This window comes from Lithobates pipiens, unplaced genomic scaffold, assembly GCF_037356315.1.
Source record: "Lithobates pipiens isolate NorthernLeopardFrog02 unplaced genomic scaffold, aLitPip1_a1.2 Scaffold_23, whole genome shotgun sequence".
In the NCBI taxonomy this organism is placed as follows: Eukaryota; Metazoa; Chordata; class Amphibia; order Anura; family Ranidae; genus Lithobates; species Lithobates pipiens.
This window is the reverse complement of record NW_027507785.1, coordinates 85,234,237-85,378,415: the sequence shown is the minus strand read 5'-3', so window position 1 is coordinate 85,378,415 and position 144,179 is coordinate 85,234,237. Positions and strand designations below refer to the sequence as shown.

The 144,179-nt window shown below is 44.4% G+C and overlaps 1 protein-coding gene across 1 annotated transcript; it reads right to left on the bottom strand.

Annotated features, from left to right (window-relative positions):
* Positions 1-49,750: 49,750 nt before the first annotated feature.
* LOC143927703 (monocarboxylate transporter 2-like) lies at positions 49,751-142,147 on the bottom strand. The gene is made up of 5 exons (XM_077451972.1): positions 142,030-142,147; positions 115,939-116,184; positions 62,427-62,570; positions 54,409-55,242; positions 49,751-52,510 (listed from the first exon to the last, which is right to left on the bottom strand). The coding sequence occupies exons 2-5, from the start codon at positions 116,153-116,155 to the stop codon at positions 52,203-52,205; spliced, it is 1,503 nt and encodes a 500-aa protein (XP_077308098.1). The 5' UTR covers positions 116,156-116,184; positions 142,030-142,147; the 3' UTR covers positions 49,751-52,202.
* Positions 142,148-144,179: the final 2,032 nt, after the last annotated feature.

Here is a 144,179-nt window from a genome sequence, read left to right as displayed (position 1 = left end):
CATATCAGTATTTGTCAAGAAGAGACCAACCATGAGATGTAACCATGTATCTCACGCATATGTGTGCAAATAGAAGTAATTGGGAGGGGTAGTTCATATGAGATACCAAGGAATCCCAATCTTATTCACAATATACTTTGCAGCAATGGAGCTTATACTGGATTGATGTGGACATAACCAGTCAATGAGGTCTTTAGGAAATCTCTACTGATCCATATGTCCACATGTTCTCTTGAGATTTTTCAATGTTAAACCCACATGCAGTCCCACAGGTTCCAGTTGTAATATGTAGGTGGACCCCAATGGACACCACACAGAATAGCGCAGAATAGCACTTGATATGTGTCTATAGATTGATCGGGGTACCTTAAAAATCCCCCAAAAAGTTCTCTCGAATGATATACTTTAGGGCAAATCTGTACCCAGTCTATGGACATCAATTTTATTTACATATTCTAAAACAATGAGTAAAAGAGTGTTAAAACAAGCCATCACTGACCTCTCTAGCTGCTTGTAATGTGAAGTAATTCCTTCTCAAAAATCACAACAGGGACTCTAAAGTCAGTCACAGTTGGTTTGTAAGCTTAGAGACACCTGAAGGTTTAGTTTTAGGCTGGGCTCAAATTTCTGCGCATCCAAGATCCCTTTCCTAACACTGAACCGCCTCTCCACCAATCAGGTGTGCGGGTCTTTTACCCATCACCTGATTGGCTGAAACGATAGGCGCAGCTATTGGACGCCTATCAGGAGGAGAGGACACCTCAAAAGGGACCAGACACCTAAATATGGGGGTGCCAGCGGTGGCCATGGATAGATTCATGCTATGCTATGCATGAATCTATCCATTGGTCATAGAGGGTCTGGCTGGAGAGAGGGGGTGGCACCTGTGCACCCTTTTGGATGCACCACCACTGATAAACACATGCACATTCACATACATACATATGCATACATGCACACTCACATACATGCGCACACACACATGCACACACACACATACATGCATGCTCACACGCACATACATACAAGCATGCTCACACACGCACATACAAGCATGCTCACACACACACGCACATACAAGCATGCTCACACACACACACACAAGCATGCTCACACATACACATGCAAGCATGCTCACACACACACACACACACACACATACAAGCATGCTCACACACACACATATAAACAGAAATGCAGTAGCTAGTCTTATAAAAAAAAAAATGGCAGACATTTACAGTACCTTGACTCTTCCTGCCGGGTACTGCACTGTAGGGGGAGACAAAGAGCACACACTTTACCCTAATGTGAGGAGCTCCCGCACAGTGCCGATTTCAGTTCAGCTGATGATCGAGGAGCTCCTCTCAGCCTCCCCTCCTACGGAAGAGTACAGGGGGCCTGAGGGCCCCCTGCAGCAAGGGGCCCGGTCACCATGGCGATCTTAGCGACCCCTATAATTCCGCCACTGTTCACTACATTTCCTGTACACATATTTGGCCATTACATAGTTAAATTGTTGGTGAGGTTGAAAAAGGACACAAGTCCATCAAGTCCAACCTGTGTTGACTTGACCAGCATCTTGAATGATCAAACTAATTACCCTTGAGGATCTCTCATTTTTTTCAGTCAAGTACACTCTTGGTTAAAAAGCACCAAAGCACTGATGAAGGGGAACCCTTTGAACCCTGGAAATGGGTTAGATTTTTATAAAAACAAGAGATCAAATAAAATAAAATCTGGACTTTATATATCAGCTTTTGGTGCTTTCCTCCTCACACACTATGAACCAATGTAAGGGGGGGTACTAATCCATTGACCAGCAATGTGAGGGGGCACTACTCCACTGACTGCCAATATAAGAGGGTACTGCTCCACTAACCACCAGTGTAACGGACACTACTCAACTGACCACCAATGTAAGGGGGCATTTCTCCAAGAGGGCAATACTCCTCTGACCAACAATGTAAGGGGGTACTACTCTACTGACCACCAATGTAACACAGCATTACTCCACTGATCACCGATGTAAGGGGGTACTACTCCACTGATTACCAATGTAAGGGGGCACTATTTCACTGACCACCAGTGGAAGGGGGCAGAGTAATGACCAGTATTGCAAGAAGGCCTTCCACCCAACCATCAACATAAGGGGGCACTGCTCCACTGACTACCACTGTAAGGGACCACTACTCCACTGATCGACCAGTGTAAGGGACACTGCTCCACAGACCACCAATGTAAGGGAGCACTAATCTACTGACCACAAAAATAAGAGCACTTTTTCACTGACTTGGAGGCACTACTCCACTGACCAACAATGTAAGGGAGCAATACTCCACTGACCATAAGGAGGTATTACTCCACAAGGAGGCATTACTCCACTGACCATAACCTTAAGAGAGCACTACAACACTGACCACCAACATAAGGTGGCACTACTACATTGAACACCAATGTACGGCAGAAGAGTACTGACCAGCATTGTAAGGAGGCGCACCCCCCAACCATCAACATAAGGGGATCGTTTGACACTGAGAAAGGATGTAAGGGGGTACTACAATGAGTTTACAATTTTACTTAGTTAGAGAGCATCTTTCCAACAAACAACAACATAACAGTGCACCACAATGACCATCAATATCAGTCACTTCTCCACTGACCACCAATGTAAGGAGCACTTCTTCATTGACCACCAATTTAAAGGGACACTGCACTAACTACTCTGTATAGTGCATCCCCCCAACATATTCCTGACCTCTAAAGTCTGTAAGCTGTGTTGTACATGATGTAGACCTAACTAATCCACTTTTTTTTTGTTGAACAAAGGTTTTTATTGAGCAAGAGTGCATACAGTACAATATACATTCAATTATGTCTTCTTATTTTGAGGTAGGTATGATATGTAATGTTATTGCAGTGGATAATACAATTCTTTTATGTTAATGAACCCTCATGTGATTGTCATTGTCACTGGGTACAAAATAAATATGCACAGCATCCTCCAAAAATTGGTGTGATTGTGTCAAGAATTTTCATATTACTTAGGCACAAGTTTCAGATTCCTGTAGCCAACGGTCCCATATCTTATTGTATTTATCTGGGCATCCTCTATTAATTTATAGGAATTTCTTGTAAGGGAGGGTTGCATTTATGTCCTCCTTCCATTTTGTGATGTCTGAGGGTACTGATCTCATCCATTTCCTGGCTATGATTTTCTGCCTGAGAGTATGGGAATTGTGCTTGGGCTGCATATCTCAGCTGTAGATACCTGAAGGATATGCGGTTGTGCAGTGTAAATTCTTCCCTGAGCACACTAAAAGTCTTAAGGACCCCATCTGGTAGTATATGATGCATGTACAATACTCCCTGCCTGATCCAGAGCTCAGAGTCCTGGATGTGTTGAAATTCCTGTAGGCTCTTATTGTGCCATAATGGGGTAGTCATTGTGTGGTGGCAGTCCTAATTTGATAGTGGCTAGGTCCCATATACATCTGTACTGATACAGTAAAGACTTTCTGTCACCTCCTGCCTCTGTAGTCTCTGTGCCCATTGTTATGGCATAGATCGGGTCTCTGGTTTGCTGTGCCCCAAATTGAGGAATCGTGTACCGTCTGTCTTGTCTATGTGAAAGAGCTTGGATAATTGGGATGGGATGTAATAGTGGTTGAAGTCTGGGAGGGCTGTGCCACCCATGTCCGTCGGGTTTTTAGGCTCTTGCCACTTGAGTTTGTGTCTATTATTCCCCCAAATGAAGGGTTTTAGAAGGGCTTCAAGTTACTTAAAGTACTTTAGGGGTATGTAGATCAGGGTGTGCCAGAGAACACTTTGGGTAATAGTACCATTTTCGTTAAATTGATACAGCCCCATACCCCCAGAGGTAGACAGGCCCAGGCTTGTATCTTGGCTTTGATTAGGCAGAATAATGGCTCAATGTTCAGTGAAATGTAGACTGCTGGCGTTCTGGAGATATGTACACTCAGGTATTTGATTATGTCAACCCTCAGTAATGGCATGTTGGCCTGGGACACTGTGGGTGGGAAGCTATCGATTGGTTAAATTTTGAGACTTTCCCCAGTTTATCTTGAGCCCAGAAAATTTTCCAAAATTGTTTGATTGTTTGGATAGCATTGGGATGGAAGGGGCCAGAATCAGCTAAATATAATAGAGTGTCATCTGCATATATGATGATTTTTTTCCATCAGAAGTCCTAGTTTTAATCCTACAATCTCTGGGTTTGCACGGATAGTTGTGGCGAGGGGTTCTACAGCTAAAGCATATAGTAGTGGGGAGAGTAGACAGCCCTGTCTCATGCCTCTACTGAGGTCAAACACTGGAGATGGACATCCATTCACCACCACCTTAGCTGTTGGGTTTTGGTATAGCAGTTGGACCCATTTTATGAACTTTGGACCAAAACCATATCCCTCCAGGCATCTCAAGAGATATTTCCACTCCACCAAGTCAAACACCTTGGCCGTGTCAAGAGTTACCACCACCGGTGTTCCAACATTATCATGTGTAGCTTGTAAATTAATAAAGAGTCTCCGAAGATTAAATGAGGTGTTGCAGCCCGGAATGAACCCTGCCTGGTCGGTATGTATAAGGGAAAGTATGACTTGATTGAGACAAATGGAGAGTGCCTTAGCTAGAATTTTAATGTCTACCTGCAATAGAGAGATGGGGCGATATAAGAACTATTGTGGCTTCCTGCATAGATGGCGGTAGTGTAAAGGTCTCAAACAAATCATTGTAGAGAGCTTATAGCTTAGGGGTGAGTATTTCATTGAAGTGAGAATAAAACTCTATGGGTAAGCCATCTGAGCCAGGGGATTTGGATCTGGCAAAACTTACTATTGTGATGGCTTTTTTCTCTGCTTTGAGAGGTGCCTCGAGGAGACCAACCTGTTCTTCAGTTAGTTAAAGAAATTTGTCATTCTCTAGGAAGAGGTCCATATGGACAGAGTCCCCATGGGCCGTGGGTATAAAGAGATCCCTAAAGAAGTCCCTGAACCTGGGGGTCACACTAAGTGGGTCTGAAATCTTTTGCCCTCCAGGACCTTGTAGTGTAATGACCACTGGGGGTCTTTCTTCATTGTGTACTAGGTATGCCAGATGTTTGCCAGCCTTTTCCCCATGCTCAAAGTGATTTTGTTTGGTGAAGAACAATTTCTGTCTAGCGTTCTCATACTGTAATTGGGTTACTACCCTGGTTTGTAATTTAAGGAGGTTAGCATGAGTCAGGGATGGGTTGACTGTGTATGCTTGTTCGGTAGAGGAGAGTTCCGTCACTGCTTTGTCATAAGCTACTGCAGAGTCTTTTTTTATCTTATTGATGTGTGATATTAGGGAGGCCCGGGCATGTAACTTGAAGGAGTCCCAGACTGCCGAGGGAGAGGCAAAGTTATCATTCTCTGCAAAGTACCATCTCCACTCGACTGTAAGCGCGTCGTCTTCAGGTAAGAGCGACAGCCAGAATGGCATTAAGCGCCATGTCCGTGGTGGTTTATCAAGAGGGATACTCAATGTGATCCAGTAGAGGCTATGGTCTGACAGTAATCTGGGGCCAAATGTCATGTCTAAGAGACGTGGAGTGAGTCTTTGGGATATGAAAATAAAATCAATGCGTGAAATGGCATTGTGGGTGGATGAAAAACAGGGGTAAATGCGTGTGTGTGGGAATCTGTGTCCCCAGGTGTCTATTAGGTGAAAGGAGAAGATAAGTTTGGAGAGCCTAGTATCCCTGGTTGTTCCTGTAGTTAGCAGTGAGGGTCTAAGTCTATCTAGATCCTCATTTAACGTTGTGTTGAAATCCCTCATCCATACTGCCTGTGATGTGGGATGACGGGCTATGAATGACAATCCTTCTAGGATTACAGGGGTGGAGAATGGGGGGGACATAGAAGGCCAGGATGAGGAAAGGTTCCCCATATAATTTAGCATATAGGAACATATACTAGCCTTGTGGATCAGTGCACAACTCACATAGTTCAAAGTGCACTGATTTTGCAATGAGTATGGACACTCCCCTGGAATGAGATGTGTGGACCAAATGAAACGTCCACCCCACCCATGGACGTTGGAGTGCCATCTGAAGTCTTTCCTTCACGTGTGTCTCAACCAGCACCACAACATCTGCTCTTTGTTTCAAGGAATGTGAAGGCTGCCGAGCGTTTAATCTTTTCGTGTAGGCCCCTCACTTTCCAGGTAACAAATTTTAGAGACATTTACGTTCCTTCACACAATGATGTAACCTAGTCTCATTAGATCTCGTCTCCTATGAATTGGGTCTCGGGAATCGGCTGGTTCGCATAAGCCATAAACGGTATTAAACAGAGAATAGTACACATGCACCAATTCAACATTAAGTTGGAAGGCTAGCCGCAGGTTAGCCTGAATTTGTAGGAGGAGTCTGAGGGCTTTAAATCCCCCCTCCTCCTCCATCAGAGCCTTCGTCGGCTCATTTCTGGGTTTCTGTCCTGCATTTCCGTCACAGCGTTTCTGTCCTGCATTTCCGTCACAGCGTTTCTGTCCTGCATTTCCGTCACAGCGTTTCTGTCCTGTATTTCCGTCACAGCGTTTCTGTCCTGCATTTCCGTCATAGCGTTTCTGTCCTGCATTTCCGTCATAGCGTTTCTGTCCTGCATTTCCGTCATAGCGTTTCTGTCCTGCATTTCCGTCATAGCGTTTTCTGTCCTGCATTTCCGTCATAGCATTTCTGTCCTGCATTTCCGTCATAGCGTTTCTGTCCTGCATTTCCGTCATAGCGTTTCTGCCCTGCTTTTCTGTCATAGCGTTTCTGTCCTGCATTTCCGTCATAGCGTTTTTTCCGTCCTGCATTTTCGTCATAGCGGTTCTGTCCTGCATTTCCGTCATAGCGGTTCTGTCCTGCATTTCCGTCATAGCGGTTCTGTCCTGCATTTCCGTCATAGCGGTTCTGTCCTGCATTTCCGTCATAACATTTTCTTTCCGTCATGGCGGTTTTTCCGTCCTGCTTTTCCGTCATAGCGTTTTCCGTCCTGCATTTCTGTCATGGCGTTTTTTCCGTCCTGCATTTCCGTCATAGCGTTTTCCGCCCTGCATTTCCGTCATAACGTTTCTGTCCTGCATTTCCGTCATAGTGTTTTTCTTTCCGTCGTAGCGTTCCTGTCCTGCATTTCCGTCCTGCATTTCCACCCCGCATTTCCGTCCTGCATTTCCACCCTGCATTTCCGTCCTGCATTTCCACCCCGCATTTCCGTCCTGCATTTCCACCCCGCATTTCCGTCCTGCATTTCCACCCCGCATTTCCGTCCTGCATTTCCACCCCGCATTTCCGTCATATTGTTTTCTTTCCGTCGTAGCATTTCCATCATAGCGTTTCTGTCAAGATTCGTACGGGCTGAGGTTTGTTTCATTTTGTTTGTCATCCCTTTATTTTCTTCCCCATATAACACACATCATACGGTGCACGCTCATTTCTTTGCACGTCTACCCACCACGGTTTGTGGGTATACTAGGCCGGAGGGTTGTTGTTACCTGTCTGCTTTCTGTCATGGCGTTTTGTACGTAGCTTTTCGGTTAGCCAGGGCTCATGTCCTGGTCTGTCACGCCTACGGACCATACGGGCTGAGGTTTCATTTGAATTGATTGCCGTTACGCAATCTTCTCGCCTGCATACCATTCGTTATACGCTGCATGCTTGTTCATCTCACTTGTACATCTACCCACCACGGTCTGTGGGTACACTAGCCCTGAGGGTGGTTTGCTAACTGTCTCTGTTGCTCTGCTATAGCTTTTCCATTCGTAGCATCATGGTCGTTCGTAGTGTATGTTAGCTGGTGCTCACATCCAGGGTCTGTCACGTCTATGGTCTCTTACGGGCTGAGGTTTCGTTATTAATTGATTGTCGTCCCACAATCTTCTCGCCCGTATACTGTACGTCATACGTTGCACGCTTATTTCTTCATTTTTGTACGTCTACCCACCACGGTCTGTGGGTACACCAGCCCGGAGGGTTTGTTTGCTATCTGTCTCTGTTGTTCTGTCATAGCATTTCGTTTTGTAAACTTTCATGTCAATAGCTTGATGTTCGTAGTATGTCTGTTAGCTAGGGCTCACATCCAGGGTCCGTCACGTCTACGGACCCATACGGGCTGAGGTTTCGTTTTTAATTGATTGTCGTCCCACAATCTTCTCGCCCGTATACCATACGTCATACGTGCACGTTCACCATACCTTTACTACTACCCACCACGGTCTGTGGGTACCTTAGCCCTGAGTGTTCGTTTTTAATTACCTGTCTTGGCGCTGCAGGTTGCTCGGGCTCACGCACTACATACACTAGGGTTGTGTCAGCATTAGGTTCATATTCACGCGCTGTTGGTCTTGTCATTTCTGCACTTACATCCTCATACTTGTTAGGTACGTAGGGGTATTGTTTCGTGTGTTGGTTGTCTGTTCTCTTTTTGCTTGTTGTGTGTTTCTTGGTTCAGGGTTTGGGGGGGGGTTGCGGTGGAGGCCGGTGCTCATTCATCCCTCCACTGTCGCATGGGGGTTCAGTGCTTGGTAGCACCCCTTTTTTTTTTTTTTAGGGGTGGGACCAAACTCTCTTAGCTCAGTTATCACCGGGGTACCCCTTTCCCGGCCTCAGCTGGGGGGGGCAGTATTCAGTGGGTTATTCCCCACTCTGTTCAGACTTTTACATCCACCAGTGCAGCACATGTTTCGTGCAGGATTCTTCAACCTAGTGCATGAAGTTTCTCTATGCGCTCTTATTTGTTAGTCAGGATGGTGGGGTTCATAGCCCGTTAGGCTTGCACTGAGGTCTCATCTGCGGCTCCTGTTCTTCTCAGTACGCATCAGCAATTTGGCCTCATCTGCCAATTCCATGAAGTTTCTAGCAGGTGACCAGTTTTCAGGACCTACAAACTCCTGTGAAGCTGTCCATTTTTGCGGCTCACCCTCTCTAACCATCAAGGGAGGAGAGTCGGGGATGTTTCTCTTTGGCATGGCTACTAGTTACCGGACAGGTTTTCGTGATGTTTTAGACTTCCTGTCTCCTTCCCTTGGCAGTTCCCAGTTAGTGCTCTAGGCAGTTTCTCTCTTACCACTTACCCATCCATACCGATGAAGGGGATGTTGTAGGCTAGGGGTTTGTGGTCATATTTCGGTACCTTAGCCTTGGTGTCGGGCAAGTTAGTTGGCCTTCTCTGCATCATTCCGTGGGTCTGCGCTTTCTCCATCCTCTCACTACCTACGGTTGTTCTCACGCCCAGGTTTCTTGCCAAACCTGGCTTGAATCCTAAACCCCCTTTTGGTTATTCATCTGGTTCCTGGGCAATTTTGGTAGGTCTCGCAGGGGGTCCTTTCTTTACATCAGGTTCATGGGGCGCTGGAGATCCTCCATGTTAGCAGCTACATACGTTACCCCCCTTTCCTGTAGTCAGCCGGGCATTCGCATTTTCCGGGCTAAAACGTTTGTTGCGGGCCTTCTTTGCAGCTTTCACAGCACACCTACTTTGTGTCTTTTTTGCCCTCTTTTAGGCATACTGTCCAGCCAGGCCAAGGCACACCTCAGGCCTTGGTAGTTGGGGTTATCGTATTTCCGTATGAAGACTCTGACTACAAGTTGGAAGGCTAGCCGCAGGTTAGCCTGAATTTGTAGGAGGAGTCTGAGGGCTTTAAATCCCCCCTCCTCCTCCATCAGAGCCTTCGTCGGCTCATTTCTGGGTTCCCACCCACCCGTTCCCCCATATTTTCATCATTTCATTTACATTTCATGCATTCATTCAGGGTATGCCCTCTTTTAGGCATACTGTCCAGCCAGGCCAAGGCACACCTCAGGCCTTGGTAGTTGGGGTTATCGTATTTCCGTATGAAGACTCTGACTACAAGAATAATTGTATTACCTGTGTGTGCAACATATCATACACTTTTAAATTCAACGAAAGTATTATTTCCCCCTCCCCTCCCTACACTCTTCCCAACTGGTGTGGGCATAATCCCTAAACAAAACTTGAACTGCAGTCCAGGAAAAAACAGTAAGCTTAAACGTGAAAAAAGGTGAAGTGCATAGAACCATTGCAACTTAGTACCATTCCAAGGTATCATCCATTGGGGGGAGAAGTCCTCTCTCTGGGCAGTAAGGCCCCTGGACCTGCGTCTGGTTCAGCAGTGGTCTCGGGTATCTGAACCACTTTTCCTGGAGGTGCATGGGGGAAAGTCACACTGCACTCTATATGTAGGTGGTAGGACTGTTGCAGTCCCGAGGCTGCTGCTACCTGTGTAGCTTTAAAAAGGTATGTAAGATCTCTAAGGGTGCATTAGGAGGTAACTCAGTTCAATACGTGTGATCAGTGTCCCATGGTTCCAGATGTGCACATGTTCCAACAGGGGCGAGGGGATGTGGCAGAGTGATCAGCCATGCTAGCCTATACAGTTAGTTCCACAATGGTAACAATAGGTAGAGAGCAAAGTGCTGCAAAGTATAGTTCAAAAGACTGGGCTGATCATGGAGCTCTGCAAGGTAGAAAATAGGACATATTATGCATAGGCATGATATTGAGCATTATACTCAGAGCTACATCAATCTGCCTTCTCAGGGGCAGCGCAGTGTTCAGTGGCGTAACTAGAACCTTCAGGGCCCCGATGCAGGAAACCTTGGAGGCCCCCCCCCCCCGACCTCTGGACAGGGCTCTTTTCTCCGAGCCTGATGGTGGAACACCAGGGCCCAGTCCCAAGTGGGTGGCCGCATATAAAGGAACCAATTTAAAAAACATCAATCACAGCCACTGTGCCCATCAAATGCCACCACTGTACCATCAAACGCCACCACTGTACCATCAAATGTCACCACTGTGCCCATCAAACTCTGTCGCTGTGCCCATCAAATGCCACCGCTGTTCCCATCAAATGCCACCGCTGTGCCCATCAAATGCCACCGCTGTTCCCATCAAATGCCACCGCTGTGCCCATCAAATGCTGCCACTGTGCCCATCAAATGCCGCCACTGTGCACATCAAATGCTGTTGGTGTGCCCATCAAATGCTGCCACTGTGAATCCCCACCACCCTCTCACTGTCTGCCCGCCACTTACCCTGTCTTGGTGGGGCAGCGGGTAACGGCCATGAGCGGGGTCCTCCATGCATCTCCTGCCATCCTCATCTCCCGTCCTCTCCTCCTGATAGGCATCCAATAGCTGCGCCTATCGTTTCAGCCAATCAGGTGATGGGTAACAGACCCGCACACCTGATTGGTGGAGAGGCGGTTCAATGTTAGGAAAGTTAATATTAATTCACTTTTCTAACACACCTGGGTAGACTGTGAGCGTCAAGCATGGCGCTCGCAGTTCACCTATTTTGAAGCCTATTAGAGCCCATGGCTCTAATGAGGTGCTGCAAAAACACCCCCCGCCGCTGTAATTCAAGCGCCCGACACCCCAAAAGGGACCAGACACCTAAATATGGGGGTGGCAGCTGTGGCCATGGATAGATTCATGCTATGCTATGGGTGGCTGGAGAGAGGGGGCGACACCTGTGCACCCTTTTGGATGCACCGCCACTGATAAACACATGCACATTCACATGCATTCATATGCATACATGCACACTCACATACATGCCTACACACACATGCATACATACACATACATATATGAACACACACACACATACAAGCATGCTCACACACACACACACACACACATACATGCTCACATACATGCATGCTCACACACACACACACACATGCATGCTCACACACACACACACACACACATGCATGCACACACACACATGCAAGCATGCTCACACACACACACACACATACATGCATGCTCACACACACACGTACATACAAGCATGCTCACACACACACGCACATACAAGCATTCTCACACACACACACACACACACATACATGCATGCTCACACACACATACATGCATGCTCACACACACACACACACATATAAACATACAAGCATACTCACACGCACGCATATACAAGCATGCTCACACGCACACACATACAAGCATGCTCACACACACATACATGCATGCTCACACACACACATATAAACACAAATACAGTAGCTAGTCTTATAAAAAAAAACGGCAGAAATTTACCTTGGCTCTTCCTGCCGGGTACTGCACTGTAGGGGGAGACAAAGAGCACACACTTTACCCTAATGTGAGGATCTCCCGCACAGTGCCGATTTCAGTTCGGCTGATGATTCAGCCTCCCCTCCTACGGAAGAGTATAGGGGGCCCTAAAGGGCCCTCTGCAGCAAGGGGCCCGGTTGCCATGGCAATCTTGGTGACCCCTATAATTCCGCCACTGGCAGTGTTCTATCCAGGTAATTAACTCTTCAGGGCCTTCAAAGAAGGGTACTCGGCCATCGGGTTCCACTCTGAGTCGTGCCGGGAACAACATGGAATATTTGATGTGTAGGTTTCTCAATCTGCGTTTGGCTTCCATGAAGTTCTGGCGGCACTGCTGGACCTCTGCAGAGAATTCAGGGAAGATGGCGACTTTGACATTTCCAAAGGGGATATTACCCCTCTCTCTGGCCAGTCTCAGGGCCGCATCTCTGTCCTTATAATTTAGAAGCTTGGCAATAAATGTACGGGGTGGTGCTCCCTGTGGAGGTGGTCAGGCAGGCATGCGGTGTGCCCTCTCAACAGCCAGCATGTGGGAGAAGGTCTGCCTACCACAGGATGTAATAAGCAACTATCTAGAAATGTGGTAGGGTCTTTACCTTCTGCCCCCTCCGGGAGGCCGATTAGGCGAAGATTACACCTCCTGATCCTGTTCTCCATATCATCTTGTTTGCAGAATAGTTGATGGATCTGTCGATACATGCGGTCTGATTAAGAAAATGTCTACCTTGACTTCTATCTGTGCTGTGAGCAAGGTTTGGCAAAAGGTTATTGCTTCCAGGAGCTTGTCTCCTCCCTAGCTTTAACAGCACCGCCATCTTCCTCCAGCTCCTCTCTCTCTTGTCGGCAGTATTGATCCAGCTTCACCACCGCAGATTTTTGTGATTTTGGTGTTCCGGGGTGTCCTGCGAGGTAGGTTTGATGCCCGGATAGTGCCCGCAGGCCGCAGTATGCTGAGGATTAGAGGATTAACGGAGCTGCTCGGCAAGCATCATACTCCATGTAGCGTCAGGCCTTGCCCCAACGAATGCACTTTTTACGCTGGGATGTACATTATATATTCATGACCAGTTTCCATTGCTTCAACAGTTGCTGTTTGCCATGTAGTCTCCTGGTATTTCAGGGAAGTTCTCTTTTAAGGTTGGCTCAACCAAAGTGTTAGCCCTGTGTCTATATTTGGTATTTGAATAGACATATGGGAGAATATACTGTGTAAATATATATTCTAGATTGTAAGCTCTAATGAGCAGGGCTCTCTGATTCCTCCTCTATTATATTGTAATTTTTCTGTCTGCCCTTGTGTTGTAAAGCGCTGCGTAAACTGTTCGTGCTATATAAATCCTGTATAATAATAATAATAATAATAATAATAATAACATGTATTTATTTGTTTTTTATGTTTTGAGTTTTTTGTGTCTGTGGGTACCCCAGATCTTTCATACTTCTAACTTGGCACTTAATACTGATTAGACAATGCCAGTGTTCAACAGAGGCTTATTACAGAGATGAAAATTCCTTATAGGCAGACTGGTGTCACATATATATCTAGAAGCATTAACAGAATGATATTCTCTTCAACGTGCGTTGTAATCTGCAGTGTATACCCCTCACTATATTGATCTATTACATGGGCGATGGATGCAACCAGACAGCAGTCACATCTATATCTGACCACTCCTTCAATACAGACAGACACTTTTCTCATTAACCTTTTGGCTGGCAGTGATGGCCACGCAACTCCAATATGATGTGACACCACCATTAATTGAGAGTATTTCTCTCTGTCTCTTTAGTGTCGTGATGTTAAATGTTTTTGTGACCTCCCAGCCTTGTGTGCACATGAAGATCAGATTCCTCTTAATAAACATGTCAAACAAAATGTGTGTGTGTGTATGTGTGTGTGTATATATATATATATATATATATATATATATATATATATATATATATATATATATATATATATATATATATATATATATATATATATATATACGGTATCTCACAAAAGTGAGTACGACGCCCCTCCAATTTTTGTAAATATTTTATTATATCTTTTCATGTGACAACACTGACACTTTGCTACAATGTAAAGTAGTGAGTGTACAGCTTGTATAACAATGTAAATTTGTTGTCCCCTCAAAATAACTCAACACACAGCCACTAATGTCTAAACCGCTGGCAACAAAAGTGAGTACACCCCTAAGTGAAAATGCCCAAATTGGGCCCAATTAGCTATTTTCCCTCCCAGTGTCATGTGATTCGTTAGTGTTGCAAGGTCTCAGGTGTGAATGGGGAGCAGGTGTGTTAAATTTCGTGTTATCACTCTCATACTGGTCACTGGAAGTTCAACATGGAACCTCATGGCAAAGAACTCTTTGAGGATCTGAAAAAAGAATTGTTGCTCTATAAAGATGGCTTAAGCTATAAGAAGATTGCCAAGACCCTGAAACTGACCTGCAGCACAGTGGCCAAGACTAGTGATGGACGAACTTCCGACGGGACGTTTCGCGAAAGCGAAATGCGAACGGACCCAAACGTTCGCGAAACCGAACGTTCGCCGCGGGCCCCATTGACTTCAATGGGAGGCGAACTTTGCAAACCTTCATGTCGAATTTGCGGCCACGTGGTAATTATTAGGGGGTAAAACGTAGTCCCACCATCTGGACAATGACATAATACATGTATGAGGTGAATTTGGGATCGATAACTACAAGCATTTTTATTTTATTTGGGAAATTGTTCTAACAATTCAGGACTATGGAGCTAATGAAGGCAATGGAGGAGAGGGAAGGTCAGGGACCAGGGTAGGCAAAGAAGAGGGTGCAGGAGATGATCACCAGCAGCGTGACATACCGGAATGACACATGCACCGTGATAGAGGCATCTGACAGCAGCACCGTAATACAGAGCACTGACAGCAGCACCGTGACATACAGCGCTGACAGCAGCACCGTGACATACAGCGCTGACAGCAGCACCGTGACATACAGCGCTGACAGCAGCACCGTGACATACAGCGCTGACAGCAGCACCGTGACATACAGCGCTGACAGCAGCACCGTGACATACAGCGCTGACAGCAGCACCGTGACATACAGCGCTGACAGCAGCACCGTGACATACAGCGCTGACAGCAGCACCGTGACATACAGCGCTGACAGCAGCACCGTGACATACAGCGCTGACAGCAGCACCGTGACATACAGCGCTGACAGCAGCACCGTGACATACAGCACTGACAGCAGCACCGTAAGCAGCCCCAGGAGGAAGTCAGCACAGCACAGGGATGGTGTGATCCCCTCATAATAAGAACCCCCAGGAGGAAGTCAGCACAGCACAGGGATAGTGTGATCCCTTCATAATAAGAACCCCCAGGAGGAAGTCAGCACAGCACAGGGATATCATAAGCAGCCCCAGTAGAAATATGACACCGCTCAACCTCTTCAAAGAGGAGGGTAGGGGCATATAGTACGGTGTGCTTTTTTGGGTCAAGGAAGTGAGCCAAATGAATTAAGAAGGTCTGTGTGCTTGATTAAAAAAATAGTTTATAGACATATACATGGTCTACTGGTCACATGTGTTGAATTCCTCCGAGATCCATGCCTCATTCATTTTTAGAAATGTGAGGTAGTTAACACTGTGGTGAGCTAGGCGAGTACGCTTATCGGTCACAACCCCCCCTGCTGCGCTGAACGTCCTTTCGGACAGGACACTGGATGAGGGGCAAGCCAACAGTTCGATTGCAAATTGGGCAAGCTCTGGCCAGAGGTCAAGCCTGCCCACCCAGTAGTCTAGGGGTTCATCACTCCTCAGAGCGTCCACATCGGCCGTTAACCCAATGTAGTCGGACACCTGACGGTCTAGGCGTTCCCTGATGCTGGATCCGGATGACACCTGTCGATGGGTCGGCTGAAAGAATGACCTCATATCCGAAGTCACCAACACATCTTCAAACCGGCCTCTTCTTGCAGGCGCTGTTGGATTGGTACCCGCAAATCCTTCTCTGGGAGTGGGAATTGCTCCTCTGCCAGCGCACGCAAAAGCAGAATGCAGCATTTCTCGAAGCAAGGCCTGGAAGTGCTGCATTCTGACAGCCCTCTGCGACGGCGGTAACATTTCCGCCATTTTGTGTTTGTACCGGGGGTCTAAGTACGTTGCCACCCAGTACTGGTCCTTGACCCTCATGCTTTTTATACGGGGGTCCCTATTAAAACACTGGAGCATGAAGGCCCCCATTTGCACTAAAGTGGAAGCGGTGTGGTGGCCTGGCTCCTGCTCATCATCCAGGATAATGTCGTCCTCTTCATTCTCCTCTCCCCATCCTCGCACAACAGGGATCCCAGAAAGGTTTAAAGCATGCTCTTCTTGCTCCTGCTCATCCGCCCCGGCACCATCCTCCTCTGACTCCTCATCAGACTCCTGTTGTTGACTTGTCTCAGATAGAGTAGCCCCCCCTGGGAATTCATCCAGCATTGCGACTTCCTCATCTTCCCGCTCCTGCTCCTCCACAGCCTGATCAATGACACGACGCAATGCACGCTCCAGAAAGAAGGCATAAGGTACCATGTCACTGATGGCGCCATGGCTGCGACTGACCAGTTTGGTGATCTCCTCAAATGGCCGCAGAAGTCTGCATGTGTCGCGCATGAGCAGCCACTGGCGCGGTGAAAAAAAACCCAGCTCCCCAGAACCGTTTCTTTCGCAGAGTTCATACAGGTAGACGTTAACTGCACGTTTCTGCTGGAGCAGCCTATCAAGCATATAGAAGGTTGAGTTCCATCGCGTCGGGCAATCGCAAATAAGACGTCTGACCGGCAGATGGTGTCGCCGCTGAATGTCAGCAAGGCGAGCCATGGCCGTGTAAGATCTTCTGAAATGGGCCGAGATTTTCCTTGCCTGCCGCAAGATGTCCTGGACCCCAGGGTATTTGACAAGGAATCGCTGCACGACCAAGTTTAAGACGTGTGCCATGCACGGCACGTGCGTGATTTTGCCCTGTTTCAATGCGCTAAGCAGATTGGCACCGTTGTCACACACCACTTTACCAACTGTCAAATTGAGCGGTGTTAGCCACTCATCTGCCTGTGAACGCAAAGCTGAAAGGAGTGCCGGGCCAGTGTGGCTCTTTGCTTCCAGGCACAACAGACGCAGCACGGCATGGCAACGTCTCACCTGGCATGTGGAATAGGTTCTGGGGAGCTTGGGCGGTGCAGTGGAAGAGACGCTAGCAGCGGAAAAGGAGGAGGCAGCTGAGGAGGAGAGGGAGGAGGATGGAGTAGGAGGAGGAGAAGAAGAGTCAGGCCTGCATGCAATCCGTGGCGGTAAAACCAAATCTACACGGGTGCCACGGGTTACATGCTTGACGGCCGTCAGAAGGTTCACCCAGTGGGCAGTAAAACTGATATACCTTCCCTGCCCGTGTTTGCTAGACCACGTGTCTGTGGTCAGATGTATCTTGGCACCGACACTGTGTGCCAGAGATACATTCACTTGCCGCTGAACATGGCCATATAGCTCTGGGATGCCCTTCTCTGAGAAATACTTCCTTCCTGGGACCTTCCATTGTGGTGTTCCAATGGCCACAAATTTGCGAAAGGCCTCCGAGTCCACCAGTTTATATGGCAGTAGTTGGCGGGCTATGAGTTCTGACAAGCCAGCCGCCAACCGTTGGGCAAGAGGGTTATCCGGCATCATCATTTTTTTACGCTCAAACATTAGGCCCACGGAAGCCTGCCTTTTTGCAGAAAAATGTGAGCTTGGCGTGATGGAAGGTGGAGTGGAGGACAATTGTGAGGAGAGAGGAGAAGGAGAAGTAGAAGACGAGGCTGGACGGTGAGAGCCTGCAGTGTGGCTTTGTGTGTTCCGTTGCTCCCACTGGGCTCGGTGATGGCTGCTCATGTGCCTTCTTAAGGCGGTCGTCCCTAGGTGAGTATTGGGCTTACCGCGACTAACGCGTTGACTGCAAAGATTGCAGATGGCAACGCTATTGTCAGCAGCGGACACGTTAAAAAAAGCCCACACTGCGGAGCCATGTGCCGGTGTCCTGGGAGCGCCAGATGTGACCGTACATGGTCGATGACTCGCTCCTGATACATTTGCAGTCTGCTTTGTCCCTGCTGTGCAATGTAAGTCATTGCTGCTTCTCCTCCCTATCTGCTGGTCCATATCTCCCTCTGAACTCCCCTCCTCTTCCTCTCTTGTGGGCACCCACGTGACATCACTAGACACGTCATCATCAACGTCACCTTCCCCACCGCTATAAGTAGAGATCTCGGAGTAGGCAGCAACACCGGGGACCAACCTCCTCCTTGGGCTGATCTGGGTACTGGCGTCAGACTGCTGAGTAGCGCTTGTTGCTACCTCCTCTTCCTGATCCAATACCAAGAGTGGCTGCGCATCAGAAATGTCCTCTTGATATGGATCGGAAAATAATTCCAGTGACTCAAGCGGAAGGTATGTGGTGGTGGTGGTGGTGGTCGTGTTGTTGGTGGTAGTGTCTTTGGGGGTGCACATAGCAGAGAGTGAAGAAGAGGGTGCAGATCGAGAGGATGAGGAGGGTGCAGAAGAGTAAGGCTGAGCGAGCCACTCAACCAAGTCTGGTGCATCCTTTAAAGTAATTGAACGCACCTTCTGCAACTTCCCACTTTGGCTCAAGCCTGTTGCTCCTGCCCTACCCCTACCACCCCTGCGGAAGGGCCTGCCTCTTCCTCTGCCTGTCATTTTTTAAATGACCCTGTGACAAAACTCTTAGTCCCTATACCGCTGAAGGACTGCTGCAGTATAGGTGAGCGGTCAGCAGTGGTGCACGTCAACCCTATCTATTGTGGACCTATAGCGGTCCTTACAGAACAGCAGACTGTACCGCACTCAAGCCTATGTACCGTAGCACCCTATACCAAGTTACCAGTCCTTATAAGAACTTTTGTGGACCAAGCAGGTTGTGTATTAGTGTTTAGCAGACTGTACGTCAGTCCCTATACCGCTGAAGGACTGCTGCAGTATAGGGCAGCGGTCAGCAGTGGTGCACGTCAACCCTATCTATTGTGGACCGATAGCGGTCCTTACAGAACAGCAGACTGTACCGCACTCAAGCCTATGTACCGTAGCACCCTATACCAAGTTACCAGTCCTTATAAGAACTTTTGTGGACCAAGCAGGTTGTGTATTAGTGTTTAGCAGACTGTACGTCAGTCCCTATACCGCTGAAGGACTGCTGCAGTATAGGGCAGCGGTCAGCAGTGGTGCACGTCAACCCTATCTATTGTGGACCGATAGCGGTCCTTACAGAACAGCAGACTGTACCGCACTCAAGCCTATGTACCGTAGCACCCTATACCAAGTTACCAGTCCTTATAAGAACTTTTGTGGACCAAGCAGGTTGTGTATTAGTGTTTAGCAGACTGTACGTCAGTCCCTATACCGCTGAAGGACTGCTGCAGTATAGGGCAGCGGTCAGCAGTGGTGCACGTCAACCCTATCTATTGTGGACCTATAGCGGTCCTTACAGAACAGCAGACTGTACCGCACTCAAGCCTATGTACCGTAGCACCCTATACCAAGTTACCAGTCCTTATAAGAACTTTTGTGGACCAAGCAGGTTGTGTATTAGTGTTTAGCAGACTGTACGTCAGTCCCTATACCGCTGAAGGACTGCTGCAGTATAGGGCAGCGGTCAGCAGTGGTGCACGTCAACCCTATCTATTGTGGACCGATAGCGGTCCTTACAGAACAGCAGACTGTACCGCACTCAAGCCTATGTACCGTAGCACCCTATACCAAGTTACCAGTCCTTATAAGAACTTTTGTGGACCAAGCAGGTTGTGTATTAGTGTTTAGCAGACTGTACGTCAGTCCCTATACCGCTGAAGGACTGCTGCAGTATAGGGCAGCGGTCAGCAGTGGTGCACGTCAACCCTATCTATTGTGGACCGATAGCGGTCCTTACAGAACAGCAGACTGTACCGCACTCAAGCCTATGTACCGTAGCACCCTATACCAAGTTACCAGTCCTTATAAGAACTTTTGTGGACCAAGCAGGTTGTGTATTAGTGTTTAGCAGACTGTACGTCAGTCCCTATACCGCTGAAGGACTGCTGCAGTATAGGGCAGCGGTCAGCAGTGGTGCACGTCAACCCTATCTATTGTGGACCGATAGCGGTCCTTACAGAACAGCAGACTGTACCGCACTCAAGCCTATGTACCGTAGCACCCTATACCAAGTTACCAGTCCTTATAAGAACTTTTGTGGAACAAGCAGGTTGTGTGTTAGTGATTAGCAGACTGTACGTCAGTCCCTATACCGCTGAAGGACTGCTGCAGTATAGGTGAGCGGTCAGCAGTGGTGCACGTCAACCCTATCTATTGTGGACCGATAGCGGTCCTTACAGAACAGCAGACTGTACCGCACTCAAGCCTATGTACCGTAGCACCCTATACCAAGTTACCAGTCCTTATAAGAACTTTTGTGGACCAAGCAGGTTGTGTATTAGTGTTTAGCAGACTGTACGTCAGTCCCTATACCGCTGAAGGACTGCTGCAGTATAGGGCAGCGGTTAGCAGTGGTGCACGTCAACCCTATCTATTGTGGACCGATAGCGGTCCTTACAGAACAGCAGACTGTACCGCACTCAAGCCTATGTACCGTAGCACCCTATACCAAGTTACCAGTCCTTATAAGAACTTTTGTGGAACAAGCAGGTTGTGTGTTAGTGATTAGCAGACTGTACGTCAGTCCCTATACCGCTGAAGGACTGCTGCAGTATAGGTGAGCGGTCAGCAGTGGTGCACGTCAACCCTATCTATTGTGGACCGATAGCGGTCCTTACAGAACAGCAGACTGTACCGCACTCAAGCCTATGTACCGTAGCACCCTATACCAAGTTACCAGTCCTTATAAGAACTTTTGTGGACCAAGCAGGTTGTGTATTAGTGTTTAGCAGACTGTACGTCAGTCCCTATACCGCTGAAGGACTGCTGCAGTATAGGGCAGCGGTCAGCAGTGGTGCACGTCAACCCTATCTATTGTGGACCGATAGCGGTCCTTACAGAACAGCAGACTGTACCGCACTCAAGCCTATGTACCGTAGCACCCTATACCAAGTTACCAGTCCTTATAAGAACTTTTGTGGAACAAGCAGGTTGTGTGTTAGTGATTAGCAGACTGTACGTCAGTCCCTATACCGCTGAAGGACTGCTGCAGTATAGGTGAGCGGTCAGCAGTGGTGCACGTCAACCCTATCTATTGTGGACCTATAGCGGTCCTTACAGAACAGCAGACTGTACCGCACTCAAGCCTATGTACCGTAGCACCCTATACCAAGTTACCAGTCCTTATAAGAACTTTTGTGGACCAAGCAGGTTGTGTATTAGTGTTTAGCAGACTGTACGTCAGTCCCTATACCGCTGAAGGACTGCTGCAGTATAGGGCAGCGGTCAGCAGTGGTGCACGTCAACCCTATCTATTGTGGACCGATAGCGGTCCTTACAGAACAGCAGACTGTACCGCACTCAAGCCTATGTACCGTAGCACCCTATACCAAGTTACCAGTCCTTATAAGAACTTTTGTGGAACAAGCAGGTTGTGTGTTAGTGATTAGCAGACTGTACGTCAGTCCCTATACCGCTGAAGGACTGCTGCAGTATAGGGCAGCGGTCAGCAGTGGTGCACGTCAACCCTATCTATTGTGGACCGATAGCGGTCCTTACAGAACAGCAGACTGTACCGCACTCAAGCCTATGTACCGTAGCACCCTATACCAAGTTACCAGTCCTTATAAGAACTTTTGTGGAACAAGCAGGTTGTGTGTTAGTGATTAGCAGACTGTACGTCAGTCCCTATACCGCTGAAGGACTGCTGCAGTATAGGTGAGCGGTCAGCAGTGGTGCACGTCAACCCTATCTATTGTGGACCGATAGCGGTCCTTACAGAACAGCAGACTGTACCGCACTCAAGCCTATGTACCGTAGCACCCTATACCAAGTTACCAGTCCTTATAAGAACTTTTGTGGACCAAGCAGGTTGTGTATTAGTGTTTAGCAGACTGTACGTCAGTCCCTATACCGCTGAAGGACTGCTGCAGTATAGGGCAGCGGTCAGCAGTGGTGCACGTCAACCCTATCTATTGTGGACCGATAGCGGTCCTTACAGAACAGCAGACTGTACCGCACTCAAGCCTATGTACCGTAGCACCCTATACCAAGTTACCAGTCCTTATAAGAACTTTTGTGGAACAAGCAGGTTGTGTGTTAGTGATTAGCAGACTGTATGTCAGTCCCTATACCGCTGAAGGACTGCTGCAGTATAGGTGAGCGGTCAGCAGTGGTGCACGTCAACCCTATCTATTGTGGACCTATAGCGGTCCTTACAGAACAGCAGACTGTACCGCACTCAAGCCTATGTACCGTAGCACCCTATACCAAGTTACCAGTCCTTATAAGAACTTTTGTGGACCAAGCAGGTTGTGTATTAGTGTTTAGCAGACTGTACGTCAGTCCCTATACCGCTGAAGGACTGCTGCAGTATAGGGCAGCGGTCAGCAGTGGTGCACGTCAACCCTATCTATTGTGGACCGATAGCGGTCCTTACAGAACAGCAGACTGTACCGCACTCAAGCCTATGTACCGTAGCACCCTATACCAAGTTACCAGTCCTTATAAGAACTTTTGTGGAACAAGCAGGTTGTGTGTTAGTGATTAGCAGACTGTACGTCAGTCCCTATACCGCTGAAGGACTGCTGCAGTATAGGGCAGCGGTCAGCAGTGGTGCACGTCAACCCTATCTATTGTGGACCGATAGCGGTCCTTACAGAACAGCAGACTGTACCGCACTCAAGCCTATGTACCGTAGCACCCTATACCAAGTTACCAGTCCTTATAAGAACTTTTGTGGAACAAGTGAGTTGTGAATGTTTAGCAGACTGCAGCAGAAGGGCAGCAGTCAAGTATAATATCCTTTCTATATTTGGAAGAAAGAATATTATACATGTACAAGCCTATTACTGTACCACTGATACCAGTCCTGAAAAGAACCTTTGTGGAACTAATAATAACAGCAAGTCTTTAAAATTACCCTCACTGCCTGACAACACTGCTTCCTTCCTGTCCCTATACAAATTGGCAAAAAAAGAGAACGATTAGTGGTTACTGGAACAGCTCTTTTGTGGACCTTGATAGTAACAGCTAATGATGATGATGATGATGATGATGATGAAAGACTAATCTGGCTGTCCCTGTAGCATACACCGTCCTTTCCCTTTCTCTAAACTAACAAAAGACACTCAGGCTGCTGCAAGAATCAGCAGCACAGCAAACCTATCAACACCTAACACCTATACCAGTCCTGAAAAGAACTTTTGTGTACCAAATAGCTAGTGGTTTATCTCTCCCTACTCCACACAGGAACCTGTCCCTATCGTAACAGAAGAAAGAATGTAAAATGGCCACCGGATCGGGTGTATTTATAGGTTAGGGGGAATGTCCAAGTGTCCATGTGCTGTCATGTCTCAATTGGCTGTCCTGTATCACATGATAAACGTGTCACCAAAGGTTAAAGTTCTTGTATACATTAAACACGTAAGTCCGCCGCGGCGAACGACGGAAAAAGGCGTTCGAACGTGCGGACCGCGAATGTCGGAAATTCGCCGCAAAACGACCGCCGGGCGAAACGTTCGTCCATCACTAGCCAAGACCATACAGCAGTTTAACAGGACAGGTTCCACTCAGAACAGGCCTCGCCATGGTCAACCAAAGGAATTGAGAGCATGTGCTCAGCATCAAATCCAGAGGTTTGGAAATAAAAGTATGAGTGCTGCCAGCATTGCTGCAGAGGTTGAAGGGGTGAGGGATCAGCCTGTCAGTGCTCAGACCATACGCCAAAAGCTGCATCAAATTGGTCTGTATGGCTGTCGTCCCAGAAGGAAGTCAATTCTAAAGATGATGCACAAGAATGCCCGCAAACAGTTTGCTGAAGACAAGACTAAGGACATGGATTACTGGAACCATTGGAACTATGTCCTGTGGTCTGATGAGACCAAGATAAACTTATTGGATTCAGATGGTGTCAAGCATGTGTGGTGGCAAGCAGTTGAGGAGTACAAAGACAAGTGTGTCTTGCCTACAGTCAAGCATGGTGGTGGGAGTGTCATAGTCTGGGGCTGCATGAGTGCTGCCGGCACTGGGGAGCTACAGTTCATTGAGGGAACCATGAATGCCAACATGTACTGTGACATACTGAAGCAGAGCATGATCCCCTCCCTTCAGAGACTGGGCTGAAGGGCAGTATTCCAACATGATAACGACCCCAAACATACCTCTTAGCCCTTGTACACACGGTCAGACATTCCGACAACCAAATCCATCAGATTTTGTCCGACGGATTTTGTCCAAAACTGTTGCATACACACAGTTGGACAAAGTTGTCAGAAAATCTGATCGTACTTAACATGATGATGATATTTCGTTACGACGGGACTACGTTCAGGCTAGTAGCCAATAGCTTTGGTCTAGGCATTTGATCTGAGCATGGGTGGCACTTTGTCCGATAGGAATTCTCTACACATGATCGGACAAAGTCCGATCGGATCATGTTGTCAGAAAATTTTATAGCCCAGCTGAAAAACTTGGACTGTCGGATACTCCGACGGAAACAGTCTGATGGAGCCCACACACTGTCGGATTATCCGACAACACGGTCCTATCGGACATTGTCCATCGGAATGTCCGACCGTGTGTACAAGGGCTAAGATGACCACTGCCTTGCTAAAAAAGCTGAGGGTAAAGTTGATGGACTGGCCTAGCATGTCTCCAGACCTAAAACTTATTGAGCATCTGTGGGGCATCTTCAAACGGAAGGTAGAGGAGCGCAAGGTCTCTAACATCCACCAGCTCTGTGATGTCATCATGGAGGAGTAGAAGAGGACTCCAGAGGCAATCTGTGAAGCTCTGGTGAACTCCATTCCCAAGAGGGTTAAGGCAGTGCTGGAAAATGGTGACCACACAAAATATTGACAATTTGGACCCAATTTGGACATTTTCATTTAGGGGTGTACTCACTTTTGTTGCCAGCGGTTTAGACATTAATGGCTGTGTTTTGAGTTATTTTGAGGGGACAGCAAATTTACACTGTTATACAAGCTATTCACTCACTAATTTACATTGTAGCAAAGCATAATTTCTTCAGTGTTGTCACATGAAAAGATATAATTATAGATTTAGAGGGGTGTACTCACTATATATATATATATATATATATATATATATATATATATATATATATATATAATATAATGCTGCTTTGCATTAACTGACAATTGCGTGATCATGCAACATTCTACCCAAACAAAATGTATGAGCCTTTTGTTTTCCCACAAGAGCTTTCTTTTGGTGGTATTTGATCACCTCTGCGTTTTAATTTTTATAAACAAAAAAAGAGCGACAATTTTGGAAAAAAACACTATATTTTGTAGTTTTTGCTATAATAAATATCCCAATTTAAAAAAAAAAATTCCCTCAGTTTAGGCTGATATGTATTCTTATTTTTTTTTTTTGGTGTCAATAAGATTATATTGATTGGTTTGCGCAAAAGTTATAGCGTCTACAAAATAGGGGATAGATTCATGTAATTTTTATTAAATTTTAAATTTTTTTTACTAGTAATGGTTGCGATCTGTGATTTTTATCAGGACTGCGACATTGTGGCGGACAGATCAGACATTTTGGCACTATTTTGAGACCATTGACATTTATACAGTGATTAGAGCTAAAAATACTGTATAAATGTCACTGGCAGGGAAGCGGTTAACACCAGGGGGAAATCAGGGGTTAACTGTGTTCCCTAGTGTGTATTTTAACTGTAGGGGAGATGGGACTGACAAGGGGAGGAGAGAGATCGGTGTTCATACTTAGTATGAACACATGATCTGTTTCCTCTCCCCTGAGAGAACCGGGATTTTTTTGTTTAGACACACTGATCCTGGTTCTCGCTCTGTCACAAGTGATCGCTGGTGCCCAGCGGTCATCGCACCCGCCAGGCACGCGCATCAGCTCCGGGGACACGCAGAGCCTGCTGTGACGTCTTAAAGGAATGAGTTACAGCTACGGCGATTTTCGCAGCTGTGCCAACTGCGGCGGCTGGTCGGCTAGTGGTTAAATTGCTCAGATCATCAAACAAAATTGTACTATTACACAAAGATAACCTGAGTAAATACAAAATGCAGTTTTTAAATGATGGTTTCATGTATTAAGGCAAAAAAGCTGTCCAAACCTGCCTGGCTTTATGTGAAAAAGAAATTGCCCCCTAAACCTAATAACTGGTTATGCCACCCTTGGCGGCAACATCTGCAATCAAGCGTTTGCGAAAACTGGCAATGAGTCTTTCACATTGCTGTGGAAAAATTTTGGCCAACTCTTCTTTGCAGAATTGTTTTAATTCAGCCACATTGGAGGCTTTGGCCTTGGAACTCTCCCATGGATTCCATTTTTGCCCAGTCTCTTTCTTATTGTTGAATCATGGATACCGATCTTACCAGAGGCAAGTGAGGCCTGCAGTTCTTTAGATGTTGTTTTGGGTTCTTTTATGACCTCCTGGATAAGTCATCGTCGTCATGCTTTTGGAGTCATTTTTGTAGACCGGCCACTCCTGAGAAGGTTCACCACTGTCCCAAGTTATCTCCGTTTGTGGATAATGGCTCTCCCCATGGTTCACTTGCATTTCAAAGCCTTAGAAATGGCTTTGAAACCCTTCCTAGACCGATACATGTACATTACTTTGTTTCTAATCTGTTCTTGAATTTTTTTAGATTGTGGAACGATGTGTGGCTTTTTGTGATCTGTTAGCATGCTTCACTTTGTCAGACAGCTTCTATTTATGTGATTTCTTGATTCAACAGGTCTGGCAGTAATCAGGCCTGGGTGTAGAAAGTGAAACTTAACTCAGCTTTCCAAACAATTGTGGTTAATCATAGTTTATTCATGATTCAGCATGGGAAGGAGCAATTACTTTTTCATATAGGGCCAGGCAGGTTTGAAGAGATTTTTTCCCTTATTAAATGAAATAATAATTTGGTGTGTGTGTGTGTGTGTGTGTGTGTGTGTGTGTGTGTGTGTGTGTGTGTGTGTGTGTGTGTGTATATATATATATATATATATATATATATATATATATATATATATATATATATATATATATATATATATATATATATATATATATATATATATATGTATATGTATATGTGTATATATATATATATATATATATATATATATATATATATGAAAAAAGTTAACATGGATCGACAACCAGAACTTTTTCTTTTCATTTTAATATAGTGGAGGGAGGATGCAGAGAACCTTAAAAATGTGACAGTGCAGGAGGAGGATGAGAAGCTGCCAATACTGAACTTCTTCTTGCTAATTTCCTGGCTGTCTTTAGGATCCAGTGACTCCAGTGCCTTCTGAATTACTACTCCAGAACCTGTATTTAGGTCAGTGGGTTCTGAGGGCGCTCTATCTTTCCTGATGCATTCCTGGTCTGGGTCAACAAAAACATTAACGCCTCAGACAGCCAGGCCTATGGCATTTTCTGAAGAGGTTCAGCAATAGCTGATTACAGGGAGGATTAGGGTTACAGTGAAGGTTAGGGTTACAATGATGATTAATGTTCAGGTTACAGTGAAGGTTAATGTTAGGATTACAGGAAGGGTTAGTGTTGGAGCTACAGGGAGGGTTAGTTTCACAGACAGGGTTAGGGTTACAGTAAAGGCTAGTGTTAGGGTTACAGTGAAGGTTAGTGTTAGGGATACAGTGAGGGTTAATGTTTGGGTTACAGGGAGGGTTAGTGTTAGGGTTACAATGAAGGTTAATGTTAGGATTACAGGAAGGGTTAGTGTTGGATCTACAGGGAGGGTTAGTTTTACAGAGAGGGTTAGGTTTACAGTGGAGGCTAGTGTGAAGAGTGAAGGTTAATGTTAGGATTACAGGAAGGGTTGGGGTTACAGTGAAGGCTAGTGTTAGGGTTACAGTGAAGGCTAGTGTTAGGGTTACAGTGAGGGTTGATGTTAGGATTACAGGGAGGATTAGGGTTACAGTGAGGGTTAGTGTTGGAGTTACAGGGAAGATTAGGGTTACAGTGATAGCTAGTATTAAGGTTACAGTGAAGGTTAGTGTTAGGTTTACAGTGAGGGTTAATGTTTGGGTTACAGGGAGGGTTAGTGTTAGGGTTACAGTGAGGGTTAGTGTTAGGGTTACAGTGAGGGTTCATTTTTTTTTTCTATTGAAAAGCCTGTGGCGTGCAAAACACACCCAAAAACTTCCACCCGGTGCCAAAAAAAGTGCACACACATCAAGAGTGAACACAAAAACGTGCAACGGGTGTCCTACTGTCCTCCACTAGGAAGGACCTTACCCTGATCCCCCAGGGCGTTAGGCTCCAGACGGGTACTGAGGTACCAATACATGGCCCATCTGGCCGAAACCAGACCACCACCTTTCTCCGGAAGGTCTGCCGAAACAGACCCACCCAAGTACTTGGGTAGGGGCTCCCCCGAAGGAAGATCCCCCAAAGAGAGGGCGAACCAAGCCAGAAGGCCTATGTCCACCCTCCCACAAGACTTTCAGGGTAGGCCCGAGGACCGACACCCTACTCATCAAACGTGCAAGTGACAAACATAAAACGTGACAAAACACACACATATAAAATAAATAAATAAAGTGGGGAAGGGATAGTGAAGGAGAGGGAAAAGGTGGCTATTGTGTAATACAATGACCAGGCCCACAGTGAGTGCCCGTTCACACAGGGGCGACGCGACTTGCAGCGCGACTCACAGACGCGACCTGCACACGACTTCAGCGGCGACTTGCAAAATGACTTCTGTATCGAAGTCAATGCAAGTCGCCTGAAGTCGCCCCGAAAATAGTACAGGAACCTTTTTCTAAGTCGGAGCGACTTGAGTCGCTCCTATTAGAACGGTTCCATAGTACAGAACGGAGCGCGACTTGTCAGGCGGCTAAGTCGCCTGACAAGTCGCGGTAGTGTGAACGGGCACTTAGGGTTAATGTTTGGCTTACAGGGAGGGTTAGTGTTAGGGTTAGAGTGAAGGTTAATGTTAGGATTACAGGAAGGATTGGGGTTACAATGAAGGCTAGTGTTAGGGTTACAGTGAAGGCTAGTGTTAGGGTTACAGTGAGGGTTGATGTTAGGATTACAGATAGGGTTAGGGTTACAGTGAGGGTTAGTGTTGGAGTTACAGGGAAGGTTAGGGTTACAGTGATGGCTAGTATTAAGGTTACAGTGAAGGTTAGTGTTAGGTTTACAGTGAGGGTTAATGTTTGGGTTACAGGGAGGTTTAGTGTTAGGGTTACAGTGAAGGTTAATGTTAGGATTACAGGAAGGGTTAGTGTTGGAGCTACAGGGAGGGTTCGTTTTACAGAGAGGGTTAGGTTTACAGTGAAGGCTAGTGTTAATGTTTGGGTTACAGGGAGGGTTAGAGTGAAGGTTAATGTTTGGATTACAGGAAGGGTTAGTGTTGGAGTTATAGGGAGGGTTAGTATTACAGGAAGGGTTAGTGTTGGAGTTATAGGGAGTAGTGATGGCCGAACGGTTCGCCCGGCGGTCGTTTCGCGGCGAATTTCCGACATTCGCGGTCCGCACGTTCGAACGCCTTTTTCCGTCGTTCGCCGCGGCGGACTTACGTGTTTAATGTATACAAGAACTTTAACCTTTGGTGACACGTTTATCATGTGATACAGGACAGCCAATTGAGACATGACAGCACATGGACACTTGTACATTCCCCCTAACCTATAAATACACCCGATCCGGTGGCCATTTTACATTCTTTCTTCTGTTACGATAGGGACAGGTTCCTGTGTGGAGTAGGGAGAGATAAACCACTAGCTATTTGGTACACAAAAGTTCTTTTCAGGACTGGTATAGGTGTTAGGTGTTGATAGGTTTGCTGTGCTGCTGATTCTTGCAGCAGCCTGAGTGTCTTTTGTTAGTTTAGAGAAAGGGAAAGGACGGTGTATGCTACAGGGACAGCCAGATTAGTCTTTCATCATCATCATCATCATCATCATCATTAGCTGTTACTATCAAGGTCCACAAAAGAGCTGTTCCAGTAACCACTAATCGTTCTCTTTTTTTGCCAATTTGTATAGGGACAGGAAGGAAGCAGTGTTGTCAGGCAGTGAGGGTAATTTTAAAGACTTGCTGTTATTATTAGTTCCACAAAGGTTCTTTTCAGGACTGGTATCAGTGGTACAGTAATAGGCTTGTACATGTATAATATTCTTTCTTCCAAATATAGAAAGGATATTATACTTGACTGCTGCCCTTCTGCTGCAGTCTGCTAAACATTCACAACTCACTTGTTCCACAAAAGTTCTTATAAGGACTGGTAACTTGGTATAGGGTGCTACGGTACATAGGCTTGAGTGCGGTACAGTCTGCTGTTCTGTAAGGACCGCTATCGGTCCACAATAGATAGGGTTGACGTGCACCACTGCTGACCGCTGCCCTATACTGCAGCAGTCCTTCATCGGTATAGGGACTAAGAGTTTTGTCACAGGGTCATTTAAAAAATGACAGGCAGAGGAAGAGGCAGGCCCTTCCGCAGGGGTGGTAGGGGTAGGGCAGGAGCAACAGGCTTGAGCCAAAGTGGGAAGTTGCAGAAGGTGCGTTCAATTACTTTAAAGGATGCACCAGACTTGGTTGAGTGGCTCGCTCAGCCTTACTCTTCTGCACCCTCCTCATCCTCTCGATCTGCACCCTCTTCTTCACTCTCTGCTATGTGCACCCCCAAAGACACTACCACCAACAACACGACCACCACCACCACCACCACATACCTTCCGCTTGAGTCACTGGAATTATTTTCCGATCCATATCAAGAGGACATTTCTGATGCGCAGCCACTCTTGGTATTGGATCAGGAAGAGGAGGTAGCAACAAGCGCTACTCAGCAGTCTGACGCCAGTACCCAGATCAGCCCAAGGAGGAGGTTGGTCCCCGGTGTTGCTGCCTACTCCGAGATCTCTACTTATAGCGGTGGGGAAGGTGACGTTGATGATGACGTGTCTAGTGATGTCACGTGGGTGCCCACAAGAGAGGAAGAGGAGGGGAGTTCAGAGGGAGATATGGACCAGCAGATAGGGAGGAGAAGCAGCAATGACTTACATTGCACAGCAGGGACAAAGCAGACTGCAAATGTATCAGGAGCGAGTCATCGACCATGTACGGTCACATCTGGCGCTCCCAGGACACCGGCACATGGCTCCGCAGTGTGGGCTTTTTTTAACGTGTCCGCTGCTGACAATAGCGTTGCCATCTGCAATCTTTGCAGTCAACGCGTTAGTCGCGGTAAGCCCAATACTCACCTAGGGACGACCGCCTTAAGAAGGCACATGAGCAGCCATCACCGAGCCCAGTGGGAGCAACGGAACACACAAAGCCACACTGCAGGCTCTCACCGTCCAGCCTCGTCTTCTACTTCTCCTTCTCCTCTCTCCTCACAATTGTCCTCCACTCCACCTTCCATCACGCCAAGCTCACATTTTTCTGCAAAAAGGCAGGCTTCCGTGGGCCTAATGTTTGAGCGTAAAAAAATGATGACGCCGGATAACCCTCTTGCCCAACGGTTGGCGGCTGGCTTGTCAGAACTCATAGCCCGCCAACTACTGCCATATAAACTGGTGGACTCGGAGGCCTTTCGCAAATTTGTGGCCATTGGAACACCACAATGGAAGGTCCCAGGAAGGAAGTATTTCTCAGAGAAGGGCATCCCAGAGCTATATGGCCATGTTCAGCGGCAAGTGAATGTATCTCTGGCACACAGTGTCGGTGCCAAGATACATCTGACCACAGACACGTGGTCTAGCAAACACGGGCAGGGAAGGTATATCAGTTTTACTGCCCACTGGGTGAACCTTCTGACGGCCGTCAAGCATGTAACCCGTGGCACCCGTGTAGATTTGGTTTTACCGCCACGGATTGCATGCAGGCCTGACTCTTCTTCTCCTCCTCCTACTCCATCCTCCTCCCTCTCCTCCTCAGCTGCCTCCTCCTTTTCCGCTGCTAGCGTCTCTTCCACTGCACCGCCCAAGCTCCCCAGAACCTATTCCACATGCCAGGTGAGACGTTGCCATGCCGTGCTGCGTCTGTTGTGCCTGGAAGCAAAGAGCCACACTGGCCCGGCACTCCTTTCAGCTTTGCGTTCACAGGCAGATGAGTGGCTAACACCGCTCAATTTGACAGTTGGTAAAGTGGTGTGTGACAACGGTGCCAATCTGCTTAGCGCATTGAAACAGGGCAAAATCACGCACGTGCCGTGCATGGCACACGTCTTAAACTTGGTCGTGCAGCGATTCCTTGTCAAATACCCTGGGGTCCAGGACATCTTGCGGCAGGCAAGGAAAATCTCGGCCCATTTCAGAAGATCTTACACGGCCATGGCTCGCCTTGCTGACATTCAGCGGCGACACCATCTGCCGGTCAGACGTCTTATTTGCGATTGCCCGACGCGATGGAACTCAACCTTCTATATGCTTGATAGGCTGCTCCAGCAGAAACGTGCAGTTAACGTCTACCTGTATGAACTCTGCGAAAGAAACGGTTCTGGGGAGCTGGGTTTTTTTTCACCGCGCCAGTGGCTGCTCATGCGCGACACATGCAGACTTCTGCGGCCATTTGAGGAGATCACCAAACTGGTCAGTCGCAGCCATGGCGCCATCAGTGACATGGTACCTTATGCCTTCTTTCTGGAGCGTGCATTGCGTCGTGTCATTGATCAGGCTGTGGAGGAGCAGGAGCGGGAAGATGAGGAAGTCGCAATGCTGGATGAATTCCCAGGGGGGGCTACTCTATCTGAGACAAGTCAACAACAGGAGTCTGATGAGGAGTCAGAGGAGGATGGTGCCGGGGCGGATGAGCAGGAGCAAGAAGAGCATGCTTTAAACCTTTCTGGGATCCCTGTTGTGCGAGGATGGGGAGAGGAGAATGAAGAGGACGACATTATCCTGGATGATGAGCAGGAGCCAGGCCACCACACCGCTTCCACTTTAGTGCAAATGGGGGCCTTCATGCTCCAGTGTTTTAATAGGGACCCCCGTATAAAAAGCATGAGGGTCAAGGACCAGTACTGGGTGGCAACGTACTTAGACCCCCCGGTACAAACACAAAATGGCGGAAATGTTACCGCCGTCGCAGAGGGCTGTCAGAATGCAGCACTTCCAGGCCTTGCTTCGAGAAATGCTGCATTCTGCTTTTGCGTGCGCTGGCAGAGGAGCAATTCCCACTCCCAGAGAAGGATTTGCGGGTACCAATCCAACAGCGCCTGCAAGAAGAGGCCGGTTTGAAGATGTGTTGGTGACTTCGGATATGAGGTCATTCTTTCAGCCGACCCATCGACAGGTGTCATCCGGATCCAGCATCAGGGAACGCCTAGACCGTCAGGTGTCCGACTACATTGGGTTAACGGCCGATGTGGACGCTCTGAGGAGTGATGAACCCCTAGACTACTGGGTGGGCAGGCTTGACCTCTGGCCAGAGCTTGCCCAATTTGCAATCGAACTGTTGGCTTGCCCCTCATCCAGTGTCCTGTCCGAAAGGACGTTCAGCGCAGCAGGGGGGATTGTGACCGATAAGCGTACTCGCCTAGCTCACCACAGTGTTAACTACCTCACATTTCTAAAAATGAATGAGGCATGGATCTCGGAGGAATTCAACACATGTGACCAGTAGACCATGTACGTATATGTCTATAAACTATTTTTTTAATCAAGCACACAGACCTTCTTAATTCATTTGGCTCACTTCCTTGACCCAAAAAAGCACACCGTACTATATGCCCCTACCCTCCTCTTTGAAGAGGTTGAGCGGTGTCATATTTCTACTGGGGCTGCTTATGATATCCCTGTGCTGTGCTGACTTCCTCCTGGGGGTTCTTATTATGAAGGGATCACACTATCCCTGTGCTGTGCTGACTTCCTCCTGGGGGTTCTTATTATGAGGGGATCACACCATCCCTGTGCTGTGCTGACTTCCTCCTGGGGCTGCTTACGGTGCTGCTGTCAGTGCTGTATGTCACGGTGCTGCTGTCAGTGCTGTATGTCACGGTGCTGCTGTCAGCGCTGTATGTCACGGTGCTGCTGTCAGCGCTGTATGTCACGGTGCTGCTGTCAGCGCTGTATGTCACGGTGCTGCTGTCAGCGCTGTATGTCACGGTGCTGCTGTCAGCGCTGTATGTCACGGTGCTGCTGTCAGCGCTGTATGTCACGGTGCTGCTGTCAGCGCTGTATGTCACGGTGCTGCTGTCAGCGCTGTATGTCACGGTGCTGCTGTCAGCGCTGTATGTCACGGTGCTGCTGTCAGCGCTGTATGTCACGGTGCTGCTGTCAGTGCTCTGTATTACGGTGCTGCTGTCAGATGCCTCTATCACGGTGCATGTGTCATTCCGGTATGTCACGCTGCTGGTGATCATCTCCTGCACCCTCTTCTTTGCCTACCCTGGTCCCTGACCTTCCCTCTCCTCCATTGCCTTCATTAGCTCCATAGTCCTGAATTGTTAGAACAATTTCCCAAATAAAATAAAAATGCTTGTAGTTATCGATCCCAAATTCACCTCATACATGTATTATGTCATTGTCCAGATGGTGGGACTACGTTTTACCCCCTAATAATTACCACGTGGCCGCAAATTCGACATGAAGGTTTGCAAAGTTCGCCTCCCATTGAAGTCAATGGGGCCCGCGGCGAACGTTCGGTTTCGCGAACGTTTGGGTCCGTTCGCATTTCGCGTTCGCGAAACGTCCCGTCGGAAGTTCGTCCATCACTAATAGGGAGGGTTAGTATTACAGGAAGGGTTAGGACTACAGTGAAGGCTAGTGTTAGGGTTACAGCGAGGGTTGATGTTAGGGTTACAGAGAGGTTTTAGTGTAGGTCACTGACCGGGAACAAGTACGCAGATCAGGATTTCTGACTTTCCATCTGAACAGTTTGTTTTCATAATGATAATATTAATAAAGCAAGCAATAGAAAAACCTTGCTGCATAGGGTGCGGCTTCCATTTATAAACACTCTGGACAATTAGTGACTCTCTCTGCTGATTCATATTCAATACACATGCGTTAATAAATACTATTTTATTTCCTCGTAATATTTGATGGCAGGTTTTTTTTTTTACCTCATTCCTATATTGTCATTGACTGGTCTCATAAAACTCATGGCTATAAAATGAAAAGGGCACACATTCCAAAACCAGTGGGAGATCACAGAGCTACTGAAGGCACAACCCTATTAAGTGCTGTGTGTTAATTATCCTCTGAGACATCAGCATGAAAGATTTCACGATGGTGTCTAAATTTCCACTAGAATGCAGACAAATATATTGTTTTTCGATGTTACCTGCAACCAACTAGGCTCTAATAGGCTTCAAAAAAGGTGGACTTGGAGTGCAGAGCATTGCGCTCACAGTCCACCCAGGTTGTGTTAGAAAAGCATGGAGGACACAGGACACAGCTTGCCGCCTTAACCCGCTGCCTGACCCACCACTAAGATGGGGTACCGTATATACTCGAGTATAAGCCGAGATTTTCAGCCTCTTTTTTGAGGCTGAAAGTGCCCCCCTCGGCTTATACTCGAGTCATCGCTGTCTGCCCGCTCGATCAGCGTGTCGAGCAGACAGACAGCGGCCATTCTGATTCAAAAGCCGCGCCTCCGGCTCCCCCTTCGCCTGTGATAGGCGGAACACTGAATTTCCCAGCAGCCTGTGTTCCGCCTATCACGGACTTCGTATCATCCTCGTACTACGGACGAGGATGATACGACGTCTGTGATAGGCGGAACACAGGCTGCTGGGAAATTCAGTGTTCCGCCTATCACAGGCGAAGGCGGCGGCGCAGCTTTTGAATTTTACAATGGCCGCCGACGAACGAAGAGGGCACGGGACGGAGGCAAGGCACAGGACGGCACGGCACGGGACGGGACGGGACGGGACCGGAGGCAAGGCACGGCGGCGAGGCACGGCGGCGAGGCACGGCGGCGAGGCACGGAGGCAAGGAGGCTCGGCACGGGACGGAGGCTCGGGACAAAGGCTCAGGACACAGGTAGGCTGGACACACACACACACACACACACACACACACACACACACACACACACACACACACACACGGATACACACACACACACAGGGATGGATGGATGGATGGAGACACACACACACAGGGATGGACGGACACACAGGGATGGACGGACACACAGGGATGGACGGACACACAGGGATGGACGGACACACACACAGGGATGGACAGGCATGTCTTACCCTCGGCTTATACACGAGTCAATAAGTTTGCCAGTTTTTTTGGGGGTAAATTGGGGGCCTCGGCTTATATTCGGGTCGGCCTATACTCGAGTATATACGGTAAGTGCCGGCAGACAGTGGGCGGGGGTCCCAGTGGTGGCATTTGATGGGCACAAGTGGCGGCATTTGATGGGCAAAAGTGGTGGCATTTGATGGGCAAAAGTGGCTGCATATGATGGGTACAAGTAGTTGCATTTGATGGCACAAGTGGCTGCATATGATGGGCACAAATGGCTGCATTTGATGGGGACAAGTGGCTGCATTTGATGGGGCACATGTGGCTGTATATGATGGGCACAAGTGGCTGCATTTGACGATCACAAGTGGCTGCATTTGACGATCACAAGTGGATGCATTTGATGGGCACAAGTGGCTGCATTTGATGGGCACAAATGGCTGCATATGACAGGCACAAGTGTCTGTATATGATGGGCACAGTGGCTGCATTTGATGGGCACAGTGAGGCTGAAATTGATGGGGGGGGTTTTTTTCAGTATTTTTCAGTTTGTTTGTGCCTCCCCCCCTCCAAAAAAAAAAATTTGAGCACCAGCCTCCATTGTGTATGACCCTTCAGTTTGGAATTGAAAATACTGTTTCTGTGTGTGCAGGTAACAGAAATCCATATAACTGAATGGAATCTCTCACTACAAAGATATTGGATTTTATTTATCAAGATCATCAGGTGTTTTCTAAACCTAACCTGAAAACTAGGAAACAGTTGCAGCTTTTACATTTAAGAGAGAAAATATTTTTATTCCTCTCTTAAATGGAACTAAACCCTCCTATCCTTTTCAGCCAAGGAAGTTTCCATATTTCCTTCTACTTGATCTGCAACTTCCATGGTGCTGCACATGTGATCAGTTATGACTGAAGCCCTTTGATGGTTTGACAGTCTGATAATTGAAAGCACAAGCAAATGCCGGGAATATTACTGTTTTTTTTTTTTTTTTAAACTGTTAAATTGATGGTTTTAGTTCTGCCTCACATTTAATTCAAACAGATCATTTACTGACTTCCTCAGAAGACAATACACTTCTCTATGTGGTTTACAGTACTTGTTTACCAGAATGTTAATTACACTAGATTCTTATTCCAGAAATTGTTTATTATCTTAATTCAAATGATCTTTTGTGAATTTTGTGTCATTGTAATTGTGTATTGTAAATAGTATTTGCATAATGTAATTAATTGTATTATCTATTTTTGACTATAATTAGCATCCTATTTATCTTAGTTCAAAATGACTGGTTTTAATTTTGTAAATATTTGCCTATAATGTTTTAATATGTATTGTTTTATACACTATATGTTAATATTTTAATATTTAATTGTCATCAGTATTGTAAATTGTCAAATTAAGTTAACTTTCTTAATTAAAATTGTCTATTGTAATTTTTTTTTATATTGTTTTACATCTTATTTTTATTCAATGCACAGTAATATCTACTTATTCATTTTTATTTATGTATCTATTTATGTTAATATTTCAGTATTTAATATTTTCTGTCAGTATTGTCAATCAATCGATACATATTATCTTTAATTTAATATGTATTTATTGTATTTTATTACATTTATGTTGATATTTCAGTTTTTTTTTTTATTAGTATTTATTATTTGTTGTCAATATTGTAAATTGTCTAATTGAATTATCTTGAATCAAAACTTTCCCTGAAAATATAAAAAAAGCACTGCTTGGGTAGCTCACGGCATTTGTTAAGCTGAATGTTTATTACATTATTAAACATCTAGATTGCCATTGGAACATGACCCTACCTGTGTATATGAAAATTATTCTTGAAATTTTAAAGCAGCATGTTAATTTGCATTTATTGATTGAAGCAAAATTCTGCAGAAATTATTGACGATTACAACATTGTGCACCAAAAAGAACAAGTCATATACCTCCTATCAGTGTCAGAGATGTTACAGGCAGACAGTTTGTCAGAAGCAGAGAAGTGTGTGAAATTAATTATAGATGGATGTTTAATTACCTTCATTACTCAATTCAGTCCTGCCATGCAGGCATGTGATTGGAATGAATGATGAATGGGAGGTCTTGTATTCTTCAGTCAGTGGACGATACGGTTAGGCTGGGGTAGGGGCTAGTCATGATCGGGGACAATTCTGTAGTTTCTGGAGCAGGAAGTTCTACAATGCCCTTTATTTAATTTTCAATCGAAAAGATACCATTCAAGTCAATCTCATGTTCGAAAGCATTCCCAGCATTTGCCCAAACAGAAAATTTTATTAAAGACCAACTCCAGCTTGGATAAACATTTACTATTATAAGCCCCAACAGTCCTTAAAAAAAAAAAAAAGGAACCCAGCAGGCTACACTTACCCTGTTTTTGGCCTTGTCCCTTGTAGAGCCACCAGCTTGCCAATCCAGTAATGCTTGTATTTCCCCATTGAACGGTGCCCAGCCTCATTCAGCCTACAACTTTCTAAGCCCAGGGTGTCATGGCTCTGCTACCTATCCTGAATTAACTGGAGGGATGCTGCCAAGTGCAGTATGACATCATTATGTGGCTTCGCTCTCTGCAGCATTTAGGATCCGCAGCGGTCTTAGAAGCGCACTTTTTTTTTTAAAAATTAACTTTTTTGAATAAAAAAATAAGACAACAGTAAAATTAGCCCATTTTTTTTTATATTGTGAAAGATAATGTTACGCCGAGTAAATTGATACCTAACATGTCACACTTCAAAATTGGCCCGCTTGTGACATTAAAAAAATTCTACAGGTTTTATGTTTTGTGTTACAGAGGAGGTCTAGGGCTAGAATTATTTCTCTTGCTCTACCGATCACGGCGATATCTCACATGTGTGGGTTGACTACTGTTTTCATATGCCGGCGCTACTCATGTATGCGTTCGCTTCTGCGCGCGAGCTCATCGGTACGGGGTTTTTTTTTCTTCTTTTAATTTATTTTATTTATTTTTACCCTGTTTAAAAAAAAAAATGTGCCTTTAAGAGGTATGGGCGGAAATGACGTTTTGACGTCGCTTCTGCCCTCCTATGGTATAGAGACAAGTGGGAGCCATCTTAGCCTCACTCGTCTCCAAACTCAGCAATAAGAAGGACCCGATCGCCACCGATGGCTCCGGTAAGCGGCGGAGGGTGCGGGAGAGTGGCAGGAGGGGGGGGTAGCACCTCTCCCGCTGCCAATAATGGTGATCTCACGACGAACCTGCCACAGAGACCAAAATTATCGTAAACACGACCGGCGCCTGAAGAGATAGATATCTCGGTTGTGGCAGCAGCTGCTGCCGTTACCGTGATATCCCTCTTCAAAAAATGGACATACATCGTCGTGCGGCGGTCGTAAAGTGGTTAAACCAAAAAACAAATAATTTTTATATTACAGCTTACCAGTCCATGTATGTGGTGCCTGCATTCGATTTCTATTTTCAACCTTTTTTCATCTAGTAATGCTGCAAATAGCGCACTTCCTGTCACTTTATGTCTACCCTCACGTCTTCATGTTCATACATACCAACATCCTTTTCCAGAACACTGTTATCTCACCCACAGTCTGAACTTTGGCCACCCGTTTTTCAGATGGGCGCAAACACATCATGCTCACTTTACAGGTTGATCCTGCCCAGGTCCCACCTCTAAATGTGCAAGGACTGTCCATCATGTCCGCTTTGATTGATCTCACCTATACCCTGCATCTAAACCTGGCCCATTCATGGCCCCAATACACACAATTAAAGAGTATGTTACCACAACATTTCATATTCATGATATGTGCCTGCTCTACCATGTACTTGTATGAAAAATATCCTGTTTTCTTTGTATTGCTTCCTTTGGATAAAATCCCCGGAGTTCCTGCCAGTCCTTCTGCTTTCCTATTAGAAACTGACTACACTATGCATGAGAACAAAGCATGATCAGTTCTCTAGCTGTGCTGGGAGCTCAGCCTATTCTCTAATGATCAGACTTCTGCTCACACAGCCCCCCTGCACAGCTTATCACTTGGAAGCTTAGTGTGATGTTGTTTCTCCTCCCTCACTACTCTGTGCTGCTCAGAACAGAGAGAATGGGATCATATATATAAAAAAAAGGAAAACAATGTATTTACAAAGATTTTTTATATCTATATACAAATGTGTTTCCTCTCATTTTTATTTGCCACTGAACTAGTTGTTTTAGAAGGTGAGGGTTTACATACTGTAAACTTGAATGCCTTTTTGAGTCACTGTGCATATGCAGTAACTCAAATAGGGTTGATGCTGTGATCCTTGGACATGGTTTGGGACACCGCATCAGTGGAACAGGGGGCCAAGATGAGGGACTGACCTGGCAATTCAGGGACAGTTGGTGGGAGATTTACTAAAACTGGTGCACACAGACTCTGGTGCAGCTGTGCGTAGTAATCAGCTTCTAACGTTACCTTGTTTAATTCAGCTTTGACAATAAGCCCCTGCTCACATCTTCGCCATTTGACATGTCAAATTGCAGCCTATTGCCAGCAATGGCATCCTCTCAGTGGGTTCGACGGCAAATGTACAACTCAGTGATTTCCATAAGTAGTTCCTGCACTACTTTTGGTGACAATTTCAATAGACATCTGTGCAGGAACCCGCACAGATATCTTTCAAATCGCCCTTGAGGTCAGATTGCATTGCCGGTTTGAAATCATGCAAGGTCAGCTGAACTCGCACGATTTCTAACCTGCAGCGGTGTGGACCTAGGCTCAGGTCTGGTTCACACTGGTGCGGCATATGCTCTGACTTTGGGAGCACATGTCACATGACGTGTACAAATCAATGTTTCCCTATGGAAGCTGTCTTAACTGGTCCAACACAAGTGTCGGACCGGCTAGAAAAGGTTCCTGCACTACTTTGGTTAGTTTTCAGCCCATTAAAAATCACTGAAGTTGAATCAAAGTGGGATCCTTGTCCTAACCATCCGACTTGTGACATCCGACATGGTGATTACAACAGCAGGAAAAGGAATTTATGTCACATGGGGATTGACAGGTTCACACTGGTACAACACGACAGTTGTATGACTGTGGATCCGACTTTGCCCTGCAACTTCATGTCCGGCTTCCATTCCAACTGTAATGAAGGGATCCGACTTTAGGCCCAATAAATACCAGGCCTTTTGAGTCTGGTCTGATTCTTGAGAAACCTTGAGAAAGAACCCCTTGTCAAAGTAAAAAGAATAAAACGGCATAGGGTCCCCCTACAGGACCATATCAGGCCCTTCTGTCTGGTATGGATTTTAAGGGGAAGCCCTATGCCAAAATAAAAAAACTGGCACCCCCCACCAAAATCCATACCAGACCCTTATCTGAGCATGCAGCCCAGCAGGTAGGGAAAGGGGGGGGATGAGCAAGCGCCCCCTCCTGGACCATACCAGGCCACATGCCCTCAACATGGGGGGGTGGGAGCTTTGGGGCATGGAGGGTTCTGTGCCCCCCACACTAAAGCACCTTGTCCCCATGATGATGGGGACATGGGCCTCTTCCCTGTGTCTTATCATATAAGGTCCCCCATCAGATAGCATCCGCTGTGTACTGCGCATGCGCAGTACACAGCAACACAGATTCCGAAAATAGCCGAGGATGAACGGCGCCTGCGCACTGAGTCCAGGTTCTAGCCCCACCATCCAAGTGGACATAGAGTAGGAATAAAAAAGAGCCGAGCGCAGCGAGGCCGAGCCCTAAGCGTGGCTAGCGAAGCTCTCCCGCTAGGGGCCGTCAAATTTTCACAACCCTATGTCCGCTTGGATGGTGGGGCTACCACCTCCACTCATGGTGCAGGCGCCGTTCAGCTTCAGAAATTTTACGAAGCTTCTTCTGCCCCGTACTGCGCATGCGCAGTACGGGGCGGGCGCTATATGATGGCCGGACTGAATATGCCAGAACACCGGCAACCCTGGGCGGTGGTTGTCAGGGTCTGCAGGCGGGGGGCTTATCGAAATCTGTAAGCCCCCTTTAACAATGGTGCCACCAGATCCCAGCCTCCCATCCTATGTGACTGAGTGTGGGGTACATTGTACCAATACCCATTCATCCAAAAATGGGTGCACAGCTGCACCAGATTGTGTGCACCAGTTTTAGGAAAATCTCCTACTTGGTGTCCATGCATACTATCTATAGAAGGAGCCAAGATTGTCAAACAGGCTCAATTTCAAACATGTCTGCCTTTGTTTATCTCCATTACATAGTGGATTGATGAGACTAGTAGTTTACAAAAGAGAAATTAGATTGTTTATGCTGCCTTTTCAACTCACGGGAAGTAACAAGGACACTGCGGGGCTGATTTACTAAAAGTGGAGACTGCAAAATCCGCTGCAACTGTGCATACAGACCAATCAGCTTCCAGGTCTTTTTATCAAGCTTAATTGAACAAGATGAAGTTAGAGGCTACAATGAATAGATGCACCAGACTTTGCACTCTCCAGTTCTAGTAAATCAACCCCTGTATGTCTGGCATGATCAACAGGTATTTTATGTAATTCCTAAAAATGTTCAAAGCCTGAAAAAAAAGAAAACAAATGCAGCCTCGACATCTAAGGACTGTAAACCTGCAGTATATTACATTTTTCTTTTCGGGTTTAGATTCACTTTGAAATGGACAGATTGTGCACACTTGTTCATCTGTTCTCTGACTGCTATAATAAGCTTTAGCTCAGGGCTATGCGGGTGACTTTTAATTTCAGAGATTGAAAATATTCACTGATAAAACTGCTCTTTTGTTTTACTGCGGGAGATTCTTGGGCGTTTGTTGGGCGATAAGTGTCATTTGGTTAGTTGTACAGGATTGTACTTGATTAGGAAAAACTGGCAAAAAATCTCCAAAATAAGTGATTGTTGAGGGATTAATCTCCCATTTCCATTTAACGCTATAGAGAAGAGATCCATCACTGATAATTTCTGCTATTTCAGGAAATTGTGGCAGTGTGCGATTGTGAAAATCTCTTATGTAGCAGCTCACATTAAAGTGGTTGTACACAGAGATGAAACCAATCCTCTTACATAAGTTTTACCTGTTTAGCTGCAGCCTGTTTCCTCCAGAGCTGTTGAAAGTCCAGATTTTACACAGCATTTCTGAGCTTCAGAAGGCAGGAGGGTGGGGATCCGATGTCACACACTGCACTGCATAAAGCAGGGATCTGAGTGTAATCTGAGACCTGAGCGGAGGGAATGTTTACACCCCCTTAAAGAGGAAGTAAACCCTGATGAGTTTACTTCCTCTTTCATTCCCTGCAAAGGCAAAGCATAATGGACTACTATGCATTGCATAGTAGTCCATTATGTGTCACTTACCTGACACAGGAGCCAGCGAAGTCACCGCTGTCCCCTGTAGTCCGCCGCATCCATCTTCTTGGTGGGGTCTCGCAGCTCCGCCGCTGTCATTCGGCGAAGCCGCGATGACGTCACTCCCGCGCATGTGCACGGGAGCCGACACGCGCGGCAGCTCCGTCGTTGAGAATGCCGCGCTCAGTGCGCCTGCGCGCCGCTGACAGCGGTGCCTGTTTTCGGGCAAATATCTCCTAAACCATATAGGTTGAGGAGATATTTCTTGGACCTACAGGTAAGCCTTAATCTAGGCTTACCTGTAGGTAAAAGTGGTTTGTAAGGGTTTACAACCACTTTAATATAGTTGCATAGGCAAACATGCACAGCTGGGCTGTCTCCCAGGATTGCTTGGTGTTGGCATAAATGATTAGAAGTGACTCATGCAGATAGCAGAGGTAGAAGAGAAAAGCTAGAAATCACACTAGGTGCTTTAGATTGAGACAAGTACAGACTGTAGAAGGGAATGCTGTTTTCATTTTTCACTTAAGAGGTTTACAACCACTTTAGAAGTGTAGCCAGGTGCTGAGCTACAGCAATATGGAGAAGAGACATTGCATTTTAGTCTCTTTTCTCTTTACTGATGGCATGCAGCACCATACTCCTATGGCTTGCAGGGGTAGAGCTAAGCAAGCCCATAGACTTCTATGCAGAATGTTGAGAATCCTGGGAGTTGTGGTTTCAGGCGGTATCCATATATTGAGACAAATAGACTCCTTACACTACAGATCCCAATAAACACTGTGCAGTAGGAGTCAAGAGACAATTTGTATTAAACTACCTAGGAAAGTTCTTCCTCTTGGCACAGAGGGAGTGAGAGAGAGCACCTCTGTCTGGATATTCACCTGCCAGCGGGATACCATACTAGAGGAGATCCGAGACTGAGACTGGGAGTGGGGACACCTGGGGGCAGCACAGCACTGCTCACATCACAGCACCCCCATGGGTACTGGAGCATCCACTCACCCTCTGCTTCTCACCACTGATAACAGCAGGCTTTCGGGGACAGACTGAGGGGATCCCCCTTCTACAACAAGAGGTCACCACAGCATCTGGGGGACTGGTGAGAGGGCTAGTCACCCATTGCTGATACTGCTAGCAGGGACTGAGCCACTGAGAGCAGAACACCAAGTGTACCCAATCCATACCGCACTCTTATTGCACTCTGTACTGCACTTATTCCAAACCTAGACTGCACCTATAACAGCCCTATACCGCGTTGTACCGATCCTTTACCACATCAACCTTTCACTTGTTCCAAGACTATACTGTGCCTATACTGCATGCAGGTTAAAGGGGACTGACTATGTGCACCGACGCTCTTAAAGGGCCCCAGCGATAGCAGGTGGAAGAACATCTCAAAGGATTGTGCCTCCCATAATAATTATTCTGCAACCCCTTTTGTTCTGCTACTCCCTCTGCTATCATCCTCCTTTTCTTTTGAACAGTGCATACACAGTCGGTGTAGGGCTAGCATTGCTGCCAAAAATGCACTTTGGCTGTATAGTTTCAGCACTTGGTAGATTAAACTTTACTACTGCTCACTGCTGTACTCAAGGTGGCTTTGCTAATCTGGATTCCAAATGTCATGGTATGCCCAGTCCCTACTGTTAATCACTTTGTTTGCTAAATTGTGTTGTTACCATGGTTAATACATTTTTGCTTGCCTAGTTACCAATTATATTGTGTGACAGTATATGAAGTTTGCCTTTTCTACCTGGTTTGGCACCTTACTTCTTACTTGATATAGAATAACTATTAGGTATTAAATATTACTTTCAGTGAATTCCCGTGACCTTGTATGTTTGTACACTCGACTTGGTGCGTCAGAGGGGCTGAGGTTATTGAGAAGATTGAGGCAAAGAATAGAGAGCCCATCCTATCCAGTAAATCCTACTGGGGTAGAGCTACAGAATTATGATATGGACAAAGCAAGCAATAGAAGGAGATTTTAGGGAGTAAATTGAACAGCTAAAAATTATGTAGCCTTGTATTAAGAGTTTTATTGTCACAAGGCAGAGCTTTCTAGGCCTTTAGGCAACCACATACTCAACTGCACATCAGTCATGTATATAAGGAATACTGCCCTGGCTGCACACAGGTAGTTGGTGAATTCTGAGTGCCAACCTCAGGATTCAATTTATAGAGCTGATGTTGTGCCTGGTCTCTGTAAGTCACGTTTTAGATAACCTGGGGACTGTATCTGTTGACTTTTCTGGGACTTTGTATTATAATCAATTAAAATATCTGTAAATAATATCACATATCAACTAAGTTACTAATGTAATGGAAATTTGTAGGTTCTGTATATAATTGTATTCTATTTTATATGTATTGCACGATGCCCTCACTGTGCACACGGCACTAACAATGTTTTCAGTACATGTTTTGCATTCTTTCAAGTCTTGATTAGAATTAGCTTGCCTATGTAACGCCCCTTGTTACCATAAACGTACAATTGTAATATTAATGTGATACCTACGTAATCATGTGTATAAAAACCTTCAAATGCGTCATAATAAAGGAGAACGGTTATTTGGAAAGATGCTGAGCGTATCTTTTGTGTTTGTTCCCTACTGCAGTAGTTATTAATTTGGAACCACTAATCAATATGAGGATAGGAGTTGCCTATCATCAAAATATCCATTTCACTAAAAATGCAGACTGAACCATATAATCCTTGTATTGAGTGCATAAATTATATTCTGGCAAGTACATGTGAGCAAAATAAAACAAGGTAATGTAAGATGGATTCAGCTCTGTTCTCCAGCTGCAGGAGAGGACCCTCTGACTTGGTTCCCCCTCTGGTGGGCTTATTTGTTGAGGCCCCAAAGATTAAGCCTACTAGGGGGTGAAATGCATCAGAGGGACTTCTCCCACAGGTGGAGAGCAGAAATGAAGCCATCCTGCATTACTAGGTTTCATTTTGGTGTCCCGAGTGTGAGCGTTTGCCATTCTCCTGTAACAGATATTTTTAATTCTCACAGTACAGCTCTTGAAAAGGCCTTCATCTGCTTTACTCTACAAAAGGATGGTGCCCTCTTTGCTCAGGTATTATACAAGGCCATAATCTACCTCCTAGACTGAGATGCTGGCTCAGAGATAACGCAATCATTTAAATCCAAGTGCCTGTAGCAGACTGATGACATCATCTCAGCCTAGGCAAAGTCACTGAGCGGGATGTCAAGGACGGCTTTCTAATGATAAAAGGAATGTAAATTGTATATTGTAACTGTAACATGTCAGGAATTTATTTGTGGAGACTTGTTACCGAAAGGTCCCATCTTCCATGGTCATTCCCATCTTCAGCCATTTTGATAATTAAAAGTAAAATGCCTACATAACATAGAATTCCTCTCTTTATTCTACCACTAAGTGCGTTTGGTATTCACATATGTTTTCTGAATTTTCTGGAGAAACAGTTCACTGATGACATTATCCTTCACCTGATAGCAATAAATAAACATTTCAGTTCCATTAGTTACTGCTTTAGAATGGCTCAATCCAAGGAATAGCAACATAAAAATGTAACTTTAGTAATGAAAATGTAAATAGTTTCCTGCTGAGCAATTCATCTTTTATTTTACAGCTTTATTTGCTTACAACATGTACACAACAAAGAGGTAGATTTTGCACTTTTGTACTGGTTGGAGGGAAACCAGTATAAAGTCTACTTTAAGAATAAGGCTGGCCATAGATAATGGATAAAGGAATCCTCCCTGCTGTGTTATTGTATTTTGACAGTGAGGACTCTTTTGCTGTCAAAATAAACCAATCAGTGCTACAATCGAATTGTTGAAGCTGCTGATCAGATGAAACTTTATCAATAGCCTGTACAACAAAAGTAAATCTTAGAGCAACTTCTGTTGAGAAGAAACGTCCCTGCTGAACTGGCTGGATTTTGGTAAATCTATGGATAGCCTAAAATGTGGGTGTTCAACCTGTGGCCCTCCAGCTGTTGAGGCTCTACAAGTCCCATGAGGCATTGCAGGCTGCTGACAGTTACAAACATTATTCATAAAGGCAGAGGCAAGTTGATGCCTGAAGTTCTGCAACAGCTGGAGGGCCACAAGTTGACCACCCATGGCCTCTATCCTTGTATTGTCCGAACTTCATGATTTCCTGCACTCTGCACATCACATCTGAAAACTTAAAGATGAGTCCCAGGTATTTATATTTTTACATTGTTACATTGGTCCATATACCATACCTGTACCATACCTGTGAAAACTGAAAATCACTGTAGGTGGCGCCGCTTGTCAAGCCATGAGCTTCCACGCCCCATCTAAACAGCTGTCCTGCTGCACAGAAGGCTGACCACTAAGTACAGGCAAGAATGCTTTGCAGTTTTTCAATTAACGCAAAGTGTTCTCTGATTGGACAAGGTGGAGATTGTGATGTCACTGTCCCAACTCTCTACCCCATCCAACCAGAGAATGGTTTGCATGCATTGAGAGAATGCAAAGCGTTCTCTGAATGGCTCCTGTACTGAGTGGCCAACCTCCTGTGTTTACGATGCTGCAGGGCAGCCGCTCACCACAGGACCCAGAGGAAATTGAAGATCACTAGAGTAGCGGTGCATACTACGGTGATTAGCAGCTTCCACAGGGTTCCCACAGGTATGGCACATACATAGTTACATTCTTGGCATGCTGTTCAAAATTTGCCATGACCATGAAACACAGCTGTGAGCAGCTGTATGTTAAGCCGCGTACACACGGGCGGACTGTATGGCCTACTTAGTCCGTCATACAATCCGACGGACAGTCCGTCATACTTTCGAATGAACGCTGATGCACAAACAGTCCGTCGAAAGCTTGCGCGATGACGTGTACAGCACGTACGACGGGACTAGAAATAGGAAGTCCAATACACAGCAATGCACCCTTCCGCCGTGTAAATCCTTTCTGAGCATGCGCCATTCTTAAGGCCCGTACACACGGTCGGACTTTGTACAAACTTTTCCGTGGACTTTTGTACAAAGGGCGTGGTCCACAAGTTTGTATTGCATACACACGGTCTGACTTTTTGACAACAAACACGAACGTAATGACGTCACAACGTACTGACGCCGCTTCAAAAGAGGACGTTCAATGACTCCAGCGCCACCTTTGGTGAACTTCTGTATTGTAGTCTGATCTTTTGCATTGGTTCTGAGCATGCGTGTTTGTACCTTGTACAAAAGTCCGATGCTTTTGCGTACACACGGTCGGACTTTGCTCCATCGGACTTTTGTTTGCAGAAAGTTTGTCCGTTCGCACAGCCAACAAAAGTCCGATGAAAACAGAAAAAGTTTGTCCGATGGAGCGTACACACAGTCGGATGTTGCTCCAAAACAGCTCATTTGCATGTTTGTTGTCAAAAAGTCAGACCGTGTGTACGGGCCTTAAGTCCGTCGAACCAGCCTACTCACGAGCGGATTGTCTGCTGAAACCAAAGTATGACGGACAGAATTTCGAAAAATCCGAAATACTTAGTACGCCAGACTGCACGCTGAAAAAGTCAGCTGAAGCCCACACACGAGCGGACTGTCCGCTGAAATGTGTTTCGACGGACTAAGTAGGCCATACAGTCCGCCCCGTGTGTACGCGGCCTTAGTGTTCAGGAGGGTGGTTCAACTGCCTACATTTATTGCCCCCCCCCCCCGGCTGCACATGTGGATGAAGCCTTACAACGATCACCTAAGGCCACAGTTTGAACAAGCCCTTGAAGTGATATTCTATCCATTACAGCCAAAATATCAGGATGGGTGTCTTTACAAACCCTTTCCAAAAGCTTGCTGTACACATTGCTCTTATATAGGCCATCACCTAAAGATGCTAAGCGGCTGGGGGCTTCTGGAATACAGAGTCAAAATGCGGACCCTCATCTGTGACCCTTCCATCTAGGTGACTGTCTTTATTATGGTGTCACCTACTCAATAAAATAATGTAAATTGGCTGCAATTGTAAATAACACGTTTATTTCTGAGTACAGAATTTGTGAGCAGAGTGTCATTCTCACATTTCTCTTTATGCAAATTACCATAAATAATAAAATTGCTTTTGGCTGAGGTCAGTGGTTCACATTCACGGTTACGTCATCTAGTAAAATATTTGGTCCAACATGTACTGTATATAGCGTGATCTCTACAAACTAGTTGTTAAAAGATAAATTACTGCAATGAAAAGTAAAAGGGAAAAAATGGAATGACACCTGCACCTAAAAGAGATTCATAATTTTGGATGGACACTCGTAGGTTGTTATCACCTGCAGTTTTCTTAACCACTTCAGCCCCGGAAGAATTTACCCCCTTCCTGACCAGAGCACTTTGTGCGATTCGGCACTGCGTCGCTTTAACTGACAATTGCGTGGTCGTGCGACGTGGTTCCCAAACAAAATTTACGTCCTTTTTTCCCCACAAATAGAGCTTTCTTTTGGTGTTATTTGATCACCTCTGCGGTTTTTATTTTTTGAGCTATAAACAAAAAAAGAGCGACAATTTTGAAAAAAAACGCATTATTTTTTACATTTCGCTATAATAAATATCCTCCAAAAATATATAAAAAAAAATTTTTTTCCTCAGTTTAGGTCAATACGTATTCTTCTACATATTTTTGGTAAAAAAAAAAATTGCAATAAGCGTTTGTTGATTGGTTTGCGCAAAAGTTATAGCGTTTGCAAAATAGGGGATAGTTTTATGGCATTTTTATTCATTTTATTTAATTTTTTAATAGTAATGGCAGCGATCAGCGATTTTTATCTTGACTGCGACATTACTGTCTGGTAAAAGTACATCTTAACCTTTGCTGGTGGTTTATGCACAAGGTGGAGGAACCAAATTTGATGTCAATACACAGAAACTTTTGCACATATAAGATTGCTTTGAAGGCATCACACTGGTGCCATATTGTAAACATACGGACTGATTTATCTAGCGCAATACAATTTTTGATTTACTTGTTTATGTGATATCTCATGCCAGTGGTGCTGCTAATTCACAATAATTAACTTATTTCACGTGCACATTTTTTTTCTTGGTTCTGGTAAAGGACAACCCGTCTCCTTTATCTATGGTCAGCAATCCCATGGGCAAGTACCATAATTTCAGGGAGAAATGGTCAAGGAATAGTTTACATGGAATATTTAACCAGCTATAAAGGTAGTAAATATGAGCAAATATTATTGCAAATCTTAGATTTGGATTTTTCCCTTTTAAATTTTGTTTTAAATGCCCCTGAATCCCCTATGGAAATCCATCTCCATGTGCTACAACATGACCATAGAAGGTTCTCTATTTTCTTTTCCAATCAGATTCTTTAATAAGTTATGTTGAGCACTTTGTTTTTAAAATGAAAATATATTGATGATCAAAAAAAAAAAAAGACAACTCCTAAATAAATTAAAATCATGTATTGAATATTTAACATATGTGTTTAAAATATTTTACATTATATATAGTCACCTTTTCTATTAAATAGTTCACAATGATTTTAGAAAATGTTTTTCCGATTCCTACCTGGTTCTGTTCTGGAGATATAACTCCCTTTTCATATTTTTTTTTTATTTTTTTTGAATTTTCTGATTCTTCCACCAGTCCAGTGGTAAGAAGTCACACACAGAGACATACTGGCTTGTTCAGTGAGGCAAATAACAAAGTGCAAGCTTTAGTAATCCAGAGTAACCAGGCTCTTTCTGGTTACTAATTAGACTGTAGCACAATTAAAGACCTCGTTTCAGTTTAAATCAACTAAATGGATCAAAAAAAAAAAAAAAAATGTGTGCAGTGCAATACAGTTTATTTTTTTGAACACACAGCCACAGTCTGAGAACAAAATGTAATTTCCTTCTAGCATGGTGCAGAGGAGGACACTTGCTATATGTGTTGAAGCAGCGGTCTCTCAGCAGAAATATGACGTGCCCTCTGCTGAGCCACTATTACTCTGCATTCAGCAAAGCACATGCTCCTTGCAGATTAGAGAGTCCTAGCCTTATCCCAGCATGGGAAGGGATGTTGGAACACAGCAGAGAGACCACTGCTCCCACATAGAGAGCAAAGGTTCCTTCTTTACAGCATGCTCACAGGAGAAAGGCTTTTCTACTCAGGCTGTGGCTGCTTTGTAACTGTAGCTATGTAACTGGAATGTAGCTGATTAAAACCGAAGGTACTTTTCATTGCAAAATGTAATCTCTCTTTGTAGAGCCTTATTTAATAAACCCAATTCAGTATTTGACATATTTAATTTTGCTTAACTCTCTACTTAATATGGAGTCATTGCTTCTGGCCATGCCCACTCGATGACATCACACATTGGGGTGGGGCTTACATTACAGTACGAAACTGGCTGCCAGATGCAGCCCTATAAGTCACACAGGCACATCAAGCCTATGAAGTGGATTTTCTAAAGTTCTTCTAACCCGTGTGGCCTGATCCATTGGCTTCATCTGATTTCTCTGCTTCGAATATCGTGGCTGGGATTTCACTACCGTTTTTTGGCTTGTCTTCAGTGGCGACTTGGTTGTAGTCAGCTTTTTTCTGTCCAACATTTTCCTTCATTTCCAACTCTTTCTCCTCTTCATTTTTTTCTGCCTTAGCCTCCTTCCTGAGCATTCGATAGTTGTAGAAGTTGCCGACCAACAGAAAGACGCCAGAAAACACAATAATGGCTCCGCACTCAAAGAACATATACTTAAAATCTCCTAGGATATCTATAATGGCACCTGCAAGGGAATGAAATTGATATTCAGAATATATTTTTTTTAAGGCATTATCTTCCTTTATATTGCACAGAACTGCCTGTTTTTTTTAGCTCTCTGCTCATTAGTAGTCATTGGGGTCTATTTATAAAAATAAATGCTGTGCATATATCTCATGCATTCACACATCTGTCAAAAATAATTGCTGTAATGTTTGTAATATATTAGTTCCTATGATCTATCAGATCCATTTAGCGGCCATGATGTATTTTTTCCTGAACTACCTCAATGGGGCAAATACTGCATTACGGCCACTAGATGGAGCTAGAGAAAGAACATATAGGGAGGAGACTAGAATGGACTTTGATGGTACCATATGAAAACTGCAAATAACAGTCCTAAATCAAGTTAATAATTGTATTAAAAAAAATATATTTAATAAAATACATGTTTAAATACAGCAAGGATAATTGACCAACATGGCTCTATAGTCACAGAAGTCATTTATAACAATAATACCATCTGTGAATTGGTTGCACTCCTTCAATCCACTAGATGGAGCTGATGATAATAGGAAGTAAATATATTACACAAATGATGGTAATTATTTGTCAGCAATTTTTTATAAATAGACTGCATAGATTCACTAACATTATAACATGAGTAAAACTCAGTAAAAATGCAGTGTAAAACTTTGTAAAATACGGCAGTAAATACTGTGTAATTCTTTCACAGCTTGTTCATTTAATCCATGAAACAGCAGTACAAAGTTAAAGGTAAAAGTAAACTCCAGGCTTGATAAAGAGCTGTTATGGCTCAAAACAGTGTCACACCAAAGGCGTTGTGCTTCACACTGCTGCTTTATGGACTAAATAAAAAAATTGTGTAAGTCTTTAGGGCGGATCACCTTCCTAAAACAAGATTTATATGTTTCTTATAATCAGTGCTAAACGAATGTTTCCAGTCTGGTAGTCTGGGCTCCCTGGTATGGATTTTTTTTATATCCTTTTAGAACTATATGTGCAGTTTTCAGAAGTGGTCGGTGCCTGCACCCAAAACTTTCTGTACTAATAGTAAATGTACAGGAAATAGCATGTTCCTGTGAACATGAGAGCTATGCATTATAGATGGGATGTATACGTTTCAGAAGAAGGCTGATCTGCTTTACAACTGGCCTGAGATAAATTGATAAAAAAAAATCCATGGCATATGGTTGGCAATACCAGGCCTGGTGCTCACTAATGTTGAGTCCTGTTCCCCATTATTTATCTGCTTATATATTTTGCAAAAGGGTACCTTAATTGGTAGGCGATGGTCCCTTATACCTTAACATAATAAAAATCAAATAAAGTGCATGAGCAGTACTGGAGGGTATCACTTGGGAAGGGGGGGGGGGGCGCGCCAGTGGAATATTAGCTTGTACTGGGGTCAGCGATGTTCTCCCCTTTGACTTGATTCATATCACAAGAGGAACTAAATGTCTGACTCATGTGGTACATACATACAAAACTTTTCTTGGACACTTATTTTTCTATACTCCTGATTAAACTCTTTAGCAAAACTCGACTTGGTTCATACTTAAGTTTATATGAAAAAGTTAATTCAAGAAGGAATATTGTATAGCATACAGAATGACAAACTGACTACCTAGACAGAGAAGTCATCAGAGGCTTCTATTATATGCTATGGGTCATTCGTCCATCATAAAACTAAGTTGGTGTACAATATTTCATCATGAGATTTTAACCATAATTGTAATAAGTTTCAGTTTTATTGAATACTTTGTGTTGTTGCTTTTGGATGGCACCAGGAAAGTACCATTTTATTTTTTCTATATTTAATTTGTATGGTTAAATACAATGTTATTATATACAGTATATCATCATTATTGCAGTATTCTGGGTGCAAGCTTTGCAAATTACCTCCAATTGGTGGTCCTAGTAGAAGAGGAACACACTCTACAATTGTGACCAGTCCAACAGCACTTGCAAATCGCTTGGGTCCGACTAGATCCATAAGGGTTTCAAAGAGCAAGGAGCATACCATGCCAAAGCCCAAGCCAAAGAACACAGAGTACGTGATAAGGCCTGCGTAGGAAGTAGCCAGAGGGCACAGAAGATGACACACACCATTAAATATCACAGAGAAGCTGAAGAAGTACTGGATTCTTGGCCTTATCCATTTGGTGTTGGCTATTATTCCAGTTAATGGCCTGGCAAACATATCAACCATGGCAAGTACAGACAAGAGAAAAGCAGCTGAATATTCATCAATACCACAATGTTTTCCATATGGAGCAAGAAACACAATGGGGGCATAAAAGGCAATGAACATGATGACGTTTCCAATGAGGTAGATCAAGAAACCCCGGTGCTTAAAGAGAGTCAAGTCTAGATTTCTGTTAAACCGCGCTAGACAACCTTCTTTCTCCTTTTCTGAATCGACTGTTTTTTCTGGCTCTGTTGGACCTTTGTTAACTTTTTCTGGGTCTTTCTCCTTTTTGTTATTAGTAGCCTTTGGTCCAATGGGACGGAAGAGTGCCCCCGCCACACAGCAGTTCAGAATCAGGGCTCCCAGGATGAAGAAGCTTCCCCTCCATCCATACTTGTCAAAAAGAAACTGATTCAGTGGAGCAAGGGTTGATAGGATAACAGGACTTCCAGCCATTGCCAAGCCATTAGCCATCGGTCGCTTTTTCTCAAAGTACTTCCCAACAACGATAACGGAGGGTTGAAGGTTCATAGAGAAGCCAAACCCTACACAAGGGAAACAAATTATTTTAGCACAGGAAATAATTCTACAAAATGTACATTTAAAAAAATTGCAACTCATTCTTGAATAGTGGTCCCCAAACTTTTCAGTATGAGGACCACACTGTATATTTTACAAATATTCACAGGCCAAAAAAAAAAAATCGGGTCTCCATCAGAGTTTTCCCTTACTTCAGAGTTGCCATTGTAAGCCCACCTTACTTCAGGGTCCCCATCAGAGTTTCCCTTTACATCTGACCCCCACCTTACATCAGGGTCCCCATCAGAGTCCATATGATAGTGCCTCTTACATCAGGATCCTCATCAGTATCCCCATCGGAGTCCCTCTTACAGAGTTTGGGGGCAGGTTTTGGGATTGAAGTGGAGATGGTATGCAGCTTCTTCTGGCCTTAATTCTCAATCAGTGCACAATAATGATATGCCACTGATCCTAGATGCAGGCCGGATAAAATCTTGTAGAGGGAAAATGTGGCCCATTCTAGAGTATGGTGGCCACCCTGAAAAGGCACTACAGGCATAACCCACTTTTAAGTACATAATAGGGTTTATTTACTAAAGCCGAAAAGTGCAAAATCAGGCTCACCTCTGCACAGAAACCAATGAGCTTCTCACCTTTGCTTGTTCAATTAAGCTTTGGCAATAAAACCTGGAAGCTCATTGGTTTCTATGCAGAAGTAAGCCTGATTTTGCACTTTTCAGCTTTAGTAAATAATCCCCATTGTGTACTTAAAAGTGGGGTATGCCTGTACCATCTTGCCTTTGGAGGACACATGGGTTGATTTACTAAACTGGAGAATGCTAAATCTGGTGCAGCTGTGTATGGTAGCCAATCAGCTTCTAACTTCAATTTGTTCAATTGAGCTTTGACAAAAAAAAACTGGAAGCTGATTGGTTTCTATGCAAAGCTGCACCAGATTTTGCACTTTCCAGTTTTAGTAAATCAACCCAAGGGAGTTATGATGATGCTGTGATGTTGAGCAGGTGTCATAGTTTTTGCAAAGTGGTTGGCATCTGTTTTTTTTTTTTACCCTCTAACACTAGTAAGCAAATATGACTGCAACTGATTGTTGTTTGCAGAGGAGTTTCTACAACCAGAGTTCAAGTTGACCTTCTCTAGTTTTACACAAACTATAATAAGTTGTCTCACGAGATTTCTAAATCTCTTGAAAACATTGGGGGCAAGATCTCCCTGTTTAAATTAAAATTTATTTAAAACGGACTTACTATCAAAATAAGATCCCTGCTACCCTGCCCACCTTGCTCTCCTAAAGTCATAAAAGGTAGCAAAACTCATGAAAAAAACACCTCTGCAGAAGCTACTACTTCAATTTCCTACAGCAGCCAGTCATTTGTCCAAATGCCTAGATATTCGGCCAGCTGATTGCTGCAAAAAAGGGGCTATTAGCCCATCTAAAGTCTGGAGGTCTGCTTTAAAAAGCAGGATGGGCAGTATAGAAGGGGTCTTATTTTAAGGAAAGGTGTACCTTAAGATTAGAGGATTCAAGATTGCCTAATGAAGCGTAGCATAGCTGGGATTACTAGAATTTTAACACTGGACTCTACAAGAGACAAAAGAAGAGTTGATTGATAATTCACCCTCCAATCTAGATAAACTGAATCCTTCAATTTTTTTGGCAATTTTTAGTTGCCAATTCCTTCTATTAAAATCACTAGCGATGAATTGCTAAGAGTTGTAATTATTCAATAAATAGATAAAAAATACTTCTATGGTGTAAGTTTTACTAGAAGAATGTACTATATGGACCAGCTACACATATTGGGGCATTGTGCAAGCATGTGCTGCTTGTGTAACTTACCCAACATGGAGGCATTTGTTCTACCTGGTTAGCAATCAATTGCTACTATTATGCCGCGTACACACGACCGGACTTTCCATCAGAATAAACTCTGACGGTCTTTCCGACGGAGTTTAGCTGAAGTAGACTTGCCTACACACCAAAGTCTGTTCGTTTAGAACGTGATGACGTGCGACGGGACTAGAAAAGGAAGTTCAATAACCAGTAGCCAATAGCTGACCTTGCGTCGTTTTTGGTCCGTCGGACCAGCATACAGACAAACGGTTTTCCCGATAGGGATTGATTCCGTCGGAAAGATTTAAAACATGTTCTATTTCTGCAAATATCATTTTTATTCAAGTACAAGAAAGGGTCATGCCCCAAGACAACATTTCGAACATAAGAACGGTGGAGGTCGCAGCCTTGCAACAAAAATTTTGGAGATCATAACAGTATTAGGCCCCTTTCACATGGGACGGATCAGTAATAATCTGCCCCGTGATGATCCGCTTGCTCAGTGGGGATCGCTCCGTTGTCCCCACTGAGCCAGGGGATAACAGGGCGGTCCCTGCACACTGTGCAGGGACCGCCCTGTCAGCTCTCTGCTCTCCTCTATGGGGGATCGGATGAACACAGACCGTCTGTCCATGTTCATCCGAACCACTCTGCTGACGGATAGAAAAATAGGAATTTCCTCCGTCTGTAGAATCGGACAATAGCGGAGGCGGACGATATCGGGTGTCTGCGGATGTTCATCCGCAGACACCCACTATCCTATAGGGGTGCATGTATGTCCGTATTTCATCTGCAAATAGATGGATGAAATACGGACATACGGTCCGCATGTGTGAAAGGGGCCTTAACCGTGTTTCTGGCGACATACCGATGTTGCCAAAAAAAAAAAATGTTTACATAGAGGGAACCGTTATTTTGTATTTCAGCAATACATATTTACTTGTGGCCACCACATGTTCTATTTCTATGTCCATCTGAATTTTTGAAAAAAAAAGTCAGATGAAGCCCACACACGATCGGAATATCCGATGAAATTATTCCGTCTGACCTTTTCTGCCGGAAAGTCCAGTCGTGTGTACGCGGCATTAGAGTCTAATCGTTTACCATATTAATAGCACAAACTACTAAAAATCCCCCTTGCAGATTTAGCCTTAAATTTAGCTAATTTCCTATACCCAACAATCTGGAGTTGTGTGCAAATGTAAATGATTGAATAAATGGTATTTAAAGGGCTTTACTTTATGGAACTTTTGACATTTGCAAAAAAAGTGAACACTTTTATCATTTAACACATTTTTGGAGGCACACTGGATTTATGAAATGTAACATGTTATGCAAATTTAGGTTGAATGCCAACCACTAGGTTGAATGCCAACTACCCGTTTAGGTAATAATCAATTAGAGCTCCCTATTATCCCATCATTAATTTTCCACTGACACAAATCTAATTTATTATCATCTCATTTTACTAGCATTAATTAGTATGTGATCGCATCCTACTCAGCTCTTCTCTTGCTGACTTGCCATTAAAATGATTTGAAGTCACAAACAAAATTCTTTTTTGCAAATGTAATTCCTTTTCTCACTTAAAGCTGAACTCTAGGTGAAGATAAAGGAGACAAGCTAAGCTCTGTATTCAATAATAGCATAATTACATTTATTTTTTAATGTAAGCAGAGTAAGGACCTGAATTAAACTTGGTATAAGCCTCTTGTAGTCCCTGTACAGCAGAGCTTAGACCGAGGCTGGGAAAAGCAGCACAAGAAACCAGTCAAGTGTGCTGCAATGCTCATGTGCTAACTAGGAACATGCTGATAGAAGGAGAGGGCAGGGTGAGAGACATAGATATACCCATCAGTCTGCTGCTTCTCCTTTCAGCTTCGATCACAGGCTGGGGGAGGAACAACACCTGGAACTGTTATTGCTGCAGCAGAGAAAAAGGAAGGGCTGTGCTGTGTGACAGAGCTGTGTAAACCTCATGTCTGAATGGACAGGAGTACTACTCCTCCAGCAGGTAAAACAGTTCTCTTATATAAACGTCATATGTACGTTTAACTGTTTGTCAGGAGTTCACCTTTAACTGCACTAGAATACAGTCACTGGTCTGTGATAGGATGACAGTGGTGCCAATGCACCAATCACGGTGCATTACACAGTTTCCTTTTTTTTTCATTTTTTTTTTTTTACTTTTCAGAAAGTGACATTTTACTAGGTTCTAATGGCTACAGTGCAATTGGAAGTGATGCATTGCGACACACAGCAAAAGGTACTGCATGCCATACTTTTTTCAGTGCATTCACACTTTTGAACACGGCCTAGTACAAACACAAGTACTTTAGCCATATATTTACGCAGCTCTGCCAGCAAGAACCTGCATTCTGAGCAGAAAAATACATATTAAACCCAAGATAATATTTGTGAGCTTGCAAAAAAACTGTAAACCTTAGTGACAAAAAAAATAAAAAATACAATAAAAACTCAATTAGATTGAACGGAAAGCAGCAATCACCAATCAAAGTAGCATGTGTAACAAGCTCCAACCGAATAAAAAGTGTGCTATCCTTGTGCTAGGTATATGTTAATAAATCATATAAGAGACACAATAAAAGTGCATTAAACATATGATTAACTCATCCTAAATTGACATATCTGTGCAAATAAAGTCCATATAAAATGTGCAAACACTGTGCAAACAAAATATATACAGGTATATACATAAGTGGGTGCAAAAAAGTGCTCAGATTTTCGAAACTTCAGTAGTCCCGCTTTCTTTGCAATGAAGGAATGATGATAACGTGCACCACTGAAGAAAGAGTGCTCCCAAAAGGAATCAACCTTTGCAAAGAAAGAGGGACTATTGAAGTTTAGAAATGGCAATTCCTTTTGGGAGCACTCTTTCTTTGGTGGTGCACGTTATTATTATTATTATTATTATACAGGATTTATATAGCGCCGACAGTTTACGCAGTGCTTTACAACATTAGGGCAGACAGTACAATTACAATACAATTCAATACAGGGGGGAATCAGCGGGCCCTGCTCGTTAGCGCTTACAATCTAGGATCATTCCTTCACGGCAAAGAAAGAGTGCACCCAAAAGGAATCACCATTTCTAAACTTTAATAGTCCCTTTTACTTTTCTGTGAAGGAATGATAACGTGCACCATTGAAGAAAGAGTGCTCCCAAAAGGAATCACCATTTCTAAACTGGAGTAGTCCCTCTTTCTTTGCAAATGGTGATTCCTTTTGGAGACACTCTTTCTTCGGTGGTGCATGTTATCATTCCTTCATGGCAAAAGAACGAGGGACTATTGAAATTTAGAAATAGTGATTCCTTTTGGGAGCACTCCTTTGAAGGAATGATGATAATGTGCACTACTAAAGAAGGAGTGCTCCCAAAAAGAATCACTATTTCTAAATTTCAATAGTTCCTCGTTCTTTGTCATGAAGGAATAGCAACGTGCACCACCGAAGAAAGAGTGTCCCCAAAAGGAATCACCATTTGCAAAGAAAGAGGGACTAGTGCAGTTTAGAAATAGTGATTCCTTTTGGGAGCACTGCTTCTTTGGTGGTGCACATTATCATCATTCCTTCACGGCAAAGAAAGAGTGCACCCAAAAGGAATCACCATTTCTAAACTTTAATAGTCCCTTTTACTTTTCTGTGAAGGAATGATAACGTGAACCACCGAAGAAAGAGTGCTCGAATCACCATTTGCAAAGAAAGAGGGACTATTGAAGTTTAGAAATGGTGATTCCTTTTTGGGAGCACTCTTTCTTCGGTGGTGCATGTTATCATCATTCCTTCACGGCAAAGAAAGAGTACACCCAAAAGGAATCACCATTTATTAACTTTAATAGTCCCTTTTTCTTTGCTGTGAAGGAATGATGATAATGTACACCACCGAAGAAAAAGTGCTCCCAAAAGGAATCACCATTTCTAAACTGCAGTAATCCCGCTTTCTTTGTAAATGGTGATTCCTTTTGGGAACACGCCATCACTTGTGCATGTTATCATTCCTTCATGGCAAAGAAAGAGTGATGATTGAAATTTAGAAATAGTGATTCCTTTTGGGAGCACTCCTTCCTTGGTGGTGCACATTATCATCATTCCTTCACGGCAAAGAAAGAGCGCACCCAAAAGGAATCACCATTTCTAAACTTCAATAGTCCCTTTTTCTTTGCTGTGAAGGAATCATGATAACATGCACCATCGAAGAAAGAGTGCTCCCAAAAGGAGTCACCATTTGCAAAGAAGGAGGGACTATTGAAGTTCAGAATGGTGATTCCTTTTGGGAGCACTCTTTCTTCCATGGCGAACGTTATCACTCCTTCATGGCAAAGAAAAAGGGACTATTGAAGTTCAGAAAATCTGAGCACCAATTTGCTCCTTATATATATATATATATATATATATATATATATATATATATATATATATTTTTATAATATATTTTTTGCACAGTGTTTACACATTTTATATGGACTTACTGTATATACACACTTTTTATTGTTTGGTTGGAGAACAATATATATACTGTATGCCCATGTGAAGGGGACATTCACTCTCCAAACTGCTTTGAATCTTTGCAGCCTTCTTCTTCCACAATTTTGGTCTACCTCATTTTTTTTTGTTTTGGTCCGGTCTGCCCCATCCATGCTTTGATGTTTAATTTGCTCCAGAAGCCTACTGGGGTATCCACATCAAAGATCCCAGGGAAGCATCTGCTTACATAGAAAGTTGGACCTGGTGATGCGCCATCGAGGGCCAGTTTCAAGAACCTAGATGAGTCCCAGCTCCCAATACCATCATAGAAGAAAATGGTGGCATGGGTCCCAGCGAGTGACAGATCACAGCAGGACAACGCTGGATTCCCTGAGTGTATGGGTATGCTTTTTGAGCATAACCCAATGGACAAGGTAAGAAGCAAATAAAATGAATGATGTAATCTCGTGATGTTCCCCTTTAACGGGAACAGACAAAAAACCCAGACAGTGGTCCTAACCATTCATAATGCTATCCAAATCAGAAAAAATATATATTCTATTTAGTTATATTTTAACACAAATAGTTGTATGTACAATATAACCCTGACCATTAACGTCTATTCTGTATTACATAAGCAACATCATTACCCTAATGAACATATAGATCTAAGAAAAGTGCGGTTTAATACCCAATTTGTTACATGTTAATGTGAAATTCTGACTAATGTCAATACAATTTCCTGCGTGTGACTCCTTTTTATAAAATGTATGTCATAAATCTGCCCATCGATTGCCCTGTCAACGCTTCAGTGACAAATCCATATGCTACAACAGATTACATAGAGTAACCAAGGAAAGAATGGCTCATTACCTGCAAGGACTCCGACGAAGATGTAAAGCTGTAAAATGCTGGTGCTGAATGTGGCCAGGATCATGCCCACTCCGCTAAGGAGGCCCCCTGCCATGACCACAGGGCGGCTGCCATATTTGTTTACCAAGATGCTGCTGATGGGACCTGGATCAATATGAGAAGAATGGATTATATACACTTCTCTTATTGGACTGTGCCAAGGTTGAAAATGCTGCTAACATGAAAACAAGAAATGTGATTAATAGCAAATCACTAAAGAAAATTAAAATATAATACAAAGAACCATCATAAAATGGGTAATGAAGTGTGATAATGGTTCCAATTCATTCTGTTGTATATAATAAAGTATGTTATTGTTCCTATAGCTTTTTATTTTCACCAGTCATGCGATACAGTGGTGCAGGGGTCTCCAGGGATCTCCCAAATGTGGCCCAAAGCTAGAGTCAAGTTTCCCCTTCCCCTTGTACTGTCTTTCCCCAAGATAGTCAGTTGCTAGGACCGCCAGCATTCTTGCAATCAATGACATGCTTGTCCTATCGCTCATGCTGCGTACACACGACCGGACTTTTCAACGGACTAGGTCCGGCGGTCTTCCCGACAGACTTTCGGCGGAGTTCCGACGAACACACACAAGCACAGTTTTCATCCATCGGACTCGCATAGAGGCGAACGGATTTTTCGACCGGACTCGAGTCGGTCAGAAAGATTAGAAACATGTTTTAAATCTAAAGTCCGTCTGATTTTTAGACAGCAAAGATCAGATGAAGCTCACACACGATCAAATTGTCCGTCGGATTCGTTCCGTCGGACCTAGTCCGTCGAAAAGTCCGGTCGTGTGTACGCGGCATAAGGTGGAACTTCCTTCGTCTATACTTGCTCCAGCCCTGCTGCTACGTGATATGGTGATATGATAGGGAATATGATGTAAAGGGGACTCTAACATAAGGGGGATCCCAAGATGGGCCCTGAAGTAAGAGGGCTCTGATGGGGATCTAAAAGTAAGGAAGGCGCTGACGGAGACCCTAACATAAGAAAGGCTCTGATGGGCATCCGGATGTAGGGGGGCGCTAATGAGAACCCTGATGTAAGGAAGACTCTAAAGGGGACTGTGATGTTAGAAGGGCTCTGATTGGGACCTGATATAAGGGACGCTCTGAAGGGCACCCTGATGTAAGTAGGGCTCTGATGGGAACCCTGATGTAAGGGAGGCTCTGAGGAAAACCTGATGTAAGGGAGGCTCTAAAGGGGACCTTGATGTAAGAGGGGCTCTGATGAAAACCCTGATGCAAGGGGGCTCTGCTGGGGATCCTGATGTATGAGGGGCTCTGAAGGGGACCTTGATTTAAGAGGGGCTCTAATGAGGGCCCGGATGTAAGAGAGGTTCTGATAGGGGACCCTGATGTAAGTGGGGGCTTTGTTTTGTTTTACTGAAGTACTTTCTCAGTTCTGAATCATATCATGCAAATTCCAAAAAAGATCTGAGTAAAGCATAATCATTCATTCATTTATTTTTTATTTCAAGTGATATTTAAGGATTTTTTTAAAAATAACAAACATGTTATACTTACCTGCTCTGTGCAGTGGCTTCACACAGAGCAGCCTCGATTCTCTGCCTCTGGGGTCCCCAGAGCAAGCAGCTGGCAATGGTGGCACCCAAGCAGGCATGCTCCTGAGCCGCTACTCTGAGTGTCCATTCAGACACAGAGTCGCTCCTCAGCCCCACCATCTCTCTCTCCTCATTGGCTCACTGGCTATGATTGACAGCAGTGGGAGGCAATGGCTCCCGCTGCTGTGTTTCAGCCAATGAGGAGAGAGAGAGACCCAGGACCGCCAAGGCTCCCATGCACATCTCTGGATCGAGAGGTGACTCAGGTGTGTATTAGGGGGGACTGGAGCGCTGCTGCACAGAAAAGGTAAAAAAACCTTCAGCCTTTGGAACCACTTTATTAAAACTGATTTTTTTTCAGCCTGTGAATTTTAAGATATATCATATGGCCCACGCACTGAAAAATGTGAGGACTATAGTGCACCTGTCACAATACCAAGAGGAGTTATAGCCATTAGAGCTGAAGTGGAAATAATTCTGTGGCCCATCATAATATCTTGTACGTTGAATTCTGCACCTTCAGTAACTAAACACACTTTAAAGGGCTTGTAAAGCCTTAACTACTTGCCGACTGGGTCACGCCGATATACGTTGGCAGAAGAGCTCTCCTGTACAAACTCGTAAAGCAGTATAGTGGACGCGCGTGTCCCCAAAAAGTGTAATTTGGGGTCAGATTTGTCCACCTCAATGACGCAGTCCCACTAAAAATAGAAGATCACCACCATTACCAGTAAAAACAATAAAAAAATAAAAACCTAAATCGATCTGTAGTTTGTAGACGTTTGTATTTACTTTTGCGCAAACCAATCAATATACGCCTATTGAGATTTGTTTTACCAAAAATATGTATATCGGCCTAAACTGATGAAAACATTTTTTTTATATATATGTATTATAGCAGAAAGTAAAAAAAAAGGTGATCAAATACCACCAAAAGAAAGCTCTATTTTTGGGGGAAAAAAAGGACATCAATTTTGTTTGGGTACAGCATCGCACGACTGTGCAATTGTCAGTTAAAGCGACGCAGTGCCGTATTGCAAAAAAAATGCTCTGGTCATTAAGGGGTTAAACTCTTCCGAGGCTGAAGTGGTTAAAGTGTTACTAAACCTAAAAATGTTTTAAGGTACATGTCTGCCGCCATGTCGCAGTCCCGCTAAAAATCAATGATCGCCGCCATTACTATTAAAAACAATAAAATAAATCTATCCTATAGTTTATAGAGGCTTTTGTGCCAACCAATCAATATACGGTTATTGGGATTTATTTTACCAAAAATATGTAGCAGAATATATATTGGCCTAAATATGGCCACCTACCCCACCCCACTGCTTCTCCTTCTTCCTACCTCCACACACAATTGGACATTCATTTTTTACCTAGTAGCTTTTTTTGAGGGATAACTCCCAGGACTTCTCAATTCCTCATGTAGGTGAGAATGGCATCCAACTTACCTGCAGCCAATGGGGATACTGACCTCATGCATCACAGGAGGCCTCAGGATACTCTACAGTATCTGTGTGCCATGAGGGTACCATTGTCTCTTCCGGATTCTTGCAGCTGTCCCCCGATGCAATGCGGCGCATGCTGACTGCAAGAACCTAAAAGAGACAGTGGCGGCACAGTACCTAGTGTTTAAGGGTGTATTGCAGAAGGACAACCCTGGATTTGCTGGAAGAAGGAGTATGTAGTTTGAGTATAACTCAGAAAAGCAGGTAAGAGGAGATTTTAAAAAAATACAAATATACGGAGGTGGAGGGTAGGGGTGGAGTTTTTCAAAGATGAAACTGCACAGTACACAGGAACATGCAAGCCTATTGGAATTCTTGCAGAATCAACAGGTATGTTTTGCAATTAACAAACAGATATGATAAATCACTTTCAATGAGATATGTAAAAGACCAAAAGGAAGCACATAAAAAAAGAAATTGTTAGAGTTACGAACAATTAAACCCGTTCACTGCCAGGCATGTACTGTACGTCGTACGGACCTGCCAGACGAGGGTTTTATACACACACTCACTGTGGCTGTGTATATGTAGCGCTGGCTCCTGACGAGCAGGCGCTATGGTTTTTGAAAAGTTAATTTGCCTGAAGCCACAGTTGGGTTTCATGACTATTTCTCCAAATTTCTGGTTTCAATATCAGTCCAGCTAGGTTGCACTGAGTTCTCCTTGACCGCAGGTGTCGCTGTCACCGCTGGTAAGAGTAGAAACGCAGTCTAGCTGGGTGCATTGAATGCCACTATTCTCTCGGAACCAGCCCAGTGGGAGTGTTTTCCTGATGTGCATTCTGGGGGTGGTATTTAAGGTAACGATGCCACGTTGGCAAGGGTTATTTTGTGATTGCTTTCTGTCTGTTTGGTTCTGGTGGTCCTCCTGACCCAGCCCCATGGCCCTCCCTGCCTGGGGTGCAGAACCATGCATCCTAGTCTCGGTGCCGGCTGGCACGAGGCGACACAACTGAGGGGACAGGCCTGAGTGGATTTCGGGGCCTATTGATCCAAGGGTGGTCCGCTGCCATCTCATCTGAAGGGAGAGGCCCAGCAACTGAAGAACCCCAGGGGAGGACTCATTCAGGAGAAGACCGTGCGCAAGGCTGGTTTCTCAGAAGGGGCCTGGAGGCTTAGTTGAAGGACGCGACCTTGATCAACATTCATACGGTATCGCAGGATTGGCTGAGAGAACCTGGTACCGTATGTCAGTTCTTTATATTTGTCCACATCCCTCAGTAACGCTTAAGTGTATCTCACAAGTCTGTGGCAGAGACTTTGTCGAGCACCCCACCGGCTGCTAGGCCTAATGAGAGAAATCTACCCGGGGATTGTTAAATCCAGTTGTGAAACAGTCTCTATTCTCTGGATTTTCTCTAATGACTTCCATTTTTGCAATTCAAGTACCTGAACTCACTCCTAAACCTATACTCTTTATTGAAAGACTTTGTTTCTGTTCTAAATAAATACCCGAAAGAGGATTCAGTGTCAGTTTCCACATTCTTTGGGTCATCTACCATGGGAACCCCAAGACGGAGAAGCAAACAAGTAGGTAACGGTAAGCCCAATAAAACCAGCAGCTCCTTCGGGGGTTAGTGCTACATATATATCTGGCAATCTGACTTCTGGGTGTCAGATATGCCGCGTACACACGATCAAACAATCGGGTGGAAAAGTCCGGCAAACTCAAGTCCGCCGGACAATCCCCCCGTGTGTAGCCTCCGGCGTACTTTTTTTACCCGAAAGTACGGCAGACTTAGAAAGTAGTTTTGCACTCCAATCTTCCCGCCGGACTTGCATTTCAGTGGACAATCCGGCCGTGCGTATGCCAGTCCGCTGTACTTTCGAAATGAACGGACTTTTCCAGCCCGGAGAAAAGTCCGCTCATTTTGAGCACGTCTCCAGGTAGGCGGGGCCCGCGAAGGATGCGTCGCTAGCCCCGCCACCTGGTATGGACTTAAAGGGGAACCCAAAAAATCCGGCCCCCCACCCTATGTGAATGAGTATGGGGTACAATGTACCCCTACCCATTCACCTGTAAAATAAAGTAAAAAAAAACACAACACACAAGATAAAATAGTTTATTGCACAGCTCCGGGGGTCTTCCGTCTTCGGGGGTCTTCTCGCCGGACTCCTCCGCTATCTTCTTCTAGCTCTTTTACTAGCAGAGAAGCCCCGGCTTTCTTCCTCGCTGCTGCCCTCTTCTTCCAACTTCGGGGGTCTTGTCCCCCTCTCCGGTTCTTCTGTTGCCGCTATCGTCGCCGCCTTCTGTTCTTCTCTTCAGATGTTGCCTCGTCGCTCCCTCCGCTCACAATGACGGGGACCGGGCGCGCGGCGACTTATATAGGGACATCACCGGATGATGTCCCCGCCTATTATGATGTCACAGTCCCAGCATCCATCCTCAGAGGATGCTGGGACTGTGACATCATAATAAGCGGGGACATCATCCGGTGATGTCCCTATATAAGTCGCCGCGCGTCGCGTTGGAGCCATTGTGAGCGGAGGATGCGACAAGGCAACATCTGAAGAGAAGAACAGAAGAACAGAAGACGGCGACGACAGCGGCGACAGAAGACCGCGCCACCACCTGTAAAAGAGCTATAAGAAGGCACGGTGGCCCGGCAGAAGAACCGAAGAGGGGGACAAGACCCCCGAAGTCGGAAGAAGAGGGCGGCGGTGAGGAAGAAAGCCGGGGCTCCTCCGCTAGTAAATGAGCTAGAAGAAGATAGAGGAGGAGTCCAGCGAGAAGACCCCCGAAGACGGAAGACCCCCGGAGCAGTGCAATAAACTATTTTATCTTGCGTGTTGTGTTTTTTTTACAGGTGAATGGGTAGGGGTACATTGTACCCCATACTCATTCACATAGGGTGGGGGGCCGGTATCCGGGGGCCCCCTTATTAAAGGGGGCTCCCGGATTCCAATAAGCCCCCCGTCCGCAGACCATGACAACCAACGGCCAGGGTTGTCGGGAAGAGGCCCTTGTCCTCATCAACATGGGGACAAGGTGCTTTGGGGTGGGGGGGCCGTGTGGCCCCCCTTCCCCAAGGCACCCCCCATGTTGAGGGCACGCGGCCTGGTACAGCTCAGGAGGGGGAGGGGCGCTCGCTCGTCCCCCCCTTTCCTGGCCGGCCAGGTAGCGTGCTCGGACAAGGGTCTAATGTGGACCTGGGGGGACCCCCACGCGATTTTTTTCGGCGTTGGGGTTCTCCTTTAAGTCCATACCAGGTGGCGGGGCTAGCGACGCATCCTTCGCGGGCCCCGCCTACCTGGAGAAGTGCTTAAAATGAGCAGACTTTTCTCCGGGCGGGAAAAGTCCTTTCATTTCGAAAGTACAGCAGACTGGCATACGCACGGCCGGATTGTCCACCGAAATGCAAGTCCGGCGGGAAGATTGGAGTGCAAAACTACTATCTAAGTCCGCTGTACTTTCGGGTAAAAAAATTCCGCCGGAGGCTACACACCGGGGGATTGTCCGGCGGACTTGAGTTTGCCAGACTTTTCCACCCGATTGTTTGATCGTGTGTACGCGGCATGATATTAACTTTAATGCATTTTTTACAAAAAATGTTAATTTCCTAGACCTTTGCAGTAATATCGTGTAACATAAAAAATTGGAACTATCACTATTTTATTCTCTAGGGTGTCTGTTTTCAGAAAATATATAATTTTTTTTTTCTTTTTTTATACATACAGTCTTCGGGCTTAAATTTTTTTTTTTTAAAGTGTGCAAAAAGCACAAAAATGGCTCTGGCAGTGAAAGGGTTATGCCTCCTTTTCTCTTCTCAGTAACAAGGGGAAAGAATTATCCTTCTCACACAAAGATCTTCCAACAAGCTGGAAAATCTTACCCCATGGACTGGTTCCAACCTCAAGCAGCATCATCATCATTGCAGTCTATGGTAGCTCTATGTTGCCTAATCCTCGCCTGAGTATCAGTTGATGCCAATGAATCTATGAAGGATGTACTGAGCAGTTTTAGACCAACCTTATAAATAAAACTTAAAAAAAAAAAAGTCAGACCATGAATGATTGAGACAGTCAGAAATATTTGCAGGGTTAAGGCAGAAGAAATCAATTCAGTTCTTTGGTTTTTCAAATCGTTCTTACGTGCTTTGCTGATAGGAGCCGAGCATCATTACTCCCAGAATAAATGACTTCTCCATTCCCTGTTCGGCAATTTGTACCAGAGCTGCCCAAATACACCGACACGGAGAGAAAAAGGCCCATTCAGCATCTCCAATAAATAAAGCACAATTTAAAAATATATAGCGAGGGGATTTCCATACCAAGGTGAAACCGCTCTAAATAATGAGCGAAGAATATTTCTCAGAGAAAAGGATAAAAAATTCAGAGGACAATTTCTGTGGTGTTATACTAGTATTGTATATCATTTGGATTATGGACTGTACTGCGCCTGGAAACAACTGTGTGAAACCATTTCACTTAAACAATGCAATCACACATTCTCCATAACAAGCAAAAAATGGAAAGTGCAGAGCACAATAAAGAAGAAATCCCGAATAGTCCTGTAGAATATAAAAATAAAGCTTTGAGGACTACCAGGTTAAGCACACGGTCTAGCATGCTCCATTCTGATCAGTGTGTCATATCATAGAACAGGAAGAACAAACAGAATTCTCATAGACATGGGACAGATCATTCTCAAATAGATGTATACAGGTATTTTGACAGACAGTAAATTCTGGAATGAGAGGCACTGAAAAATATAAAGCAAAAGTTTTTAACTGTTGTCACTAAAGACACGCTTCCTGATTCCAAAAATAAATATGTAGCACCCTCTAGGGTGCTAGTGTTCAAGTACAGGCAAAATGTATTTGGCTTGTGGTAAAATGAGTCTGGGTCAAGGCTTTACTGCAGGTCAGGCTGCATGGCTCATACAGGCAGGTCTCTGATGCCTCCCCCTGGTTCTGGAAATTTGGAAACATTTCTAAAAGTTAGTGGGCGGAGGCCAGGAGGGTTGATCTGCATACTTAGGGGAACTTGGCCAATCCTCAGGCAGTGGATGAGTCAGCCCTTAAATATGGATGAGTCATGCTAGCAGAGGAGTCAGGTGGAAGATGGAGTACTGAGGAGACTGTTGGTGGCCTTGGAGAGGAGGGGAGGGGAGACCCAAGCTCCAGGCTGGGCTCCGGCTGGCTCAGGGGGATCCATTCAGCAGAGTAGTTTGACATGAACTCTTGCCTGTGAGGGAGCGGGAACAAGGAAGACAGTGTGAGTATTTCAGCACACCCAGAGGCATTTAAGGGGAGAGACTGCCACATGTAGCAAGCTTTCTAAAAGCTCAAGATAAATAGAAAATGATATGTGCGTAGAAAATTTTGTAAAAGATAGACACTGTTAACTTCTGTGTGCCTCAGCCCCCCTAATACTTACCTGAGGTCCATCTCTATCCAACGAGATCCACAAGTGTCTCGGCTGTCCGAGACTCTCCCTCCTGATTGGCTGAGACATGTCAGTGATGCCATTGGCTCCGCCTGCTGTCAATTAAAGTCAGTCAGTCAGTCAATCAGGAGAGGGAGGGGGTGGGCCAGACCGCAGCTCAGTGTCTGAATGGACACAGGGAGCTGTGACTTGGCTTGGGTGCCCCCATAGCAAGCTCCTTGCTGTGGGGGCACTCAACAGGAGGAAGGGGCCAGGAGCACAGAAGAAAGACCAGAGAAGAGGAGGATCTAGGCTGCTCTGTGCAAATCCACTGCAACAGAGCAGGTAAGTATAACATGTTTGTTATTTTTATTGTAAAAAAACGAGACTTTAGTATCACTTTAAACTCGATGAGGATTTACTTTAATGCGAGGCTGGGTTTCTTTACAGTACAGTTTATTTAGCTATTTATAAACCACGAATTTCAAATCCTCGGACTATGACATCTCCTCTCTCATTACATTGTGGTGCTACACAATGTAATGAACTGATGAAATTTTGAATACAGATAATAGGGTCTCTTTCTTGTCCCTGTGTCTGTCTATGGCCAGAATTACAGCCTATTACATTATAAAAGCCAAGGCAGCTTCTCCATATCATGTGCGTCAGATAAGCCATTGCTCAGTCTGCTCGGGTCACACACTTAGCTAACAATTACTAAGAGCACACCAGAAAAAAAAGCCACATTATTGATCCCAGCAGGCGTCATTCCATTTCTATATTTCATTTGCTTCTATCTCTCACATGCAATGCTTTCATATTGGATTATAAAATCCCTTACAATGTGATTCACTTCTTAGATTTGCCGATATTAGCAATCAGACATGTGAAATTCGCAATATACATCATGACCTTGTAGTTAGGCGGTAGGCGACAAGTAAAACCAATCAGTGAAGTGCTAATTCAATCCACTGCAAGTGAATTTCAAATAAAAGAAAGCCTAATTTTATATTAATATAAATGTATAATATTTATTGCAGCCAGATTCAGCAGACTTTTCACAGTGTGTAGGTGCAGCGTACAGAACCCCCCCCCCCCCACACACACACACACACATACACGTGAATGGCTGCCCGTGGCCTTATACTTATAATTGTGTTCTACATTTACCTGCACGTGCAGGTATGGAGTATTTCCCCCGGAGTTCCAATTTTACTTTTAGGGAAATATGGTTTAGAAGTCTAGTCCACGAGAGGGCTTCTTCTTTTGGCTCTCATCCAGGCAACCCTGAAAGTGGTGACAGAGGTACAAGGCTCAAAGAAGCACAGGTGTCAGAAGCTTCGTAGCAGGTGATTGCCACAAATAAAGAGGTAGTCAAGGTGAGCTAGGGCCATATATGGTGAGGCAACAGCGTGGACAAGAAGCAGGAAGAGGAAGGTCCAGTAGCACACTCAGGTTAGTACCAGGGAAGCAGGCAGAGGAAGGTCCAGTAGCACACTGAGGGTAGTACCAGGGAAGCAGGCGGAGGAAGGTCCAGTAGCACACTGAGGGTAGTACCAGGGAAGCAGGCAGAAGAAGGTCCAGTAGAATACTGAGGGTAGTACCAGGGAAGCAGGCAGAGGAAGGTCCAGTAGAATACTGAGGGTAGTACCAGGGAAGCAGGCAGAGGAAGGTCCAGTAACACACTGAGCGTAGTACCAGGGAAGCCAGCAGAGGAAGGCCCAGTAGCACACTGAGCGTAGTACCAGGGAAGCCGGCAGAGGAAGGTCCAGTAGCACAATGAGGGTAGTACCAGGGAAGCAGGCGGAGGAAGGTCCAGTAGCACACTGAGGGCAGTACCAGGGAAGCAGGCAGAGGAAGGTCCAGTAGCAGGCTGAGGGCAGTACCAGGGAAGCAGGCAGAGGAAGGTCCAGTAGCAGGCTGAGGGCAGTACCAGGGAAGCAGGCAGAGAATAGTCAGAGGCAAGACGGGGTCGGTACAGAATCCACAGAGCAGGTCAGCAACAGAAGCAAAAGCAGGAAGGAAGACTGTTCACAGGAAAGCTGAAGAACATCCAGTGATTATCACACACCAGGATCTCCTTTAAATATGTAGCTTGGTGCCAACACGCATGGATGTGTGTGATGCTACCTGGCACACATAAATGTGCCTACGTGTCAGTGCATGCTGAATGCTAGCCCCAGCTCATATGTGTGCTGGTACCTGCGCATGAGCATTAGCTGCATGGGAATGAGAATTAGCTGTGTGAGAATTAGCATTACCCCCAAGAATGAGCAGTAGCTGTATTAGATTCCTGACAGTAGGGCAACGGGCAGCCACTCACTTGTATGGGAGGCAGTATGTGGCGCCTGTGGCTCCCTGAACACTGGAAGTTTTACACTAGAAAACGTTTCAGCATGTAAATGTCCATGGCATAAGGTCTTAAAGTGACGCCAAGGAAAGAGAGCAGCGCCATCTGAGTGCAGTATGTCAAGTATTTTAATGGCAAAAACAAATATATATGCACACTCACAGTGTAAATAGGAGAAGGTCAACGTGGTGGCGACATTGTATGGGGTTCATCTGAAGGGAGGGCGTGTGGAGGTATCAGTTGGGTCACAGATGGTCTCGGCTGTGCTGGTGGCTTCCAGCACTTCCTAGTCCATGAGTACATGCAGAGAGAAGCGGCCGACGTCACTTCCGGGTGTAAGGTAGATGTCAGCTGGGGTAGTGTGTGCATTCGGAGCATGCATGCTCCTTCTTCAGGCATCATTCACTTGTGGCCTTAAAGTGAACCTGTTGGTTTGCCTTTGTTTGTAAAGAACAGGTTGGCTTTCAATTGTCAGTGTAAAGCTGCCCATGGATGGAACAAAATTCTGTCAACCCAGCAGGGATGGTGCAAATTTTGATCCATGTGTGGCTGTCCTTGTTTGACAGAAGTTGATCCTTATGCCGCGTACACACAGTCAGACTTTACGACGGGAAATATTGGATGTGAGCTTGTTGGCGGAAAGTTCCGACCGCGTTTATGCTCCATCGAACATTTGTTGTCTGACTTTCCGCCAACAAATTGGCTAGCAGGTTCTCAAATTTTCCGCCAACAAAACTTTGTTGTCGGACTTTCCGATTGTGTGTACACAAGTCCGTCACACAAAAGTTCACGCATGCTCAGAAGCAAAAGCGGCCTGTCTTGTAAACTAGCGTTCGTAATGGAGCATTAGCATTCGTGACGTGGCAAATTAGGAAATCTCCAAATGCAGCGCACAATTCTCTTCTTCTTTAATGGGATAATAATGAAGCTGCTTTGCTGGTGATACTGAGTTATTGCAAACAAATTTTCAAAGGCTTTTTTTTAAGTGATATCAAGAATAATAATAATAATAGCGCTAAATGAAAAACGCAAAAGGAAAAGTGCGAATAAACACTCACCAAACTTCTACTAACATGAAATTAGCAGAAGGAGCCCAAAGGGTGGCGCTAAAGAGCTGAAAAACCACGTAGTACGTCTAGCGTTCGTAATTGTTGGCCAACATTTGTGTGACCGTGTGTATGCAAGACAAGTTGGAGCCAACAACCTTCGAACAAAATTCCACAGTTTTGTTGTTGGAAAGTCCGGTTGTGTGTATGGGGCATTAGATCAACTTCTGTCAAACTGAAATGTTGGAAAAAACTATTTTTGATCAGTGGCTGCAGCCACTGATCAGTATATTCTGACAGAATACAATATCCCAACGGGAAGGATTCCTCCATCCACCTCACTTGTGCGAATGTGGGAATTTGTTTATTTTTTGAGTCATCTATGGCCAGCTTTAGCTGCCTTGTTGATGTTCCAGAGACCGGAGTCAAGCATGACTAATCTTACACATAACATTCATCCACTAAACACCCAAAAACACGCATGTAATGAGCCTGCATTTTTCCTTTCATCAGCTGCAAAGTCGGGAGTTTCCCAAGTTATAGTGGTAAAACTTTTACAGAAGTCAAACTTACTTTCAAAGCCAAATGTCATGGAAAGTCAAGTGAGCCGTCACAGTATTACCTTGACTAGGTTCAAGGTTCAGAAATAGACATTTCATGTTATGTCTAAAATAAACATACAAAAGAAACATACACAACATTTTTCTTCTACTGTAAATGTTATTTGGTTGGTCTACAATTACGATAATTTGCAGAGTATTTTTAATTTAGATTCAATGAACTTTGAAATTAAAAGGGATTAGGACAACAGATAGCGTTCAATATTGCATTGCTTTGCTAATTCCACTTTTCATACCAAGTTCCATATTACAGTTATTTTTAGGGTGTAACATGGAACATCGTGCCATTCCTACACCCCCCACTCTCAAGCCACCTCCGCTCTTCTCCCTGCTGCATTCTGTATATTTTTGGATTTGGTGCATCTCTGTGCGTTTCCACTTGCAGAGCTGCGTCATCCATTCACAGAAAAAGTACAAGTCCTTCCTGCAACCGCAACAGACAGACTCATGGTTCTCGATGAACTACAATTATGTTCAGATCACCACCATACCTCCCAACTTTTTGAGATGAGAATGAGGGACACCTATCAGCAAAAGTATGCAGGCATAGGACACACCCCTTGCCACGCCCCTTTAAAGGAGAAATGTGCAAAAAAACAAGATTGGTTAAACCCACAAGTGCTTTTTTTTTACCACTACTATTCCTTTATATTGGCTTTTGGAATTTACAAATGCGGCAATTAAGAAATCAGATGAAAGGTTTAGCACTGGGAAATGCTTTTTGATAGATAAAAAGTGCATTTTATATACAATTATATAGATCAGACCAAAATGAGGGACAAATGAGGAGGAAAGAGGGATAGAGGGACATTGCTCCAAATCAGGGACAGTCCCTCGAAATCAGGGACAGTTGGGTGCTATGATCGCTACACTGGACTGCTGCAACAGCGCTATGCCAGCAGTATAGTAGAGCTGCCCATTGATTTTAATGTGCAGAAGCGGTGTATACCCCGCTCCTTCACCGCTCCAAAGATGCTGCTTGCAGGAGTTTTTTTAATGTCCTGCAAGCGCATCACTCCAGTGTGAAAGCACTCGAGCTTTCACACTGGAGAGACAGGAGTGGCACTTTACAGGAGCTATGCAGGCGCTATTTTTAGAGCTGTAGCACCTGTAATGCGCCTCAATGTGAAAGGGGTCTTACAGCAAAAGTTTTTTCCTTTTGGGATAAAGGTTTTACATAAATAAATAAAAGCTGGTCATTGTCAGCAATCCTGCTATAGTTAAATGGTTTGTCTCATCTCTGTAACTGATACATTCTGCTGGAGAGCTTGTTCATTTGAAGAACAGCAGACTTACTGGTTGGATAACCAGATGAAAAATAGAAGAAGGAAAGCCTATGTAGCACCCTCTAGTGTGCTAGAAGTAGAATGGCTAGAGTTTTGTGAGAGTAGGTAAATTTCCAGGCTTAGCTGGTAGCCAAGCCTAAGTGTGTTTTGATCTGGGTTGGGAGTGACTCAGAGCAGAGCTGGTGACTCACAGGCAGCATCACCCGGACCACACACTTGTTTCTGGAGCCTTCTAAAATTTTCGGGAAATGGAGGTGGAGAGGGGAGGTGGAGCTGCTTGGAGTGTTTTAAAGAGCCCTAACCAATCCCCAACTTGAATTGGCAGGCGGCAGGCCTCCTTAAATGCCTAGGGTCAGCCTAGCTGGGGAGGAGTTGTTTGGGTGGAAGCTGGAGATGGAGTGTTAGGCTGTCAGGGGCTTTGGGGAAGCTCCGCGATCTGGGGGGTAGCTTTTGGCCTGGGGCTCGGGTGCAGGCAGGATGTTACACTTACACATCACTCAGCATGGATTCACTTAAAGTGTTACTAAACCCACAACAGTAAAATCAGTGTGTATATGCAGTACAGCATGCTTGTTATACTCAGTGTGGAACCAAAGAAGTTAATCCTCTGCATTGTATAAAAAGGCTGTTTGATCCTGTCTTCTCTGATTCTCCACCTCTTTTACTGTCCCAAATTTATCTCCTGATAGTACAGAGCCTTGGGGGCATTCTGCACATGCTCAGTTTGGTGTGTATTGCTAGATAATGTTTTGTTGGGGGGGGGGTGTGCATGTGATCAGCACAGGACCAATCAGCACTGTGCAGACAGAGGGTCAGGGGTCCTGCCGCCTTATAGGTCAACCAGAGGAGAATGAAAAAACTCCTCCAAAAAGCTTTAACCAGTGCTCAGCTGGACACCGATAGAAGTCACAAGACTTCTATATACTGCTGATGAGAAAAGGTATTTGGCCTTTTATATTTACTAAAATAGATGCATTTCCATGTTCTGTGTACTGTGGGAGGCCAGATATAGTGAATACAGGGTCCTGGGTTTAGTAACACTTTAACATGAAAAGCAAATCTGATGCTAGGTCCACTTTAACCCCTTTATGAGAGCATTATGGATAGGGTGGGTCTTATGCCCCGTACACACAATCAGATTTTTTTTCCAAAGGATGTTGGCTCAAACTTGTCTTGGATAAACACGGTCACACAAATGTTGGCCAAAAATTCGGAACGTGGGAACATGGTGATGTACAAGACATACGACAAGCCGAGAAAAAGGAAGTTCAATAGCCAATGCGACTCCTTCTGCTTGATTCCGAGCATGCGTGAACTTTTGTGCGACGGACTTGTGTACACACGATCGGACTTTCCGAAAACAAGTCGGAAAATTTGAGAACCTGCTCTCAAACATTTGTGTGTGGAAATTCTGACAGCAAATGTTCGATGGCGCATACACACAGACGGACTTTCCGACAACAAGCTCACATCGAACATTTCCCGTTGGAAAATCCGACTGTGTGTATGCGGCTTTAAAGTCTAGTCACTGCAAAAAAAATATATGTTGCTGTCTAGTTCAGTGGGGCGCTCTATCATCATCCTTAGAATGGTGAACAAGCTGCCAACTACTTCCAATTAGGAGCTGGTAGGCAGCAAATCACGGTGCAAGATTGGGATCCCCGTCATGGCCCATTTATCGCCAGGGCTGACTTTAATATTGATTGGACCCTGTGCAAAAATTTTCTCGGGCCCCCCCCCCATGCAATTTCACTTTCCACCTGCTCTGATACATAAAATAAATATCAGCTAGACTTAAAATCAGTTTACTGTATCGGTTCAGGCAGCGATTGTGGTGTGTTGCCAGAGGCTACAGCATATCATTACCACTTACTGACTGGTTGCTAGAGGTCACAGCACATGATTTCTGCTTGTTGACTTTTTGCTAGAGATTGCTGTACAGTAATACTGCTCACTGATTGGTTGCTAGAGATTACAGCACATCATCTCCGTACCTGCAGAGGGGCATGATATACATATGAATGGCCCTTCTATTTACATATCAATGCCACCGGCCTCGGTTATTTACATAAAAATGCTGCCGCTATTTACATATGAATGACGGTTATTTACATGTAAACACAGGGTCTGCAGGTGAGCCATCTGTAACCAACAATAGGGCAGAGCTGGGCAGCATAATTAGCAGCACTTCACACTGAGATATCGGGACACAGCACAGGACTAAAACCTCAAGGGACAAGGGAATTTAAACTGGGGTAGTTGGCAAGTATGAGGCAGCTGCTTTGGACCCCACAACAATGACAGGGCCCAGGGCAGCTGTCCCTTTTGCCTTGCCTTAAAGACGGCCCTGTTTATAGCGCCTTCTCCAGCCAGTGCAAATGGGTTATTGTCGGCATCTTCATTTATTTATTTTTTGCTACAAAGCCATACTTTACTGCCAATACATATATTCCCAATCGACTAGCTCTTCTGTTGATCATTGGCTGCCATCAGGTCACTTGTTGCTAAATTTTGGCTCTGCTAATGAAATAGTTGAATCTATTGTGTATGAATGCCAAGTACACGTTAATATTCAATAACAGCTTAATTTATTTGTTGATCTTCTATGCCGCGGGGTCAGATACTTTGCTAATCAACAGCCGGCAGTTGTTTTCTGCATCTGGCGTGGCCTTTGGTGCCCAATCAAACCCAATGAAATAAGTTTATTTGACAGTGCAAAAGGTCAGACCATTCATTCCATGCACAATTGGCAGGCAGAGTGGTTGTAATGATCAGATGAATTCCTTGGGAGTATTAACCTTTTACCTTTCATAAACCGTCAGTTGATCCCACTGAGCTCCGTGTTAATGGGCTACAGAATTGTGTTCTGACATGCTCAAGAGCATATGCATTAGAATTAAATGTAATAGTACTTATCTTGTTTATTGAGGTGTATAATTATATTGGATTCATAACTAGCCACAATCACCAAGCCTGAGCTAAGTGGACCAGTCACTCCATATAGAGGATCCTTCCAGGTAGTAATAAGGACATGCTATTTAGACATAGAATGCCTTTTTAATCACTGAACCTATCTTTCGTCTTTCTTTAGTTTGGCCACCCTGACTTTACCAGATAATTATTCATAAGAAAAACATGTCACGTATCATTGGCCAAGCTCATTACAGATTTCACACTTTATAAATCCTTTTTAATTTCTGCCTTGATGGAATTGGCCTCTTATTAAAACTGAATTATGCTGCACGGGCTGTTAAATGTGTTACAAGATCAAGGAGAAGTACAGGTAGTACAAAATTTAAAGTAAAACACTGAAATGATGTAGGAATAGGTAGGTTACCTAGTTGGTCACAGAATCACGTGTGCATAGCTAAGCTGCCTCCTGGGACAGGTGCAAGTTGTCTATTGACTTGACACTGCTACCAGAATTTTTTTCCTTGTTTCTGTTTTAAAATTGGCTGTGTGGCACAAACCCATATATCTGAGTAAAGTAAGGTCTAGCTGGTTGGAGGATATTCCGGATCTTTTGGATGCAAAATTGGGATGAGATCCTACATACCCGTATTTATCGGCGTATAACACGCACATTCATTTTAAAAGGGAAGTTTCAGGAAAAAAACGTACATTGTAAATGAGGAACTTTGAAGCAAAATAAAGGTCAGTGCCCATCTGCAGCCTAACAAGTGCCATCAATGCAGCCAGATCAATGCCCATCTGCAGCCTCACAAGTGCCGTCAATGCAGCCTCACCATTGCCATCAATGCAGTCTGATCGATGTCCATCTGCAGCCCAGAGGGGACAGGGAGGGGGTTGGGACGAGCGCCGACAGAGTGCATGCAATGAGAACCTCCTATGATAGACAAAACAGTGGTCCAATGGTGGCCCAGAAGGCGGGACTTCCTATTACAGAGGTCGCCAAGTAAACAGGAGATTTTCACTGTATGTAATCTGACGGCGCTCGTCCCTCCCCCCTCCCTGTCCCCTCCGAGGGAGCTAAAATTGTAGTATTGGCGTATAACACACACGCGCTAATTGCACCCAATTTTTATGGTGAAAAAGTGAGTGTTATACGCCAATAAATACGTTAAACCATTTAAAGACCAGGCCTCTTTTTCAGACTCATGTGTACAAGTTAAAAACAATTTTTTTTGCTAGAAATTACTTAGAACCCCCAAACATTATACTTTTTTTTTCGAACACCCTAGAGAATAAAATGATGGCCATTGCAATACTTTTTCTCACACCGTATTTGCGCAGCGGTCTTACAAGAAAAAATACATTTTTTTGAATGAAAAAAAAATAAGACAACAGTAAAGTTAGCCCAATTGTTTATATATTGTTAAAGATAATGTTACGCTGAGTAAATTGATATCCAACATATCACGCTTCAAAATTGTGCTCGCTCGTGGAATGGCGTCAAACTTTTACTCTTAAAAATCTCCATAGGCGATGTTTAAAAAATTCTACAGTTTGCATGTTTTGAGTTACAGAGGAGTTCTAGGGCTAGAATTATTGCTCTCATTCTACCAATGACGGTGATATCGCACGTGTGGTTTGACCACCGTTTTCATATGCGGGCGCTACTCACGTATGCGTTCGATTCTGCGCGTGAGCTCGGCGGGCTGGGATGCTTTAAAACATTTTTTTTTCTTATTTATTTTACTTGATTTTATTTATTTTTTCACTGTTTTTAAAAAAAAAAACTAAAAAATTGGGTCACTTTTATTCCATCTTACAAGGAACGGAAACATCCCTTGTAATAGAAAAAAAGCATGACAGGTCCTCTTAAAGCGGGAGTCCACCGTTTTTTTTTTAAAAGCCAGCAGCTACAAATACTGCAGCTGCTGACTTTTAAAATAATGACACTTACCCGCCCAGCTGAAAGGTGCCAATTGTGGCGCCGGAGGGGGGGAGGGTTCCAATGAGCGGAAGCTCCACTTTAGGGTGGACCTCCGCTTTAACTATGAGATCTGGGGTCAAAAAGACCTCAGATCTCATATTTGGACTTAAATGCAATAAAAAAAAATGTCATTTAAAAAAATGACAAGAGAAAAATGTGCCTTTAAGACGTATGGGAGGAAGTGATGTTTTGACATCGCTTCTGTCCTGCTATAGTATGGAGAGGGGTGGGGGCCATCTTCCCCTCACTTGTCTCCATACACAGCCATGGACAGGTCCCGATTGCCTCCGCCACTGCTGAGGTCTCCGGTAAGTGGCAGAGGGTGCGGGAGAGTGGCGGGAGGGAGGTGGCATCTCTCCCACCGCCGGTAATGGCGATCTCACGGCGAATCCGCCACAGAGACCCCCATTATGGCAAATAGGACCGCTGGCTCTAAAGATGGATACCTCGGTTGTGGCAACAGCTGCTGCCATTACCGAGATGTCCATCTTCAAACTGCCGAAGTATATATACAGGAGCCGGTCGGTAAGTGATTTAACACCACTATTTCTGCAAGGGATAGGCTTATTCAAATACGTACCATATTTATTGGCGTATAACACGCGCCGGCGTATAACACGCACCCCAAGTTTAGGAGGGAATTTTAAGGAAAAAAACTATTAGGTGGGAAATGTAAGGAAAAAAAAAACTTACATTTAAATGCCCATCAATGCAGCCTTATCAGTGTCCATCTGAAGCCTTGTCAGTGTCATTTGCAGCCTTTTTATTGCAGCCTGTCCGTCATTGCAGCCAGTCCGTCATGCAGCCTGTCCGTCATGCAGCTTGACCGTCATTGCAGCCTGTCCGTCATGCAGCCTGTCCGTCATGCAGCTTGTCCGTCATTGCAGCCTTGTCAATGCAGCCTGTCCGTCATGCAGCCTGTCCTTCATTGCAGCCTGTCCTTCATTGCAGCCTGTCCTTCATTGCAGCCTGTCCTTCATTGCAGCCTGTCCGTCATTGCAGCCTGTCCGTCATTGCAGCCTGTCCGTCATTGCAGCCTGTCCGTCATTGCAGCCTGTCCGTCATGCAGCCTGTCCGTCATGCAGCCTGTCCGTCATGCAGCTTGTCCGTCATTGCAGCCTTGTCAATGCAGCCTGTCCGTCATGCAGCCTGTCCTTCATTGCAGCCTGTCCTTCATTGCAGCCTGTCCTTCATTGCAGCCTGTCCTTCATTGCAGCCTGTCCGTCATTGCAGCCTGTCCGTCATTGCAGCCTGTCCGTCATGCAGCCTGTCCGTCATGCAGCCTGTCCGTCATGCAGCCTGTCCATCATTGCAGTCTTGTGCATCGTTGTCCCCTCAGTGATGTCAGCATTTATTTTTAATGTCCTGTGTATCTCGGCGGCTTTAGGCTGCTCTCGCCCTTCTCACCGCCGAGAAGGGCCGAAAGCTGCCGAGAAGGGCCGAAGGCGCTGAAAGCTGCGAGAAGAGCCGAAAGCAGCAGAAAGCCGCCCAGAGCCCAAAAATCGCAGAGGATCAGCATATAACACGCACCCCCGATTTTCCCCTGATTTTAAGGGGAAAAAATTGCGTGTTATACGCCGATAAATACGGTATATTTCATAGGATATATTATACACCACTTCGATTGTTTAAGATGTGTAGGAGGGCTGGGGGGTTGGAAATCCTGACATTTATAAAAAAAAAATGGGAGAGAGAATTGGGGACAGGAAGGAAAGAACCAGGAAGTAAGAACATTTTTGAAAATTGTACATGGTTCATCAGGAGATATTAAAATGGTTGAAAATAACTATAAATCTTTAACTAGGTGGTACAGAAACCCAGATAAAATAGGGAAATATCAAATAGGGCAAACGTCAGATTGTTGGTGAGGCTGTGGAGAGGTGGGAACTATGGCCCATATATGGGGGGGATGCCCCAAGATTAAGATATACTGGAAGGAGATCTTACAATATATAAAAGATATTACTAACATAGGAATACCGAAGAGCCGTGGACGTGTCTGTTCCATGGGGCAGATATCCCAATAATCATTTGCAGCCTTGTCATTGCAGTCTTGCAGTTTAAAAATGGCGCCACTGAGATACAGAGTCCTGCTCTCGGGTCCTCTCATAGTCCTGAGCGGAGCCGAGTGTACTCGGCTCGGCTCACAGTCATGCCCAGTCCGTGTGTTATGTCCATCATAGGGCGGGACTGGGCATGACTGTGAGCGGAGTACACTCGGCTATGTATCTCGGTGGCTCACAATCGCAGGGGGATCGGCGTATAACATGCACCCACGATTTCCCCCTGATTTTAAAGGGGAAAAAAAGTGTGTGTTATACGCCGATAAATGTGGTAACTCATTTTATTGCTACACACTTTGACTTTCCCAACATCTGCAATCCAAAGTGGTGTACACTTACAAGCCACTTTATTAGATAAACCTTGCTAGTACCAGGTTGGAGCCCTTTCACCTTATTCTTTGTGAAATAGATTCAACAAGGTGTTGGAAACATTCCTCAGAGATTTTGGTCCATATTGGCATGATAGCTTCACGCAGTTGCTGCAGATTTGTCGGCTGCACATCCATGATGCGTATCTCCCGAATCCCAATCCCAAAGGTGCCCTATTGGATTGAGATCTGGTGACTGTGGAGGACATTGGAGTACAGTGAACATGGGTGAATGGGTAGGGGTAAACACAGATCCACCTCCTGTCAGGGGAGAGGAGACACCGATAAGTCTCCTGCCCTAGTCAGTCCCTTCCCCCTACAGTTAGAATCACTCCCTAGGTAACTGATTGCTGTATAAATGTGAATGGTTCCAAAATAGTGTCAAAAGTGTCCGATCTGCCCGCCGCAATGTCACAGTCACAAAAAAAAAAATCGCTGATCACCGCCATTACTAGTAAAAAAAATAATAATAATACAAATTCCATAAATCTATCCCCTATTTTGTAGGCGCTATATCTTTTGTGCAAACCAATCAATAAACGTTTATTGCGATTTTTTTTTTTTTTTACCAAAAATATGTAGAAGAATACATATTGGCCTAAACTGAGGGAAAAAAAATTGGCCTGGGCAAGAAGGGGGTGAAAATGCCCTGTATTGAAGTTGTTAATGAAATATGAAGTTATTGTTTTGTATATAAACAATCTTCCTTCCAACCAAAAGCCAAGTAGCCATTGTAGTTAGAAATTCCATCCAACCGCCTGACTTTTGTTTGTTTTTTACATTTTTATTTCTATTGACATCAGTAGATTTCGATCTACCCCAAGGTGTAGCACACTATTCACGGCGCCTGTCTTTTGATAATTACACAAATCTGTGTTGTTTTAGGCTCCGTTCACACCTGAGCATATTGTTTTGTTATATTGCTAAGCAGCACAGTGGTGTAGTGGTTAGCACTCTCACCTAGCAGTAAGAAGGGTTGGTGGTTTGAATCCCAACCACAACACTACTTGTCTGGATTTTGCATGTTCTATCTGTGCCCTCTTGGGTTTCCCTCCAAAGACATGCTGGAAGGTTAATTGGCTTCTGTCCAAAATTAGTCCTAGTATATGAATGTGAGTTGGGGACCTTGGATTGTGGGCTCCTTGAGGGTAGGGTGCAATGTATGTTTGGAGCACTGCGTAAATTGACAACACTATATGGGTACCTTAAATAAAGTAATATAATAGATGAGACACAATGTACAGGGATAGAGACAATTGTAGACACTCACTCTGGATGGACTGGCGTTCAACCTTAGTAACTATGTTTTAAGGCAGAAAGTCGTTTGATTTTACCATGATTGTTGCTGCGATCTTGTACAGGTCTAAGCCCAGATTAACACTAGGGCAATCTTAGAGATCGCATGGGATTTGCACTCGCACCACAGGTGCCGATCACATGCAATCTCTAAGCAATGCGAGTTCAGCCATACAGTTGTATGGCTGAACTCGCATTGGATTCGCACAGAAAATAGTGCAGGGACTTGTTTTTCTCGCACTAGAATCAGATCGCATGGGTTTTCTCACCTATGCGATCCAATTCCTGTGCAAGTTCACAGTTCTGTGATCTGTGAACTAAACTGGGTGTGTCATTAACTTTGAACTGTCTGCGGGAGAGGAGCGATACGGGAACCGGTGCTGGAATCGCGCTGGTTCCCGCATTGCACTAGTGTGAACCCAGATGAAAGGTCACCAATGTAAAAGAATGAAAAACGCCTGTAATTTGCCAAAAAAGAAGCACCTGTACTTTTTTGAGCAACGGGCGTTTTGCTTTAGGTGACAGAACTCTCAGATGTGAACAGGGACCATTAAAATTAATAGAATTTGTCTTGTTGGGCATTTTTAGAGCTGAGGAAAAACACCAAAAACGCCCTGGTGTGAACGGGGCCTTATACATACCATTTCTACTACACCCAAAACACAGCAAGTTCTATTTTGTCAAAACAACTCTAATGCCGAATACACACGACTGGTTTTCCTGTCGGAATAAACTCAGAAGGTTTTTCTGACGCAGTTCCGACGGAGTTCCGCTGAAACTGTCTTGTGTACACATGATCACACCAAAGTCCGATTGTTAAGAATGCGGCGACATACAATGGGACTAGAAAAAGGAAGTTCAATAGCCAGTAGCCAATAGCTTCCGTCTAATACTTGCTTCAGAGCATGCGTAGTTTTTGGTCCGTCGGAACAGCATACAGACGAACAGTTTTCCCGATAGGAATTCCGTCTGAAATATTTAAAACATGTTCTATTTCTAGGTTCGTCAGAATTTTTGTAAAAAAAAGTCTGATGAGGCATACACACGATCGGAATATACAATAAAAAGCTTCCGTTGGACTTTTTCTGTCGGACATTTCCGCTTGTGTGTACGCGGCATAAGAAGAATGGGGGTGAACAAGAGATAGAGTGTGTAAAGCTGGCCATACATGGATTCATCCATTCGAGGTGGACGGAGGAACCCCTTGCACTTGCAGACTGTATTCTAACAGCAGCATCCACATACACTAATCAGCAGCTGATCATGAAAAATTTCCAGCATGTCCCATCGGCAGAAGTCAATCAAACGTTTGACTTTGAGAGGGACAACCACACACTGATTAAAATTAAGCCAGTCCCTGATGAACTAGATGCCTTTTTTATCAGTATATGACCAGCTTAACCATTTGCCTACTGGGCACATATACCCCCTTCCTACCCAAGCCAATTGTCAGCTTTCGGCACTGTCACATTTTGAATGACAATTGCATGGTCATGCAAGACTGTACTCACAAGAAATTATCATTTTTTCTGACAAAAAGCTTTCTTTTGGTGGTATTTAATTATCACTGAGTTTTTTTATTTTTTGCTAAACAAACAAAAAAGATTGTAAAATTTAAGTTTGTTATAAAATTTTGCAAATAGCTAATTTTTCTCCTCCACTGATAAGCTGCACTGATGAGGACGCACTGATGAGGATGCACTGATCGGTGGCACTGATGGACACTAATAAGGCTGCACTGATAGGTGGCACTGATGGGCACTAATAGATGGCACTGATGTGCTCTGATAGGCAGCACTGATAGGTGGCACTAATAGGCAGCACTGATGGGCACTGGTAGGTGGCACTAAAGAGGAGGCACTGATGGACACTCATTGGCAGCACTGGTGGGCACTGTTGGGATTGCACTGATAATTAGGACACTGATAACCAGTACCCTGGTTATCAGTGTCGATGTCCCTTTAACACAAGCTGGTTATTGTTTATCTTCTCCTCTTATCAAACAGAGCTGATAACTTGCTTGTGTTTACATCCATGATCAGCTGTCATTAGATACAGCTGCTCACATTGTAAAGGGCCACAGTGATTGGTGCCACCCGAACTGTTAATGGGCAGGCTGAATGTACCAAATTGTTTGATCGATCAACTTGGGCACAACCAGCCTGCTGGATTCTCTTACGATTATAGCTGCTAGCGATAATCATTGTGTTCTCCCTGCGGGGATGGCTACAACCCATGGCTGCAGGAAAGAAACTTGCACCGTGTATGGGCTGCCTAACTTTACAACACTCGGATGATATCTTGAGCAATCTTATATAGAGCAGCAATAAAGAGACCAACAAAATTAAATTGGTGCTGTAAAACTAGCAATTGACAAATGGTAATAAACATATTGTTCTTAACCTTGTATAACCCAGCACAGAGGTTTCCCAGCTGACAAAGGATTGCCCATATTTGTTCATTGGGTTCTGAGATTATACCATCCCTAAATATTGGTACAGACTGATGTCATACTCAGGAAAGCCAACTTTGTAATATACTGCCAATATTCCTCTCCTTCTAGTGTGTCAATATATATTGTGGCAGGTCAAGCCTGTGCCACTGTTTGAAATGGAGGTCTGGGCCAGATTTTCTGAGATGCAAGCACACTGATGATGCAGGTGTGTGCTGCATTTATATTATAGCCAGAGATAGAGGTCAGTGGCTCCTACCCTCCCAAGGTGTTCAGTATGTGAAGGGAGCTGTGAGGTGCACATCACACCATACTGTCCAGGTCAGGACAGACAGAGGCCCGAGCCTGTGAGGATTTAGCAGCTGGGAGCTGCAGGAGAAGCATTCAAGCTGACAAAGGTACAGAGTTTGCTGAACGAGCACTGGGACTGTGTGTTTGATGGTCTGGAGGACCGAGGCAGGAGGACTGAACAGTGAAGCTGTGAAGAGATAGCCACAGGGCTCTATTCTATGTTTTGTTGCATTGATGGGAAACTATTCAACTGTGAACTTTTTTGCTTTGTTTTAAGTAAAAGTTGGCTGAAAAAGCCCTAAAGTGTACTTTTGCCATGGAGTAAACTTACTGCTTGATGCTACCAATGCGCTACAAATTCCCCCACTTGTCACAATACACACAATGGAAGGACCATCACGTAGTGTGCAAGACCAAGGTAGAAGCAGGAAACATGACAATATTTTGCAAAGCTGGCCTCCCTGTGTATGAAGTCATACCACGCTGTACCAATGATAGGTTCTCCATAGACCTTTCCCACCCTTCTACTATACAGAAGAGATGTGGAGGGCCAATTTAGGATTAAGGGCTACCTGTGCAAAAGTTTAGTATACCACCCTCCCTAGTGAAAAGAAGCTCTGCTCAGTCTTCCTGTAACTACTACACCACAGAAAGGGAACCAGCACTGTGTGATATCCTCAATATAACTTATAACTAATCTTATATCATTTATAAAGCACTGTGTAAAGCATCCATCCTTGAATCGCATTAGCTAAAACTCACACTTTAGGCCAGTGATTCTCAACCAGGGTTCCTCCAGAGGTTGCTAGGGGTTGCTTCAGAATTGGGCAACGTCTGCCTCTCAGATAAGTTCCCACTTTTCCCAAGATCCCATTGATCTTTTTAGCTATCTGTAAGGAGGTAATTCTTCCCAATGACCACAAGTGTAAGGACCATTCTTCTCACTGACCATCACACTAATGTATCATGAATTGTAGATTACTAATTTTTAGCAGGGGTTCCCGGGGAGACTGGAGAACTATTTCAAGGGTTCCTCTGTGTTGAAAAGGTTGAGAACGGCTGCTTTAGGCAACGATTACATGCTGCTTAATGCATCTGGAGTATACAGTTAGTAGAGCAGTTCTCAACCTTGAATGGCTTTTTCTAAGTTATGATATATAAGATATTACTATATTAACGTTTTATGGACAATATCACACAGTGCTAGAACGCTTTTTATTTGTTCTGTAGTGCTGTGCAAGGATTCCCAGTCTGGAGACAGCTGTGGATATCATTGTTTACTACAAATGGAAGATCTGAACAGATTTTTAATGGAAGTTCTTCAGAAGATTTGTATCCTTTCATCAGTTGAGCACTGATTTCTTTTTGTATACTGCAATGAAAAAAAAAGAGGCTTATGCTCTGTATAGCCCCCCATTTTTTTTTAATGATTACAATACTTCCATTATTTACAAGATTGCAGGATATTGAGAAATATTTTAGAAAACAGAGATGAGGAGATATAGGACAAGAGAGAAGAGGGACCAGATTACTCGGAAAATACTTTGTAGGTGGAACACTAAACTTATTCCACAAAAAAAAAACTAAGTGTATGTATAGCCCAAACTTTTTTTTAAAGTTTTGAATGGAGTAGTGAAGATTTAGAACAATTGTATTTTTTTTTTTATTGCTGTCCGTGTCCCCCTTAGGTAGTTTCACCCTGTATATCTCTTTTGGTGACCACTGTCAGTATCAGTGATGGGGGAAGGGTGTTATCTTTCCCTACTTAGTCTAAAACCCAACTAGGGGCACAAGAAAAAAAGTAACTTATACTCAGGCGCTACCACAAAAAAAGTGAATGAATAGCTAGAAATAACAAAAAAAATATAAACAAAATTTACAAATAAATTCATGAAAATGATTCAAAATCAATTCAACTCAAAACGTCAACTCAAAAGTCTATGGAAGTCAATAAACTTAATAAAAATGTCCCAACAGCGTGAACAGTGATAATATTCATATATTGTATTGCTTTTCTTTGTTCCTATTCTGGTGCATATGCCACCACGTGGGCTAAGAATGGAAACTCACTGCATAAAGTTGACCTGTTTTCATAAGAAGGTCGGTAAGCACTTGTAAATTCCAGCATTGCAAATATCAATAAAAATGGCAATCTCCCAGGGGGTACCAAAGTTCCCAGGGTCTACTAATCCTTCTCCTTTTCTAGTCTCGTCCTACAACACGTAGGACAGGACTAGAAAAAGGAAGTTCCATAGCCAGTAGCCAATAGCTTTTGTCTCATAGTTGAATCTGAGCATGCGTGAGTTTTTTTGCGTCGGAATTGCATACACACGATCGGAAACTCCGAGAACTTATACCGAGAACTTATTCTCCATCTTTTGCTGGCGGAATTTCGGCCAGCAAAATTCCGATGGAGCATAGACACGGTCGCATTTTCCGACAAAAAGCTCTCATCTGTCTTTTTCTGGCCAAAATTCTGACCGTGTGTACGTTGGCATAATACTGTAAGGCATAATACTTACCTGATTCCTTACTTCGACAAGCTTACGCCATCTGTGCAAAGCCTCCTCTCTAAGGTGCATTGGCCTTTGGTCGCATGCTTACCTCCTCACATAAAAAGACAGAACTAATAGTCCTGCAATGTACATGATGATGCTGAGGGACTACCCACAGCCCAGAGTGTAAGGGGGAAGAGGAGAGTGCCACAGCCTTGCAGAGAGAAGAATACAGTAATGCTTTCTCTTTCTCCACCCCGTGGCGTTAAGGGGCATTTAACCCTAGCAGAGTGTGGGATCCCAGTGCAAGGGTATTTTTTCAATCCTAAAGTTGGGCTTAAAAGAAAAATTTGGCTATCCAACAATATATAAACCCAACTCAAGCTACCCCCTTCTGGGCCCCAACTGCCCTTAGAAAACCTTCACCTTTTTTTTTCTTTATAAATACTTTCAGTTTGGTGGTGTGATGTCACAGGTCCTCTTTCTCCTCTACTTCCTCCAGGGTAGGGTGAGGCTTGAATGCTGCTGAGAGTGGTATCGCTCTCTTTAGCATTCCCCTATTAGTCCAGAGCAGCTTTTTGGCATGCCCCTTGGTCCGATCCTGGAAGCCCCTGGGCTCACTGAAAGTGGGTTGAATGATATTGGAAGTACTTCAACCCAGGAAAGGGTTGGGTCAGGCTCACAGAGCCGTAAGTCTACAGGGGAAAGTGTCAGAGAAATGGTAAGTATTGTAATGGAACCTCCTTTATTATTTTATCATTGGCTGGGCTATTTTGTAAGTTAGTTGGAGCCAAGCTTTAAAGGAAATCCATAAGCAAAGAAACATAGAGGGTGCTATAATTAACATTTCAAAAACGGCAGGTGTCATGCAGAATCAGTGACCTATAACATTTAGATATGGTCTTCTGACTTTTCTTTGACTTTTCTAAACTGCATACTCGATCCAGGTTAACAGCTCAAAAAATATTGAGGTCAGTAGATCAGTATGACAACCGGGCAAATAAACTATTTAGACGTATTTCAGCAATCGCAGCCCCCATTTCTCCTATGACACGTTTACTTTAATAAACGTCATGTAATTCTTCGATGATCTAGTAACCAGCATACCACTGCTTCATAAAACTCAGTGGCTTCCATCCAAAATCTATTTATGTGTTGAGTACATGCCAGTCAGTTAAATCAACCAAACACTTTATATAAAAACCTCTGTGGTGGAGATTTCATCATCACAGCAGCCTGTCCAGAGTGACCAATAAAAGCTTTTTGCTACTTGGGGGTCACTTCACAACTTTTAGTAATTACACTTTGTTATTAAAGAGGACCTGTACCTGTAGTAAAAAAAAGACAGGTATAGGGAAGGATTAGTCCCCAGTATTGTATGAGGTCTCCCTGCAGCCATTCTTTTCCTTTTAGACTTACAATACCTTGTTCTGCATTGTGTTTCTGTATGGTGGTGGCCATCTTTGTGGAGGCATAAAAACATAGAAGAGTGATTGCAGAAAAAAGCAGTCCATTGAGTCTCCCTCATTTTTAATTTTTTTTATAATTTGTGTTTTATTTTTGTTCTTTGTTTTACTTTTTTTTTGTTTTAATCTCTAAGCCCCTGTACACACGGTCGGAGATTTCGACAACCAAATCCGTCGGATTTTGTCTGTCGGATCTTGTCTGAAACTGTTGCATACACATGGTCGGACTAAGTTGTCGAAAAATCCGATCATTCAGAATGTGATGACGTAATTTCGTTACGATGGGACTACGTTCAGGCTAGTAGCCAATAGCTTTAATGTAGGAATTTGATCTGAGCATGCGTGGCACTTGGTCCGATCAAAATTCTCTACACATGATCGGAGTATGTCCGATCGAACCAGTTGGTCGGGAAATATTTCCAACATGTTGGAAAATTGGGTCCAACGGATATTCTGACAGAATCAGTCCGATGCATACCACACACAGTCGGATTACGCGACGACACGGTCCGATAGGACACATTCCGACGGATTCTCCGACCGTGTGTACAAGGGCTACGTTTTTTTTTCGTCTGAGACAGGGCTTTGCTTCTTTTTGTCAGAGCTATCCCCTGACTGGTGAACTGGTGGGAGAATTTTCAAGATGCTGTCTGAGAATTAGAGGAAGCACAGATCCAAAAAATGAATGACACTGAAGCAGGGATATTCTTGTACTACAGATCCCCAGGTACGGCTTCCTATCCAGCAAGAAAAATAGTTAGCAACACTTTACTAATGACAAAAAAGCAGTGCTCATAATTTGTTTTTAAAAAAGTACAATAAAAAACAAACGTCACACAATGTGCTTTACAAATCTGCACTGCACTCTGCTGGCTTCAGGACTCTGAAGCTAGCGGACAGCAACAGAACTAAATGTAAGTTCTGCTCCCTTAAAATGGTTGTAACTCTCTGAAATGAAAAATGAACAGAGCATATCCCTTTTATAGTGTGTACTAACCCCAATCCAAAGCACCTAGTGCAGTTCCTATCTGCTCTCTTCTCCCTGTGGTATTTGCATACATTACATCTGACAACACCACAGAATCCCTAGGAATGGTCTTGTTCCCTCCCTGAAGCATAGAAAAGGTGATTGACAGCCTCAGCTGTGCATGTTTCTCAATGAGACTGTGCAGAAGGTGTTTTTTTCCGCTTACTTTACTCCAGTCTCAGATTACACTCAGCTCCCTGCTTTATACTGTGCCAGCTTAAGCAGCCACCTTATGGCTACAGGATGGGGGGGTAAAATCCCCACCCAGGCACAAACGGCATTGTTTAGACTAACTAGACAAAAATCCATGCACCGGCCCTGGTTGCCACATACCTGTCCCCTACCTTCTGGAGCTGAGAAATGCTGTGTAAAATGTGTGCTTTTGGAGGCTGCAGAGGAGAGAGGGCTGTAGATGAACCAGTACAACTTACAGTGCTGTGAAAAAGTATTTGCCCCCCTTCCTGATTTTCTTTTTCTTTGCATATTTCTCACACTTAAATGATTCAGGTCATCAAATTTTAATATTACACAAAGATAACCCGAATAAACCCAAGATGCAGTTTTTAACTTATTATTTCATTTATTAAGGGAAAAAAGCTGTTCAAACCTTCCAGGGCCTACGTGAAAAAGTAACTGTCCCCCTCCCATAATGAACTGTGATTAACCACATTTTTTTTGGAAAGCTGAGTTAAATTTCACTTGCCACACCCAGGCCTGATTACTGCCAGGCCTGTTGAATCAAGAAATCACATAAATAGAAGCGGTCTGATAAAGTGAAGCATGCTAACAGATCACAAAAAGCCACACATGCCACAATCTAAAACAATTCAAGAACAGTTTAGAAACAAACATGTATCTGTCTAGGAAGGGTTTCAAGGCCATTTCTAAGGCTCTGGAACTTCAGTATACCATGGGGAGAGCCATTGTCTGCAAATGAAAATATATTGTAACAGTGGGGAACCTTCTCAGGAGTGGCCGGCCTACAAAAATGACTCCAAGAGCATGACGACGACTCATCCAAGAGGTGATAAAAGAACCCAGATCAACATCTAAAGAACTGCAGGCCTCACTTGCCTCAGGTAAGATCAGTGTTCATGATACAACAATAAGAAAGAGACTGGGCAAAAATGGCACCCATGGGAGTGTGCGTCCCGTTACATTTGGCATAAAACAAATACAGCATTTCATAACAAGAACATCATGCCAACAGTCAGACATGGTGGGGGTTGTGTGATGGTCTGGGGCTGCTTTGCAGCTTCAGGACCTGGATGAATTCTGAGCGCTACCTAAAGGATCCAGTCATTAGTTCGTGACCTCAAGCTCAAGTGCACTTGGGTTATGCAGCAGGACAATGATCCAAAACACAACAGCAAGTCCACCTATAAATGGTCCAAACAAAGCAAAATTTTGTTTCTGGAGTGGCCTAGTCAAAGCCCGGACTTAAATAAAATTGAGATGCTGTATCATGACCTTACACAGGCTGTTCATGCTGGAAAACCCTCCAATGTGGCTGAATTAAAACAATTCTGCAAAGAAGAGTGGGCCAAAATTGTATCACCTGAGGCCTTTCACTTCAGTGGGTAGATAGAGCAGATAGCAATATCTGCTTTCTGCTATAAATGAGTGCCTAAATCTTACTTTAAATCTTGCAAAACTATTAGTCAGAGTCAGTAGTGCCTTAGGCGATCTCACACTGTAGATATACAGCTATGAAGCTTAAGGCACAGAAAGCATGCTGCTATTTTTTTTATTTTCTTAGGGTACTGCTTAAATAAAGTTAACATTTTTAGATGTTCCCTATAGGATAGCAAATCTTCACTTTTTGAGTTTTCATCTACATCAGCCCTCAAAAATTCCACTCGCCTGCTCGCATTTTGCGAGTGGATTTTCAGGGCTGGCAAGCTATGACTGTCTGGGAGCGGGGGGGGGTGGATCAGAGCGTCAGGAACATAACATAAGTTTTTATTTTAATAGCTGTGTGTTCCCCGCCGCACGCCATTACATACAAATCCTCTTTGTCCGGGCACTTTGATAGACAGATCTGTCTATCAAAGTTCTCCAGACAAGGGGGAGGGGCTGTATTTGACGGTGCGTGGTGGGGCACACACAGCTATTTAAATTAAAGCGGTTATGTTCCCTGCGCTCTGATCATCCAGGTTGCGGCTCTCCTCTCTCTTCCCCTGCATAGATAGGCTGCATTGGGGACACAGGCTGCATTGTTGCATACTTGGATAAAGTTGCTGTTAATATTTATTTCTATAATTTAATTCTACATAAAACATTTAAATATAATTTTATGAGATAAATTAAGAGGACGTGTTTAGGGGCTGGATTAGGAGCTGGATTAGGGGCAGGGTAGGGGTTGGGTGGGGCAACTGGTGGCGAGTAATCCTTGAGGCCTGGCTAGTAGCTAGTCCATAGTAAAACATAATGACTTCACTTTACTAACAAATCATTTAACTTCTAGCTTTGGCTGGCAATAGCTTATTACAGCTTAGTAAGATTGGATAGATTGATAGCAGCGCAGCCATTGGCTCCGGCTGCTGTCAATCAAATCCAATGATGCAAGCGCCGGGGGCGGGGCCGAGGCCTGCATTCGGCCTCTATGGACGCGGAATGCTGGACTCGGGAGCGTGCCTGCAAGGTAATCCCCGGGAGAGCGCTTCTCTTAGGAGGTTATCTGATGTGGGGAGGAGCCGCAAGAGCCGCCGGGGGACCCCAGAAGATGAGGTTCGGAGTCACTCTGGAGGTAAGTATGATGTGTTTGTTAATTGAATTTTTTTTTAAAAAAAAACCCTAATGCCGCGTACACACGACTGGATTTTCCGGCAGAGAAGGTCAGATGGAATTATTCTTTCAGATATTCCGATCGTGTGTGGGCTTCATCTGACTTTTTTCTTCAAAAATTCAGACGGACCTAGAAATAGAACATCTTTCAAATCTGTCCAATGGGATCAATTTCTATCGGGAAAACTGTTCTGTAGCGGTCAGAGGTATAGGAGACCGCAATGCAGGTTTCAAGTACGGGACAGCAGACAAGGAGGCTGAAACAAAAACCGGCTTTATTAAACAGTGAGATATAATGGCCGGAGGAGGAGGATAACAGTATTAACAATTCACAGTAGTTTACAGTAAGGCTAACTGGAATGTGGTACACAAAATGGCTTTCCCGCCAACACATGCACAGTGATACAGGCTACCCTCTTCTAATATGTCCTGCCTGATTCCCGCTTATCGGGACACGTTTCTACAACGTACTATCTCAGTAGGGACTGTACTATTCCCTATCACAATCCAGCACCGGTGCTCACTCACAGTTTGTTAGACAGCTGGAGGGTCCCTTGTCTTGGCCTCCTTCATGAGGCAGGTGAAGTCCAGTTCCTAGTGCTGCAGCTTGCCCGTCTGGGACGGATGGATGAACACAGATGCGGCCCAAAATCACCACAGCTCTCTCTCTCTGCCCGAGATGCCCGATCTTTAGCTGGATACTGCGACTCTTTATCCACACAAAGTCTCCCTCTCCTCAGGGCAGACTTGACTTTTCCTCAGCTCCGCACAGGAATCCCTCAGCTGCCCACACACTCCTCACAGTTCTCTCTCACTGCCACTTCCTGTTTCCTCTCCTCTGAAGGGTCGGCAGCAACAGTGACATCTTGTGGCTAAACTGGAAATAGCAGGCTGTATATATTATAGATGGAACACAGTGCAATATAGTTCAGTAATCCTAGGGGCTGACCCCTACATGCCTCCCCGCTTAAAGGTGGCCGTCCTCGGCCTTGCTATATAGTCCATGGGGAAGAAAAGGGTTAAATCAATCTTTAACGGCAGCACAACATTGTTCATAATACATACAGTTAGACCAAATAAACTGATCAGCATTGTACCTGTTTGGTGGAACCCCTGCAGTAGACCTACTAGATCTCCGAAGGTCTTGTCTTTCTGTTAGGACTTGTCCTTCCTCCCTTGGAGCTGGTACTGGTTCTATAACAGGGGCTTCATCACGTGCAGAGTCAGGAACAATCCACCAGTCTTCAATATTATTCCCATCGGAAATGACAAATTCTGAGGAAGGGGCAGGGAGTGGTGTCCTCTGTGCAGGTATCCGATCTTCTGACCGACATGGCCGTAGCATATTCCTATGTAGAACCCTTGAAGCCGACTCCCCATTCTCAACACGAACTTCGTAAACTGGACCATTGGGATACACTCTCTTGATCACTTTGTACGGCTGTACCTCCCAACGCTCACTCAACTTGCCTCTGGGCCGTTTCTCTCGAACCAGCACCCGGTCTCCAGGTTGCAACGGAATCTCTTGGATGGGAGGACGGTCAGTATAAGTCTTTTCTTGCAATCTCTGGCCTACTAACCGGCAGATGGTCTGGAGTCGCTTGCGGTGTTCTTTCACCCATGAGGTGGTTGATCGCTCTATCACATCTTCTGGCTGTTCCAAATTCAATTCGACAATTTCTCGTCCGGCTCTACCGAACAGTAGCATGTATGGGGTATAGCCGGTGGTAGTGTGGACACGATTATTGTAGGCCCAGACTAATTCAGGCAGATAGTCTGGCCAGTGTGTCTTTTTGTCCTCCTCTAAGGTCCTCAGCATCTGAAGCAGAGTCCGATTAAAGCGCTCACAGGCCCCATTCCCTTGGGGATGATATGGAGTTGTCCTGGATTTTCCAATGCCATACAGTCGGTGTAACTCCTCCATCACTTTCCCTTGAAAGCATGCTCCTTGATCTGAGTGAATCCGTTTCGGGCATCCATAGACCCGGATGAAATCTTGACAGATGGCCCGAGCTGCAGACTCAGCCGTCTGGTCCCGAGTTGGAGTGACCACTGCAAACTTGGAGAAGTGGTCAATCATGACCAGGCAGTATTGTGGGCCTCTGGCTGACTGTCCCACGAGGAGATAATCTATCAGCAATACCTCCAGCGGTTCCTTGGTCTGTATGGGCTGTATGGGTGCCCTCTGCTCTGTGCTTTTAGTAAGCTCACACACTCTACACTGTCGGCAGACTTCTTCAACTACGACCTCCAGTCGTGGACAATACACATAACGCTGCAGCCACTGGTAAGTTTTGACTGGCCCGAAATGAGCTCCAAATTCATGAGCTTCCCTGGCTATCTCTAGTGCCAGACTCCTTGGTATGACAACCTGCCATCTTGCCTCCAGATCGGCAGGCTGCTGCCACTTGCGGTATAGAACAGCTCCATGAACCTCTAGTCTGTCCCATTGATGTAGAATTGACTTCATCTCAGCATCAAGATCAGCCCTTTCCTCTCTGTCTGGTTTCCTTTGCCGAGCCACCCAACCTTTTATCTGTCGCAGTCCAATGTCTTCATCTTGTATTCGCCCCCATTCCTCATTAGTTCTTGCTAATGCCTTAGGCAGGGACCGGGCCTCCCCGCTTGTCTGTGCTGCGACTGCTGGAGGTGTAAACTTGCGGAAGTCTGGAATTTCATCCTCTTCCTTTTGTTCATCAAGCTCTCCCAATGGAGTTTCAAAAGTAACCCTCGACAGACCATCAGCATTGGTATTCTCTGTAGCAGAGCGATAGCGAATTGAGAAGTCATACTTTGCAAGGCGAGCTGCCCAACGTTGCTCCAGGGCTCCCAGTCTAGCAGTATCCAGATGGGCCAGGGGATTGTTATCAGTCCGTACAAAGATTTTAGCCCCTGTAAGGTAACCGGCAAACTTCTCTGTCATGGCCCACACCAGGGCAAGGAGCTCTAGCCGGAAGGAACTATAGTTATGAGGGTTTCGCTCCGTATCCCGCAGGGACCTACTGGCATAGGCAATCACTCTTTCGTGTCCGTCCTGCATCTGTGACAACACTGCCCCGAGTCCGTAGAGACTACCGTCAGTAGATAAGAAGAATGGTTTGTCAAAATCAGCATAAGCCAAGATGGGGGCCGATGTCAGAGCCTCTTTCAAGGTCAGGAAGGCCTCCTCTTGCTTCTGTCCCCAGGGAACACTTTGACTCTTGGATTGCCCAGCAGTTCCTCTCAAAATCTCATTCAGAGGGCCCGCTATCTTTGCATAGTCTTTGATGAACCGCCGGTAGTAACCAGTCAGACCAAGGAAGGCCTTCAACTCACGCAGCGTTCTAGGCTCCGGCCATTGTTGAATGGCAGCCACTTTATTTTGGGATGGCAGCACCCCGTCTTTGGACACCGTATGGCCTAAGTACTCGATCTCCTTCTTGAAGAGATGACACTTCTTTGGCTTTATCTTCAGGCCATGGGCCCGCAGTCGCTCAAGTACCTGTCCTAATCGGGCCAAGTGTTCTTCAAAAGTAGCAGAGTACACTATAATATCATCCAAGTATATCAGGGTAGCTTCAAAATTTAGATCTCCCAGACATTTTTCCATCAGCCTCTGAAAGGTTCCTGGGGCATTAGACAGCCCAAATGGCATCCTATTAAATTCAAACAGACCCATGGGAAGTATGAATGCTGTCTTTTCCTTGTCTTGTTCAGCCACCGGTACCTGCCAGTATCCACTTGCTAAATCCAAGGTGGAGAAGTATTTAGCCCGCCCTAGGGCTGTTAGGGACTCTTCGATGCGAGGCAGAGGATATGAGTCCCGCACTGTGCACGCATTCAATCTCCGGTAATCCACACAAAATCGAATGGTGCCATCCTTCTTCTTGACAAGCACCACTGGGGCTGCCCAGGGACTTTGACTACCCCGAACCACTCCTGAATCGATCATCTGTTCCAGCAATGTCTTCACCTCTTGATACAACTTGGGTGGAATCTGTCGATATCTCTCTCGGCTTGGGGGAGTGTCCCCCGTCGGTATCTCATGTGTGATAGCATCTGTGCAACCAAAGTCATTGGCATTGCGGGCCAACGCAGCTTGATTCTCCCACAGCATGGTTTCAACTGCTCGTAAATGATCCGGACTTAGAGCTTTCACATCTATCTCCATTTGTTCCAAGATGACTGTCCCATTCCATTCTGGGGTCGGTGCCTCTGCAGGCTTTGCAGTAACCGCCAAGGTCCAAGCAGAATTGCCTATCGGAGCTAGAGTCACTTCTCCCTGACTCAGCACTTCTCCCCGATGTAGGTACACGCGAGCCAGTTCCACTCCTGGCACCAGAGAGACTTCCCGTTGTCCAACGTTTACAGCTCTTATGGGTACTCGTCCATTTTGGACTACTGCCAGTGTCCGGGCCACTAGGACATCCTGACCTAACTCTCCCAGGCCTTCAGGCTCAATGATCACCTCCATACCTTCAAGGTTGCGGGAGGTTCCCACGGGCAAAGTCAGTATAGTCTCCCGATCAGGAGGGAGGGTAAGGGTAGCCCTTCCCGGCACTCGAATATTTCCTACAGACTGATGTACTGGGACACTCTTCTGTGTCCCACAAAACCGGATTAACCGTTGAAATGCCTTTTGCGTTGGTTTGTGTGGAGTGGCATTCTTCCAATAGCCCGGCCCCCTTTTAGTGAACATAATTTGATCCAACTCTCGCAGGATATTCATGCCCATTATCACCGGTACATCTTCTTTGAAGGTTTCAGGGACCAGCAGGATACCTTTTTTTCCAACTTCCTGTCCACACAGACGTACATTCATCCATACGACACCTGTGACAGGGATTTGTTGCTGGTTAGCTGCTGTGACCCGGATCAATGTCCCCTGTTCTGGCTTGGCCAGTGCTTGAAAGTAACGGTTGAAATATGACTCAGGCATGGTCGTTACCTGTGATCCGGTGTCCACTAAACAGTTGACTGGAATGCCTTCAAACTCGGCTCTTATGGTGGGACATCCTGCAACCAGGTGTTCGGAGCTGTGCTGAGTGGCCTGACACTCTACTTCCCCCGCAGTGTGCCTCATTACTGCGGGGGCCTGAAGTTTAACGCCGGCTCTGGGCGTCTAGGCAGGTCCCTCCGGCATTCTCTAGCGAAGTGTCCTTTTTCTCCACACCGCCAGCACTGAGCCTCTCTGCGTTGTTCTCTCTGTCTGTGTGCGGGAGGCGCCCGTAGGCCTGGACTGGCCGAGCTCACTGGAGGATATTGAGGGACTCGGTAGGTGGGAATACGTGGGTAAGGATGCTCTGGTGCAGGAACCATCGAGGCAGTCTGATAAGGTTGTTGTTGCCCCAGATATGCAACCTCAGGGGGGTAGCTCAAATCCATCCGTCTCTCTATTTGCGTCAACTTCTCATGCATGAGACCCAGGGAGCTTTGTAGGTCCTGCACCACTCTAACCAGGACCTCTTCATTCTTCGCAACCCCGAGGGAGGCGGTCTGGGTCCGTATCACTCCAGAGGCATAAATTTCTTCTTTACTTCGCTCCACGGCCTCAGCCAATATTTGCCGAAAATTCAGTGTAGGGTCCACTCTGACTCGTTCCCGTAGGGCTTGTCTCAGGTGAGAGCTGTAGAGTCCCAGGATCAATTGTTCCCTCAGTATCCGGTCTGCGGATCCCATGGCGGTTATCCCGTCTGCCTCTTTTTTCTGTATCTCAGCCAGTACTTCCTGTAGAGCCGTTGCATATTGTGAAACCCCTTCATTTTCCTGCTGTACCCGGTAGAAGAACTTTGCCCGGAGGTGGCCCGCACTAGCTGTTTCACCGTATATTTCTTCTAGAAAGCGCACAATCTCTTTCAAGGTACTGCGCGTAGCTTCCGGTTGTAAGCAAACAGTTTTCCGCGCTTCACCCTCCAGGGCAGCCAAAGCAATTTCCACCTGTAGCTCTGGGCTGACATTGTAAATTCTAGCAACGCTCTGTAATCTCGTCACCCAGTCTGACAGTGACATGTTCTGGCCATCAAATTTTGGCAACAAGTTAAAAAGCATGCCCATAGGGAGGGTCCTTGTAGGGGTTCCACCATTACCTAAGGCATTCACATCAACATCAGGTACGTTGCCTTCAGCCGCCTCCATCTCTGTAACCGTACCCTGCTCGCAGCGCCACTTGTAGCGGTCAGAGGTATAGGAGACCGCAATGCAGGTTTCAAGTACGGGACAGCAGACAAGGAGGCTGAAACAAAAACCGGCTTTATTAAACAGTGAGATATAATGGCCGGAGGAGGAGGATAACAGTATTAACAATTCACAGTAGTTTACAGTAAGGCTAACTGGAATGTGGTACACAAAATGGCTTTCCCGCCAACACATGCACAGTGATACAGGCTACCCTCTTCTAATATGTCCTGCCTGATTCCCGCTTATCGGGACACGTTTCTACAACGTACTATCTCAGTAGGGACTGTACTATTCCCTATCACAATCCAGCACCGGTGCTCACTCACAGTTTGTTAGACAGCTGGAGGGTCCCTTGTCTTGGCCTCCTTCATGAGGCAGGTGAAGTCCAGTTCCTAGTGCTGCAGCTTGCCCGTCTGGGACGGATGGATGAACACAGATGCGGCCCAAAATCACCACAGCTCTCTCTCTCTGCCCGAGATGCCCGATCTTTAGCTGGATACTGCGACTCTTTATCCACACAAAGTCTCCCTCTCCTCAGGGCAGACTTGACTTTTCCTCAGCTCCGCACAGGAATCCCTCAGCTGCCCACACACTCCTCACAGTTCTCTCTCACTGCCACTTCCTGTTTCCTCTCCTCTGAAGGGTCGGCAGCAACAGTGACATCTTGTGGCTAAACTGGAAATAGCAGGCTGTATATATTATAGATGGAACACAGTGCAATATAGTTCAGTAATCCTAGGGGCTGACCCCTACAGTTCGTCCAACAGACCAAATACGACGCAAGGACAGCAATTGGCTACAGGCTATTGAACTTCCTTTTATAGTGCCGTCGTACGTCATCAAAATCGAAACAAACAGACTTTGGTGTGACCGTGTGTGGGCAAGTCCATTCGGCCGGAACTCCGTTGGGAAGACCGTTGGGGTTTATTCTGCTGGAAAGTCCGGTCGTGTGTACGTGGCATTAGTGTCACTTTAAATCTGCACCCCCACCTCGACATGTCTGCCTTTCTAAGAATTATTGCACTAATCCACATTTAAACCTACTAATTCTTGAGAATGTAATAGAATTCCTCTGCAGCTGTAATATTGCTGAGTGACAATGGCTCCATTTATAACAGGTTTTATGAAATAACGTTTAGAGGTGCATTTCTCATGTATTACAACAACTCCAGCGTGAACACAAATATTTCTATAGTTTTTAGGGCAGAGATTTTAAAATCTCATAAATATAGCTTATTTACAAATCCGGTGCTCAAAGGTATTTTAATACATGGATCAACAGACACCTCAAACCAGACAACCTGAATAAAATCTCCTCTCCCCTCTGAGCATACACAGATCGAATTCCGGCCAATTCCTGCTGGAGTGAATGAAATTTGTTCCACTCGGCTTGACAAAAGTCTATTCTTCAAACAATTTTTGTGAAAGGAGTCAAATGGAAAATTCATAGCCAAACATCCAATCAAATGCAAGCACTGTTCAGGTATTCTGACGGCCGCGGGTGCCAGCTGTCAGAAAATAAACCCCCCACCCCACCTCCACCCCTACCTCCACCATCTTCCAGTGTGGCAGCAGTTAATGGAGTTAAAGTGGTTCATGCATTCTATGCATGAAAGTAAAAAAACTTCTGTGTGCAGCAGTCCTTCCCACACCCCCTAACACTTATCTGAGCCCCCTCTCGATCCAGCGATGTCCATGGAAGCCTTGCCTCTCCAGGGACTCACACTCCTGATTGGGTTTTTGGCAGCAGTGAGAGCCATTGGTTCCCACTGCTGTCAATCACAGCCAATGAGGAGAAGAGGAGGATTCGGGCTGCTCTGTGCAAAACCATTACACAGAGCAGGTAAGTATAATGCCGCGTACACAAGACTAGACTTTTCGATGGTCTTCCTGACGGACTTTCAGCGAAGTTCCAATGGACTTTCCAAGCGAACGGACTTGGCCACACACAAGCGCACACCAAAGTCCATTCATTTTGAATGTGATGACCTACGACCAGACTAGAATAAGGAAGTTCATAGCCAGTAACCAATAGCTGCCCTAGCGTCGGTTTTAGTCCGTCGGACTAGCATACAAACAAACTGATTTTTGGACCGGACTCGAGTCCGTCGGAAAGATTTGAAACATGTTTTATTATTAGGTCTGTTTGACTTTTGGGGAAGAAAAGTCTGCTGGAGCACATACACAATCGTAATATCCAACGGATTCATTCCATTGGACCTAGTCCGTCAAAGTCTGGTTGTGTTAACATGTTATTAAAAAAAAAAAACAGGTTTTAATATCACTATGAGGGGCTTTCACAGCCTCTCATCAAGAGTGCCCAACTATGCCCATCCTTTCTGCCATTCACTGAAGCCATAGATTTTGTGAATGAAGGAAATGGAATGGAATGAAGTGAATGGCAAACGATCTATAAATGGAGGATGGGCTAATGATTGAAAGGTTCATAGATTTTGCTCCATTCATAGAAGCTGTGACATGACTAATAGAAATAAGAACTAATAAAACTAAGGGACTGTCAAAGGCTCTCATCAAGAGTGCCTGACTATGACTGCCCTTTCTGCCCAGCTCTGCCATTAATTGAATGATGATTGAAAGGTCCCCCTCCATTTGTAGATCCTGCTCCATTCACAGAAGGTGTAGTACAGGGGCCTGCAGCACCCTCTGATGTGGTCTGCCACCTCCTGCCCTGGGATTGCGGGTGGTCAAGCTTAGATCACGGGTTCCCAACTCAGCATCAGTTTGAAAAACAGAGCCTGCACTAGAGGAAGCAGAGCCGATGCTTCCTGTATATCGCCGGCTCCTGCCACAAGCGGAGTGATACCAAATGTACTCCACCTGTGACCGGAGCGATAAGGAAGGATCTGTCCCCTTCTGTCTGGGCGGATGTGTCCGTGTCTGCTCTGCATATGTAGAGTGGACACGGACCTGTCATCCACCCGCTCCACTCATCGTGGCCCATGACCAGTTACCGAATTGCTAAAGTGGCCCTCGCTCCTCAAAAGGTTGGGCACCCCTGGTGTAGTACAACTAGTAAAACTGAAAACAAATAGAAATAAGGGTCTGTCACTGGCAGGGGCGTAACTAGAAATCACAGGGCCCCATAACAAAATGTTGTCTACTTTCCACGTCACCTGCCACCCATTGCGGATTGTCCACTTGCCACGTCACCTGCCACCCATTGCGTATTGTCCACTTGCCACGTCACCTGCTACAAGTTGCGGATTGTCCACTTGCCACATCACCTGCCACACATTGCGGATTGTCCACTTGCCACGTCACCTGCCACAAGTTGCAAACTGCCCACTTGCCACGTCACTTGCCACACATTGTGGATTGTCCCCTTGCCACGTCACCTGCCACAAGTTGCAAACTGTCCACTTGCCACGTCACCTACCACACATTGCGGATTGTCCACTTGCCACATCACCTGTCACAAATTGCAGATTGTCACTTTCCTGCTAAGATGGGGAATGGGGATTGTCACTTCTGTTTCTCAGTCTGAGTCAGGCAGCAGAGATGATGTAATCTCTCTGCTGCCTGCACAGTGAGTGAGGACAGAACTGCCAGGATGCAGGGGGGGGGGGACTTGGGCGGTGAGAGATTATATCATCTGTCTGCTCCGCCACCCGCTGATTGGCCACCCACCAAGCCTCCCAGCTGGCAGCTTTGCCCCCCCCCCCCCCACCCAGGCCGTCAAGCCACCCAGCTGCATCCACTCTTACAGTCAGTGTGACTGTACGAGCGCCGAGCGGACAGGCAGCTCGGTGGCTCACCCACCGCCCACTCACTGGGCCCTCCTCGCCTGCGGGTCCCATAGTGCCCGAGTGGGTTGTCTATGGCAGTAGTTCTGCCACTGGTCACTGTTCCTGCAAGCACATGTAAATGCTGCAGAGCCTGATTACATTCTATTAGGAATTCTAAGAGGCTGAAAAGACAGATTTTGGCATTTGCATTAGTTGCATTTAAAGGAGTTGTAAAGTCTTAGGGCATTCTATGTATTTAAGGTGGAAACCTTCTGTCCTGTGCCTGCCCCCCCCCCCCCCCTCCAGACCCCCCCCCCTTTTTCTTACCTAAACCCGATTGTTCCAGCGACGAGCATTAGCCCAGAACCTCATTAGATAGATTGATAGCAGCCAGAGCTATTGGCTCCCGCTGCTGTCGATCAAATTAAGTGACACAGGAACTGGGGCTAAATCCTGCTGTCTGTGTCAATAGATGCAGCAGCAGGACTCGGGAGTGCGCCCTTACAGGTGCCCCCAGGATAAACGGCTCTCCGTTGGGGCACTCACTGAAAAGGAGGAGCCAGGAGTGCCGCCAGGACACCCCAGAAAAGGAGGATTGGGGCAGCTCTGTGCAAAACCCTTGCACAGAGCAGATAAGTATGACATGTTTGTTATTTTTTTGTTTAAATGAACCTTTACAATCACTTCAGAACACAATTTCTTAATGAATACACAGATGCATTAAATAATGTGTTTTAATATCTCTCTGGGGTTCAGCAGTAATGATTTTTGGCAAAAACATTGCGTTTAAATGTAGGAAGAGCAGACAATTACAGAAGAGGGATCTGAGAGTCATACTCTATTTATATTGATTTCCATTTTGATCGGCATGAGCTTTAAGCCATAAATATCCACATCGGTGAAATCACAGATAAGCTATAGAAGATAACATGGCCACCTGGGTCTTTTCTGATGACTTTGTGTAATTATATTCTCATTCATTCTGGTAATTCTCCTCTTAGTCATGATGTAGTTTCCCTGCCTACAATCATTCTCAGCTCTTTCCATAACTCCCAGTGTCATTAACCCTAATAATAAAATACACTTTCCTACATCTTCACATGAAAGGTATGCTTTAGTAAAATGTGAAATACTTCAATTTAAAGCATATCTAAAGGCAAGAACAAAAAAAAATTATATATTGTAGCTCATCAGTCCTTATATGTGGTGTCTGCATTCGTTTTCTTTTTCAGGCTAAGAATATTTTCAGCAATTATAGAAAATACCTGTTGATCCTGCCAGAAGTCCAGTATCCCGGTAACTTCCTGTGACTTGAGCTGAAAGCACAATCTTCCTTCCACACTCTCTACAAAGATACAGTACAGCGAGGGCTTGTTTATACTTGAGTCGCTCTTTGAAAAGCGATCCGCGGGTGATCGCTTCTCAGAGAGCCTTGCAGCCATGACTTTTTTTTAACAGCCGAGGGGGCTTTTTAAATCGGAATACTACGCTGCAACTGCAAACCTAGTGTTTGGCTCTCAGTTGCGGTGTGGCTTTATTCACTTAAATGGGTCGCATTCAGCAGCATGGTGATCATTTCCGAATCTCTGCATAGCATCACGAACATGGTATGTGTACACCCCTATCCTGGGGGGCAGCATAAGGGGAGGAGGTAAAAATATGGCTCCATCACCTATATTTTACACCCCCCCACAAACTGCAAATTGCTTAAGGCAGGCCATACATGGTTCAAGATTTGAATCGTGTACGGGCAGGCTGAATGTTACCAAGTTGATCGATTGATCAACTTGGATACAACCAGCATACTAGGTTTCCCTTGTGATCATCGCTAGCAGCTGCTATAGCCCAAAGTAATAATCGCTGTCTTCTCCCAACGGGAGAAGACAATGGCCTGGCAGGAGAGGGAATAGAGCAAATTTCTTTCAGGAAAGAAATTTGCTCGGTGTATGGCCAGCCTAAGTGAAAGGGTATGGGACAGTACAGCGCAAAATGCACACATTGGGGCTGATCTGAATTATGACGTTGTATGTATGCATGTATTAGAACTGGTCTGAAGGTGCAGGAACTGGAGCTCATCTGATGTCAAAATGGGAAATTTTGCAATAACAGCCTAGTTCAGGTGGGCTCTAGCACCCATCCCATATGCAGGCTGCAGGGCCGCTGATAAGGCAGTACAGACAGTCCTGTTGTACCGGGCCCGGCCCTGTCAGCTCAAAAAATTATGTGTTTTTTTTTCAAAATTGTTGCTCTTTTTTTGTTTATAGTGTAAAAAATAAAAACCGCAGAGGTAATCAAATACGACCAAAAGAAAGCTCTATTTGTGAGAAAAAAAGGACGTCAATTTTGTTTGGAAGCCACGTTGCACGACCGCGCAATTGTCAGTTAAAACGACGCAGTGCCGAATCGCAAAAAGTGCTCTGGTCAGGAAGGGGGTAAATTCTTCCAGGGCTGAAGTGGTTAATATTTTGTGGAAATAACATGGTGTGGGTGGATTTCTTCCAGTCACAGGCTGTGTCACACCCCTCCAACCTACATCTTAAAATAAGAGGGAGGTGATTCATAAAACTGTTCATTTGGATGACTGACTCAGGATTCCCGGACTCACCCTTCTCTCTTTTTTTCCCTCTTTTGTTCCATTTGCCCTTTTTTCACACTCTCTTTTGTTATCAGATTTTCATGTTTTTCTTTCTTTAAATTCAACTTAAAATGTGTAGGGGAGAACACACATCAGAACTAAACTGCGTTCTGGGTGTTCAACATTCCTTGTTAAGCCCCACATTTGTCTGTCTATGGGGGTTATTTACGAAAGGCAAATCCACTTTGCACTGCGAGTGCACTTGGAAGTACAGTCGCTCTGAAATCTAAGGGGTAGATCTGAAATGAGGGGAGGCTCTGCTGCCTTGCATGTCCCCCTCAGATCTACAGCGACTTTACTTCCAAGTGCACTTGCAGTGCAAAGTGGATTTTCCTTTAGTGAATAACCCCCTATGTGTTTATTTGGTAACCTGACTCATTTGGAGCAAGCAAGGATTTTCCGCAGCCCAACTTAAAGCAGAGTTCCGCTTAAAAAAATAAAAATAAATTAAAAGTCAGCATCTACAAATACTGTAGCTCCTGACTTTTAACAATCGGACACTTACCTGTCCCAGGGTCCAGTGATGCGGGGGATCGAAGCCCCGCTTGTTTCCACCTCCATTCGGCGGCGCCGGCATTGTGACTGTGGACGCCCAGCTGTGGCTTCACAGCCAGGCACCCGCTGCGTAAGCACGTGCCGCGCGCCTTGAGATGATTGCCTAGAGGGAGGGGGCAGAGCTGATCTCCCTTCCTGCACCGAGGGAAGTGACGTTAAGAGCCCAGGCGCTGAAGGAGGCAGACTACGAGGGACCCCCTAGCAACAGGCATTAAGAGGTGAGTAAAAAAAAAAATCTCCAAATGTTTTTTTACATTTTTTTATGCACATTAATTTTTTTTTTTGGGTGGAACTCCACTTTAACTATCCTCTACTGTGTGACTAAAACATTTAATAAAAACTATTGAAACAGACTAAGAGGGAGGTGAAGCCACCATTAAGCTACATGTAATATCCCCCCCCCCCCCATTGTGTTTAGCTGGTTAGTGGGCATGGAGGAGGAGGGAGGGGGTGGGCTGTCATCTACCACTGTGTATACACGTACATGTGTGACTCTATAGTCACATGAGCTGTTCAGATGTGATAGGGAGAAAATGCTCAGCATAGAAACTCACTGAAAACTCAGCATGTGCAGAGTTCCCACCACAGCCGTAAAATCCCTAGTTGAATTGGAGACATTAACAGAAGGTGGAGATAGAGACTGATTGAGCAAGGGGGCAGGGGGAAGAGGGGGGGGGGAGCGGTTGCACATAGCACAGCTTGGAAGCAGCATGTAAATAGGTGCAATCAGCTACTCTGCCATTAGGTGTCTCTGTCCCAGAAAAGTGTGTGGTAACAGAAAATAGTGTAATTAGGTGATAGATTGATTTTAGCTAGAGCCCTCCTGTAGTAATGTCATGAGTGAGTCAGTGGAAAAATATATGTCAGATTGGGAGGAGCCTAGAGCAGATGGGGCATAGGAGCTAGATACGGCATATTGTGCAAATGTTGTGCAAATGTTGTGCAAATGTAGTCACCTAGTTCAGGGGCTTTGGACAAGGTGAGATAGTCGCCAGCTGTAGTCATCCTGTTTTTATGATGGTCGAGGCTAGAGCAAGTTGCAAAGGACCTTTCAGGCCAGGCCAAGTGTTCTCTGAAGAGAGTCTATCCTCCTGGAGGGCCTGGAATAAGAGCACTGAAGCTAGAGGTGCAGCTACAGTGGCCCTGTCTCTGGAACAAAAAGTAGGGAGCCATTAGCTGGACACAGATAGCCTAAAGCAAGTCAGATCCCTCTGAGTGGGTACTAGTGACCCTGGGAAGGAAAAAAAAAAATGTAAAAGGGAAGATGAAGTGCTGTATGCTTCTTTCATTAGAGACTGCTGCTGACCATCCACTATATGTGATTGACAAAGAACTGTCAAATGACCCCGGATAGCATGTCTATGTGATAGGACTGTAATGTACCATCTTGACGTAACACCAGTAAAGTGCCCCAACTATACTTCTTTGTGTGGACATTCCTTTTCTTTGGAATACAAAGGCTAATGGCCAGTGAGGTCTTTGGAAGGTCTTTGGCAAGAAGTGGGCGCAATATGGTTAAGGGCTACAAGTAAGTGGGTTGTTGTTCCAAAGATCAACCATTCATAAGCCCCCCTACAAGCAGCTTTCTATGGGGGCATTTAGAGAAAAGGAGTGGACAGCACCAGGGAGGGACCCCAATACCGCAGAGCAGGTAAGTATAACATGTTTATTATTTAGACATCAACACAACATCACTTTTACAGTATTTTTTTCAAAAGTGTTTGCTTAGTACTGTACTTTAAAGAGGAAGTAAAGCCTCTGAAAAAAAAAAATACACCCTGTAAGAAAAAGGCATAATGAGCTAGTATGCATACTAGCTCATTATGAATTACTTACCTGAGATCGAAGCCCCCACATCGGCCCTCATTCGCTTCCTCCAACGCCGCCATCTATCCTGGAGTGACTTCCGGGTATCGCGGCTAAGACCAGTCACAGCACCATGCATGCTGATGCCGACACTGATATGTTCGCCATTATAAACTGCACGCTCAGTGCGCCTGTGCCCACTATTTCTGCAAATATCTCCTAAACCTTTTAGGTTTGGGAGATATTTATTGCACCTACAGTTAAGCCTTAATCTAGGCTTACCTGTAGGTTAAAATGGTTGTAATGGGTTTACAACCACTTTAAAGGGGTTGTAAGGGGTTGTACACCTGCATGTTTTTTCACCTTAATGCCTGAAGATTAAGCTGAAGAAAAAACCTGGCAGTGACCAGCCTCCCAGCCCCCCTGTTTTACTTACCTGAGCCCTGGAACTCGACCCGCCGGCGACGTGCTCTTCCTCTGCCCAGGTTTCTCAGCTCTTGATTGGATAGATTGATAGCAGAGCAGCCATTGGCTCCTGCTGCTTTCAATCAAATCCAATGACGCAGGTGTCGGGGGGCGGGGCCGAGCCATACATTCGGTGGCTAAGGACCCTGAATGCTGGAATCAGAAGTGCGCCCTCAAGGTAACCCCCTCGGGGAAATGCTTCCCTGAGGGGGTTATCTGATGAGGGGAGGAGCGTGAGAGCCGCCGGACGACCCCAGAACACCAGGTTCGGGGCCACTCTGTGCAAAACGAGCTGCGCAGTGTAGGCAAGTATGATATGTTTGTTATTTAAAAAACAAACCCTTACAATCACTTTAAAGCTGGCCATGACTCAAAGGCAAAAGTACCTCCTCCCCACCGTTATACCAACACTTTTTTATTTTATTTTTTTACAGGGAGCAGTTACCTATTTCTGATAGGTACCTACTCTGACTTCCCTAATTCTCACCTAGGCGAGAATTATGACATTCATCCTGCCCGCAGTCTCCTGGGGCATGTTACACATCCCAGGAGGCTGTAGGACCAGTTTTACTACAGTGTGAGATCTCACAGCAGGCTTCCAAACCCACAGTGGTGAGAAAAATCGGCTGTGGGAAGACAGTGCTCGACTCCTTGGACTGGTATGTACCTAACAGTATTGGTTGCTTCATATTTTTTTTTTTTTTACGTTGAAGTTCCTCTTTAAAAATGAATCCAGAGTTATGCTTTAAAGCAGTCCTCCTCCTATAATTTCAGAGATTATATAAAGCTCTTGCTCCGGGGGATCGCCCAAATTGCGCTCGGTGAGAGTGCAAGTTGTTGGTATGAGAAATATTTTGTTTCAAAAATATTTTATCTTCTTTACAGAAATGAAATGTCACAGCTCAGCTCCACTGAGCACAAGAAGGGCCAGTGTATGGAGCTGAATTTTTTTTTCATTATGTGCGGTAATCCCTTTAAATGGATTAGCCTCCTCTATATCCACAATTACTTCCAGCTGTGCAAACATACACAATGCAAGCCACTGATTAACTTTCCACCAACCAGAGGCGCGCTGCGTCTGTTGGAACTTTTCCACCAACGTTACCACTAATCAATCCGCCTGCTTGATACCTGTGTAATGTATATAGCATCAATTAATTATTTATGCTTACAAATTAATTAAGAACTGTAAATCTGACCGCTGAGATAATAGTTTGGAAAACTCATGCGAGACTGCTTACTGGGGAAAATGCACCTGCCTACAGAAGATCTTGGGAGAGGAAGTTTTTGTTGTAAAAGAATGCAGGCTCCATCTGAAAATGATAGTTGCCTGGCTGTTACTTTGGTTTCCCAAACTTCTAGGGGCCCATTCCCACCACATCTATTGCATTAATTGATGTGTGCTGATATTCATTTGTTTAACATATGGGGGGTTATTTACGAAAGGCAAATCCACTTTGTACTGCAAGTGCACTTGGAAGTGCAGTCGCTCTAAATCTAAGGGTTAGATCTGAAATGAGGGGAAGCTCTGCTGATTTTATCATCCAATCATGTGCAAACTAAAATGCTGTTTTTTATTTACCTTGCATGTCCCCCTCGGATCTACACTTTACGTTCAAGTGCATTTGCAGTGCAAAGTGGATTTTCCTTTAGTAAATAACCCCCATGGTACTGACGTGCATTTTTTAACACATTGCACTGATGTGCTGGCTTTTTTTTTCCTTAACTTGTGTTGCAGCAGATTATGCCTGTTATAATCAATGCATTTCAGCTTGTCATTGCGTTGCATTAAGCAACACATAAAATGTGGTGTGAATGGGCAGTATGTAGCAAATGTACAGACGGAGAAAGTCAAAAACCCTTATCTGCATCCGTAACCCCTCTACGACCAGTCAACACATATGTGTGGCAGCAAAAAGATGGGTTTTAACTCCCAAGTGCCACACATAAGTGTTATTGGGTGGCTTTTGTTTATGTGCTGAGAACTAAATCACTGCTCGCTCCCAGCACAAAGACCAAGCTGTCAGACAGCTCTCGGTCTGGACTAAAGATTGGCGGCCGGCAGGACCAGCTTATGACCTTGTGATCCCTGTGACAGAGAGCACATGACACCGATCCTTCCCATCCCCAGGCATTCAGAACTGTTTAACCACTTGCCGACCCGCCGCCGCAGTTGTACTTCGGCAGAATGGCACAGCTGGGCTGGGCACCCTGTGGCCACTAGGGGCGTGCACATAACCCCTGCTCGCCCATGGAGCCGATGAGAGTACCCAGCGGTCGTGATCACAGCCGGGCTCCCGTGATCGCTCGGGGCACACAGAGAACCTGGATCTGTATGTGTAAACACACAGTTTCCGGTTCTCTGAGGGGAGAAGTGACAGTTCGTCTGTTCATACAGAGTATGAACAGCGATGTATCTCTTTCCCTGCACAGTCCCCTCCCCCCTTCAGTTAGAACACACACTAGGGAACACGTTAACCCCTGGATCGCCCCCTAGTGTTAACCCCTTCCCTGCCAGTGACATGTTTACAATAACCAACGCATTTTTATAGCACTGATCGCTGTAAAAATGTTAATGGTCCCGAAAATGTGCCAAAATTGTCCGACGTGTCCGCCATAATGTCACAGTCCTGATAAAAAGCAAAGATTGCTGCCATTGCTAGTAAAAAAAAATAACCAATCAATATACGCTTATTGCAATTTTTTTTTACCAAAATTTTGTAGGAGAATACATATCAGCCTTAACTGAGGGAAAAAAATGTTTTTTTTTAAATATTTTTTGGAGGGATATTTATTATAGCAAAAAAGTAAAATATAAAGTGTTTTTTGTTATTATTATTATTCACGATTTATATAGCGCCAACAGTTTACAGTTAGTGCTTTATAATGTATAGGGGGGACAACACAATTACAGTACAATACAGTACAATACAAAAGGTACAGGAGGGCCCTGCTCATAGAGCTTACATTCTAAAGGGAGGGGGTGGTGGTACAAAAGGTAATAGCTGCAGAGAATGATTTAATGGGGGTGGTTTTTGTTGTTTTTCTTTGTTTAGAGCACAAAAAATAAAAACCGCAGAGGTGATCAAATACCACCAAAAGAAAACTATACTTGTGGGGAAAAAAAGTGACGTCAATTTTGTTTGGGTGCAATGTCACACGCAATTGTCAGTTAAAGCGACGCAGTGCTGAATCATAACACTGTGCCGCTTGAGGTAGCCCATCAAATGAATAGGCCACCTTAAAGCCCAACTCTTGGAAACTTTAAAATGATCCCGTTTAATGGGGCAGTTCCCACACTGCAATGGTTAATTGCTTGTTTAGGCCTAGGAGCATAGAAAAGAAAATTTACATACACAATCTTCTGTGCTGCTAGACTGGTCCCAATAGCTTATTTTCCCCCATACTACAGAGTTCCAAGTTCCCGGTGTCATCAAGACCAATGCATTGGATTTGATGGCGCTGAGGGACAGTCCACCACAGCAGCATGGGGGAGCGCCGTCTGCCAGGAGAGTGGAGGATTAAGTAAGGAAAAGTGCTTTTACTCACCCCCAGATAAAGAGTATTTACCTCTTGCAGGGCCAAATCAGTTTAAAAAAGTTGGGCTTTAACAAAATGCTTGTTAATATATAACATAATAATACATTAAATTGGGCTCTCAAGAAACAGCGATGTCCACTTAAAGTGGAAATAAACTTTAACAATTAACTTTTCATATTTGCTCCATCTGGAACTGTTAAGTATACTATTGGAAACTGTTAAATCTTTTCATTAACTGCAAAAAAATATCTGCTGATCCTGGCAGAAATCTATTGAACTCATCCTGGTCTAGGATAACAATGCTGCTCCTCTTTAGATACAGTACAGTGATGGAGCATTGTCACCATAGGACAGGAAGTGTGTTATTTGCACGATAACCAGTTGAAAATAAAGAAAAATGTGCAGAAAGATAATAAATCAATGCAAATATCTATTAACTTAAAAGTGTCAAGAAGAACACAACAGGATGCCCAGGAGTGAAAGGGCCCTAAATGGAACGTGCAAAAAATAAATGACTTTGCAACTTTAACATGAATGCAGAAAGCAACTGCTTTTCTACATGGTCTCACAAAGTTCTTCGACATTTGATCCAGCTTTATGTGTTCCTTTAAATTCTGTAGATGATTTTTTAATTTATTTTCATCTGGTAACAAGACATTTTTTAAAACTTGCTATGTAACAGTGTGTACATTTGTCATAACCTGCAGATACAAGGTCAGTGTTTTCCTTTGGGTTTGCAGAAACAGATATGACGAAATCTGATAAGCCATTCAAACATCTTTTGGAATTATGTGTAGAATACATAAAAAAAAAAATAAAAAAAAAAGAATGCAGTGTACTACATACAGGACATTGTAAGCCAGGAAGTGGTCAACTTACATGATATTGGAGACCCTAATTATGACCCTTGGCATTACCATAGGATTATACATAATATTTAGTGAACATAACTAGAAGTGCAGAATTCTGTCAGAGACTGCAGGCATGCACCAGGAGATGGTACAAGACTATGGGCATGCTGTAAGAGATGATCATAGATTATGGGAATGCTACAAAAGATGGTCATAGACTATGGGCATGCTACAAGAGATGGCCAAAGACTATACACATGCTATAAAACATTGTCATAGACCACGGGCATGCTACAAGAGATGGTCAAAGACTATACACATGCTATAAAACATTGTCATAGACCACGGGCATGCTACAAGAGATGGTCAAAGACTACAGACATGTTACAAGAGATGGGGAAAGACTGCAGGCATGCACACTGGTCCAGAACCAATATGCAAATAAAGAAAATCTTAAGATGGCCATACATGTGGCAAGTAGACCATGACGAAGCTTTCAGTTCTGAACCAAAATAGTGAAGTAATCAAAAACATAAAATGGTGGTTCTGATTGACTGCAAAGAGATGGGATTGAAATTGTCCTATTTGAACCTGATTAAAAAATCTGTCTACTTTTGATGAAATTGCTGTAGAGTTTTTCGATTTAAGATTTGATCTGTCAAATTGTATTGAAACTGTCAAAGATGAAATATTAGTTCTGGGTGGAGTTGACCCTTACATAAACTTAAAAAAAAAAAAAAAAGATGGAAAAGGATGCACAGCATAGGCAGGTATCTCTGCAAGAGAATTGCATGCAAGTCAATGTGCTAGAGTTTATGTTTGAAATGTACTTACCTCCAGCATACATGCAGGCAAGCAGCAGAGAGGAAATCCAAGCTATTTCACTCTTTGAGGCCCCAAAATACTCCTGGATTTCCTTGAAGAACACTGTCACAGCTTTACAGAAGGAATAGGAGAACCCCATGGATATGAAAGCCCCAACAACGACCATCCATCCCCAGCCTCCATCTGGTGGGGTGTAACCCAAGTCTGTTGCCACTGCTGGAGCCATTCTTTACTCAGGACACACCTCTCATAGACCTAGAAGATAATAGAAAATGGTTTGTAAATGCACAGTTCAGTCTCCATACATAGAAACATAGAAGGGCAACAGCAGAAAAAGTCCAAGTGGTCCATCAAGACTTCCTTCTTCCTGTTGGTGATCTCTCTAGTGATAACTAAAGATCTATATAAGGGAATTAGGACCTCCTTCCTGCTATAGATACCTCTAAATAAAGATCTATATAGGGTAATAATCAAGACCTCCTTCCTCCTGCTGGTAGTCCGTCCAGTGATAAAGATTTACTGTATATAGGGGAATCTGGACCTCCTTCCCCCTGCTGGTAGTCCCTCTATTGATAAATAAAGATCTCTATATGGGGATTTAGGGCTTCCTTCCTCCTGCTGGAGGTCCCTCTAGTGATACTTAAATATCTAAATAGGGGAATAAGAACCTACTTCTTTCTGCTGATGATACCTCTAAATAAAGATCTATATAAGGGATTCAAGACCTCCTTCCTCCTGCTGGTGATCCGTCTAGTGAAAAATAAAGATCTATATAGATAAATCTGGACCTCCTTCCTACCGCTGGTGATCTCAGCATTGACCATGTGCATTGAAAGTACAGTGCCTTGCGAAAGTATTCGGCCCCCTTGAACTTTTCAACCTTTTGCCTCATTTCAGGCTTCAAACATAAAGATATAACATTTTTATTTTTTGTGAAGAATCACCAACAAGTGGGACACAATTGTGAAGTGGAACAAAATCTATTGGATAATTTAAACTTTTTTAGCAGATAAAAAACTGAAAAGTGGTGCGTGCAAAATTATTCGGCCCCTTTACTTTCAGTGTAGCAAACTCACTCCAGAAGTTCAGCGAGGATTTCTGAATGATCCAATGTTGTCCTAAATGACTGATGGTGATAAATAGAATCCACCTGTGTGTAATCAAGTCTCTGTATAAATGAACCTGCTCTGTGATAGTCTCAGGGTTCTGTTGAAAGCGCAGAGAGCATCATGAAGACCAAGGAACACACCAGGCAGGTCCGTAATACTGTTGTGGAGAAGTTTAAAGCCGGATTTGGATACAAAAAGATTTCCCAAGCTTTAAACATCCCAAGGAGCACTGTGCAAGCGATCATTTTGAAATGGAAGGAGTATCAGACCACTGCAAATCTACCAAGACCTGGCCGTCCCTCTAAACTTTCAGCTCCGACAAGGAGAAGACTGATCAGAGATGCAGCCAAGAGGCCCATGATCACTCTGGATGAACTGCAGAGAACTACAGCTGAGGTGGGAGAGTCTGTCCATAGGGCAACAATCAGTCGTACACTGCACAAATCTGGCCTTTATGGAAGAGTGGCAAGAAGAAAGCCATTTCTCAAAGATATCCATAAAATGTCTCGTCTAAAGTTTGCCACAAGCCACCTGGGAGACACACCAAACATGTGGAAGAAGGTGCTCTGGTCAGATGAAACCAAAATCTAACTTTTTGCCCACAATGCAAAATGATATCTTTGGCGTAAAAGCAACACAGCTCATCACCCTCAACACACCATCCCCACTGTCAAATATGGTGGTGGCAGCATCATGGTTTGGGCCTGCTTTTCTTCAGCAGGGACAGGGAAGATGGTTAAAATTGAGGGGAAGATGGATGCAGCCAAATACAGGACCATTCTGGATGAAAACCTGTTGGAGTCTGCAAAAGATCTGAAACTGGGACGGAGATTTATCTTCCAACAAGACAATGATCCCAAACATACAGCAAAATCTACAAAGGAATGGTTCACAAATAAACGTATCCAGGTGTTAGAATGGCCAAGTCAAAGTCCAGACCTGAATCCAATCGAGAATCTGTGAAAAGAGCTGAAAACTGCTGTTCACAAACACTCTCCATCCAACCTCACTGAGCTCGAGCTGTTTTACAAGGAAGAATGGGCAAGAATTTCAGTCTCTCGATGTGCAAAACTGATAGAGACATACCCCCAAGCGACTTGCAGCTGTAATCGCAGCAAAAGGTGGCTCTACAAAGTATTAACGCAAGGGGGCCGAATAATTTTGCACGCCCCACTTTTCATTTTTTTATTAGTTAAAAAAGTTTAAAAAATCCAATAGATTTCGTTCCACTTCACAATTGTGTCCCACTTGTTGGTGATTCTTCACAAAAAATAAAAATGTTATATCTTTATGTTTGAAGCCTGAAATGTGACAAAAGGTTGAAAAGTTCAAGGAGGGCGAATTCTTTCGCAAGGCACTGTAACTGGTATCCTAAAAAGCCCATTCCCAGGTTTGTAACTGGGTGCAAAGTACAGTTTTGAGTTAGTGATAAAGCACCCAAAGTTAAAAGAAACCTTTCACTTTGCTGTGTTCCCCAACCACCCTGTTTGTCTATCAAAGCCTTTGGAAATAAATGCATATATCGGAGTTGGCACCCAAGCTGCCATATACAGCAGTGTGAAAAGTCCTAGTCTGGAACATGGGCAGGAATTTCTCTAGTGTTGAAATGCGCCAGAAATAGGTAGATGTAATCAAGGATCAAAGAAATAATAAAGTCATGCCCTTTTCATCATCTTAATGTCAATAATCCTATCAACAAACATTGATAAGCCAGTTCTGCGGGACAGGATGCTGTTTGTCGTACTGAAGATTTCCAGTATAATCAGTACAGCTCTACACAATACTATCTAAGGGGCTTTTCTTGGACATGCAAAAAACTACTTTATACTGGCTCATTGTGAACTTTTTGTATCTATTTTTTTATACTAAGTTTGACTACAATTTCATTGAACAGCTATAGATCTACTGTACCTAGGCAGGCAATTTAGGCCTGGTTCACATCTATGCATTTTTATTTTATGCGTTTTTAGTTTTGAAGAAACACACTACAGTCCATTTAACATGGTTTCCTATGGATGTAGTTCACATCTGTCCATTTTATTGAAAGGGCCAGGGACTTTTTTTCAGATTTTTGGTTCCATAGACTTCAATGGATCAATAACGTGTATAGAACAATGTGAAATGCACTTGGAATATGCAAACTGCAACCTGCATAGGTGTGAACCAGGCCATAAAGTAAATTCATGCAAATTTTGTATATAATTGTCCATTTGGGATGTTACATGTCATACTGGCCTTTTATGCTAAAAGTATTGATTATTCAGTCTCTATATGTCACCATTGTTGTATTGGATTACAAGATTAAAACTATGTAGGTATGCCATTTGATGTTGCACAGATGGATACATTCACCTCATTCGTGCTGTGACTTTGATTCTGCTGTTTTCATTCAAAAATTGCTCCAGAAAAAAGTTTTTTGTAATATATATATATATATATATATATATATATATATATATATATATATATATATATATATATATATATATATATATATATAATATATAAAATATACACACGCATACCGGTACTTTCTTTTTGACAGTCCTAGGACACCGATATGCCTTCATGTTGATGCAATGTTTTAAATGCAATACATGGATCTTTTTGACCTTTTATGTTTTGTTTTGTTTTTTTTGAAGTGCAGCGATTTCTAATTTTAAAGGTTTTAACTCGGTCTCTTTAGGCTAAAATCTGTATTCGGTTTTGTAAGCTACAATGAGCATTTTTGCATTTTATTTTGCATACATGATTAAGATGCCACAAGCTTCTTTAAAATAGAATTCCTATATGAATATAATTGAAGTCATTGTATCCTCTCAGGTGATTATTATAAATTTTAGTTTTTTGGAATTTAAATAAACTTTTAAAGTGAAAACTTCCTCTTTTACACTCTTTAAAAATATCCAAAGCCTGTATGAAGATTTGGCAAATTAAAGGTGAACTTCAACCCCTTTCTGATAATTTTCTGATAATTTTTTAAAATTCCTTCTTTTGTGGCTTCATGGGTTATCCTCAATTCACAATACTTGCACGCCTAATAAACCCAGTATGCTGTGGTCTTCAGTCTTCCTCTGTGACATCATTGGGAGCCAACTGTTATTTCCAGTTCTTGCAGCTGGACCCCGATGAAAGGTGCACCCTGAGGATAAGTGACATGCATAGGTATCCCAGGATGCATAGGAGCAGGCATAAACGTGCGCACAGAATTTGCATAGGCGACGTTTAAAAATTACTACAGGTTACCAGTTTTGAGTTAAAGAGGAGATCTAGGGCTAGAATTATTGCTCTTATTCCAACGGTAGCGGCAATACCTCACATGTGTGGTTTGAACACCGTTTTCATATACGGGCGATACTCACGTATGCGCTAGCTTCTGCGTGCAAGCTCAGCAGGACGGGGCGCTTTCAATTTTTTTTTTTTATTTCTCATTTATTTTACGTCTTATTTTTTATTTTGATACTGTTCTTTTACAAAAAAATTGGGTCACTTTTATTCCTATTAAAGTAGTAAACATCCCTTGTAATAGAAAAAAAAGCATGACAGGACCTCTTAAATATGAGATCTGGGGTCAAAAAGACCGCAGATCTCATATTTACACTAAAATGCCTTAAAAGGAAAAAAAATGTGATTTGAAATTTTTTTAAAAAAAATTCTCCTTTAAGGGCATTGGGCGGAAGTGACGCTTGACGTCGCTTCCACCAGTCAATGCTATGGAGCCGAGTGGGGGCCATCTATCCCTCACTTGGCAGCCAGCCAAGCAGGGAAGAGGACCCCATCATCTCCGCCGCTACCGGCAGCTCCAGTAAGCGGCGGAGATGACCGAAGAGCGGCAGGGATGGCCTCTCCTGCCCCCGATAAAAGTGATCTTGCAGTGATATTTCCGCAGAGACTACTTTTATCTGAAATCGGACTGTTCGCTGAAGAAGAGGATACCGGGGTTATGGCAGCTAGCTTAGAATGCATTAAGATAAAAAACAACTTCTGCCTTTAGAACCACTTTAACCTCGCATTCAACCCTGCATAAGGCAAACAGGCCTACCGGGACTAGGTTGCCCCCAGGACTTATACACAATGCTATAGTGCCTGTCACCACTCCAGGGCATGCATGAACTGAGCAAAGCAAACAGGCACTGCGGTTGGCAGACCGGCAGAGCGGTTCAATGACAGTCCAGGTAAAAGGCAGAGTTCATAGAATAGTCGTTATGCGATCCAAGGTCATACACCGGGAAATCCCATCTAGCAGAAAATGGCAAACAGGCAGCTTGATCAGGTATTACACACTCTATTACAAGCATGACTGAGACTGCAAGTTTGGATGGCTTAAATCAGGTTGGGTCTCCACCCAGAGACTGGCCACATCAATCACCTTGCAGGTGGACAGACAGACAAGGAGAAGGCCACAGCCAGGATGCTGGAACCAGCAGCTATGATAGGGAAGGAGCGCACACGCTTCTGACAAGAGTGGTTAAGCTGTGGATTTCTTTCCCATATGAGGCAGTAATGGCAAAAATAATAATGATACCAATGAAAGAATTACTTATAACTATGAACAGGTATAATTACCAGGGGATAATATGCAGACATTTTTATCCTGGGGACCTATCAGATTTCCTTTGGGGGGAGGGGAAGGGGTTGTAAAAGGTTTTCCGCCTATGTAGCAAAATTGTCTGCTGTTGCCTCCCTGAGGACAAAAACCATGGGAGTGGCTGGACCTGATGAAGTCTTTTTTTCAACCTATTAACTATGTAATAATATTTAATATGTAACTTGCATACATTCAGGAAGTTATTGTAACTGAATTCATAGGAAGCTACAGCACTACAGAGGAAAGACATTTCCTGTGAGTAATCCCACCGCAGACAACCAGCACACAAGTAATGTAATAACGTCAAAGATCCCAACTTCTGTAAAAATAAAGGAATTTAAATATACGGTAGACTTTTTTTTTAAGACAATTTTCCTCTAGAATTGGCATTTTGGATTTTATAGTTTACTCCAGTGTCAATACTGTTCAACCATTCATCAAATGTAAGACTGAAGTTTAAATCCACCTAAACTTTTTTTTTTGGATAGACAGGGTGGGGCTAGAACACCCTATTAGGTTACTACTATTCAGGATTTCATTAGATAGATTTTCCTTCATTTCCTGTTTTTTAACTCATTATATATATATATATATATATATATATATATATATATATATATATATATATATAAATTATACAGTATCTCACAAAAGTGCGTACACCCCTCACATTTTTGTCAATATTTTCTTCTATCTTTTCATGTGGCAACACTGAAGAAATTACACTTTGCTACAATGTAAAGTAGTGAGTGTGCAGCTTGTATAACAGTGTCAATTTGGTGTCCCCTCTAAATAACTCAACACAGCCATTAATGTCTAAACCGCTGGCAACAAAAGTTAGTACACCCCTAAGTAAAATTTTCCAAATTGGGCCAAATTAGCCATTTTCCCTCACCTGTGTCATGTGACTTGTTAGTGTTACAAGGCCTCAGGTCTGAATGTGGAACAGGTGTGTTAAATTTGGTGTGATCACTCTCTCTCTCGTACTGGTCACTGTAAGTTCAACATGGCACCTCATGGCAAAGAACTCTCTGAGGATTTGAAAAAAAAAGAATGATTGCTCTACATAAAGATGGCCTAGGCTATAAGAAGATTGCCAAGACCCTAAAACTGACCTGCAGTACGGTGACCAAGACCACACAGCGATTTGACAGGACAGGTTCCACTCAGAACAGGCCTCACCATGATCAACCAAAGAAGTTGAGTGCATGTGTTCAGCGTCATATGACATACGAGTGCTGCCAGCATTGCTTCAGAGGTTGAAGGGGTGAGGGGGTCACCCTGTCAGTGCTCAGACCATACGATGCACACTGCATCAAATTGGTCTGCATGGCTGTCATCCCAGAAGGAAGCCTCTTCTAAAAATGATGCACAAGAAAGCCCAGAAACAGTTTGCTGAAGAGAAGCAGACCAAGGACATGGATTACTAGAACCATGTCCTGTGGTCTGATGAGACCAAAGATACACTTATTGGGTTCAGATGGTGTCGAGCATGTGTAGGGGCAACCAGGTGAGGAGTACAAAGACAAGTGTGTCTTGCCTACAGTCAAGCATGGTGGTGGGAGTGTCATGGTCTGGGGCTCCATGACCATGGGGAACTATGAATGCCAACATGTACTTTGACATATTGAAGCAGAGCATGATCCCCTCTCTTCGGAGACTGGGCCGCAGGGCAGTATTCCAACATGATAACGACCCCAAACACAACTCCAAGACAAACACTGCCTTGCTAAAGAATCTGAAAGTAAAGGTGATGGACTGGCCAAGCATGTCTCCAGACCTAAACCCTATTGAGCATCTGTGGGGCATCCTCAAACGGAAGGTAGAGGAGAGCAAGGTCTCCAACATCCACCAGCTCTGTGATGTGGTCATGGAGGAGTGGAAGAGGACTCCAGTGGCAACTTGTGAAGCTCTGGGGAACTCCATGCCCAAGAGGATAAGTCAGTGCTTGAAAATAATGGTGGCCACACAAAATATTGACACTTTGGTTCCAATTTGGACATTTTCACTTAGGGGTGTACTCACTTTTGTTGCCAGTGGTTTAGACATTAATGGCTGTGTGTTGAGTTATTTTGAGGGGACATCAAATTTACACTGTTATGCAAGCTGTACATTCACTATTTTACATTGTAGCAAAGTGTCATTTCTTCAGTGTTGTCACATGAAAAGATCGAAGAAAATATTTACAAAAATGTAATGCCATGTACACACGACCAGACTTTGAGGGACTAAGTCTGACAGACTTTCGACGGAGTTCTGACGGAGTTCTGACAGAGTTCTGACGGACTTTCCGAATGAACAGACTTGGCCACACACAATCACACCAAAGTCCGACGGATTCGAACGTGATGACGTACGACTGGACTAGAATAAGGAAGTTCATAGCCAGTAGCCAATAGCTGCCCTCGCGTCAGTTTTTGTCCGTCGGACTAGCATACACACGAGCGGATTTCTCAGTAGGAACTGGGTCCGGCGGAGTTCTGTCGGAAAAATTTGAAACATGTTCCATTTCTAAAGTCTGTCAAACTTTTGCAAATCAAAAGTCCGCTGCAGCCCACACACGTTCGAATGGTCTGCCGGAATCATTCCGTCAGACTTTTGATGTTGAAAAGTCTGGTGGTGTGTACGCGGCATTAGGGGTGTACTCGCTTTTCTGAGATAATATAAATATATATATATATATATATATATATATTAGCTAATGGCTAAGAAGGCTTGGGAAAATATACTTGTTCCCCATGAGTGATAGTTTACCCTATAAAAAGCTGACTCTTGTGAAACTCTGGCTGGAAATAAATAGAGATTCATGTGTACATGATCCCCTTTGTATTTAGTTTCAATGTGCCTTCCAAGTGCTCATATCAGAGTTGAATCCGCTGTGATCGCACTGCAGCTTAGCCTGCCCCGCACTCCTACTGATCCGGTCACATTACACACTGATCCACATTACAGCTGCCTGTCACATGTCCAGTAAAAAAGCTTCCAATAAAACATAATAAACTCTGACTGCAGTGAGGCTATAAAAATAAAATTTCATTAATAAAAGCTAAACTCCCGACTTAAAAACTTTTATGTAACTCTATCCCTCAATAGCAGTATATCCACTTTTGTGTGCACCAAAAACCTTAGAAAAATCCAGATATTACCTTGTAAAAGTAGCAATGACATCATCACTGTGCTGTATTGTGCAGAGTGAAGAGCTATGGGAGGAACTTAGAGACAAGACTAGTCATCCTGCACAAAAAGAGAGAGCAGCAATGAGCGGTCTTTATTACAGGAAGATCCTGCACAGAGGTAAAGTCTCACACTGGATTACTGCACAGATTATTATTATTATGATAATAAATATACAGGATTTGGAAGACACAAAGTACACCAAGATTCAAATAACATGACTCTCGTATTTAGATATTATTTCCCGAGACTTCTGCATATGATCTATATAGGAAGGGTGTTCCTATATAGATCATATAGGAACACCCTTCCTAGGGTGTTCCTATATAGGAAGGGGGAGTAGAAGGGTGGGTTCGGTGATGGCTCTGCCTGAACAGATATTTCATATCTGCGCCCAACAAAAGAGAGATGGAACCCTATGGAAATCACCTAATAACTCCCTCTGGTATAATGCAACTCTCAAGAAGTTTTTTAAACTGGAGGATGGGAGAGTATGGGCTAAGTATGGGGTTTCCTGGCATTTTCTATACACCCAGCAGTGGCGCAGTTCGGTATAGGGGAAGTACAAGTACAGAATACCTCATTGGAAAGGGTCCTTTTGGATCCTGACCCGGTCAAAAGAATTTCCAGATACTATCAGGAGGTGGGCCCAGGGGACTCCAGGTTGGTAGCGAAGGCCAGGTCTCTTTGGCAAATGTTTATACCGGAATTGTCACAGGAGCTGTGGCAGGAGGCATTGGATACTTATCTGGGCTCTGTTAGGATGATTCAGCTTTGATACCTCCATCAGATGTATTATACACCGGTCAGACTATTCCATATGCACTGGAGAAACTCCGCTACTTGCCATAAATGTTTGGGGGCGAATGGCTCTTTTGTTCATATGGTGTGGGAGTGTAACAAGATGAGGCCATTGTGGTCTATGGTGACCGAATTTATAGCAGATAACTTCGGCCATCCCAATACATGCTCCTCCTTGAAATGTCTCTTGGGAATTTTTGACCAAGAGGTGTTAAATGAGCACACCATGCTGTTCCTTAGAATAATGTACTTTGGAGTTAGGATAATTATAGCTAGATGATGGAACCACATGGAATGACTGACGTTAGGGATGTGGTTGTCTAACATTCTTCTTTTTTTCACAAGAAGATGTGACATTCTTCTTTACCGCATGACGTACGAGGCCAGGGGAACTCCCAATAAATTTAGGAAGGTTTGGTTTAGGCGGGTTGATTCAAAGGAGACAGTGGAAGATGAGGTGAATGAGTAAAGGCTGAAGAAGTATGGAGACGGGCATATATATTTGTCATAAACTGGTGGGAGGGACCTGAGGGTGGGGGTACAGACTCGGATCTGTAAGTTATACTATGGGGTAGTCAAATACTCCATCTATATATTTTTTTCATGCCCGAGGGGGGTTGGAGAAATTTGGAACCCCTGCCATTTTTTTCTGTATCCCGGCCATTGAGATTTAGACATGTCCAATTCATTTTGTTCTGAATTTGTTTAACGAATTTCGACAAAGCCCTCCAACAACAACAAAACATCCAACTTAACAAAAACCCGTTTAACACATTTTTTGAATAATCGAAAATAACAATAATAATAATTAAAACTTTTTATTATTAATTTGTTCCATTTGTTTAGATGCAGCATTTGTTATTTCAGATAATTCATAACTTTGGATAAATTCGTATTCACTAACAGCCAAATTTTAAAGGAAATTCCAATACCTATAATTTAATAGTTAATTATTATTAGTTAGTTATTTATTCTTTAGACTTTTCGTTCTTTAGAATTTTCTGATTTTCTTTCTTATTTCAAATTGACAAATTTCAATATCGAATGACCCGAAAAACAAAAACAAATGAGACAAAAACAAACTAATTTTTCGGGCAGTGTACGTGTCTATGGGATTCATTCTTTCTTTCTTCTAGTCCTGGTCTCCATTGTCACTGGAACAGAAAGGGATGGGAAATCTGAAATGTGACAGTTGTTAATAAATCTTCTGATGGGGACAATTGTTCTGGTGACAACGGTCTAGGGGCTGATTCACACCAGATGTAATCTAGCTTGTTTTTTTCTGCATCAAAAACGCATGGACAGTAGGTTACATGGATTTCAATGGCAAAGTTCACACCACTGCAACGTTTTCCAGTACAGTCAACAAAAGTAAAACATGCTGCATTTTTTTGTGCAAGGAACTACACTTGAACATGGAAAAATGCAACAAAAACACACCGGAATGCATCTTCTTTCCAATTGATCTCTTCTGATAGAAATAAATGCTCTATAGTTGACAACCTATTTGATTGGTATGACTCACACTGGGAAGTTGATTTTGATTTTATTGACACAATCATAAGTTATGGATCTCATCTCTGTTTCCACCATGTAGTCTTCTAATTTGATAGATCGAAATACAATCGTATTCATTAATAAATTATATCTATGCTGCCAATCGAAGCAAAATGATTGATCATTTTCTGCCCTGGCCGATCTACTCAGTTTGATCAAATCCAATACACTAGATGAAAAATCATTTGAAAATCTGTCATTAGGACTGATCTATTTTCGTCCAGTTAATGGGCACAAATAGAAAATGTTTTTTGATTTTTCAGAGCCAAAAAGGAAGAGGTTGGAAAACTTCTGCCGAACGAACAATAAATTGAAAGGTTAAAACGATGGGAAGGGACGTTTTGGATTTTCGATTGTTTTCCGATCATTTTGATGGAATTGTACATTGCTCTGATAATAAAACCGAATCATGTATGGCCATCATATAGCAAATTTTGTACAAATATTGTACAGTCATAACATGTAAGGTGACCCTAATGGCTCATACACACAATCCGAAAATCTGACAAAAAGTACTGCTTTCGCTGAAATCAGACGATAATCGGATCATCAGTACAGAGCTTTCGAGAGCCGATCACGACAGTTCATCCAATATTTTTTGTTCGGACAAGCACGAAAATTTTCCTTGTACGATAGCAGATCGTACTATTTTCGTTTAGTCAGTACAGTTGTCATCCAAAAATACAATACAAATACATTACAACACATGACATCACTTACGTTTTTTTTTTCTGTCATACGAGAATTTTTGTGACTTTAGTAACCTATTAAATTTTTATTTGTGACTAGTATGCGAAAAAAGTCGGACGATCTGTCGTCCGATTTTCAGATAGTGTGTATGGGGTATAAGGCCCGGTTCATACTGCCATGACTTGGAATCCGACTTGTGAGACCCTAAGTTAAATGACATGTGAAATCCCATGTTAGTCAATGAGAGCTGTCTTAATTAGCACTATTAAAGTCGCTCCAACTTTAGAAAAGGTTCCTGTACTCCTTTAAGGCGACGTCTATCCAACTTGTGCCCATAGACTTTACGGGGAGTCGCCTCTAAGTTGGATCCTCAACTTAATTCATGTGATTTGGATCCAACATTACAGGAAGATTACCCAGGCATTCCCTGAAGTTGCTTCAAATTCACTTCAGGTTGCATCAAGTCACACTGAAGTCGCCTGGCAAAGTCGCACTGTAAGTCGTGCGACTCTGAGGTTGTGGCAGTGTGAACCGAGCCTAATAATACATTAGGCAAAAACAAGTATTTAACCCTTGCAGTGGAGGGGGGGGGGGCAGACGTAAAAAAAAAAAAATTCTCTCCCAGAGTCCAGCTTAAAGTGTATCCCTTTCTTTGTTCTGAGCACAGCGCAGGCTCGCTTTAAGGCTAGGTTCACACCCACAGGTGCTACGGCATGCACAGTTTTTCATGCATTTTCTGCGCGTTCCTGCACATCACGTGTAGGGCAGCCCATTCATGGTGCTGCGGCACCATTCGGTTTGGCTTGTGCAAAAGTGCATGCGTTAGCAGATGCATGGGGATGCCATTAACAATTAATGGAACCAGCGCACGTCTGCTAAAGGGCAGCAAGTTTTCAGATGCGCACATGCATAGCTCCCAACTGTCCCTGATTTCGAGGGGGACTGTCCCTGATTTGGAGCAATGTCCCTCTGTCCCTCTTTCCCCATCATTTGTCCCTCATTTTGATCTGATATATATAGTTGTAGATAAAATGCACTTTTTATCTTTCAAAAAATGTTTCCCCAGTGCTAAAGCTTTCATCCAATGTCTAAATTGCTGCATTTGTACATTTTAAAAGGCAATATAAAGGAATAGTAGTGGTAAAAAAAAGTTCTTGTGTATTTAATTAACCCTTTTTTTGGTTAATTCTCCTTTAAGGGGGCGTGGCAGGGAGGCGTGTCCTATGCCTACATACGTTTGTTAGTAGATGTCCCTTATTCCCATCTCAGAATGTTGGGAGGTATGCACCTAGCCTCATAGTTATATTTTGATATGTTGTACTGTATGATTAAATTGCATTGTATTTTTTGCTATGTTTGAAAACGAAAACCCTTTTCCAATGTTAAGGATATACAGGATTCCTTTACTGGGGCATAACGCACGATGTATTGTCATTACTGTGCATTGATTTCGTTTTTTTATAAAGAAAAAAAATAAATAAAAAAAAATTAAAACTTTTTTTTGTTCACTAAGATTTGTTGGTGACAGCACATGCACATTATATAACTGATTACTTTCTTTGCATTTGCCATATACCGTATATACTCGAGTATAAGCCGAGATTTTCAGCCTCTTTTTTGAGGCTGAAAGTGCCCCCCTCGCCTTATACTCGAGTCATCGCCGTCTGCCTGCCCGATCAGCGTGTCGAGCAGACAGACGGCGGCCATTCTACTATTCAAAAGCCGCGCCTCCGTCTGTGATAGGCGGAACACTCAATTTCCCAGCAGTCAGTGGTCCTCCTATCATGGACATCCGCTCATCCTCATACTACGGACGAGGATGAGAGGATGTCCGTGATAGGCGGAACACAGACTGCTGGGAAATTGAGTGTTCCGCCTATCACAGACAGAGGCGCGGCTTTTGAACAGTGGAATGGCCGCCGAGGCGCCGACGAAGAGCGGCGATCCTGGCATGGCAGAAGGACGGAGGCTCGGGACGGGACGGAGGCTCGGGACACAGGTAGGCTGGACACACAAGGCTGCACGGACACACACACAGGCATGGATGGACACACACACAGGCATGGATGGACACACACACAGGCATGGATGGACACACACACAGGCATGGATGGACACACACACAGGCATGGATGGACACACACACAGGCATGGATGGACACACACACACAGGCATGGATGGACACACACACACAGGGATGGATGGACACACACACACAGGGATGGATGGACACACACACACAGGGATGGATGGACACACACACAGGGATGGATGGACACACACACAGGGATGGACGGACACACACACAGGGATGGACGGACACACACACAGGGATGGACGGACACACACACAGGGATGGACGGACACACAGGGATGGACAGGCATGTCTCACCCTCGGCTTATACACGAGTCAATAAGTTTCCCAGTTTTTTTGGGGTAAATTGGGGGCCTCGGCTTATATTCGGGTCGGCCTATACTCGAGTATATACGGTACTTGATTTCTGTGGTATTTTGCATGCAAAAGACAATTCACAAAAATGGTCACATGGGTTATCACTAGGGCTGTTACTGATTAAAGTTTTCATGTTCGATTAATAAAAAATTTTTTAATCGATTAATCGACTAATTTCGATTAATTATAACGCACATACAGATCCAACTACTTTTAGCTGACCTCCTTGCATTGCAACTCTGCATTAGTCAGTGGTAAATGTGGTATACACTATATACAATCACCCGACACTAGTTAGTTTCCACAATCCATGACTTAACTTCACAGTTCACACAAATACGTTTTAAATTCAAACTGCAGCACTGACGTAAGTAATTTTTTTTTTTCACAGTAGTGTGACAATCCCTCCACCTCCGGTCTAACTATTCACTCTCACCTTATGGCATGGACCCCTGCGCAAACAGGTGGTCATGCAAGCAGCTATCAAAAGGGTTAACACGGACCATAAAACTTCTCTCACGTCTCCTTAGATTTCAGCAAGGACGCTAGGTCATGGGTAGAAAGAAAATATCTAAGTGCTCACCGCTTAAGTATAAGATTAAATTTTTGTGTTCAAACACAAACTATTCACATAAAGATGATAAAAACACAGCATGTAAAGCCGACAATCGTGTTAGTTCTGTAAGGTAGCAGCGGGTGACGTCATGCGTAGCTCCACCCCGTACGCGTTATGTTCAATCAGAACTTCGACGTCACCGGACTCCTCCCCCCTTCCCTTCTTTAGCAGATGGAGGCACTTGGGGAAGGGGGAGGAGTCCGGTGACGTCAATGTCTGTGACATCACCGGATTTTCGACAGAACTCCTTGAAGACCCGGAAGCCGGCGGAGAGGTGAGTATTTTGATCGATCAAACATTCAAAAAAATGAACGATTAAATCGAGGAATTAATCTTTAATTTCCACAGCCCTAGTTATCACTAATAAAAAAAAACATCAGTTTTTGGCTGTTGCTAACAAAGAAAGGAGAAGATATCCATCGTTTGACTCAGCAAGGGGGGTGTGTCAGATCTCTGCAGAGAGACCACTGCTTCCACACCAAGAGTAAGGCCTGTTCACACCTATATATATATATATATATATATATATATATATATATATATATATATTTTTTTTTTGTGCATTTTCAGTTTTGCAGAAACACACTACAATCCATTTAACATGGTTTCCTATGGATGTAGTTCACATCTGTGCATTTTATGGAAAGGGCCAGGGACTTTTTTCTGGTTTTTGGTTCCACGGACTTCATTGGATCAAAAATGTGTATTAAAAAACGCAAAATGCACCTGGAAAATGAAAACTGCAACCTGCATAGGCATACCTCCCTACTTTTTGAGATGGGAATGAGGGGCACCTATTAGCAAAAGTATGCAGGCAAAGGACCTTGCCACGCCCCCTTAAAGGAGAATTGTACAAAAAAACAAGCTTAGTTGAACCCACAATGGCTTTTTTTACCACTACTATTCCTTTATATTGGCTTTTGGAATTTACAATTGCAGTAATTTAGAAATCAGATGAAAGGTTTAGTGCTGGAAAAGTTTTTGATAGTGTAGCGGCCATAACCCTCAATGGGGCGGTCTTGACTTTTGGGCTTACCGGTTACCTCCGCTTGGCTTGTTCTTCCAGGTCTAGGGGTTCCCACGGTTAGTACCCAACGACTTTGGACGCTGACACCATAAAAGTACTTTGGAAAGGTTTTTATTTGCAGGGTAACATCCAACAAACACAGTCTCTTTTGGGAACAGAGGGCAAGGGTGAAGAAACTCAGGCACCTTGAACTGATAATCACTCGAAAATCTCTAATACCACCCAGAGAGTAGCCATTCGCAGCTGGGCGTTTCAAAGCTGAACAAATCTCTAGCCAGAGATTATGGCAGTCAGCACTTTAATCCGGAACTTGCAAAGTCTCTAACTTTGCAAATTTGTTCAATCGGAAGTGAACAGGAACCTTTCCTCAGTACCTGGAACGTTCTCTGTCTCCTTGGCAGTACTGGAAAAGCATGGATCCATTAGTGTCCTTGACAACCCAGCAACCAGGCACTTCTTGGGATGCCAGCTTGTTGGCCCTCCTCTGAAGAGTCCTCCCCCGATTGCTTACATGGGCTGCGGTGCCCCTCCAAGTTGAGAGCACACCCGGAAGCCTTGAATCCTCCCTCAGTTACTGCGCTTCGGACCAGCCGGTTGCAAGACTCGGGAACAGATGAATCCTTACCCCAGACCATGCGGGTCTAATGGGATTAGTCAAACTGACCATGTTGCGGAGCAGCACGCGCTCCCGTGACCGGGACCCCTTGCGAGGCTACCCCGGTCCAGATTCGGGAACAGGCAGCTCTGGCTTCGCGAATGAACCCTGAACACGTGACTTCAGCCTCTTAAGTACCCTTCTCCAGACTCCTCAGCGGGGCTACACTCACCCACTGATTGTCTCCGAGGAACGCCGATACCCAAAGCATCCAACCAGGCCTGGTTCTGGTCCTGTCATGTGCACCTAACTGTACACCATCATTTGACCAGGCAGAACCCTAACAGAGCCCAGCCAAACTGAGGCCAAAGTTAAACCTGCACAATCAACCCTCAGAACCCCTTTACTGTTCTGAGGAAAAAACTAAATTTATACATAGCGGGCACTTTGTTAAAAGTGTCGCCGCTACAATAGATAAAAAGTGCATTTTATATACATCTATATAGATCAGACCAAAATGAGGGACAAATGAGGAAGAATGAGGGACAGAGGGACATTGCTCCAAATCAGGGACAGTCCCTCGAAATCAGGAACAGTTAGGAGCTATGCATAGGTGTGAACAAGGCCTAAATGGTCCTTCTCTGTAGCATGCTATCTCTCTTACTCAGGCTTTGGCTTCTTTAAAATAAAGAAAAAAACTATAAGGCTTTATACACCTTTGCCTTGATGCACCTGTAATGTTTTTTATTGAAGATTCAGTTGGGCTTTATTATTGCACGCTGGCTCCTGGGTTGGGCAGATGGGCTGCTACATTCCACACAATTTCTTCACTTTTGAGTTACAGCACTTTACCGCCCATCATTACTCTTCCCCAGGGATCTCAACCTGGTGGCCCTCCAGCTGTTTTGCAAAATGACAAGTCCCAAGAGGCATTGCAAGGCTGACAGTTACAAGCATGACTCCCACAGGCAGAGGCATGATGGGACTTGTAATTTTGCTACAGCTGGAGGGCCGCCAGTTTGAGACCTCTGCACTACACAGCCTTACTGATGATGCTGGACATAAGGGCGCGCCTTTGTTAATAGGCATTTACTTCTACTTTTTTTAATCTTTTCTATTCAATATTGTAGGAAGTCAATAATAAAGGTGGAACTGGAAAAATAAACAGTTAAAGCAGAACTAAAAGGCAAAACTTTTTTTTCATTTTGGATAGCATAAGAGAGGGTCTTAAGCCTGGCTTTATATTTACCATCCATCTGGCGGGGACATCATCCGGTGATGTCCCTATATAAGTTGCCGCACGCCGCGTCCCCGTCATTGTGAGCAGAGACAGCGACAAGGCAACATCTCCTGAAGAGAAGAAGAGAAGAACAGAAGACGGCGACAGCGGCAGCGGTGACAGAAGACTGGGCCACCTCTTGTAAAAGAGCTAGAAGAAGGCACGATGACCTGGCAAGAAGAACCGAAGAGGGGGACAAGACCCCCAAAGTCGGAAGAAGAGGGCGGCGGCGAAGAAGAAAGCCGGGCTCCTCCGCTAGTAAAAGAGCTAGAAGAAGATAGCGGAGGAGTCCGGCGAGAAGACCCCCGAAGACGGAAGACCCCCGGAGCTGTGCAATAAACTATTTTAACCCTTGTGTGTTGTGTTTTTTTTGTACATTTCTTTTCACAGGTGAATGGGTAGGGGTACATTGTACCCCATACTCATTCACATAGGGTGGGGGGCCGGAATCTGGGGGCCCCCTTATTAAAGGGGGCTCCCGGATTCTGATAAGCCCCCCGCCCGCAGACCCCGACAACCAACGGCCAGGGTTGTCGAGAAGAGGCCCTTGTCCTCATCAACATGGGGACAAGGTGCTTTGGGGTGCGGCCCCGCGGCCCCCCCTTCCCAAGGCACCCCCCCAGGTTGAGGGCACGGCTCAGGAGGGGGGGCACTCACTCGTCCCCACCCCCTTTCCTGGCCGGCCGGGTAGCGTGCTCGGATAAGGGTCTGGCATGGATCTGGGGGGGACCCCCACGCCATTTTTTGGCGTAGGGGGTTCCCCTTAGAATCCATACCAGACCTAAGGGCCTGGTATGCTCTCGGAGGGGGGACCCATGCCATTTTTTTTTTAATTTGGTGTGGAGTTCCCTCCGTATAGACGGAGATCCGACTTGGAGGCGACCTCCATTGAAATCAATGGGTACAAGTCAGATTGAAGTAGTACAGGAACCTTTTCTCAAGTCGGAGCGATCTGAGTCGCCCCTGTGTGAAACGGCTCTAACTGCAGAAGGAGCCAGCTTAGCCAATCAATGCAGGAAGAGAGCAGAGCAGGTCTGCCGGCAGGGACAGTGCTGGATCAAGAGCGTAGCTCCCAACTGTCTCACGATTTCGAGGGACTGTCCATGATTTGGAGCAATGTCCCTCTTTCCTCCTCATTTGTCCCTCATTTTGGTCTGATCTATATAGTTGTATATGGAATGCAATTTTTAAGTGTTTCTCAGTGCTAAACCTTCCATCCAATTTCTAAATAGTGGAATTTGTACATTTTAAAAGCCAATATAAAGGAATAGTAGTGGTAAAAAAAAAAGTTAACTTTTTTTGGTTAATTCTCCTTTAAGGGGGTGTGGCAGGGGGTGTGTCCTATGCCTACATACATTTGTTAGTAGGTGTCCCTCACTCCCAACTCAAAATGTTGGGAGGTATGTCAAGAGTGGTGTCAGGTAAGTGTTTATGGAGGGGGAGAGATACAAACAGTGGAAAGATTTTTTTCCCTAATGCATAAAAAAATAACTGCCTTTAGATTTAAGGATTTCAATATCGAACAAGTAGATTTGAATCAAATCCGTAAAATCTAATTTTAGGTGTACAGTGGTTGTAAACCCTTACATATACCCAGTGAAGTGACTGGGCTCAGGTGATACACAGAGATGAAACAAATCCTCCTGCATAAGTTGCACCTCTTTATCTGCAGCACTTTTTCTTCTACAGCCATTCAAAGTATAGCATTTACACAGCATTTATGAGGTGCAGAAAGCAAGGTTCAGGGTCTGATGTCACACAGTGCAGAGTAAAGAGTAGGGTGAAGAATCTAATCTGAGACCTGAGTGGATGAAAGGGACAAGCTCCTTCTAAACGGTCTCATACGGAAACATGGACAGCTGGGGATGTCAAATCGCCTTCTGTGTGTGCTGGGGGCAGGACCATCTTCCAGGATTGTCTTGTGTCAGGATAGACTGTCAACAGTGGCTCATGCAAATAGCAAAGGAATGAAAGGGGAGACAGAAATCACACTAAGTGCTTTGGTGTCGGGGCTGGGCTCAGCCCTTCCTTCTCTGAGCTGGTTGCTCAGCTGTCAGCTAATTGCCAGCTCTTATCTCTCCAGTTACTCAGCTGTTGATGATATCCTGCTCATCAGTCCTGCCTACTTAAGCCGTCCAGTCCAGAGGAGCTCTGCCTTTGCCTTGGTCACATCACAGAAACTATCTCCTGCATTCCTGTTCAAGACTTGCTTTGCTGACATCCCTTCTGGTTCCCGATCCTGCTTGCTGTTCCACTACATTGATCCCCAACTTCTGGCTTGGCTGACTATCCATTCCGGTTTCTGAACTTTGGCTATGTTTTGACTACGTTTGTTCTTTTTACTTTTATTATTATTAAACAAGTGTGATTTAACTGTACTTCTGTCTCAGCCCGATGTCATGGTTTCTGACATTTGGATATAGGCTGGTACACACTACAGAAGGATATGCTTTGCTCGTTTTTCATTCCAGAGGTTTACAGTGACTTTAATGCATTAATATCATTTCAAAAGTTGCTTAATCTTTGTAGATCTGCACCTGTCATATACCTGGCGATCCTGCCATGAAGGTCGTCATTCATGCACTTCTTGTCATGAGGTGACAACTGTCTCCCAAAGAACTCTTGCATTGTCAACCTGATATATGCAACCCTGGTTTAGACTACAAATAGATGTTCTAACACATGCTACTTAGGCCCCATTCACACCTGAGCGTATCATTTTCAGGCAGAAAATTTTGCGTGATTTTACAGCAATTTTACAGCATTTTGTGGCGATTTTGTGCAGGGCAAAAGGTCACCAATGTAAAAAGAAGAAAAACGCCCAAATCAAACCGATTTGAACGTCAAAAAAGGGTCCAGAACTTGTTTGAGCTTCAGGCGTTCAGCTTGGGGCGACTTGGAGTGGAGATGTGAACCATCTCCGTTGAGAATAGTAGATTTTTTCCCCTCCAGCATTTTGTAGCATCAAGCTTCAAGCAAAAAAACGCTCGGGTGTGAATGGGGCCTATAGGCCCGTATGCACGATACAAAAATCGAAAGTCAAATTTCGTCTGACGAGCGACCTGCCGATTTTCGGATCATTAGTGCTTCTATGGTGCTTTCGACAGCCGCTTCCGGTTTTTCGTCTGACTAAGGCTGGATGTGCAGGCTATAAATATTTCTGTCGTACGTGAACTCAGCGTCCGATTTTTGTTTAATTAGCACGGTTTTCGTACGAAAAAAATCGTAAGAGCAAGACTAAGCAGGTTTAGAAACAAAAGAATACTTACAAAACTGTTCAACACATTACGTCAATTCTGAAGTTGTATTCTGTCATACGAGAACTTTCATATGGTGAGTAACCTCTTCACTTTCGACATGAGACTAGCATGCAGCAAAAAAATGGATGAACGGTCATCCAAAAATCTGATTGTGTGTACGAGGCTTTAGGCCCCTTTCACACATGCGGACAGTATGTCCGTATTTCATCCATCCCTTTGCGGATGAAATACGGACATACATGCATTCCAATGGGATAGCGGGTGTCTGAGGATGAACATCCGCAGACACCCGCTATTGGCCGCCTCCGCAATTGTCCGATTCTGCAGACGGAGGAAAATCCTATTTTTCTATCTGTCTGCAGAGCGGATCAGATGAACACGGACAGATGGTCCGTGCTCATCCGATCCCCATAGAGGAGAGCGGAGAGCTGACAGGGCGGTCCCTGCACAGTGTGCAGAGACCGCCCTGTCCGCCGCCAGCTCAGCGGGGACAACGGAGCGATCCCCACTGAGCAAGCGGATCATCATGGGGCGGATCATTACTGATCCGTCCCGTGTGAAAGGGGCCTAAGGCAGCATTCACTGCTGTCACCAATAGGAAGAAGGCCCAGAGAGATAAGGTGCAGCTGAAGCTGGAGCAAGTACATGAGACATACAAACATAGAAAAGTCATGGCAGAAAAAGACCAAGTAGTCCATTGAGTCTGCCAATTTTTTATTTTTTTTGTTAACTTTATTGTTTGCGTATATATCTTTGTTTATCCCAAGCATGTTTGAAGCCATTTACTGTTGACTGTCTCACTACCTTTGCTCGTAGTTTATTCCAAGCATCAACTACCCTTTCAGTAAAATAATACTTTCAAAGATTAGTTTTGAACTTTCCTCCAGTTAGTTTGAGGTCATGTCCCTGTGTTCTTGATTTTGGTTTCATATAAAAAAAAAAAAAAAAAAATGTTCTCCTGAACTTTATTCACCCCCTTATGTAATGTAGACTGAGATGAAGGATGAAAAAAATAAGAAAATTGTACTTTGTGAAAAAAAAAAAAATGGCAATTGCTAACTATACACAATTCTTCATCAAACTAAATGTCAGTTAAAGGAGCTTGTTTGGCCAGACTTCTCCTATGGGTCACAGGAGTGCAATTCGTTTTTGCACTCCTGTGACCCGTTTTCAGCAGAGAGCGGTCTGAAGTCCACTCTTTGCTGATGTCACAGAAATCAGTCCAGGCATTGCGTCATCCCAACAATGGGAGTCTGGATCCACCAGGTGCCTGGACTGACACCCGTCTCAGCCTCTCAGCGACCCGCTCCCCGCCTCTTCACAGCCCAGCGCTCCAGTAAATGTGGAGGAGCAGAGCGGAGAGCTGCTGATTGATAGTCAGCAGCTCTCCACTCAGGGAGCTATGAGAACGGAGCCATCTCAGTGCAGAGGCACCACGGGACAGATGCAGCATCGGACCCATGCTTCATCCACCTAGGTAAGAATAATGGAGGAAAAAACCCCAAACCCATACTTCTCCTTAAAGGTTTAGTTAAGTCAGTTAGGGTTAGGATATACTTTTAGGTCCTCACATTGCCAGAGTCATCCTGCACTAAACTGAACCTCAAATGCTTTTGGAGTTCTTAGAAAAATGGCAAAGCCAGAACACATGGGGTGCATGCCACACTAAAATGTAGCATTCGATCTTTCCATTTTAAATAATTGAAGACACTTTACTTCTAAAAACTTGAAAATCAGTATAAACACATACAAAAAATTGGCTAACATACACCAAGCAGGGCTTAAACCAGAGGTCTCAAACTGGCGGCCCTCCAGCTGTTGCAAAACTACAAGTCCCATCATGCCACTGCCTGTGGCAGTCACGCTTGTAACTGTCAGCCTTGCAATGCCTCATGGGACTTGTAGTTTAGCAACAGCTGGAGGGCCGCCAGTTTGAGACCCCTGGCTTAAACCCTCAAGCAACAGTTCCCCTAGCAACAATGGTATCCCATTAAAAAAAACAGCAATAGACCCCCTCCAGCAACAATAAATCTCCCAGCAGCTTGTAACAATTGACCCCTCCAACAGTACATTCCTCCCAGCAACATAGGACCCCCAGCAACAATAGACTCCCTACCAGCAACAAAACGCCTCCCCAGCGACCCCCCCCCCGCAACAATAGATCATCCACCAGCAATGATAGATTTCCCCAGCAATGATAGACCTCCCCAGCAATGGTAGACCCCCCTACAACAATAGATCCCTTTGCAACAATAGATTCCCAAGCATGCAGCAACATTAGACTTCCCCAGCAACAATCATCCCCCCTGCAACAGTAGATCTCCCTGCACAACAATACAACAAAAGATTCTGCCACTAACCAGCAACAATAGAACCTCCCGCACACTCCAATGCCCCTGGCCATTACAAACATTCAGATTTGGAGGTGCCGGTAGTGCCAGATTTAGACCTGGTGGGGATGGTTTACAGTCACATTTTCAAAATGCATGACACAATGTCATAGACAACCTTCCTTAGGAGCGTTTTGCTTTAGCTGGCCAAATTCCTTTTTTTTTTAAATGATACAATATACCAGTTCAGTGTAAAACTTTTGCACATGATGGCCAGCAAAATATTACTCACAAGAACCCAAGATCCATTTATTAAAAGAAAGTCATTTTTTATTATTATATATTTTATTATTATTATATATTGTTTTTTTTATAATGTGTTATATCATTTTTGTATGGAGGGAGCTCCTTCTGTCAGGGGGCTCATTTTTACCACCTTCTAAATTCAGCACCGGGTGCCAGAACAGTTACCACAAAAAAAAAAAGCCCTGCTCTCAAGTATGAACGGGGACTAAAACCCAATGGAAAGCCACAAAGCACTTTACAAACAATAAATATCAACACAATATTGAGGAAAACAATTAAAAACATTACCATGCAGTCATAGTATTCTAAAACATCAAGAGAATCAGAGATTTCCTAAAATCTAAACCACACACGGGGCACACACGGGGCACACATGGGGCACACATGGGGCACACACGGGTGATGTTTCACATTATGATTGCACCACTGAAATCAAACGCGATTTCCCGAACTAGCAATCAGCGACTGATCGCTGCACATAAGGAACAATGGCGTGTTGTCTGCAGAGGAATTGAATTGCTAATGATAAGCACAACGCTGCAAATTTGTGTGATCATGTGCCAAAATTAGATCTATATGTTTAGCAATCTTTAGCGCTAATTGCAAACTTTTTTGGCAGCATGGTCACAGTACAAAGCATCACCAGCATGCAGACCCAGTTCACATCAAGCTAGTGTAGCACGATTTGAAGCTTTGCCAGACATGCATTTGATACACACGGGTTGATTTCCTAGAAATCTGGCGCAGCTGTGCATAGTAGCCAATCAGCTTCTAAATTCAGCTTGTTCCATTAGGGTTTGACAAAAAAACTGGAAGCTGATTGATTTCTATGAAGAGCTGCGCCAGAGTTTGCACTCTTCAGTTTTAGTAAATCAACCCCTATGATTTCCACTATATTAAGTGGTGTATGTTCACATTTGAGCATTGAGGTTGATTTACTATGTATGTGAACCCAGCCTTAAGGCAAATAGACTGCTGCAAGAGCAATTGCTCCAGAGCTTAGTAAATGAGGGAAAGCTCTGCTTACTTCCATCATCCAATCATGTGCAAGCAAAAATGCATTCTCTTTATTTTACTTGCACGTGATTGGGTATTCTTTGCAAAGTGAAGCTTTAACTCATTTACTAAGCTCAGGAGCAACTTTGCAAAGTGCGCAGTCTATTTGTCTTAAGGCTGCGTTCACACTTGTGCGATCACAGACATCACATGTGATTCGCACCGCAGTGCTGTGCTGACATCTGTGTGATACAAAATTCAGCCATACAAACTGTATGGTTGAGATCACATCACATTAAATTATGCAGGACCCTTTTTTTTGTCCGCATTGGAATTGGATCGCATGGGTGTTCATTTAATTTTCATTGACACCCGCAGCGGTTCGCAGATGTCAGTTTAAACCTCTGGCGAATCAGGTGCGATGCAGGAACCGGCACAGGAATCGTGCTGGTTTCTCCCATCACACAAGCGTGAACCCAGCCTTAGTAAATCAACCCCATAGTGTCACTTGAAGCTGATAGCTTGCAAAAGTGCAGGAGCCTCTTTTGGAATTGCGCATCTTGGCCCCAATAGATCTGTTGGGAACGCCAAAAAAAAAGTGCGAAAAAACATGTAAAAATGCATTAGCTACCTTTCCATTGATTAAAAATAAAAACACCCAAGCCTGAAATGCATGCAAAAATGCCTGTACAAATGCATTAAAAAAAACGCTCAAAAAAACAACAAAGGCGCTCCGCCTAGTGAATGGGGCTCATTCAAACCAGCTGTGTTGCTGAATGAAGTCCCAATGTAAGGAGAAGGCAATGTGCCTCGTGTCCTATGAGCTCAGTTCACACTGCTGTGCTTCTGTAAAAAAAAAAAAAATAGTATTTTTGTGCAGTGCGTTTTGACGTGCTGTAATGCAGCGCAATGCGTTGCAGTGCATACGAATTACATACAGCCAGAAAAAAAGCAAGCGATGTGTTTTAACGTTGCACGGAAGCACACATTCACAGCGCATACCAGCATGCGCTAAGCACATATTAATGTGCGCTGTGTGATGTAAATGAGCCCCCGATAGTCTATGATACAAGTTTCTTTAGTAGCCTCCAGCTTTCCAGTAGAATATGAAGGGACAGGAATATTGGAGATCCTGGTGCAGAGAAACACTAATACATTATAATATTTGAGTGCTATAGAAAGCTCAGTATAGATGATAAGCATGATGTCCCATGTCCCAGCCTTGTCTCTGCTTATCCATAAACGCCCCCAACGCTGCCATCCCACCGGGCACAAAGTTTGAGTCAGCAGAAAGTTCAGCTTGGGCTGCGCTCACTCACCCTGTCCTGGATGACGTGGAGCTCCCAGCAGAAGAGGACTAGAAGTGAGAAGCATGGGGAGAGGGAAAATACTTTTGAACAGAATTCTTATCTGGGAGAGAAGAAGGCAGGATGCAGGGAGGAGTCTGGGACAGTCACACCACAATGATTACAGTATGGGTGCCTCTGATCACCTATGGGTTGGCTGCAAAACTTTTCTTAAATGAGACCAGCTCTACCTGATTGGCCACTTAGTTATCCCCTGAATAGATTAAAACAGCTGGAACTTTGGGCAACTTTGCACCTCTCAGCTGCTGCAGCACCTCTTACACCCTGTACACACGGTCCGACTTTCCGACGGAAAATGTGCGATCGGATCTTGTTGTTGAGCAGGATATAAAATTTTCCAACAACAGAATCCGATTGTTTAAACTTCGATCGTGTGTAAACAGTTCCGACTGACAATGTGCCACGCATTCTCAGAATAAATTACGAGACAAAAGATATTGGCTACCACCCTCTTTATAGTCCCGTCGTACGTGTTGTACGTCACTGCGTTCTGAACGATCAGATTTTCCGACAACTTTGTGCGACCGTGTGTATGCAAGACAAGTTTGGGCCAAAATCCGTCGGAAAAAAATCGGATAGATTTTGTCATCGGAACGTCCGACCTTGTGTACAGGACATAAGAAAGCAGGTGTTAGCTAGCAATGAATAGAAAATAATGTGGGAAAGATGAATTCCACTTTTTGCAACAAAATAATAATAATAATAATAATAATAATAAATACACCCAAATTTATTACTAAAAGAAAATGTCCATTAGTGGATCGAGTTGCAGGTCTGTAACGAGGTACGGACCTAGGCTTCATGCACACTATAACAAAGCTCCCAACTGTCCCTGATTTCAAGGGACTGTCCCTGATTAGGAGCAATATCCCTCTGTCCCACGTTCCTCCTCATTTTGTCCCTCATTTTGGTCTGATCTATATAGTTGTATATAAAATGCACTATCTTTCAAAAAGTGCTTCCTGGTGCTACACAATTCATTAAATTTCTAAATTGCTGCATTTGTAAATTTCGAAAGCCAATATAAAGGAATAGTAGTGGTAAATAATAATAACTAAAAAAAAATCCCATGTGGGTTTAACTAAACTTTTTTGGGGGTTAATTCTCCTTTAAGAGGGCGTGACCTATTTCTACATACTTTTGCTTGTAGGTGTCGCTCATTCCCATCTCAAAAAGTTGGGAGGTATGCTATAAAAAAATGCTTGTTGAAACAGCGCCCATAATAGTGTTTTTGTACCAGCTATTAGCAGCAGTTAGGAGCATTCGCTATTTTTTTTGCTGGCAAATTGCTCCCAAAAACGCAAAAAAATAAAAAATAAAAAAAAGGTTTTTTTTCTAGTCCTAGAAGCTGAAGCTTAAAAAATACTTCTAGACTAAAATAGTGTGCATGGACACAGGATAACACTATTTTCTTCTTTTTTTTAAAAAAAAGCTCAAAAGCTGCTGAGTGTTTTTTTAAGCTATTGTGCATGGAGCCTTATGCCGCGTACACACGGTCGAACTGTATGATGTACTTAGTCCGTCATACAATCCGACGGACAATCCGGCGTACTTTCCACTGAACGGACTTGACCACACACGGATACACAAACAGTCCGACGAAAGCTTGCGCGATGACGTGTACAGCACGTACGACGGGACTAGAAATAGGAAGTCCAAGACACAGCAAAGCCCTGTAAATCCTTTCTGGGCATGCGCCATTCTTAGTCCGTCGGACTAGCCTACTGACGACCGTATTGTCCGCTGAAACCAAAGTACGACGGAAAGATTTTTGGGCAAACCGAAATTCTTAGTACTCCAGACTGCACGCTGAAAAAGTCCGCTGAAGCCCACACACGAGCGGATTGTCCGTTGAAATGTGTTTCAACGGACTAAGTACGTCATACAGTTTGACCGTGTGTACGCGGCATTAGTTATGGGACTGGAAGAAGTACCAATGGACTACAAGGGCAATCACCAGCTACAAGCCCCCTCTGCTGTGGTGGTAGATGGAACTTTTTATTCAGGAATCTGAATTCCTGTGAACGAATGATGTAGCATTGCGCAGCCACACCAAATTCAAAACATACAAAGAGAAGAGCCCCTTATTCTCTAAGGAAGAG

Excerpts from the sequence above, each read along its gene's own strand:
- LOC143927703 (XM_077451972.1), bottom strand. The coding sequence starts at position 116,155 with ATGGCTCCAGCAGTGGCAACAGACTTGGGTTACACCCCACCAGATGGA. Across the intron at positions 55,243-62,426 it reads CTTCGTCGGAGTCCTTGCAG|GGTTTGGCTTCTCTATGAAC; the intron begins GTAATGAGCCAT and ends TCCCTTGTGTAG. Across the intron at positions 52,511-54,408 it reads ACTAGGACCACCAATTGGAG|GTGCCATTATAGATATCCTA; the intron begins GTAATTTGCAAA and ends ATTCCCTTGCAG.